This window comes from Saccostrea cucullata, unplaced genomic scaffold (assembly GCF_032062105.1).
Source record: "Saccostrea cucullata isolate Sc308-1 unplaced genomic scaffold, CSIRO_AGI_Scuc_v1 ctg466, whole genome shotgun sequence".
Taxonomy (NCBI): domain Eukaryota; kingdom Metazoa; phylum Mollusca; class Bivalvia; order Ostreida; family Ostreidae; genus Saccostrea; species Saccostrea cuccullata.
In genome coordinates this window covers 63,728-183,241 of record NW_026921194.1, presented here as the reverse complement: position 1 = coordinate 183,241, position 119,514 = coordinate 63,728, and the positions used below count along the sequence as shown (strand labels likewise).

Below are 119,514 nucleotides of genomic sequence, written 5' to 3'. Positions count from 1 at the left end.
CAGAATGCATGCACAAATACTTTTTTTTAAATACTTAGTATCTATTAAGAAATCAATCAGATCAGATGTTTTACATGTAATCTTCATGTAAGTAAAAGACATTGGTAATTTAAATAATACATACATTTGAATCTATGGTTCGCTCATTTAAAAACAGTAAACTGACTGAAAAGAAATAACAGACAAGCATTTTTTCTGATAAATTAACATTAAAAGCCAAATTTATGAAGTTTTTCTAAATTTACGGTAAAAACCGATCCCGATTGAAATAAAACCGATCCCGATCGAAATAATGCAAAATTAATAAATTTATCAACTAAAGGCACCTGTCACCTATATAATATGTTAAAAAAATAAATCAAGTAATTTCCTAATCATATTACAACAAAAGAGCCAAATTTGACATTACTATTTTAGTATTTTCTTCTTTATACAATTCCGGACGGGATCGGTTTCATTTGTGAAAACTATAAAAAAAAAAATAAGTAAATTTGACTCCTTTTATTTCTTTCAAAATACCTTTTCCCTATGGAATGCCATATACGACAGCCAATGCTTACTAACGACTTCCACACATATTTGAATAAATTTTATATTTGCAATGATATTTATATGAATTTTCACAAAAAAGGGAAAAGGCACGGATCCAGGATATTTTTTCCAAGGGGGTCACCCTGGTAAAATTTGAATTGAATAAAATGACCAATATATTTTATCTTATGTAATATTCAATATATGCGGTTGATAAAGTACATTGTTTATTTATTTTTTTATTTATTTATTTATTTTTGGTTTTCCTATTTGAAATAGGTAATAAAATGACCATTTTCTGATTTTATAATATTTAAAGACCCCCCCCCTCCCCCGGAGACATCAATACCTTTGAAGAGAGAATAATAAGAAAAAAGATTTGTCGTTTCGCAGAGAAAGATGTTTTGAAAATAAATTTCCGTTTTCCATTATATTCTATAGTTAAAAATTTCTTCAAATTAAAGATGTAGATTTCTGTGTGTTTTTATGTTTCACATGCATAGATTGGGGGGGGGGGGCATTTAAAATTTGTACAGTCATACGTTAAATAAACTAAATGAACAACTGGTATAACTGACCTTGGACCCTCCACTTAGAAAACGCCGATAAAACAACAATATCTCTTTGTAAAAATAAAATATGTTTTACATGCAAAGATCTTGAGAGAGAGGGGTCCGGAACACCCCTCTGAAATTTGTAAAGTTATTTAATGCACAAACTAAACAAACTAAAACGTATTAAATAAATCAACCAAAAAGAAACCCTAGACCCCCCCCCACCCTCCCCAACCGAAATTGTGGATTCGTGTAAAGTTGGTATGAAAAATGTAATACACATGAAGGTATGACGCATAAGAACCCTCTCTCCCCGGCCGAAATAAATTTTCACATTTAGGAAAGGACTTTACGTATTTTTTTTTTTTTTTTTTTTGGTCAAGAATTTTCTGGGTTGGATTTTTTTTTACCAGTGACCCTCTTGGAAAAAATGTCCTATAGATCCGCGCCTTATTTTTAAATTGACTTAAATATCAATATAAAAATTACGAAAGCCCATTAAGCTCATTTTGGTAGGTAAAGAAAATAAATTTTTCGCGTTATAACACGAAACTTTCGCGAATAAACGCGTAACTTTTGCGTTTTAACGCGAAACCTTTGCGGATAAACGCGCAACTTTCGCGAAATAACGCGAAACTTTCGCATTGTAATGCGAAACGTTCGCGAATAAACGTGCAACTTTCGCGAAATAACGCGAAACTTTCGCGTTATAACGCGAAAGTTTTGCGATATAACGCGAAACTTTCGCGAATAACGCGAAACTTCTGCTGTTTAACCAAGACATTTGCTGAAGTATCAACTTTCTTTTGATTTTTGGATCGTTTTTATTACAATGATAAGCAATTAAAAACTATTTTAACTCCCTTCCCCACAGTCACGCATTTTAACGCATATACCGTTGCCCCACAATCACGCATTTTAACGCATATACCTTTACCCCACAATCACGCACTTTAACGCACTTTGCGTTTTTTGACGCTATCTGCTCTGATACCGCGTAAAGTTTTGATGGTATGACAATAGATGATGAATAATATATATTTTTTAATTCCATTCTAATATATTTCGCAAATAAGAATATTTTTCCTCGTTTTAATATGTCCGAGTCGTTCGATTTATAGGACGAAACTTGGGACGCGAGACAAATTAAGGTCTTTCTTTTGAAACTAAATAAGCTCACCACTTGAGCCACTGGGTTTGTGATATAGATATCCCCAAATCTTTGTGAGATGGGGCCCTTGATCCAGAATTTATAAAATTCGACAAATGAATTTTTATGTAAATAATTGATAAAAGTGTGTGTAGAAATTCACAGAAGGAACGGATAAAATTACATTTATTTAATTTAATGCAAGTATACTACATACTTGTTTTATATTTTTAAAAACAGGGCTGGACAAAGACAATCTGCCAATGATCGCTAGTAAAATCCTGCTCTGATGTGAAAATAAACTGATATGTTAATTAAATTTTACACAAGTTTAGTTTCGGGCATATGCACGGACTGATAGGAAGTTGACATTAGATTCATACAAAAATAAATCCCATCATATGGCATGCCACAACAAAGTATGTGCTAAAATTTCAAGCATCTGCAATATAAGTAGTTGCTGGAAAAAAAATTGAGACGGAAATGTGTTATGTATTGTATGACAGACGCACTGATTAACAGGCAGTTGACATCGGATTTAAAAAAAAAAATCCCACAATTTAGCATGCCTCATTGGCGAATGTGCGAAAATTTCAAGCATCTGTGATGAGTAGTTGCTGCGAAAACTGCGATCAAAACCTACGGACAGACACACAAACAGCTAGACAGACGGACGAACACACACGGTTAAAACAGTATACCCCTTCCCCCTTCTTATCTCCTTGGCTTCGGAGCCGGGGTATAATTAAAAGATGTGTCCAGTGGTTAGTTTTATAAGTGGATAAATAGTTCCTTAGGGATATTTTTGATCCGCCTTAAGTACGTTTATATTGTCAGTATATTAAAAAATATTCACTTATCCGCTTTTGCATGTAGTTAAGAAATATACGTTTACTCTGCAGATTCAAGTTTGTCAACACTGCATACACTAGAAATGGTAGGTTTAAGAGAAACTTAATAGGGGAGTAGAACTTTCCATAAGAGGACAACGATGTGGTCTGATATGATTATTCCACCGCTATACACAGAAAAAATTGCATTTTACATCCACCTTGCGAATGAACAGTTTAGAACTCGTGACTGTATTCATGCAAAGGGTAGTGCAGAGATACATGTATGAGGAGCAATTGCATTTAGGCGCTAAAAACTCAATTCGATCTTGGGGGGGGGGGGGGGGGTAACATCTTTGACCAACAGCGATCTAATTTATTTCCTACATCAATCTCCGGAATTACCGCATTTAGCATTCCTAGCATTTCTTTTCTTTGATCAACAGCTTGTTATATAATAGGACTAATTTGAAATTGTGTACTTCATTTAGAAAGTTTCAGGAATTATGCTCAGCATTATTAAAAAGTTTCAAGTGGAGATATTTCTTAAAAAATAATCAGTCCAAAGAATTTCTTGAATTTAAAATTTGTAAAAAACATGTAAAGGAAAAAAAATCATTTCATCAATTGGTAAGGTTTAAAAATAGAAAAAAAAATATTTTGATGACGTATCTATCCTATCCTTCGCATCATTTCTCCAGTACATTTTCTGAGGAAATAATGTTTTATAAATACTTAGTAAGTTGCTGAGAATTCCGGTCTGCTTTCTTGTTCTTATCTGTCAATCAAGATCAAGGTTCCTGAGTAACATTATATATGCATAAAGGTACGCGTTAATTCGCGAAAGTTACGCGTTAATTTGCAAAAGTTTCGCGTTATAACGAAAGTTTCGAGTAAAAATCGCGAAAGTTTTGCGTTATAACACGAAAGTTTTGCGTTATTACGCGAAAGTTACGCGTGTATTCGCTAAAGTTTTGCGTAAAATCGCGAAAGTTTCGCTTTATAACGAGAAAGTTACACGTTATATCGCGAAAATTTTATTGTTTTTACCTACCAAAATGAGCTCAATGGACTTTCGTAAAAAATAAAATATCAATATAAAAATAAAAATTATTCAAATATGTGTGGCAGTTGGCATTAAGCAGCTGACAGTTGGCAGTAAGCATTCAGCAGTTGGCAGTACGCAGTTGGCTGTCGTATATGGCATTCCATACTTCCCAATGATTTTATTGAATGACCCAAATGTTTGTACTTTTTATTCATAAAAACATATATGAACAAATATGTCCTTGTATTGCATTGGGTTTTATAACGTAATTAAAATTGGATACTGAATTTAAACATTTACTTGCTAAACTCAAATTTGGACCAGATAAATTTTTCTGAAGAAGTATGAATTGGAGTCTAATTCATTCATTAAATACAAAGTAAAGTCTATTCTATAAATAATATTCATCGGCACATCCACCTCTGGAGTATCTGTTACATATGAAACAAAATAAAAACGTAGTATTTTTTTTATGTTGACCTTTCTGCACTTAAAATTAAGCATTTAACAAAACTAGGACCAGAGAAGCACTATAAATTTTTTTTGATGCTGTCATGTGTAAACACTTGCTTTATTAAGTCTACATGCAAAAAATAATTAAAATCCATGACATGCGATGTGTCACCCATTGCCTGGTTTTTCTGTGGACAGCCTCTTAAATTGAGCTTTTTTTTGCTCAAATAACATAATCTATAAAATGATATCTTTCAACGAACACAAGATGCAAGATTGCTGAGTGTTAAAATCGCGTTTTTTGACACGTCAGTGCAATATCGAAAGTACACATTTGCACACTGCATCTGACATGCATTTCAATGATTTTTTATTCTTAAATCTTCAATAATGTATTTCTAAAGTTAATATTACAAACGACTTTACGATTTAGATGGTGTATTAACACCTTAGGAGCCTTAAAATTAATACAGAAGAAAAAATAATCAATCAATCAACAGATCTTTAGTATAGAATTGAAATGGGTAGTTAAGTCTTTCTTGATTGAGTTCCCAGGTAGTACAAAACATATGGACAAACTGCTATAATTGTAATAGCAAAGAACGCTGTCACTTTGGACCGACAATATAAGGTTTTCTATAAGTTGCATGATGGCGGGAAAATATTCCGTAACTTACTGATAAATCATCAGAAGATTGCAGTTTGAGCCAGAAACTGTTTATGGAGACTAAATAAGACTAAATAAGGTGCATTAATGAAATTCCTAAATAGTAAAGGAACTTATCCAACTTTATTTTTATCGCACAGGTGAAACGTAACGCTGTTTTATACACTTGCACGTTATCATCCATTCACCGTAAGGCGATACAATACATAACATAAAATCTTATAATTTGTTTATTTATGCATATATCTATTTGAAATTTGTTATGTTTGTTCAGTCAATATGAACTAAATAGTAGTGACAATTTTAGATCGCAGTGGTGATTATTTTTCACACTAGACAACTTGTTCACGATTTTACCGGTCAACCCTCGTACATCAAAAGCATCATTAAAACAAAGAGACAAACCTATAGTAAAGGGTGTTTGATAACTTTGATGTTAAATCAAAAGAAAAGCAAACAGCTGTCATATACCTAGTTTTCCGTATAAAAATATTAAGTGATCTTCTGATATTTAAATGTCACTTTTTTTTTGCTGCATCGATTTCGTTTCCTGTTTCATTCGTTCTACAAGTTCAAAAGTACATAAGCTCCCTCCCTTAAAAGTACAAGCTCAAAAGTTCACGTACTTTTACGAGAAGTACGTAAGAGAATAATTTTATGTTCTGTTACAGTACAGAGTCCACTTTATAACTTCACATAATTCCACTTCACTCAGCTATTTACTCAAAGCCGACTTATTCTGAACGAAACTTCATTCGAGTCAATAAAAAAGCCACTAATTAAATTGCATCCAATACTTCTCTGCATATTGGTCGAAATGCTCCCAAAATCCAATGAAAACCTATCCTTGAACGCGATGTGGCGTCTGACTAAGTATGTTTTAAATACCAAATGATTGTTCAACTTGAATTTGAGTAGAGATCAGATTAAGAAATTACACTAAATAGATAAAAATCGTACTCCTGAATGAAATTTTTATCTAGAAACGACGGCTCTTTTTCAAGTTAAGAGAGATGTTATCTTATGAAAGGAAGACAATTCTAACCGCTGTGAGAGAAATATCCTCGACATCTATAATGCAAATTTAAATCATCTCTTAAAATGGTGCTCGTGCACAAATCAACCTATGTTCCATGATTGCTTGTGACGAAAGGTTTGTACACACGCATATTTATATGAATAGTTTCATAATGTTTTAAACTTACAATTCGTATTCTCGTAGATTTATTTCCATGCATGTAATATAAGCTTCATTGCTCTGTTTTAATTTTTTTTTATGTCTCACTCAATATAAAACATTCAGCTCATTAAATGTTATTAAAAGCCATGATCATGGTAATAAGAGTAGAGTATTTTTGTATACCCTAGTATATTTTTCTTGGACTTCAAGTTCAAGTTATTATTTCTGAGATACTTAATCTGTATTTCCAAAATCCGAAATCTGTACACCCTAAACGACAGAAGAACCATGTTAGTTTACATATGGTTAACACATTTCATCCGCAAATAACCCCCTAGAGACAACGATGTTCTGTCCTTTCCTTAAAAAAAATCCTTTTTCGCGTTCAAGTCGTTCAGACACATTTATTTCTAAAGGTCAGGAGTGTAAATTTACTGCATAATACATGTACATTATTACGTTTTTTAAATAGACTGGCTTGCCTGTCTGATCCTTGATGCACAGACAGGTCATCAGTAATGTTGAAAGCCCTCTACCGTCGCGCCATTTGGTTGATCAAAACTCACGCTGACGTAAATGTAGAAACCAAAACAGATCACAGAGTACAGGGACCTATTTATTTAATCTTTCACTTCGCCTTAATTATATTGCAAAGTTCTTATCACATTATATACCCTACATTACTAGATTAAAAGAACATTGCAACATTTATTAATTGAAAATGACACATTTTATTCAACATTCATCAGTTTAGGATGACTCACTTACTCAGCAGATAGTCGCAGATTATTATTTTATAGTTGTTATTTCCCATGCCAGACGATTTATAAAAATTATTCTGAACTGCTTAAAATTTGAAAATGCTTATAACACTGTACATATATCTCTAGGGTGCAACTTGTATTCCTAAGTTAAAAAGATAAGATGAGAAGATAAAATGATAATCAATATGGGAATTTTCAATCAGGAAATGAATGATAACTCTTCTGTCGATGTAGTCTCGTTCAACCAGACCCTCGGCTGTCTCCGTAAATCTCCGACCACCCAGAGGGTCTGGTAAAGATACGCATTATCGTTTGTAACGCCAAAACGAGGTTTACCAAAATTCTGGTAAAGTTTTTGATTGGCTGAAAAGAACACACCTACGCGATTTAAATAAATACATTATAAATCAGCAGAAAAATAACTTAAAGATGTGAAAATTATGTGTCTAAAAGTTAAAGATGCTAGATAGGAATTATTTACGGTAATGCCCACCAGTTATAGGTAAGTGTGTTTTATAATGTCATGCAAATATTCTGTACGAAAGCAAAAGTGAAAGTAGTGTAGCCCGACCTGCGTAATACACATTCCTTCGAATGATATTGTTATTTCTCGTTTAGAGTCCAAAATTAAACATTAGTTTATCAATGTAAAGTCACAATCCAGAAGAAGAAACACGTTTAATATTTGTTTTCAAAAAGGATCTTCAAATTGAAAACAAGATAGCGCCCTCTGACGGTTACAAACGCTTACGTGTTTCTTTACCAGACTCTCTGCTGGTCGGAGTTTACGGAGACAGCCGAGCGTCTGGTTGAACGAGACTACTGTCGATGTATATAAGATTTTAAGGAAGCTCTAAACACTGCGCATACACATAAAGAACTCTAATTATAGGGTAGTTTATGCAGTTAGAGAGATCTGCCCTTAGAAATAAGATATTAAAAAATATCATTTACGGTTAGTTTAACGAGTTGTGATAAATTACAATATTTTAAACATAAAACAAGACCAAGAATAAGAAATGGAATTCATTATTTTTATTTTATTTCCCAACAATAGTAAACAGCAATGATTTCTACTCACAAATAGTCCATTTGGGTTGTCTTTGAACATTTTGAACATTTTTCCTGTGGAAATAAGGCGGATACCCTATGTTACAAATGAATGAAAAAGACATGTGTACCTTTATATGTTTATATGATATATTTTTCTCTAAGTCCAAAAAGCACTTTCTGTTAGTGATTAGAGCTTCCTTAAATTCCATAAATAGTCTAAAACCGCGATTACTTTTTTAAAACCCAAAATTCCTTTAGAGTGATGTAAACTTAAACAGGCGATACCATCGCTTATGATATCAAATATATGGGAATTTATGACATAGTTAGAATATTGTCGGAAGCGATTATTACTATATACACAAATTTCCTGAACTGGACTGCAATGTATAAATGTAAACAATTTCATAGATTGGAATGAGATTAACCCAGCAATACGGCGACCTGTTCGTGTAATAAGTAGAAAAATGAGGATAGGCACTTGAAGTAGACGTAGAAGATGGTATAAATGCGGTTTTACTCTTAATCTATTCGTTTCAAATGTAAACAGAAGTAATAAACAACAATGTTAAAAAGTGTTCTGGGAAAAAGATTTGCCAGGTGTGGTCATTGAAAGTGATAATCCTGGTGTTTTGAAAGTATATTTGATAACCAAGATTATGTAATCATAAGTTCGCATTTCTAAAAAAAACACAACAAAAACATATCACTTTTAATCTTTCTGGATAACACCTTCTTCTATCATTCGTTAAAACTGATCAGTTTCAGATTTATAGTAATTTGTTTTACATACGATATGTATTAAACTAAAAATATACTAACCGATTCACCAGCTGTGAAATACACTAAGCAGGGAACATCCCGTACATGTACCTGGTTACTTAATGGCTATGTAAATAATTATAGCACACCCCTGGTAAATTAAACCTTAAAACGGCACTTGTGATGAAATACACCTTTTAAGTTTAGCATGAACATGTTTATATAAAGCCCCCAACCCCGCCAAGCCGACCCTAGCAACCCCCTCCCCCACACAATCCCAAATGAAATTAAAAACTTTGAGAACTTTCATCTTTTTGGCTTGGGCTATTTTACCAGGAAGGAACCCTATCATTTCTTCTCCTTATAATGCCATTCAGCTCACATTCCAAATCGATTCTACATGTCTTGTTGACAGTTATTTTTTGGCTACATCAAGCTTGAAATTGATAGATCAAAATTAAATTAATATAATAATAGTTTTATTTTATTTGCTAGGACTTCAGCAAATAATATACAAGAAAAATGACTTGCTTGATTTAATAAAATAATGAAAGATTCTGTCAATACAATGGGTTAGCTATCAGTTATTACTGTAGAACAATATTCACCTCTTCTGTGAGACTTAATAATTCTTGCACTCCTCAGATTGCTTTACCATGACATTGACTCATAATAATAATGATATAATAATAATAATAGCAAAAATTATATAATATATATTCGATTTCAATTTCTCATCAAAATGTTCATTCAATGATCATTTGATTTAATGCACAAACGAAAAACAAAGATAGATATAATGAAGGAGAGGTATGTTAGGAAAAAAAAGACGGAAATAAAAAAAAACTATGTGTAAGTATGTCCGTTAATTATATCTGCGGAAACCAGCTTCAAAATCTTGCTGAAATCTTGAATCATTTCCTCCACTTATTTCCTTATTTTAATGAAATCAAGGGCTTGCAAAATGTTTCGACTGATAAGGTGTAATGTAAAATCAAGAGTCCACTATAAGTTTGATAACTTTCAATGAATAGTCCACTTCAACACTTTCTGCACATTCCGATAAAAAATTGTTTTTAACAGTTTCATTAAATACAAAGTCTTAAATTAGGTTAATATGACTTTATATGTTATTTTTTTTGTCATCGAATTCAAAATGCATAAATTTTGCAATAAAAGCGATCTTTTAAATAAAATTTCAAGATGTGAAATATTTCAATGATTCAAAACATGTACTTAAGTAAACATTAACGAGTGCAAAATTATACCTTTCACTGTTGGCACTCAGAATTTAACTTACTTAAAAAATAAATCAGTTCAATTAGTGGAATCTCTAAGTATAATTTTTATTCAATTTAAATGAATGTGCTTGAATAAATGCAGAAAAGGTCAAGCACAGAAAATATATGTAAATTACCTTAAGTTTTTACTTTTATAATTCGAAAGTTCATAAATCTGTTGAGTTAAGATATTTTGTTTTTTTTTTTTTTTTTGTTAATTACTTATCAGTTCATGTAAAAGTTATAATTTTCCAAACTTAGGTTTTCAAAGCCATTTTTATATCTAAGCTCTATATCTAAAGCAGTAAAGTCTTTTCTTAAGCAGGTTTGGCTCAGTTCCTTTTTTTATTCGGGGAAGTATAACAATAAGACGGCATGATTCCTCATGTCAATAATAAAGACATTACTAAAAAAAGGAATTTTCGTCTTATTTTAGCTCACCTGAACCGAAGACTCAATTGAGTTTTTCTGATAAAAATTTGTCTGTTGTTGTTGTCGTTGTGGTAAACTTTTCACATTTTCATCTTCTTCTCAAGAACCACTGGGTCATTTTCAACTAAACTTGCCACAAAGTATCCTTGGGAGAAGGGGATTCAAATTTCTGAAGGGCCAAACCTTCTTTCAAGGGGATATAATTACATGCATGTATTAATGAAAAATTAATGGCATCTTTTAATATTCTTCTCCACCGGCATATTCATTCTAGGAATCGTAAATTCATTTGAAGATATCATGGGAATATTACCAATCATCGTATGTCATTAATGTATGCTTTCTAAATCATTGTTTATGTTTATTTCGTGAATATCGTTTCGTTGTATTGTACAAACCCGAATTTCCTCCATATATCAGCCCAATCGTAATAGCAAATGGCCGTCTGGCATTCTTATTCAATCAAGGTACCCAAATCTAACTTGGCATCGTTACCAAAATGATTCCCAAACAGATCATCCCTTTTCCCGCATTTGTAATGATAAAACCTTTACTCGATGCAAAAGTTGTTAGTGTTACCATACAAACGTCGCGCGAATACTGGCGGTACCGTTGGTTATTCGCGCTTGAAGTAATTCAAACCGAAATATGAAAAAGTATAGAAGGTACTTTGGACTTTTTCTTCAGTCTGGGACGTTGGTCAGACTAATTAACATCTGACCAGCTCAAGGAATCCCAACTCCCCATTACTGGTTTATATCCAATGTCCCAATATTAGGTAAATTAACCCCATTACCAATATTGGGTAACACAATCTGCCAGATCCCCGACAGACCCATACCCAATTGATTCATTGTTTATAATTTCATTCGGGTGACCCGTTAGACCCAGACACCTTTTTATTGTCGGGAAACCCATAATTTATCATTGCCTAATTGCCAATCATTTCATTGTTATTTGTTATTCATTGTTTTCACCATAATAATTTTTATAAATTTACAACCTCACTTTTCATTAAGAGTTAAAGGGTAAAATTCAGAAACAGGAGACCAACAATAATTTAATTGTATTGTAACAAACCCTGGAACAGACGTAAACGTTACACTTATGCGGAAGCATCCCCAGGTAGTGCAGAATCAAATTTGTTCAAATCATGACCCCCTGGTGTAGAGCTTTATATAGGAATATATGGGAAAAACGTTTTTCTTCAAAACTGTTGGGCCAGCATAGATGAAATTTATGTGGAAGCATCCTCATGTAGCGTAGATTCAAGTTTGTTCAAATTATGATCCCCGGGGGTAGGGGTCGGCCACAATGGCTGAACAAAGTAATACAAAGGAATTTATTGGGAAATAAAAAAAAAATCTTTCCCAAAACCATTGGACCTGGTAAAATGAAACTTATGTAGAAGCATCCTCAGGTAGTGTAGATTTAAGTTTGTACAAATCCTGACCCCCGGGGGGTGGGGCAGCGCTGCAATAGCTGATCAAAGTTTTACATAGGAATATATAGGAAAATTTTTGACATCTTTTTCATCAAAAAACATTAGACAAGTTAAAATGAAACTCGTGTGGAAGCATCCTCAGGTAGTGGAAATTCAAGCTTGTTCAAACCTTGACCCCGAGGAAAGGGTGGGACCAAAATAGCTGATCAAACTTTTTCATAGAAATGCATATGAAAATTCTTTTTTTTTTTAAATCTTTTTTTCAAGATCATCAAAGCTATGATTTGATATATTTATATTGAAACATCCTTAGTTAGGTTTAAATTAAGTTTGTTCATACCATGACCCCTCGAGGCTATGGCGGGGGCATAATGGGCAATCAAATTTTTAAATAGAAATATATAGGAATTTTTTTTAAGCTCTTCTTCTCAAGTATGGCAAAATTATATGTGTATGTTTCATTAATATAGTGACATTTTTAAGTAATTCAAATTTCAAACCCCACTCCCGGGACAAGTGATTTTTGCAATTCTGAGCTGATTTGTGTTTTTTAACTAGCTTATGCGCTCAGGTGAGCGATGTTGCCAATGTCCTATTTTTCAAAATAATGCCTCAAATCCGTTTAATGAATAAAAAATGCATAATAATACGATATTTTTTGTTTAAACTCCATTAAACCAAATGTGTTGACCGAAAAATATGTTACTTTAGTGCTGCAGACAGGAGTAAGATGAAATCTATTGATTTGACTCCATGAATATTCTTCAAATACTTTTGAAGTATTCATATAGGTTCCAAATCATAAAAGTACTAGTACTGAATACGGATCGACATCATCTGGTTATCTTCTTTCTTAAGAATACTTTACTTTCTTTTTACCATTTTATAAGCAGTGCTTCTGGACATCGAACAGAAGATCTTCTAGTTGGTATGTAACAAGCTTTGCTCTAATTAAGGTCTTCCGACTTCCTTCGGAAGACATTATTGTTTTCCTTCTGTTTATTATTATTATTATTATTATTATTCTATTTTCACAGTAAAGCCGATATCTCAGCTATGCGTGGACAGATTTCAAAGATTTTCTCAGGGAAGATGCATCATAAAAATATCTCCAGACGTTTTTTTCATTTTTTCAAAATTCACTTCCGTTCGTGATTTTTGGAGATTTTTGTATTTTTTAAAAGGCATTTTGTCCAGCAGTTTTCTCAAGAAAGGTTAAAGTGTTTACAGGGTTTATAGTGTATCGTATGAGAATTTTAAATATGTGTTAAGTATCTTGATGCGTGCATATATTGAAAAGATATGACCGAACCAAACTTTGTCCCATTGTCGGGGGTTCGAATCCCGCTGTGGTCGTTTATATTTTTTTCTTTGTTTCTGTCTTTTTTTAGTTGCAAATAACTTTTCTCTCTTTTTTAACATATATGGAAGATTTTGCCGAGTTTTAAAAGCTATTTTTGAGATATTTTGAGAAATACATGTAATAATCACGGGATATGTTATGAGGCTGCTGTAAATGAACGTAAACAAAAAAAAAAAAAAAAAAAAAAACATCCTGAAATTTTATGGGATGACGCAGCATAGAATTCTAACGAAAATCCGTCGGAAGATCTGCTTGTTGCACCAGCAACAAGAAAGCATCTAGTTATTATTATTATTTTTCTTTTTTCATAGTTAGGGGGATATCTTAGCTGTGCGTAGAGGTATTAAAAAGATTTTTACAGGGATAAAGCATCATGAAAATATTTCCAGACGTGTTTTTCATTTTTTCAAAATTCACTTCCGTTCTCGATTTTGGGGGATTTTTGTATTTTTAAAAAGGCATTTTGTCCAGCAGTTTTCTCGAGAACGGCTAAAAATATGAAAATGAAACTCTCTGAGGTGATAGAACATTGAACTCCAATATGGCCAACGACCTTTATTTTTCGTCGTCGGCACTTCCGGTCGCAAACTGAAATGAATTCAAAAAGTCCAATCTCACAACTTTTTAGTTTTTCAATATTTTTTTTAGTATTTACAGGATTTATAGTGTGTCTTATGAGAATTTTAAATATATGTTCAGTATCTTGATGCGTGCGTACATTGAAAAGATATGACCGCACCAATCTTCGTCCCACTATCGGGGGTTCGAATCCCGCTCGGGGTGTTTCAAAATTTTTTCTTTGTTTATATCTTTTTTCAGTTGTGACTTTCCTCTCTTTTATAACACGTATGGAATATTTTGCCGAATTTTAAAGGCTAATTTTTGAGATATTTTGAAGAATACCTGTAATTATCATGATGTAACTTGGGAGACTGCTGTGAATGAACGTAAACAAAAAAATACATTCTGAAATCTATTTCATGGGATGACGCAGCATAGAACTCTAACGAAAAGTCGGTCGGAAGACCGCTTGTTGCTCTAGCAACAAGATAGCATCTAATTGTTCATCATTATTTTAGCTGACTTTTAATTCAAATCTTGCACTCTCCCAATTTCCCCCAAGTAGTCGTGATATGCACGTTTTCTTTCTGATTTTAACACTGGTTCTAGATTACGGCTTCCTTTTTGATATAATAACTGCTACTGTACCACATAGTGACATTCAGTATGTTGTAAATATATAATGATGTTTTGCTTGTCAAATAATAGCATGATTGTCATTTTCCAGAATGAGCTATTGTTTAATATTAATACCACGGAGAATATATTGCATCCATTGGCAATGGGAAGGACAAAAAAAACCATTCATTAACCGTAATAAATGCAGTCACGGTACAATGCATGTTTATAGTTAGAGGTCCTCGTTAGATATTTCAGTTATTTAGGCAAAAAAGGATTACAGTGTAACAGTTGCAGTATGAATATTCGCCCTCAGACTAATGTCCATTGGTATGTTTTCTTTATTCCAGACCTGTGTCAGCTGTAGATGAGGAACTATTTTCTGTTCAGGTCAACTTTTTATTTGATTTATTAAGTATTTGTTTTCATTTTTTCTTTTAGTTGCCATTTTTTTAAAGCCAGATATTGTCTCTGAATCGGTCTAAAAAACTGTAATAAGATATAAATCAGTTACATATCAAAGCAAATTGAGAGAAAGAAGTATGATCTATTAGTTTAAACTTTTTGGATCATTTCGACATATGGTAATTTATCATGCATACATGTTCATACTATATCTCACTTTATTTTCGTGAAATCTTATTTTGGCTTGTTTTGTACACCATTTATTAGATCCTCATCTTCACAATGTCAATATTGAGTGATATCCTTCCTCTTTATAAACTCTAGACAACGTTGGCTATTAAGACGGTGCGCTTGTGGGTACCTAAATGGTTAATAAAAAACTTTCAAGGAGAATATGTCTTTCTATGTAAAAGCGGTTATATTATTGAATGGGTTCCCTACATGTAGCGCGAGAAAAACGCATATTTTCTTTTTGATCTGCTTTATTTAATTTCAAGTTAGAAATCTAGTTTTGGCTTTATTTTATTTGTAAAAAAGCACAAAAAATAATGATATGAATTCTTTAAAAATCCGTCGTTTCTTAGTGGCCAATGTCCTAGATTCCCTTTGGTATGTATTAGTCATTATTTTAAAAAAAGCAGCCAAATGATTTATATACGAGGGTTGTACCAAAAAGTTGTAGAAAAAGAAAACAGTTAAGTTTCTTTTTGCATAAGGTCAGATGATACATACAATGGTTTTCTTTGGGGGAGACTTAAAATCCTATAACAAGTTCAGAAAAGTGAATATATAATTTCTAGAATATTTTCTACTAAGAACTGGAAAATGAAATATCCTTGGATAATATTAGTAATATTTAAAAAAAAAAACAAAAACAAATGTAGACATATCACATTCAGTAAAGGTTTAAGGTTGAAAACAAACTTCAGAATATGTTACCTTGGTGCTAAACAGAGGTATGTTAAGGTTACATGTACAACCACATATTTATATTTGCTGTGTTTTTCTACTAAGACAACTGTGATATTGATATGAATACCATTTTTGTGTATACTCACGCGTAGAAATAGACACGGAGACACGTGCGTTAACGTGACGTCACAATAGGGCTACAGCGACGTTGGTAAAAGTTTAACTACATGTATATAGTGCAGCGAGAAATTCAAATATTGAGTATACTTTTGGTGCTTCCAAACATGAAAAATGTAAATATGATTAATGTTTTTAAGTTTAGTGTGAATTATTGGTGCGTGAATCTCACAGACTTCCCCGTAGGCATATTTTAAATGAAGCGCTATGCCTATGTGACAAGTCTGTGTGATTCGCACCCCAATAACTCACACAAAACTTGAAAACACTCCTTAAATTTTCTACTTGCCTATAATATACGACGTCACAGTTTGCTTTATGACGTAAACTTTAGAAATAAAAATTTCTTTAAATGTATATGGAAGATCGATTTGAGGTCATTAAAATGAATCAAAATATGCCGAAACATAATATTAAAGGAATATTGTTTTTTATCGGTCTAAGAATTTATCACAGGGGTTAAATGCCAAACCCGTAACGTCATTACTGTTGATTTGTATTAGTAGAGTGAAAGTGAGACGTAAGAAGAATTCATGTAAACAGATCGACACAAGAAATCGGAGTTTAAAAGCACTATGTGTGATTCCTGTTTGAATGATGCTTATAAATAAGGTACGAGGGTTGTCCAAAAAGTCCGTGGACAATGACGTTCTTGTAAAAATAAATGGTTCTATATGTATCTATTGTATATCAACATATTTCGTATGAAAAACCAAGTCAAAATGGTTTAATTTTTGTTGATGAAACTTAATATTTTTGTAAAAATCGGGGTCTTTAAAGATCGGAGATTGTGCGCACGGACTAGTCTGACGTTAAGCTAGTTTCATTATAACGTCAAACATTTGGATTTTGACTAAACAGATGTTCATTGACACACACAACATTTTTTTTCAAGGCCCAACGCACGTCAAAGTGCTAGCAATAATCTTTAAGTATAGATTATAATTTAGTTAATTTTTAAGATTCAAAACAATGCACAAAAATTTACGAGCGTCATCTCAATAAACAGTTTATTGTATACAAACTGCACAGCCCAGTCCGGCGCTGCGCTAGATTTATAACAACGTCATGAGTAGAAATCCCCATTTTCAGTAAATACAGGTGTTTTTAAATTCTTAAGTGTCTTCGAATTTGTACACAGCGTTGAAAAATCGTACATACCAATCTGAAATTCGTACACTAAATATAATTTTGAGTTGTTTTAAGAAATATTTTGTCTCTTACGTCGTTTCAAGCGGATAAAAACTTATTTTTTTTTATCGGAGACGCTGGCCCTTGAGGAGGGGCGACGTCGCTTTTTTTGTCGAGTTTTGACACATATTTGCTAGGGTTTTTTTAGTATTTGCACTATCTATAAAGTAAGCGATACTTAGATATTATAAAATGATTATAGCCTCTATATTTGTGTTACATAAATTTTTATTTATTTTTGACTTGTCTTATTTAGTAAGTATTCATTTCAATTCGAAAACTTCATATCAGAATTTCTGTCATTTTAACCTTTGTGCGTGCGCACTATCCTCGACCTTTTAAACCCCGATTTTTACAAAGATATTACGTTCAATCAATAAAAATTTAATCATTCTGATCTGTTTTTTTCATTAGAAATATTTTTATATACAACAGATTTATATGGTGCCATTTCTTTTCACAAAAACGTTATTGCCCAGAACTTTTTGGACAACCATCGTATGCTTATATAATTCTACAATTTCTTCGTACAATAAAAGCAGACAGTGTGTTACTTGCCAATCAACCTTTCCTCTGTCGTTCGTAACAAGAAAGATGCAAAAACTAACACTACGCCATATACATTGAAATTTAATTTTTGTTTTTCTCTAAAGTTCTTACTCTATTGTTTTCGGAAAGTGCTTCTAGGATCGTTTGGTTAACGGGAATTGATTCCTTTAATCGATCGTTAGAAAAATACACCAAGCCAGGCGATCTTTGATAGGAACCCTTACCAAAGTAAAATTATTGCAGCAATATTGCAACAATATTGCGGCAATATTGCAGCATCATATTTTGTTACCAGAAACAAGCTTTTTGGGTTAGTTAAATATCACCGCTAGCTGCAACAACTTCTGGTGACATTCTGCCAGAAAAAAATTCTGGCAACATCTAAGATTACCCATGAGTCATTTGTTTAGCATGTTCAGTCATTTGCTTCTACTTTTTAAACAAAGTATAGGGAATTCAAAGGCAAGCATGTTTTGCTTAATTTTTGACTTGCACCAAGTTAATTAAAGTTGTTAATTGTGTATAGTGGGATTAGACAAGATAAGTAGTAAGACTGCATAATGTGGAATGACCAGTAAAAAAAGAATTTCAGCAGAATTATAGAAATGTCTATTCAGTTTCCATATGATCAGACTTGGTGAGTCAGAACCATATTCTTTTTGAGATGAATGATGCTATGGAGAGAAAATTGGAACAATTATATGTTTAAACTAGTGGTTGTGATGGATGTATACTAGACTTGTATGTCTATCTATCTTGATGTTGCAGGAAAAGATGAATGTATGTTATTAGTTAAACGCATGAACATATATTAATTATAATTGATTTGCATAAGTTAGAATACCTAAAAGAAAAAATATTTATATACAGTGTATGTAAGAAATTACAAGCTACATTATATATTATACTGAATGGCATTCAGGAAATGGGCAGCAAATTAAAGTTATTTGAAAATGTATGCAGTTTGCTAGGCATTTTCACAGTGGCACATATTGATATTGTTTCTATACACATTTTTATGCGCCCGCATCGATGGAATGGGAGCTCATATTGTTTTTGTCCTGTCTGTTTGTTTGTAAACTTTGAGTATGCATACTCCACTAATTAAGTTCTTTCAAATGACACCAAGGTGAATGACCGTGTGACCTTGAATGTAACGTATATGCTAAAATAGCTTCTTTGAATATTCGTCATAACTTTAGAATCATGATAGATAGACACTTTATATCTAGTTTCCATAATTCACAAATTAGGGTTTTTTTTTCAAAAGCCACCAAGGTAAATGACCTTGTGACCTTGGCTGTGACCCGTATGCTTAAAATATATTTTTTTGAACCTTCGACATAACTTTTGAGCCATAAAAGATAAAGACCTTGTATTTGGTATGCCCCCTTCTGTGATTAAACACTTTCAAATAACACCAAAGTCATTGACCTTGTGACCTTTACTGTGACCTATATGCTAAGAATAGCCTTTTTGAACCTCTGCAATAAATTTTGAACCATAACATATATAGACGCATATTTAGTATACATACTCCCTTAATTAAGATGTTTCAAATGACACCGAGATCAATGACCATGTGACCTTGACTGTGACCTATATGCTAATTAAAGTTTCATGATGTTCAACATAATTTTTCTATCTGTATAAAGAATAGCAGAAGTAGCTAGATCTTACTGACCCTGTGGCTTGCGATTGATTCGTATGTTCCCCAGCACAGTTTATTAATTGTTAGATTCATAGATCATTATTTCTCTCAATTACCAATTTATGTAGTACTATTGTGTTGCCCGAATATTGCTGCAGCACAACCTGAAGTAATATATGTCCATCAATGGCTTTGCAGCAACATTTTTAGGCAATATTGCAGCAAATCTAATATACATACGAAAAACGATATTGCAGCAATATTACCACAATGTATTGCCAGAATGTTGCTACAATATTGCGGCAATAATGCCAGAAGGTGTTGCTAGAGGGTGAAAATTTTGGAAAGGAAAAAACATGATAAAAGTCAGCTTATGTGATATGACTTATTTTTTTAGATTTTATTTTTCCTGATAAATAATATTTTTCCTCCAAAAGCACTGGAGTACTCTTTTGTCAATGATGTAACCATACCTGTCATTGGTTTTAAATTTTAGGAACTAATGCCAATGACAGTACATTTGAAACACGTATGACGTATAAGTCATGAAATTATCTGGTACATTTATCTCTAAATGACCCCGGAGAATGAAAAAGTGTCAACATTGTTATAAGATCATCCAAATAACGTTTCGTATAAGAGTTTAATGGATATCTAAAATTGTTATGAAATGACGATGAAAATCGTTCTAGTCTACTTTCTTTACTCAAGATGTCCATTATGTGTTGTGATCATGAATATCAAGAAGCAGTTTAGTTATGTTGTGTTCGCTGAGAAGTAATATCATATGACTCAGACCTGTTTATAATGTCTTCTTCTTTGAAAAGGAAAACTAGTAATAAAAACAATGACACAGCTTTCTTGTTCACTGTTATTAAATACTGTAGGGTAAATGGAACACGTTTCTCATTTTTTTTATTCTTAAATATTTTTAGGGAAAAAAAATCAGACCATTTTTGGCATATATATCCTTGTTTGAATACAAAAATTCTATTGACAGTGTAACCTTTTACCGATTGGTGTAATATAAATTATCCATTGATATAAACAAAATTAGTTATATGAAAAGTTGTATTAGTCATAGAAGGTATGGGTGTCATAGATTCTAAGGTAAAAATTTAAAATGGAGAGAAAATAAAATATAAGATTTCACAAAAAGAAAACTTTAACTGTTTTTTTTCTTTTTTTAATTGACCCTTATAAGGAATTGGGGTGTGAAGGATCTTCTAAAAACCAATGTCCAATATATTGTTTGATATAATTCGATTCAACTTGCCACTTTCTGTTTTTCCCAGTGGAAATCATTTTTAATAAGCCCCTTTTTCTGACTGGTTTCAATTTCACGTCCGGGTACAGTTGAACCAGCAGCTACAATTGTATCTATCCCGACTATTAAAGAAAAACTTCGTCACGGATTTGTGTAGATGAACGATATCACTAAACCTTGACACTTAAAGATGCTTTCTCCTGTTGATTGTCTATGATTGTAATGCTAAATGAACTTCTTCGATTACAAACTACCAACTGTTACAATACATGTAAATGCAAATGAATGATTTAACAAAGGCAGTGTTGAGTGGAATATCCCTTTGCAAATAAAACAAGCAATTAATCAAAATAGCTTTGTTTGAAACTAATTGCATTATTATCTATGTCTTTTTTTTCTTTTCTTTAAGAACTGAATTATAAACTTTATTGACGACGCATATACATTGATATAAAGTAAACAAATTGAAAGTCTGGACTGTCTTACCATGACGAATTTTAATTTAATTTGTGCTTTCTGAAGTGTTTTTGTCATTGTATGATTTGTTTTTATCACTATATGATGAGCTTTTGTCATTATGAAGTGTACATTTATTATTACATGATGTACTTTTGCCATTATGTGATGTGGTTTCGTTATTATATGATGTACATGTACGTTTGTCAAAACGTAATGTGCTTTATCGTTATGTGGTGTGAAGTAGTCATTTTATGGTGTGTATTTGTCATTATATTTCATTATAGCGTGTACTTTCAAAAGCTATTACGTCGTGTTCAAAAGTGTTCATGTGTGGTGCAAAGATCTTTTTAGTGATGTGCAAATTTTATCGTGATGGAAACATCTTCCCTCTACTCTTACAACGGTAGATGATTTAAAAAAGAAAATCAGGTATTAATAAATCATTTGAAAATATCTACTTATTCAAAAAATAATTAAAAGGACTAAGAAACGTTTTTTCCAAACACAAGTTTTTACTAATGAACGGGTCGGTTGCCTCCCCCTTTTTGTGTATTATAGTCATGTAAGGGTTATGTGGTAGTTTATGAATAAATTGTGTACTAAAGAAATTTCTCCAGCCCCAGCACCCCCCCCCCCCTTCAGGAAATATATGATTTTCAAGTTTGGTATCCCCTGTTTTGTCTTTTTTATGCGCCCCACAAGATTTAGAGACTACATATTTGGTATGCATACTCCACTAACAAAGTTCTTTCAACTGACACCAAGGTCAATGACCTTATGGCTTTTTCGAACTTTGTTGCCATCGTACGCATTGTGTTTCACAAACACATCTTGTTTTTCAGTAAGTTTTTTTTTTCTACCCCTCCCCCTTTTTTTCTCTGAAATTAACAGCATTTCCATTTTTTCTATTTAAACATATCAAGACAACAAAAACGTCAAACAGATGTCATGTTTGAAGTGATTGGTTTTTCCCCTTATACTTATCGTAAAATTTCTGAAATCTCTTTCTTGAGTGGATCTGAAACTTTACATAAACTTCCTGGATCTGCAAATGTAGTATTTAAGTAGATAATACGAATATCAATGGTGATTGTCCACTCTGAAAGAAATTAAAATCAATAAACTTTAAAATCAAAATGTATTTCATAGAATTTATCAAAATAATACAGAAATATTTCAAACAATAAAAATATGTTTGATATAATTTAAAAAGCACATTACAAAATGAAAAAAAGGCAACATAATGATTTTGATTTTATGATGATTAGACAGTTCAGGTGTTTCATTCATACAGGTTCTCAGCAAATGCAATAAGTATTAAATCCTTCATTTTGGGCTTCAGCGTTTCCTTAAAAAATATTTAAGTTGTAACCAATTTTATCCAATTTTACAACCATTTTATACGTTAATAGATATCATGCTGTTTTATACTGCTAGAATAATTTATTACGCTATGTATTGTGACTTCAATAAAAAGAAAAGAATCGACAAATATTATTTATTTGTATCTCGAATATGTATACGATGATTGTCCAGTAAAATTGTGGTCAAAGCATTTTCTCGAAAACTAATCGGCCCATTAAGCTGAAAATATCAGTAAATATTTATTTATCATTATAAGTGCATCACAATTTTTTTATGATATATAAATGTATACAAAAAAGGAGATTTTATTATAGCTGGTTGTGCACAAGCCGGATACGGTCCTACGGGCTACGGTCTGATAAGCAAGGTTATATTAGAGAATACACGAGTATTAATTCGAAATTAAGGTTTTAAATACATAAGGTTGTGATAAAGAAATATCTTACTTCGATTCTACAGTCAATTTTTTTCATCTTTTTAAAAATTTCAAGGCATTTTCTAAATTTTTGGCAGTTTCAAGAATTTTCAAAATGGGAAAGTGGTGAATAAAACACAAGAAAAATGACGTTTGATGACGTAGCAGCATATAGGAGAGCAATTCATTTGATTTACATGTTGTAATGAAAACATATATGTGTATGAATAGAAACAGATCTTTAAGTATAAAAAAAATATAATCGAATTTTTTTTTATTTTTTAAGCCTTTTTTGATCAAGGCCCCTAGTTGTAGAAAACATACGGACAAACTGCTAATAATAGTAAAAGACGCTATCACTTTTGACCGAGATAGAAGATTGTCCATTATTTGAATGATGGCTATAATACTGTCTGCAACTTACGAATAAATCTTCAGAAGATCGCAAAGAAGACATGATAAATTTGGTTCTCTTATGCTCGTAGAGACTCAAGTATGTGTATGAAATGAAATTCTGAAATTTATGGACTTATCTAACTTTATTTGTAGAAAAGATGAAACGCGACGCTGTTTTTGACACTGTGACGTTATTGTCCATGCGACAAAAGACAAAAGACAATAATTAATAAAACACATAACATAAAACCTCATTATATGTAAATTTAATCATACATGTATATCTACTGCAGTATTTGAAATTCTCTTTATATATTCTTAATATATGTACTGAAGAGTGAAAAGTAGTGAACATTTTGTATCGCAGTGGTGATAATTTTTCACACTAGACAGCTTGTCTACGGTTTTACCGTACTGTGAAGTATATGTGAAAGAGGCATTTATTTATGTATAATAATGTTTTTGTTTTCCTAAAATAAAAGAAGGAAGCTCAACAAAAAAATACACTTCCGTGAATGTACATGACTTTTGTTAATTTGTACATGTACTAACGAAGCTCTTTTTCCATGATATCATTAGTGATATAATTTTGCTAACAAGGTATGTTTTTAACTTTATATATATTGCACGTTTTTGGTATTATGTGTAAACGGAACAGATGGTTCACAGAGGTTGCGAACAGGATTTTACTCATATTTTACTCATATTCTTGTGGTTCTAGGGGTGTCCTTGTTATACGTGTTTTTCCCTGTTCACACTCTGGATTGTTCAAAGGACTAAGGAGACAGATCTCTGTATGTAATTTTTTAAGCTTATTAATCAATAAGTCATGATATATCTTTCGATAATTATTTTGATTTCTCGGGAAAATTGACAAATGAAGATATATTTATTAAACGTTATTAAACGTAGCATTGTTTTTGAAAGTGAGGTAATTCGGACAGTCATACCAAAAAAGACTTACCTGAAAAAAACAAGCAAAAACAAAAAACAACAAACAAACAAAAAACAAAAAGTAAAACATTTCCAAAATTAAAAATCCTATTTCATAGGATGGAGTGAAGGGGGAAGGATGTAGATCCTACTTCTCTCACTATCAAATGTTCAAATAAAATACTAGCCCCGTGTGGATCCAGGTTGGAATAGATCCTCAGTACCCCTTGCTTGTCGTAAAAAGGCGATTAAATTGGGCGGTCGTTTGCGTGAGACCGTATAAACCGGGGCTTCGTGTCACAGCAGGTGTGGCACGATAAAGATCCCTCCCTGCTCAAAGTCCGTAAGTGCCGAGCATAGGCCTAAATTTGCAGCCCTTCACCGGCAATGGTGACGTCTCCATATCAGTGAAATATTCTGGAGCGGGATACAGTATACAATCAATCAATCAATCATAAAATACTAACATAACACCTGTTTTACTTAAGGTTAACAAAAATAGGGGTGAAGAATGAGGAAGGCGGCCTTTCAATGAACATATATATATAGTATAGAAATATGAGGCAGATGAATATTAAAAACTCCCCATTCCCCCTCCCGACCCGCTTGTTACTACGTGCCTGATGTTTGTTTAAGTTATCAACAACGTGTCGCAAATACTGAGTTACCTGAACTGTTCCTAATACAGTAGTAGTGTTATGGCATTTATCATATCTTCGTGCTTCAAGAATGCTTCTATAAGACTCCTATAATCTTATTAAGGACTATTATGTGAACATTATTACCAAACATGTAACTCATATTTCATTCGTGTATTCCTTGTGACATGACCTTTCCTTGGGTACCAAATTTGACCTTTTGATCTTGAGCATGGAGTTGGACACACTTTTACACATATATTCCAAACTTTTACTTTGAGCATATCTTTTAAACAGTAGAAAGCAGGAATTTATCCTTCCCATATGTATTCTTTGATAAAAAAAAAAAACACCTTTCATTGGATACCAACAACCTTGACAATTTGACCTTGGAAATATCCGTACTTCTGAAAACAATTTAACCTTGGCCATAACTTTTGAACGGTAACGGGTATGGCTTTCACACTTCACATATGTAATCCTTGTGAAACAAACCTTCATTGCATACCAATAATATTGGCCTTTTGACATTGACCTCAAAGTTGATCTACTTTCCAAAGGCAATCCGTGACCATTATTTCTATAAGGTTAGGATCAGTGCTTTCATATTTTACATATTGAATTCTTATGATAATTATGACCTTTCATTTGATAGCAGGACCTTAGACATCTTGACCTTGGAGTTTGGCTTACTTTTAAAAAGTTTAGAGATTGGTCATAGCTTCTGAAAGATTGGGGCTAGGGCTTTTATACTTTATTCATGTATTTTATGTGCCAAGACATTACATTGGATGCCTTCAACCTTGACTTGTTGAACTTGACCTTGGAAATATCCGTACTTGAGAAAACTTGGGGCTGTTTACGTTTTTTTCAAAACCGCTGCGCGGTTTATGAAGCGTCAACTGCCCTAAGTTATGTTATATCGAATAACATAAGTTAAAATAAGCTTCATTCCTTAAATATTCAATGGCCGTATAGAAAGGATTTATATTGGAAGAGAAAAGCGTAAAAAAAAATTGTGTTACAGGCATTAGGATAGTTAAAGAATGAGATAAGGGGGGTGGTTTGAAGATGAAGATCTCTCAGAAAGATCTTTAAATAAAAGAGGGAGACTTTTAATGTTTACATTTGTCTAAACATACATTTGGCTTTTAGTCCTCCAAAAATACTTTAAAAATAATTATCGTACAGATCACCTGGGAATACTCATTTTTTCCTTTTATTTTTTTTTTTATTGAAAAGAAACAAAACGAATTTAATGACTACAAGCCATGCTTGTACAAATGCATGATTTAGTCACTAACGCCTACAGTATAATAATTTCTCTCACATGGTACTATATTTATATATTAAAAAGACTTAAAAATGTCACGCCCCGATCTGAACCAAAATGGTGATTTCAAAATTTAGAACATACGGGTGTACAAAGTGTCAGTTTATTTATTGTAGACCTGAAGATAAATCTAATTCGGGCGGGTTTAGGATTTAAGAAAAAAAAAACATGTACTACACTGTAGTTGTGCTTACATGTAAATTCTTAAAAATGTCAAACTTACATTACCTCATTTGTGATATTTTTCTTATATCTTCAGCTTGAAGTTGACCAGAGTTGAAACTTTGATTCATCATTCAGAGGATAACAACATTATTTTTAAAAACTTTTTCTCAACAAACCAAATTCAAGTAAGTTACCTAGTATATGTTTATACGTCACCTATATTTTTTACAGAATACCTCGTCGACACTAGTACATGTACTATAATCATTGCAGGAAATATTATCTTTGATTGAATAATTCCTGCCGTTCTTATTGGCTGAGTTCTGTAACCCTGCTTCTCTAGATCTCTTTTAATTGGGAAGGACTTCAATAAATGGCAATAACTAATGCAGTGTATCATTTAATCATTGAATCATATTATTATACAAATATGGACTCAATGTAGGTCAATATGCATTTATAATGACCCAGGATGACAGATATTGACCGAGGATACATGTATTATATCGACCGAGGGTGCCGGCCCGAGGTCGATATACTTCATGTATCTGAGGTCAATATCTGTCTTCCTGGGTCATTATAAATGCATATTGACCGTGCATTGAGTCCATATTTATTATATTAGATAAATAATAATTTCAATTTCTTTTAGTACAATGTATATCTTCCTTATGTTTACAGAGATAGTATTAACCATAAATAAGTTGAATGTAAATGTTTCAGAATTCATTGAATATCATTCATTATTAAATGATAAGAAATTTTGGTGCTCTCTGATTGGTCTAGACGCCATTTACTGGTGTGTACCTCAGAGTGAGTTCACCTCATATGACGTTCTGGGAGGTTTATTCGGGTTTTCCCTCTCGACCAACCATAGATTTGCTTACAGCTTTTTCGACCAATCAGATTGCGTGTTTCAAAACATGTGTCGGTGTGAATGTAAACATGTCAGACGCCATTACAAAGGAGATTACGAACTTTTGAAAGTAAAAGGTTGAGTATTTATTGTTTATTAATATTGTTTTTAACTTTTTAACTAATATTTGTTTAGCTGTTGAAGTATATCAACATGTAAAAAGTGTAATTACACTTTACATTATGGATGTTTATATTTGATGGAGACAAGAATGAAAGAGTCAGCAGTGTTGTAAAATTCCTCATCATTTAATAAAACGGTTATTGACTTTAGAATGCGGTCTACTCGTGACTATACAGACCTGGTCAGGTAATGGTTAACCTCGGCCTTCGGCCTCGGTCAAACAATACCTGACCAGGTCTGTATAGTCACGAGTAGACCTCATCAAAAGTCAATAATTGTATAGAGGAAATTGTTTCGGTAATAAATTTTAACCCATATCATAATAATAAAGCAATATATCTATCTCCGAATAACACAGAATATCCCCTCCCCCAGATTGAGAATCGCACTCGTTTACACTTGCAGAGGAAATGCACTCACAAAATATAAATACCCATGTCTTCTAAGATAAGATACAATCTTACATGGCATGCTTGTCTTTATTTTCTTTAGTCTCCGTAATCGCGTAAACAACGTCAAAACTCTGCTCGCCGAGTGGAAAAGTCGAACTCAACCATTAAATGGTATGTGGTAATTATTCCCGAAAAATGTTGACAGATATTCTTGTAATTGTTTTGTATTATCAACCTCAGAGTTCTTCGCTATGTCTTTTAAATTTTTCTTACCTACAACTTCCATGTTTGTCTAAAGCGAAAGTGAAAACGAGGCAGCTCGTGCGAGTCATTATTCGCTTTCAGCGGTCGTTATTAAAAAATAAGTACTTCGTACTGACCAATCAGATTATTGGATTTCACAAAGTTATATAATATAAAACAATAATTGCTGTTTTTTTTCAGTTAATACGATGATTTAACCACCCCAGGAGAACAATATTCATCGAGCCCGGAGGCAATAGTTGTAATACATTAATTATAAAGCTAATACATAGTCAATAATAATAAAGCAGTTAAAATAGAGAGAGCAAAGTAGTTTTCATTCGCTTAGCCTTTATTGAATGATAACAGAACAGCCGTTAATTAAAGTACCTAAAATGTACAGTTCCTATTAGTTCGAGTCATTTTATTGAAATATTGATATAAATCAATAGCAAGCGCGTCCATTTGTACAGCCAACTCATACCAGTTTTCACCGATGTTAGTTCAATGATCCTATAAAATATTCAGTTTATTATATTATATATATATATTTTTTTTTTTTACCTTTTTTCATGGTTTGGATGGAGCCTTAATCTTCACTGATTTTTATTGAAATTCAAATTTCACTCAATCCCCGCTTGAAGCAGCTGTACAGATATGACACAAAATCTTATCAGGAATACATACATTTTTTTTATTTTTAGGGGAATATCTATATCGTCAAATGGTTTTCTTGCCTTCCGAATGTCATTGTGGTCCGAAATGATTTGATTCTCTCCTGAACAAATCACTAATACCGATAATTCAATTCGCAGGTAAACCATAACGTGCGAGATGTATATATATACAATATGATGAATGGAATGTATACCATCGAAGCGACGAGAGTGGCCCAGTTACTTTTCCTTTAAACATTTTTTTTCTGTTTGATATTCAAATTCGACTTTCCCAGACAATATGCATGAACATGTATTCAAAAACCAATAAAGATAGAATACGATTATAAGCAATAAAATGATACTGTAATAAAACTGTCATGATATTGTAATAAACCAGATTTTGGAAGGAATCCAGATTTTATCAATTATTGCTGCTTCTTGTTTTTAAATAAGTTTTTTTTATAAAAATTATAAACATTTCGTTTATTACGGTTCTTTAATTTCAAACTGTTCTTAAATTGAACATACATGCGAATTTTATAGCAGAAAAAAATAATAAGATAGATAAAAATAGAAAAAAAAAGTTTCTTTAAAATGAATGACATATTTTAAATTAATTTTGAAAAAAAATTATATGCAGTTTGGGAATTATTTTATTGGATATCAAGTCCATTATCAGTATCAAATTCATGCAACAAAATTCGCTTGCTTAATTCATAGATCTCTTTAAAAACAAACACATGAACAATCATTTACATGCGATAAACTAAGGGTTTGGTTTCATCGTTTTAAAAAACACATACGTACCTTTACTTTAATCAAAAACTATGTATTCCTGTTTATAAATGTAAAACTAATTAGGTGTAAATTGACACCTTTCTCGATGAATTTGTTAAGACTGAACAAAACGTAACTATTATCTGAATCATCCATTGTATCTTAATTACAAAAATTACAAATTCTTTCACATTGTAATAGAGCTAAATAAAGACGTCTCTATTGGAACTCTCCTGTTTAAAAGGTGGAAATTGTTGTCGTGGAGTCTTTTTACATTGTCAAGTAAACAGACAGCGATTTCTTATAATACGAAATCTAATTGATTTATACATGTACATGCTTTGTCAAACATTAAGCCAATATTACATTTTAATATGTAATCTTAGCTAAACTTTTGCAGCTAAATTATGCTTATTCTTATTTTCCACAAGATAACTGTAAAATAAATGTACATGCATGTGTCCTTGAACGATTTGCACCAAAACATCAAGGCACGTGACAATGAACTTTATTCTCACTACTGAAAAACAATGCAGAAAAGATAAGATCAGAAATATAGCATGTCTGATGAAGAAGAGATTGCAGAGTATCATAAACCAAGAGAGCCAACTTTCTCAAATATACTGAATTATTATACATATAATAGGCGTGGATCTAGGGAGAGGGATCCAGACCTCCTGGACTTTCCAGAGCTATTTTATAAAATGTACATAATGCAAAAAAAAAAATACTTTTGACTTGAATGTAACCCCCCCCCCTCTAGAAAAAAGTCCTGGATCAATGCCTGTATTTGATAGATTATAAAGCATTTCAACTTTCAGAAGACATGGATTAGATTGAATATGATTTAACACATAACGCAAGAGTTCTTTATAGATACGTTCAGGACATTTAAATAAGTAATAAATTCCATCGCTTTCATTGCAGTTACATAATTTACAAATTTATAATCTGTCGAGAAATTGTTAAATCAGTCTCCTGCTACTCATTCGATCAGCACTTGTTGGTTTTATGACACCACTTGTATGTCATGGATGTAGACATCTATTCCTAAGAATGTATTAAAATCCTACTCATTAGTCTAGTATTAAGACAGCCTTCTCCCCCACCAAGTGCCCCCAATTCTATGTATTTATTTTCTTGGACTTACCTTTTTGTAATAATCACAAACTAGTAAATCCTAGACACATACTAGTAATGAAATATAACTCATCTAAACTATGTATTATTACTTGCAAACGGTACTGATGTTACAAACAGCGATCACTTTAATAAAACATAAGAGACTGATTCAACAAAACAAGCATCCTCTAAATGTTTCCTCTATCATAATGTTTTGTTTATTGATTCGCTTGGTTAGGGAATTCGAAACCCCTTGTGGAAACCCCCTGAGTTTCACAGTTTCAATAGGTAGACTCATTTCCTTTTAAACATAAGAATACATAAGACAAACGGCATACTCTAAGACCTGGCCTGGCCCCTTTGGCCTGGCCTTGCCTTTAAGTTGGCCTGGCCTCTATTTTGGCCTCTAATTTGGCTTCAAACCAAATTTTGACTAGGCCTCAAAAGTTGGCGTGGCCTCAGATTTGGCCTCTGTAAAAATTTGTGGCCTCAATTTTGGCCTCACTCAAAAATAATTTCTTTTTGAAAATTTGATTGATTTAATTGATTTTTAATTGGTATTATTTTTTCAAAGATTAAGCAGGTAAATAATATATTTCTGTTGATATGTAGATGTGATCATTAAAATAATAATACATTACCACCAATGATTTATGTTATTGATTTTCTATTGATCAATTGCAATTCTGAAGACTTAGTAAGATAGTAGGATAGATGATTTCACAAAGTAAAACATTTAGAAACATCAATTTAAATTATCAATAAAACAAAGAAATGCAGATGGGTAGTAATTACCTAAGACATAAAAAGAATGTTAGTTTTGCTCTTTTAAGTATCACTTGTTACATGTTTTATAAACACTTTATTCAGATTTAAAAAAACTATTTTGATAACGTGGACTACTCTTACAAACTGATAGAAAAAGTGTCAGTACTATGATATGCAAGTAATTGGTCACATTTTATATGATAGGGTTCTAATGGTCTGGTTCATAGGATGCAAACGTTTTGCAGCACAAATGTTAATAAACTATCATCAAACTCAACTTTTGTATTGATAATTGTAGATAGTGAAACTTGTAGTAAGAAATTCTTTACAAATAATGGATGGCGTTTTAGGCTATGCACATATACATTTCATTGCTGATTAACTTCAACCTTATCTCCTGTCAAGAATCATGCTGCAGAATTGTTATCATTAGATATCCAATTACAGTGTTACCGCACAGGAACAGAAAGTTATAAATTATCAGAAAATGTTATTTATATAAGTTTTTTTTTTAGATAGAAACTATTGTGAGAGTAAACTACATATGAGTTTTTAACAGAATTATCAAATCAGTATAATCTAAATATCTAGGTTTCTGCATTGGTATATGGTAGTATATTTATTTAAAAATTCTTTGGTGCCTGTATTCCTATATCACATTTAAGATGTTGCGGGCATAACAGTAACACAACACTCTACAGTGTGTGAAAGGCGATAATTCCTCACTTCACAAGTGGAAATTTTTCAGATCTCTTAATGACATTTGACATGATTTAGAGATTTTTTTTTCAACTTGCACAATTTGGAAAACAAAAAAAAAATTTCTAAATAATTAAGCAAGAGTGTCTGTAGTGTTAGTAGAATTACCGGTCATCAAATCATAAAATGAAATAAGTGTACACAGATCGATTGATCATCAATAAAATGAATCATATTTGTAGTAGTACATGACTATTTTTAATGTTAACATATACATATCAACAGAAATATGTAATTTACCTGCTTTTTAAAAAGAAAAAACTGAAATCAATTTTAAAAAAATCAATAAAATCAATAAAATTAATCAAATTCTGAAACAAAAATTATTTTTGGGTCAGGCCAAAATAGAGGGCAAAAAGAGCTAAGTTCACGAATTGCAAAAATCCGCCTAGTCACCAAAGTAAATAAAATTTTGTCACATAATACTAGAGGATTTGTAGGTCATAAAACAATTTATTTTTTGATAAAATCTCAAATGAGTATTGTAACGTCATGACGTTGACGTTACATACAAGACAACTTCATCATGATATTACGAAGTTTATCCAAAAGTAATATTATAATCCCTACAAAATCTTAAATAATCAAAGTTTATTACTCTTATTTATTTTGAATTTTGTTTTAAAATTTCATTTGATTTTATTTGATGATTATATTATCATAAATACCAAAAAAAAAAATTCTATAGTCGTACCACAAGAATGTACTAACGGCGTTATATATATGTCGGATCTTTTATATCTTCTAAATAGGTTATACTGTATAATAATGTATACATGCATTGCCATATACATGTACCGGGTATATCGGTACTAGAGTACCCTAAAAAAATTGAAATGATCATTTTATCAAGATATTGTGTAATTTAGTTTTCTATTTTTAAATGCTTAGTGTGTGTGTGGAGGGGGGGGGGGGGGGGAGGTGGGGTTTTTTTGCAAGGATAGATGTAGGCATTGAAAATTAGGGGTTACTTTTTTTGGTGATTTAGCTTTCCATTACCACCCTCTTTCAATTTGCTTCCGACCCTTATGTGGCTAAACAAAAATGGCCAATGAAACTTTTTATACCTTCGTAATTAAACGGCTAGCATTAGCATCCTCTGTAAACAGTTGTTTACTTCCTTGTTTCATGAAGCTCGGGATTTCAGCTTTGATTCCAAGATCCTCCAAGAAACAGATAGCATCCCTAAAGCCTCGGTCAACAACAAATATGTCATTCTCATGAACTCAGTGTTAATATCCTCAACATTTGACTTTAGCATGTGAGTAAGAATGTTTGCATCGTTATTTTTATTGTCTGCCAAATAGGGTCCAACAGCTGTCTTGTAATATCCAGTGGTTGTCACCACAACCATTGGCTTCACTAATGGTCTTCCTTTGTGAAAACTGAAAGACCGTCTTTGAAAATGAAAATTGTTACTCTTATGAATGTAAATATAGGTACCATCCAACACCAAAATCACTTGAGAACTGCCAGTTTCTCCGAATAGGATCTGCGCAAGAGGTCTGGTATGGCTTTCAATAACTTCCTCTCGTGAAATATGTTGAAGGCCCAAGTTTTGTGGAACAAAGGATGCAGTGAGAGACTGTCTTACAGAAGCTATAGCTCGCCGCAAACTGGATTTAGAGAAGTTAAAAATGGTAGAAAGTACTTTGTTGGAAAGTCCGGATTTCATCTTAAATAAAAAGATTCCCAAGGATGTGCGGGTGGAGCGAACAGGGGTGTTTCTAACATCTTTCAAAGACTCACACAATTCATCAAATGCCTCTCTGCTTATTCCTGTCAGTGTCAAGTAATCATTATCTGTTAGATTGGAGGAATTGTCGAAATCGATTCTGCAATTTTTGTTATGCTGCGCTGTAGCACGCAACCGTTTAATGAGGTCAGTAATAGCAGTCCTGCTAAGAAACGACTCACTAGTTGCTTTTATGCGTGGCAATACATCGGACTTGAATTCGCCATCTTCCAAGTGATTGGGACAGCATCGACTGCCAGCAGGTACAATTACCTCACAGTTCAGAAAGACATTAAACCTTGCATTTCATGGTACAACCATGAGCTTTAGTCCCGCGCGCTTGCATAAAAAGCATTGTGCATGGATTTTAGAGGTGGACGGTATTGAAAGAGATACAGATGGGGGACTTGATACAGCATTGGGTTTTCGACACTCTGGTATTGGACAGTAATCGTCACTTTCTCCATTAGATTTCGGGACCTCATGAACTTTTTGTTTGTCGGAAGCGTAATACTTATGCCTGCATTTGCTGCAAAGTGTGTCATGTTTATCAGAGACAGTGATTAAAAAGTTTTTCTGAAGGAAGCGATTTTCCGCTCTTGTTATCTTTCTTCTTTCATGTGGTTTTGTCCGTTTGTTGCATAATAAACAAGGGAAATTTTTTGGCCCATCACCAGGCATTCTGAAATAGAAATTTTTGAAATCTTGGTTGAAGACTTCTGCTTTAATTCTTCAATTCAAAACTTATCAGACACAAACATTTTGACAGAAATGGACTGTTTACTTTATTATCTCAAACAACAATATCTAAGGTTTTAAGCCCACCTATTCTCGGATAGTGCATATTGAAAATTATTCATATTATGACCCCCGGGGATACGTTAAGGCCACAATGGGGGTCAAAGTTTTACAAACTGGGAATATTTAGGGAAAAAAATTCTTCTCAATAACATAGAAGCTATGTTTAGTCATCTTAACATGTAAGCATCTTCATGTCGTGTAATTTCAAATTTGTTCAAATCATGACCACTCCCCCTCCCAGATTGGGGATAATTTTTTTTACAAAGTAATGTATAGGTCAGAAAATCTTCAAAAGAACAGCAAAATTATTTGCTAAATTGATATGTAGGCATCCTTAATTAGTTTAAAAATTACCCCTCCCCAGCCAAGTAAACTTTTCAATTCTGAACTGATTTGGGCTTTTTCTTAGCCGATGTGCTCAGGTGAGCCATGTGGCTGATGAGCCTCTTGTTTTGGTCATACCCAATGCTCTTGGATGAAATCATAAAGTGTTCTGATTTTTTATTTATTTATCAATTTATCTATTTTTTTTTTTGGGGGGGGGGGGGGCTGTTAACATTAGGAATGACATTTGATTACTATACACTGGCCAAAGGATCCAGGGAAGGGGGTATATATACAGTATGAACGTAATGCAAGTATAACATAGGATAACATTTATATTTCTGTTTATCTGTTTGTCAGGGAAGTTTGCTAAATTGAGTAGAACCCTCCCTAAAATGAAAATGATTAATTATGGCCTTTTCCTAGATTAAAGATAACATTATCTAAAGTTTGTAAATACACATATACAGTAGAACTATGGAAAAATGCGATTGTGAGTGTTTTTTAAGTTTTTTTTTTAAATATCCCTATCAAAGCAATAATGAACATCATCTTAGTGGTTCGATGTTACAAGTACTATTTCGTAATAATTAAAACATTGGCTGAAAAAAAAGCTAAAAAGATAATATTATATAAACTATAGTATTCTATCTTGAATGGAATTACATTTAAAGAGTGGTTGCTCTCTCTTTCTTTCTCTCTCTCTCCTATTATAAGAAAGAGAAGTAACTCATTGAGAAAAGAAAATTCAAGTAGGCTCACTTTATGTTTTTGTTTTATTCGAGCAAACTAAGCAGTCACTGGACTAAGTCATCCGTGCCAAGTAAAATTCATTTTACAGCTGTGAGATTGCCTAACTATATAGTAAGTTTTTCATTTATGCTTTGCTTTGATTTTACGATAACAAGACGTACGATAGCACTTGTAACATCGATATTCAGTTCAATATTAATTCGTTATTCCGAATTTCCTATGTTGAATGCGTGTGACAATCACATTGCCTAGTAGTATCAAGAATTTTTTTTTTATAAATAATTGTTCCTTTTTAAATACCAATGGCAATTTTATAACAAGGGACTATTTAAGGGATTGTTATAACGTGTGTGATGTTTGTTGATGCAGACGTCATTTGACATCGATATACTGCTAAACTGTACAATATCGGATATGTTTATAATGTGGATAAACAATCTCAATTGAAATTGATACACACCTTCTGGTAGTTGCATCCGTTGTAATATGAATCTTCTAGGTGATTTGATCACTCAGGATTGGATTATCAAAAACTTTTGCCGAATTCAATAAAATGTTTGATCATCATTTTTTTTTTTGAGTTGTTCCCCTTTGATTGCATAGTGACCATGGCGACAACAAGATCGATATCAAAACACACAAACAAAAACACCCTACTTGCACACATAATGATGCTCATAATCAGGCTTGGGGTCAATTACTTTGAAATGTAATTAATTACTTTAAAATACATTGATAATTTTGTCAATTACTTGCAATTACAATTACTTTGATTTTTTCAAATGTAATTAATTACTTTCAATTACTTTGACAAATGTAATTAAATACATTTCAATTACTTGAGTTTTATTTCAAAAAAAAGAAAAAGAAAGATTTTTTTGTAACCAAAAAAAAAAAAAAAAATATTTTTTCTATAATAGTGAATTTTTATTCGGTGTTTTTGTTCTTGAATATGACAGGGGTTCACACCTGGACCAATTTAGACCTTTACCTATAATGACTTGGGCAGTGTGACACACTGTATAAACAAATTAAATTAAACACAATGAGACATTTAATTATTGTACAAACATAAGCCCATGCTACACCAGCATGGTGTATGGCAAGAAGTGTGTTACTTTCTTGAATCCATGTTTTTGAATAAAATAAATTAATATTTCTCACACATTTATTCAGTATTTTCTATCTTAAAATGTATATAATACATGCACATGTAAATCTTAAAGGGGATGTAGTTAGTCTATAATTACTGTAAAAAGAAATTAACTATCTAAACCATCTATTGTTACTTTCAAGTGGGAATAGGTAGAATTGAGATTTTCAAGAAGTAGGAATAGGTAGTATTTATCCACCAGTGTAAAAACTGTGTATCAGTATATAAACTTTTAAAAACTTTAATTTTGAAAAAAAGTAATTGAAATGTAATTGAAAAGTAATTGAAAATACATGACCTTTTTGAAATGTATTTAAATACATTCAATTACTTGTAATTGAAAGCTCACTCAAATACAAATTACTTCCAATTACTTTGAAAAATGTAATTAATTACACTCAATTACAATTACTTTATTCAATAACCCCATCCCTGCTCATAATTTATAAAGCTTTTATTTATAAATATTTCATAATCATAGCAGTTTTTAAGGTCATGACCGAATATTCAAATACAGTACCAAACTGAAAGTCGGAACAAGTTGTAGACCTGTAAAACGTTTCAAATGACATTACTGCATGCCGTCAAATTTAATGACAGATTTTCGTGTTTATTGGAAATAATATCATGTAAAATATATTATTAGGAATGGTATTCGGATTTAAAAACTTTTTAAACAATACATAAGCAATATAAATCAGCTTCTTGTGAAGAAACCACATAATTCCTTTATGGTGGTCGGCACTGCGAGGCTTGACGCTAAAGAAAAAGTATTATTTTCGATGTGGCCACACCTCCTGAACAAAATAAAAATATGCTTTAAGAATTCCATTTTTTATTGTTTACTTAATGACATAAATTTTATTTTGTTCAAAGGGTGTGGCCACAGCAAAAAATGAAAAAGAAAACGGAAAAATGATGCATTTTGATAAAAAAGGAGCAAATTGCACGTGTTTCGACGTTTACTATACAAATATGACGTCATAATATGTAAAAATCGACATACACTTTTTAAGCTCGATACCTAGGGGTAATATTTTTATTATAATTTTTCCCTCTTAAATTCAGTTCAATTTTCCTAAAAAAATAGGCCGCTATATGCACTGCGTGAATTTAGCTCTTTTTACAGAGGCCAAATTTGAGGCCAGGCCAACCTTGAGGCCAGGCCTGGCCAGGTTTTAGAGTATGCCAAGGCGGCATAACTGCAATATTATTAAAAATTTGAGTGGTTAAATAGGAAAGGAGGGACAGCCTTATTTTGACCACATTTATGTTAAAACTAAGTATGGGTAATGACTCACTCACTTAAAACTTAATGCTATTTTTTCATTGGGTGGAAGGAAATTGTTACATAGATGTAGTGGTCTTCTTATAGAACTTTCCTAGACTCCTACATATCTATACAATACGAAAAAAAAACCATGACCTAAAAGAATATTTTAATTAAATTTGGAGTCAAAATTAAATGTTTTCAGCTGGAGTGTAAGATAGATGGAATCTAGGTTTCACTGAGGATATCACATGACGGTATGTAGTTAAGTTTAATATTTATCTTTTCATTTATTAAATAGCATGACTTTTATGAACCAGATAGCATATTGACCCCCTTAGATTTGCAGAGTTATTAAACGTATGTAATGTACTTTAGCCAATAAAAGTGACTTTAATTGACTTGAGTGGAACCTCCAACCCCTCGCCCCCACCCACACACACCAACACACACACACATACTTGAAAAAAAAATTCTGGAACACTGCCTATATATAATTTATTCTAGTATTCAAGGGTATAGTAAAACACATTTTGCTAAGTTGATTTAATATTTATTACGTTATAAAGCCTTTCAAATTTCAAAACTCATAGATTGCATTGAAAATGATTTACATAAAGTTCAGTACATTTAAATAATTAATAAACTGCATAGCAAGATGCCATATCCGAGTCTCGTGCTACCCAGTCAGTGTAAGGCTTATGACGCGACCTCTAAGTGTAGGGTGTAGTCATTTATTCTTAAGAATGATGAAGAAAATGCGACAAATTAGTCTAGAATAAAAAACATCACCCTCCTCACCACACACCCCAATATTTTATTTTTTTAACTTACCTATTTATACTCATAACACATAATTCCTATAGACACCTTGAAAATAAAACTTATCTAAACCATGTGTCATCACATACAAAATGTGCGGATGTAATAAACAGCGATTTGAAAATAAAGAAGAAAATGATCTTCAAAACAAGCATTTCGTAAAAGGTTTGTCGTTTAAGAACCACTCTTCTATCTCTAATATTTCATCTTTCATTGCTATGATAAGCACCCTAGCTTTCATGGGCGCAGTTATAGGCTTAATATTAATTACTTATTAAACTCTATGTTATTTATTATTTATGAAAACTATTTCTGACTCATGCAATTTAAAGTCCTTTGCCTATTGGCTGACTCATGATTTAAATATCACGGTGAAACCGGTACCAAAACAGATTACAGAGTGCAAAACCGCAATATCGGTATCGACCTGGTGTTCTCTTTTCATGCAAACATCACTTTGAAAATCAAAGCACTGAAAGTACTGAAAAAAAGTTAGCATGCTTTCATCGATTATGTACAGTGTACAATAACAAAAATTGCCTTGAATGATGATTTTAAAGTAAGCATGCATATATTTGTCCAGTGTCATCAGCGAAGAAGCAGACACACTGAATTTTGTAGTACTTTACTAAATGGTTAAACCAATAACATCCCAGACTGATGTCACAAATGTATGTTTCAAATTATTAATCTGAGATTTTCAGCTTGAAAGACAGCAAGGAAGTTCAATTTCAAAAAATTATCCCAATTGTCTCCATTGGTGGCGTCCAAAAGTGCTCAGAACGAAAAAAAAATTATGTTGATGTTGCAAATTTAATTGTCTTTCATGCTCTATTGATTCTGAAATTAGGTAACTGTAAAGGCAGCTATAGCACGATAGCAAACAACTCCAAAAGAAAATAAAATGATAATTCAAATTCTTAAGAGTAATTGATTAGGAGTACTGTACATAGATCTTTAGCTGGCTAGTCTGAGAAAAACGGATGGACGAGCAGAGAATTTATTAATTTCAGAGAGCTTCAGTTTCGTAGGCTCACTGCGGGTCAGCAGGTGTAACCTGTCATTGGGCATGCTTACTTCTCCTAGGCACCGGAACTTTCAAGGATCCGTTTTTCTTTTGAGACCCGATCACTGTTCATTCTGTATTTTGATACAGATACTGAGTACATCTGTTTATTGATATTATGAACTATTTCTCTCGCAGGAAGAAAGACAAGTACACAAGATGATAAAGTTTAAGAAATGTACATTTTTGACTTTTCAAACAATTAAATTTTCGAATAAGTCAATGGTATATGACAATTATTTAAAAAAAGAGTCTTGAACGATATGTTTAAACGAACATATACTGAGTATTTGGTAAATATTTTTCATGCAATTTAAAAATTTTTACGACTTATACCTTGCATAGGAATTTAGCAAACTTTCAAAAATTATCATTTATTAGATATAATTTTCTATTTGTGCTAATTGTCAAGATTTTTCATGCCTCTTTTTTCTGTGCATATTTTATATCGGCTGATTTTTAGAAGAATATCGAATGCCGATTAATTTTTTTTCCAATTCTTTAAGATTAATTTTAGTATTTTCAGGGTCCCATTATTTTTATTTAAAATAAAAATGTGATCGTTTATTATCGTTTGTTGTTAATATGGGTCTATTGAAAACCTAACAATTAATCACAGGCACCTGAATTTTTATCATTTAGTCTCTAAATTAGCCAAATATCGAAACATTCTACCCCCTCTATTTATAAATACACAAGGTGTGCAACGCCATTTTGACCACCTGTTCGATTCAGGCTTCAATTTAACAAATAAATCGGATATGCCTGCTGGTTTTCGTGTAGCATTGGGTTCAAATATGATATTTCTCGCTATTTGCATTGATAATGTTATCAGCTAAACTTCATGCTGACTTTGAATTTCGTTACAGGGCCCGATCACCATCACCTGATGTCACGGAAATTAAATCTCGACACCAAATGCTCCTATACTTTTTTAATACAACAATTATAAATTTATTTCATTGACAAACACAATGAGAAAAAAAATGAAAAACCGAAAGATCACGTTGTTTTGATAGTCTTGATTTTATTAAACATATGTTAAATGTGTTAGAAACGAATCATAGGTAGATGCTTTGTTGAAGTTTCCGTTGTCGATAGGTAGCGCCTTATGGAGTTTCCGGTGTCGATAATTGCGTAATATCGTTGAACACATGCCATAAAGCGGTTAGCGAAGCTAACCGCCTAAAATTACCATTGAACATATGCTTCCTTATGATATATGTAGCGACAGGCATAAAGGGCTATAGAGAGATTGTGGATACATATATTGCGTACATTAAAGCATCTTGGGTAGCCAAGGGTTTCTGATACGCTACTCTCATCATAAACCCTTGGCATACGGTGTTCATAAAAATCGGGATTTTTTAAAACAGAATATTGATTGGATTTCATTACACACCTGTCGACTAATCATCATTTTTTTTATAAATGACGATATTTGCGTTCGGGATACTTATTGACTCTTTAGTCTCGGAATAAAAAAACGCATGTCAACAACGATCCGTGAGATAACATGCAATTCTATAAATAACTATGGTGTCATCCAATATCTTCTAAATATGTGATTAAGAATTTATATTGATACTTCCGATTTGTACTATGAATAATTAATTAACACTACTCAATTATTGCTTCTAAATTATTCTTGATAAAACTTTAATTTAACTTCAAATATGCGTCTTTATTTCTGTCGATGACGCAAGCTGTGCGTACCTGATAGATACAAGATCATGTGACGTAAACAATCCCGTCTTTTGACCTCAATGTATGCCAAGGGTTTATGAGGAGAGTAGCGTATCAGACACCCTTGGCTAGCGAAGATGACATGAAAGAAAAATATCATTTATTTATGCATCATTATTTTAATAATTATTGTGTATTTATATAGACTGGCACCCTGACATTGGTTAACGGGCGCAAGCGCCCTGAAAAACCAACTTTTAATTCCTAGCGGCAGCGACTGGAATCGAGCGCAGAGAACCAGTGCTAGAGTTTACATGTAGGACTCCAAAGTGCGATGGGACTCCAAAGTCCGATGGTCACGCCAAAGTCCGATGGTCTGCGCCAAACCCCTATGGTTTGACAGGCCAAAGTCCGATGGTGTGGAAAATAATTAACGTTCATGACGTCATAGTACTGCTGCGCAAAAATGAAATTCCGCTCCATCTCAAGCCCGATTTGTTTAAAATGAAATACAAATAAATATTAAATGCAAAGATTAACCCTAATCTTTTAGACATTGGTGCGAGACTTACACTTATCAGTCGAAAAATTTGTTAAAACTATAAGCTAGATATCTTGCATGGGTGCTCGACTTACTCAAATCAGTATAATAGTGTGCGAGGACTAACCAAAAAAATCTCTCGGGGAAACACATTGGTGTTCAAGAACTAACCATTATCAGTCGAATGGTCTACAGCGACTAGCCCTAATAGCTCTGGTGGGCGAAAACAATAAGCAATATCACTAAAAATGTATGTGAGACGAATACTAAAGCAATAGATTTTGAATGCAGGACAATGTCATGACGTGGGACTATTGTGACGTCATAAACGTTGATTGTTCCTCCGCACCATAGGACTTTGGCGTGTCAGACCATCGCACTTTAGCGTCGCGCGTCTCATAGGAAACGAGCCATAAGACTTTGGTGTGACCATCGGATTTGGCGTCCGTAAAGACCACGTGCTATCGGGTTTTGACGCAGACCATCGGGGTTTGGCGAGACCGTCGGACTTTGGCGTCACCATCGGACTTCTGAGTCTTACGTATATACTTTGCATTCGTGCGCAATATGATTCGGCTCACTGGATAGAGAACTTATCATTATTAAATTGAAGCTTATTGACATTTTTTCATTACATCATATGGAATTGATAACTTTCTCAATTTTTAAGAAAAAAAAATATACGAAATTGTTATATATCGTCACACACAAGTACATTTATACAGGTTGTAAATGTGAAAAAAGAGAAAAACAAATAAATGAATAAAAACTTTCGAACAAACATGTAAGTATATGAATGAAATAAATAAAATGATGTTCTAAGACGTTAATTGATGAATTGAAAAATATATATACATGAAATAATAGAAAAGGTTGATATTTTTTTGTCACAATGCATGTTTTATTTACATCAGATCCTGAATTTTCAATGGTTGCACTAAAATAAAATAGATCAAGACTATCCTTAAAAATAGATCAAGGTCAAGGCGGAAAATTCAAATTGAAATACAAGAAGAATATGTGGAAAATGGAATTTTCATTATATTTTAGGATCACTTTTTATCTTCCAGTATTATATATGTGTTAAGATCAGGTAAGAAATAATAATTCAAAAATATGATCTGGATCATAGTCATTAAATTGGGATTTAAAATTGTTCAAATATAACGGTCTTAGTGAGTGGTAGGACAACAACTGGGAATCAGAATTTTACGTGTGGATCTGACTTCCCAAGAACAGCAAAGTCATTAAGTGATTGCTCGAGTTTATTCAAACCATCTGGAGGCAGATATGAAGTCACATTAAGGGATTAATGCAAGTTTTACATACATGCATGCACCATGCATGAGCATGTATTGAAAAAACAGCATGTCAACAATGATTCATGTATACAAAAAAAAAAATCATTTTTGAAGAAAAGATTCAATTTTATTCAATTCATACCCCCACCCCATTTTGAGTATGATCTGGGCATATCATACATATAACAGATCGAAGTATTACATCAGTCATTATACCCCAGGGTTTTTTTGAAGAATTGGGCACAAAATGGGGAAGATTTTTAATGTAATCTATCTATATAGAAAAAAAATCTTCAGAAAAGCAAAGCAGAGCTTATATGTTTCAGATAAACATTATTGCCAATAGGATTAATTCATATACAGATTCAAGTTTGTTTAAATCTTTACCCTATGCAGAATGCTGGGCAGGATGGGGTACCATATTGGTAAATGTTTTTATTACAATGTAGCAAAACATCTCCTAACGAAGAGCACCGTAAGGGTTAAGAGTTTAGAGTTTATGTGTCTCATGGGAACCTTGTGCATGTTGGACCGATTGGCCACTAGCGAACTGTCCTAATAGTAATGATCTATTTATTTTTTTTAGACCCGGAGAGAAAGCTTTGGCAGGCGAGACAAGCGTAGGAATTTGATTTAACTAACATTTTCTGAAATCAGCAGGCAATTTCTATGCTGGACAGAGGTAACCACAGCAATTAAACATCCTTCCTTTAACATATTTTTCTTTTATTTTTCTTTTTCAAAGGAAAAACTCAAAATAATCATTTCATGAAGTACTGTTCATAAAAATTAGTAGGCGTTGCTTCCTACGTACCTCATAAATTATTTTAAAGTCATTTATTTCCATAGCCTAAGTCTTGAAAAAAGGTATTAAAGAAGAAGGTATGATTTTAGCTTTATTGCGCCCTAAAAATGTAATGACATCAAAAAATGACTCTGATAAATCAGGAAAGAATTCCCATTCTGCAAATATGACGTCATAAATGTAAAGCATTTCTCTATTTACAACAGAAAAAGCCTCAAAATGGCACATTTCAAGGGTAATTTTCTTTTAGAAAACAGTGTCCACAGCCGTCGCCCACGTTATTTTTTATATTTATACCCCCCTCTTGAAAAGCGGGAGGGTATATAGTAATCGTTAATTCCGTCCGTCCGTCCGTCTGTCTGTCCGTCCGTCTGTTACGCTTTGGGGTACCCATCTCTTATCCGTAACTCCTCTCATACCACTGAATGAAATTTGACGAAACTTTCACAGAATCTTTATTACATTTTGCCATTGTGCACCTCCTATTTTACTTTTTTATCCGACACATATTTTGGGTTTCCCGGCCACAGGAAAACATGGACTTTTTCACCTGTTATTACCATATGGGAAGCGGGGGGTCTCATTTAGTGAGCTCATTGCTCCCAGTACCTCTAGTTTGTGCAAAATTCAATAACAAATAAGATATCTCAAGATCTTTGTGGGCGATGCCTGTGGACAATGTTATCTGAAAGAAAATTTCATTGAAAATTGGTGTCTTCTGCAACTTTTTAAGAATATACGGGAAAATGCACATGTTTATGATTTCATAATAAGCATTTAAAAAAACACATAATTTTATGAGAAAAATTACTTGTATGATTTTTCTGCATTGAATTTCAATTATTTAAAAAGCATGAGTTTTCAACTTTTACACCAGTTTCATTTTTTAGAAAATCACAGGGCAAAATTTGTATGGAAACCATACCTTCTTCTTACTATCCTGAGATGTCACTATACATTTGGTGTTCAGAACACTGCATGTATCCAGATGTTAATTAAACGGCGAAGTTCATGCAAACTCAGTTTTTCTATGTATGTTTACAATCAAAAGTGATCAATGTTTTTCAATTTTAACCACTCTGAATATTGATTTCTTTAGGACATAAGTACATGTCACATCATTTTTCTTGGAAAAAAAGTTCTTAAAAATAGGATTATTTGAGTAAGTAACCCTTGTTTTGTTATATATAATTACATTGTTTTTACTTTTTTTTTTATCCCTATACCAATATTATTTTTGTTAAATATTTAAAAACATATATATTTCTTTCAGCTGGCCACCCTTCTGAAGAGGACAGGCGAAAGTGTCCGAAACCCAGGCATCAGTGTCTGTGTAAAGGGTACACTGAAGCTTCTAGAACCGAAGCAAGATGGATTTCATCTTCATCATATTAACATTGAGGATAATGTTATTAAGCTGTCCTAGAAACATTTCCTGTTTACAATTTCGGAGGGAAACTGTAATCATTTTTACGCTGACATTTTGTCATAGCTATCATAAAACACAATTTAATGCTAAAAATCTAGGAAAGAGGTTAAACCTTATGAATTAAAAAAAGGCGTTTAAAATATTAAGGAAACAAGGACGATACACAGCGAAAAGAAAAAAATATGTAAATCATGGCATTACTTGACATCGATCCCCATGTAGTACGACACACTAAAGTATGAATGATATGCTACTCCCAAAAAGAAAAATACGCGGGTATTTTAAGGAAGTATATAAATCATTTCTTGGGAAATTGATAAGAAAATTAAGTTCGATAATTTATTCAAACCACTGATGAACGTAAACTATAATTAACTATTGCATAAAGATAAAAAAAAGTGTCTAACGCAAAGACATGCACCACCACCACTGCATCACGTGACTTCTATTTATAGAGAAATGTTCGAACAGAACAACAATACCATGAGTTTAATGAATTCTTTGAGTAAATAATATAGTAGAAAAACATCTATTTTGCGTAAAGAGTGCTGCCAGAATCCCACTGTCCTGTCGGTAAAATAATTATTCAACACATTCGTACGAAACCTTACCCGATGTTTTGAATTTTATACATATGAACCGAGATTTTTCGTAAAACCATGCCTAACTCGGGATTCTAGCAGCACTTTCCAAGTATCTTAGAAGCGAACTTTTCATCTGTACAAACCTTATTTTTTGAAATATCCAGCTTAGTGTTGTTCTGCATTATTTTTGTCAGAAATGACAGAGGAAAGACCAACTAGGATACGTTTTTAGCTGACTGTCTTCAAAAGAGAATATAATCGATGAAAAAAAAATTGCATACCTGTATGATTAACTGAACTCAATTTGAATTTCACATAATATTCACGGTATTTGCTTTTAAATTCTATTTTACGTATCTCTGTATATGCCTTTCTTAGCCAAATTCTCTTCATGACATGATCAATTTCCAAGTTACTTGATGAACACATATGACGTCATCGATGGTAGATTTTAATCAAAATGACAGCTAGAGCATAAGAAAATAAAAACATTTTATTTTTGTTAATTTTTAGACGTTTCAATTCATTTTCTAGGGTAAAATTACATCTCTAAATACCAATATTACGAAAACTTCTGTTGTAAAATTGACGACATCTCGCCTACTAATACGTCATAATGTATCAATGATTTAGTCAAGGTAGAATATTCTGTATGTTTCCTTATCACCCCTGCGTAGCCCCCCCCCCCCCCCCCCCCCCGTACACGATTGTTTCTTCTACCCCCATCTATTTTATGAAGGAATAAATAAAAGAATAAAAATAAAAAAGAGTAACAGAGTAACGCTTTATTTCAGATTGGGGGATGCAGACAATCACTAGAAAGTTTAAAAGAGAGCATAAGTTGTCCAGTAAATAAATTTGAATGGGAAGCAAGAGCACAAGCGATGCAGTGTGAAATGTATTCACAGAACTGCACCGACAAGTCTTTTTTTGTGTACCATTGCCTGATAAATCCATGGTCTAATGGCACAATAGAAGTTTGCGCTCCGATGGTTAAAATATTGGGTAAATATTCATGTTTCCAAAATCCTGAAACATCTATCTACACATGCAATTCACAGATGAGAGTTCTAGTTGCAATGTTATTTGCATTTACAAATAATAAATGAGATTTATTTAGTATAATTATATTTTTTTAAGGTTTTATACATCCGCCGAAAAAAGGTTTTATGAATGTAAAAATCATTCCTTTCGTGTTTCCTTTTGTTTATTTGTTTGAACAGATAAACAGCTAAGTGGCCATATGGTCTTCTATTATACATCTAATTTTAAAACATGCTCATTACAGGCAATAGATGTGCTGAATTCAACATTGGAGGGAAACTTGTACAATCGAACTATGAAAAAACATGTCAATTATGCCCATTCAGATACAATTCTTCAGAGAGTTACAAATGTAAGTTTTTTTTTTATAAGATTTAATTTATAATTCTAATTATTATTTAAATTTGTAATAAAAGCCAGTGAAGCAATAGAAAAACTTTAACACACTGTCTCGATATATTTTTTTTTTCAATATGTAGAATTCAAAAAATGGCTGATACAATTTTCGAAAAATCTTTTGACTTTCATATTTTTGATGTTTTACAATTTATAGGGATTATACGGATTTCGCGGCAGGATAAATTATTATTTAAAAAAACATTCTTATACCAAATATCAGAACTACCCTACATTTATAATCAATTATTTATATCATGCGTTTGATGTCAATACAGTAATACATGCTTATGGCGAGCAGGCTTATAAAGTATTCGCGATTATAGCAAACTGATGGTCAATCCCATTGTCTATAATGAATTGAAAACTTGACGGACATAACGAATAAGCAAAATTGTCAGTTCTTGGCACTTTGTTATAAACTTTTTTTCCTGTATGATACTTTATCCACATGGGGAACACATTATTCACAGAGCTCGAAATGCAAAGTGATTATTTTACAAAAGGACAATTTTTTTTCATATGATTCAATGATTAATTGATAGAAACTCATTAACGAATCCATGTCTTTTCAATTTCGTACCTATACTTATATAACTTCCTAACTAAAGCAATGCAACGAGGCATGTGGTATATTTTAAAGCAGGGGCGATTCCTTAGGGGGAGATTAATATCTTATCTGAAAAATTTAATTTCCCAAACTCCAAATGATGATTTCAGGGATGAGTGAACACGATAAGGCCCTTGCATCAGCAAGACCGATTCTATGTACCTTATATATTAATCGATGTTATTTTATACAGAGTGGAGGTTGGGTGTTAGTGATATTATAATAATATTTAATAAATATTTGCATCAATTTGGACGTTCTAAACCTATTTTATATCCAATCTTTTTATTTATAAGATTTTTTTTATTTAAGAAGGCATCTGTGTGACATCAGATTATTTGTTGAAAGCTAGGACTTTTTCAATAATAAAAAACATTATACTGTAAATGTATTATATTTGGCTTGTACGATATTTGACGGAAATTGAATTTTCAGCAAGTTGGCGTAGATTTGATTTAGCGCTTTTTGAATGTGCATTACAGAAACCTTTATACACAAAGCATTTAGCGATGTACTTGATTTAGCGGAGGCTGCTTTCCGCGAAAGGCGCTAAAAAGAATACACAGCCAAATGTAATACGTTTACAGTATACTCAACAAAGAAAGAAACGCATATTGCTTTACTCGTCAAAGAAATTTTTCAAATGTACATGGAACAACTATCTTTTATATCATTGGATACCTGTGACCTATTTAAAGGACAACAAAGGGTTTTAACGCGTTTATGAAAGTAGTGTTTTTCATGATTTCTTCTGAATCGGACGTCTATTTTCGCTGATATTTTGGATTTAGAGAAACTATCAACACTCCTACTAAACCCATATTTAAGATTTGATTGCAGAGTTGATGCTTCAATGCCACGCCGAAACAAAGATAAACACAACCAGGCTAACGATGATACTAAACGGAGTTGCGCAACAGGAAGTTGCAACTGCATTTGGAATACATCAATGGGCCTTGCAGGCGTTTAACTATCGTCGGAAGACCAAGAATTAGCCGTCCGCAGGTAACCACACCCAGACAGGACCGTCTGACCCCCCCCCTTCAGCACCTCACGCGATTCAGAACTTGCTCTAAAACCTGCTGCTACAATTGCTGGATAAAAAAAAATCAGCATAAAAGTGCATAAATTGTTCGCAAGATACTGAGGAGCTGGTATTCATACACGACATCCGTATATTGGAAATCCACCAGCGCTTAGACGTTGCAAAGGACATATGGATTAGTTTAGACGGTATGCCCCAAGAATTTGGAGGGGTCGACCATGACATAAACTTCACTTTTCTACTCGCAATACATGATATGTTTAATTTTTATCAAAACCCTCTAATGTCACTTTTGAAAAAGATAAGGATTAAACTGAAAACTTAGATTATCATGTTTAATCTGAATATGCGTTTCTTTTTTTGTTGAGTATAGTAATAATTTACTTAATCATTTTACTTTCAAGATTTTTTTTTTCCTCTTCTGGATGTTTGTATTTTGGATCTTCCATTCTAATACATGTAGGTGCATGTAAATGTTATTCATATTCTTTCTGTTGTATACATGTTTAATGATAAGATAAATTAAGAAAGGGAAGAAAGTTATCTAGAATAATGACACATCGGTAAGAGTAATAGAGCTATTTGTTTTTCTTTCACCTTTTCATCCGATTTCTTGAAAATTGTATAATGCTTTTGATGAAAATGTTGATAATAATTTTAGATCAAGAGTGTTATAAATTGGCTAAGAAACCAGAACTAACCACGATACAATCAACATCCTCGAAAGAACTTACACACATTACTGTTGGAGGAAAACCAAACAATGTTTCATACAGTAGGAATCACACGTAAGTTAACAAACTGACATTAAAGATTGTAAAGTCACAGTATGAGATTAGTGTTCTCATTTTTTTCTAACATAGTTTTTTAAATTGATTGTTGTGTAAAGGGGGTAAAGAATTAGTACTCTCTGTCAAAGCTTTAGATTACTAAGACGAATTCAAGCTTTTTCACTAGTAATGATAACGTGTATTTGGTAGCCTACAACTCACATTATGGCCAAAAAAAATTGATTTTAATCATATATCCATGAATATTCATCCTATCCGAAACAATTTTTCTATAGATTAATTTGATGCTTTCACTCATGCTGTTGTTTATTCGAAAAAAAAAAACCTATTTGGTGGAGTTAAAACCTTTCAGTACTTTATATGATTAATCAAAGGTTATATCAGATACACCTTTCATGTTCATTTTTTTCCAAAAAGGTGTTTAAATACGAACTGTGTAAAAAAAACGTAAGAAAAAAACTGAGGCATATGTTTCTAGCCTTGTTTTTGATAAGGTATTTATAAACTAGCACTTGTACGTAACAACAGTTCCTGTATTTGATCTATTGTGCCCGAAATAATTCACATAGAAAATGTATTGCGTCTAAGTTGCTGTACTCAAAATCTGATTTTCGGATTAATATTTTTAAGTACATGTACTTAAAATTGAATTAACTTTTTTCAGACAAAAACCTGGTTCTGGATTTAAAGAACAGAATACTGTGATTATAGTAGTAACTCTGGCTTGTGTGACATTTTTCTTAATATGTGCAATAGCATTTTATTCAATACGAAAGATTCGACGGTGTAAAAGGAAAGAAACAAGAGGTAAAGGTCACTGGGTGCTTATTTTCAGACAATATATTAAGCTTAGATTGGTTATGATATAAATGTATTTAGACTGTTGTTTTTTTTTTCAACTATGGAAACTTTTTCAACTATGGAAACTTTTTCAACTATGGATAAAGAACGGAGAAAAATTTCTTAATACTTATTAAAGTTAAATGCTTCATTATAATATTTTGGAATTAATTAAACCAGGGCGGAGAAAACTGCGCGATATTCATATCGTTTTTCAAATTCTGATTCTGATTCATCTTAAGGCATGTAAAAATAATCTTGTTTATGATACCGTGATTGAATGTACCAGTTTCGATATTTTTGATTGAAAATAAATTTACAACCAAATATATCTTTGAATTTTATGGTTTGCTAAAAGAAATCTTTTCGTCCAAAACAAGGAAACATCCAATCCACAGATAATAAAACGGGAAATGGTCTATTGAATAATATGGATGAAAAAATAGCACTTGTTTAAAAGATATATTTTGATTGACGTAAAGTAAACCGTTAATAGGTAGTCTAATATATGTCTCATTTTCCAAAGAATGGAAAAAAGTGTGCTCAGCAAAGTAAACAAGGGAAAACAGATGCAAGAAAATATTTTACTTTAGAAGTGAAAAAAAGGAAGTATAAAGTTTCAATGAACAACTAGTTTGATTCATACGAATACCAAGTCATGTTTGCATTTTTATCAAACTGAAAGATTTTTGATAGTAATTTCGTGTATATTAATACGAAGTTTATGTATATTAATATAAATGAATATAGATAATACTAGATATCCATGTACAATATATGTGTTTACGTAAGAGGCCGAAGCATATTAAATATGGTGTAATAAGTTGAAGAAGAAAAAAGTAAAACATCATCATGCTTCCTTGAGGCTTTTCAAAAATAGCAAATTAGATTTGTATTGAAGTCCGGATCCTCCCCCACAGAAACAAAACTAAAGCTAAATCCACAATAAGACAATCGATTTGTGTTTAAAAACGAATTGAATGTAGCAGTTAAGGAGATATGAAAAAAAAAGTACGAAGTACGATATCTTTGTAAAATCCTAAAATTGGAAAAAAAAATTCCTGCGATTCGAAAACGAAATCAAAAAAGGTTTTGTTTTTTTGTTTTTTTCCCATTTTAAGGTTCAACACATTTTACATATACATATATCAGACCGGGTATATTTTAATTCCTTTTCGGTGTTTAGTTTATTTATATTCGTTTGTTTTACACTAGAAAATACAAATCCCAGAGAAGTTGAAACAGAGGAGAGCCCTTTGAATGAAACAGACGAAGAAAAACCATCCAGTTCAAAAGGTGTATTACAATTTCAGAGACATTTAGCGAACTCAACTTTGTAATTAAAGTACAAAATAGAACAACTCTAATTAGATTTATGTGTATAAGTATAATTGACATCTGTAACTAGTTATGTAGAAATATGATTTAAATTATATGAGGAATGGCGTTTATGAGAAATTGTTTATAGACAGGCAGACATTCCAAGGACTAAGGGCACCTTAAAACGTATAAACTCTTCTGGTCTATCCCTAGTGCTTTGAAAACATTTTCCCAAAAGTAAAAAAAAAATCCTAACTATTCCAATTAACAGAAAGCTTTGTAGATTTGTAAACACCAATAGAGCTACGTTTTCACCAGACTTTTGGTTTTATTAGTTTGAATTGAAATTTGTTGATTTATAAATGATGAATGAGGGAGCGATAAACTATCAAGATATTTGAATATTCTTTTTGCAAAACGTGTTTGAAATATCATTTGTTTTGTAGTAACCATTGAGGGAGGAGCGATAAAGAATCCTCTGCACATGAGAACACACTTCTTGAAAGATATTTGCAAAATGGAAAACTGTGAGGGAGGAATGGATGTTTTAAAAGAAAAAATTGTCCAATCTCCACATTTTCATATGTATAATAAATACATGTCCAAAACGAGTTTTCAAGGAAGGAGCGTAACAGGAAACTGGCGTGAAGACATAGGTATAAAAGCAGCAGCTGTCATATTTAAACTGAAAATATACGTTCATCAAAGTAATGAAAACAAAACCACAGTCTTTTTTCCGAAAGACTCTGATACAGCTAAATGGATGAGTATTTCCATCGATAAAGAAGGCCATTACAATCATTTATCAGGTAAACAATTTTCTGTCTGTCTTATTTTTATCTTGCGCATTGCTAAGTGAGTAGAATGTGTATCTCTTTAAGGCTACTTGAAATGATTCAAAGACAATGCAATGAAACTGATCGGAAATCAAATCTTTCATTTATATTGGAAAATAAGGGAAAACATTATTTTAATGTCTTGATTCTGGTCAAATATCATGAAAAGAAGACTTTTTGTTTTGATTACTGTATATTTCAAATTATTCAATGTTACATTTAACCACAGACCTTCGATTGCAGAAAACTATCAATCAGAATCAGAATTCTGAATTAAACTGTATTAAAAGTTTTAATTAAAAGGATTGTATAAATAAGACTTGGTCATTAAGAGCAGAAGTTGTCTGAGACTCTGGGCCTCTTTTGATTATATTTGATATAATAGCTTTTATTATATTTGATATGATTGCTTTTTTGCAGCATTTAAAAATTTTCTTCAGAATAAAATTTATTTTACAACTGTTGTCAAAGTTGTGACAGTCTTTATGCTTACCATAGGCGAAGGATCAGATGTGTTTTGATATTGCAGGATGTCCGGCATCCGTGAATTGTTTGTAAACCTTTTGCATCTGTATTTGTTATTTACTGACCTATCCACTAGATGAGATACGAGTTAAATTTTCCGAAACAGACTTATATTTTTGAAAATGGTTAAATTTTAGGAGCTGGATGCATTCTACAATTACTTTCAGTCACACAGCGGCTTTATTTCCTTGTAAAATATTAAAAAAGGTTCAGATGTTAATTTTGACTTACTTGCCCATTTTTTTAGACGAGTCAACAGATTATTTCTTTTAAAAGGTTCATTCCAAAGTACCTATCTGGTGTACCAGGACCGAAATTGCTTATATGATGAATTTAGCAAAGAATGATAACCCCCGTTCACATATAGTCGCCGCTTCTACTACGATCAAAGCGTGGCCGATCGTGACAAATCGCAAGAGAAACGTCGTGGAGTCGTCATAAGCATAGTATGATTGCAGTAGAGTCTTCATGATCGGAGAGCCCTAAGCTGTCACCACGCTTATATTGAACATGTCCAAAACAAGCGTAGCGGGATCGTGGCCTACAAGAATCGGGGTTAAGTCGTACAAAGAGCGTAGTAGAAGCGCCGTAATCGTACAAGCAGCGCAGACATCGTAGAGAAATCTTCGTGATCGTAGTAAAAGCGCCATAAGAGCGTAGTAACTTACCAAGTAAGCTCATACAACGCTCCTTCTACGTTCGTACTACGTTCTCACTACGATCTCTATACGTTCCTGAAGATCCTACAAAGACCTACAATGACCTTACGACAATCATATCACGAGACAGGAGTTTGTTCTTATAGCGCTGATATTTGACAAATCATCATCTTTAAACTACATGTAAAGGGTGACACTATTCGTGAAGATCATTTGCAATGGAGACTTTTCACATCTTGTTACATTTACAATTGAAAATGCCCGTGAACCATGTGGTAAAGGCCGCAAAAAAAAAAAAAAAAAAAAAAAAAAAAAAAAAAAAAAAAAAAAAAAAAACTGCGGTCGCAAGATATGTATCATCGCTAAAATCGTACTACAAAAATCTGCGGTTGCAAGATATATTGAAATCATCGTCAAAATCGTACTAGAAGCGTAATGCAAATCGTAATATGATCGGCAATACCGTAACGACATAGCGGTACAGTCATCTGGGTCTGTGTAGCGTCGTAGTATGGTCTTCAATGTCGTAGTGGTAGCGTAGCGTAAACACAGTAAGCACAGCCGCTTGTCGGCAACTGTCTACGTAACATCGTAGTAGAGGCGTGTTAGTAGCACATTTGACGTAGGGACATCGTATTACGGTCGTAAAGAAGACCATCATTTGCCAAATTGCTCTATTTAGACGCCGATCGGTTGCTACACGTATCTACCTCCAAAAAAATTCCAGATCGTGGCTTGATCGCCGTAGAGTCGCAGCTCTGTGTGAATAGGGGGTCAAAGACTTAATTCAGATGAATAATTTGACTAAACTCTTCAGGAGGAGTGAGCAGGTTGCAATTTTTTACTATGATTTTTCCTAGGTTACTGGAGGCGCTATCTGCACGAAGCTTTTATACATAATGCATCGAAAGATGAACACTACTACACGTTCAATGAATAAATTGAATTTAGTGAAAAACTAAAATATTATGAAGGATTCAAGTTGCAAAAAAATATAATCCCTATAATTATTCTTCTGTTAATATGTTTCTATATAAAGTTCAGAAGGAAAAATAACTTTTATAGTCTATGCATAGCAAAGTTATACCCTGTGGTATAGTTTTTACTATCCACCCTCAGAATTTTCCCGAAAATTTTGATTTCCAGCAATAAAATCTATTGACTTAAGATATCATTATGACTTCAGTAGCAGTAGGATTTTAAGTTATTCTTGCAGCATTATCTTACTCCAAAAAAGTTCAAACCTCAAAAATGATATTATACATTAGTATAATAAAACAGTTATCCACTGGTTGTGAGTGAGTTAGCTCTTTCATCAAACCATTGACAGGGACTATTCCCCTCGGGCAATCCCTCGGGGCATAGCTCCCTGTTGCGGGATTGATAAAAGAGCTATCCCACTCACAACCAGTGATTAAGTGTATATAATCACCCAACTTTACTTAAGATGCATCTAGGTATATATATTCTACTAGACTGGCTTCCAGTGTTTTCCTTAATGTATAAACATATCGAATGTTTAATTAAAAAATCATTCTTAAGAAAATTGAATCCCTATCTGGATGGAACTTGCATGATTGGTTCATTTTGGGATGCCTATCTTCAGATTTGCTTCGTTGCTAGATATATTAATATACATTTTCAAGAGGATGAACTAGATTACATCCTACAAAAAAATAAACATTAATTAATTGTGCATCTAGAAATGCACACTACGACACTTGTTTAGGATGTTGGATTTGGAACAGGTTAAAGCTCTTATAACAGCATGAGTTGCAAGTAACAAGATGCCTTTCTTGACAAAACTTTCATTGATGATGTATTTAAGATTGCACACTACCAAACTTGCTCCGGGTGCTGGCTTTGGCCAACGTTGCTTTGAATGAGTAAACAAACATACCTCACTTTTTGCATCAGTTTGTTTGCAAAAAGATTTAAGTCTTACTTGGCGGTGTAATAATGCATCTAATAATACTAAAGATTCTCTGACCTTTTTCATCAAAGCAAGTTTATTCTTTATGACATGTATACTACTTGTATGGGCTTTGAGGTAACTGAAATTTCAGAAATTATGAATTTAGGGATTTAGACTTCAGACTTCTTTTGATAGTAGGTAAATGGGACCTGTGTTCTCTAGGTGATTGAAGGGGTTGAAGTGAGAGAGTTGAGCTATGCCAAGCAATATGGTCTTTAGACACGCATTGCTATTAAATGTTAATGTTGATGCATATTAAATTATCTGGTTTGAAAGTTGGTCATTGAAAAATTTTATTTTCTATTTTTCTAGTTAAACTTTACTATTAATGTTGTGTCTAGGTTGTATCATAACTTTGTTTGTTGTGAGGCTTTACGTTACTGGTTGATATGAGCTTAATTATCTTCAATACCTAAATACATTTTTTCACGTTTTGCAGACTGGACCACTTTAAATGAAGATGAAGCAATGCTGATGTTTGATGATATATATGAAATACCAGGTAAAATAGATAGAACATACATGTACCAATAAATCAAGCATTGAATAAAAACATCTTTAAGTTAAATCAGCAAAACCATTTATCGCAATTTGTTGCTGTTTTTTTTTTCAAAATGATAATTATATTTTTTCATATATGTTGTAGAACTTCTTAGGAAAAAAAGTCTGATTGATTGTTTATTGAAAGACTGCATTGGGGTCAACAATTTGATGTGAATATACATGTATTAGGATTTAGGACGGGATCCTAACATACTGTGCAAGTGCATAAAGCCAGCGGAAAGATATATATTGCCATATATTCTTGATGTATATGTACTTTTATTTTTAAATTATTTGCTTATGCAACATTTTTTTTTATTTTAATTGATGCATGTCCGTCATTTTGTTATTGCATACGTACATGTAACCTCAATTAGATTATAAAAGTATTAGTAAGAGTAAATTTGTAAACAATCCGAGATATAAGATTCAATTAGTTCATAAATGTTAACTATCCTTTTCTTTCTTGTAGATATTTAATTAAAAGAGGGTGTTTCAAGCAAAAGCAATACTATCATTAGACAATTTGAATTATCATTTTCTGACTTGTCGATTTTACTCCCTCCCCCATCCACAACACATTTTATATTTCGATAAAAAAAAACATAATTCAGCAGGATTCAGCTTTATTTTTGCTTGGATAATTTTTAGTCCTCGCGGGTATGTTAAGGAAGCATATAAATCATTTTTCAGGAAAATTAGACTTTTTAAAGAAAATTAAGATTGATAATCTACCAAATCCGCTGATAAACGTAAACTATTATTATTTATTGCATAAAGATAAAAGAGTTTCTGACGCAACGACGTGCACCACCACCACGGCATCACGTGACTTCTATTAATAGCAAAATGTTCCTTAATAAAAAAGCTAACAGAACAACAATACTCCGGAGTTTAATAATTTCTTTGAGTAAATGATGTAGTTGAAAAACATCTATTTTGCCTAAAAAGTGCTGCTAGAATCCCACTGTCCCGTCAGTAAAATAATTATTCCACACATTCGCAATAAACCTTACCCGATGTTTTGATTTTGTTTACATGTGAACCGAGATTTTTCGTAAAACCATGCTTAACTCGGGATTCTAGCAGCACTTTCAAGGTATTTTAGGAGGCAAACTTTCAATCTGTACAAATCTTATGTTTTGAAATATACAGCTTATTGTTGTTCTGGTGCATTATTAGGGCCCCGCAAGAATTTGCGGGTGCCCTATAGTAATCACTCTGTCCGTCCGTCTGTCTGTCTGTCTGTCTGTCCGTCTGTCACTCTTCCGTCCACAAATTTTCTGTTTTTTTCTAATAACTTTTTTTATGGTTGCCCAATCAAGTTCAAATTTGGTATGGTAGTTCAGTAGGCAGAAATACATATTTTGATGCTAAGTTTGGTTCTCTATGTCTTCTAGTTTGGAGCTGGGGTGGTGGGGTAGATTCCTTAACTATGCATAAGAATGAATGGGCAACTTTTTTTCTGGTTGCCCAATCAAGTACAAATTTGGTATGGTAGTTCAGTAGGCAGAAATACATATGTTGATGCTAAGTTTGGTTCTCTTTGTCCCCAGGTTTGGAGCTGGGGTGGTGGGGTAGATTCCTTAACTTTATATACGAAAGCATTGGCAAAGAGAGATAACTGCTGAAGATGTTCCCATTTTAAACTGAATGCTGCAATGAGTCCCTTGGGATTAATTAGCTTTCCTCCTGAAGAAAATCCAGAGCATTATCTTTATCTGTCAAATTGAGATGAATTTCCACCTCTGTCTGCAAATGAAGTTTGTTTTGAAGTTAAGTCAATTTTCAATTTGGAATGCTATGAACACTCTGAAATGTGGATTTATATATAAATTTTTATAATTTATTTTTGTTTAATAGTTATGATTTCATTGAATTCTAATAACAAGAAATAGATTAAACAAGATTTTTTGATTTACTTTTTTTCACTTTATGTTAATTCAAGAACATTATCAATTTTTAGGATAGTTGTATAAAAACTCCATTCTATCATTAATACTGAAAAAGTTCTTATTGTAACTTTAGAAGAAAATGATGAGAGAGATACAATTAATCCCTTGGGATTAATTATCTAGCCTGCTGCAGAAAATTTAGTAGGCTTTTCTTCATCTGTCACTTTAAGATTAATGTAAACCTTTGTCTGCAACTGCTGTTTGTTTGAAGTTAAGTTCAAGCCTTCATGATATTTGCATTCATTGAAGGCTGGCATTTGATATAACACAAGCTTCATAATTGTTTAAATATACATTCAATGTTAAGTTGTTCTTTACTGCCTAATGTAAATACAAGGATATTATTTTCAGGTTTTTGAATATTTCAGGAATTATTTTGAAATTTTAAGAATATAGTTGCTGTTGCTTATTCTTCGTACATTTTTTAATCATTCCGTAATCTGCACCCTATTAATTCTACTCCATGGCGGGGCCCTTGCTGACTGGTCAGTTTTCTAGTTTTTGTCACACATGACAGAGGAAAGGCCGACCGGGAGACGTATATAGCTGACTGTCTTTTAAAGGGAATATTATCATTGAAAATAAATTAGCATACCTGTTTTATTAACTGAACTCCATATGAATTTCACAAAATATCCACAGTATTTGCTTTTAAACTCCATTTTACGTATCTTGGTACATGTCGTCTTAGCCAAATTCTCTTTACACGACTTGATCAATTCTAAAGTTACTTGATGTACACATATGACGTCATCGGTGGTATATTTTAATAAAAATGACAAAATACAGCATAACAAAATAAAAACAATTCATTGTTGTTAATTTTTACACGTTTCTATTCATTTTCTAGAGTTAAATCACATTTCTAAATACCAACATTACGAAAACTTGTGTTCTAAAATTGATGTCATCTCTCATACTATGACGTCATAATGCAGCACTGAATTAGTCAAAGTTGAATATTTTGTATGCTTCCTTATCCCCCCTGCGCTGTTTTTTTTTTTTTTTGAAAGTGAAATTTGGGTCTGTCTGTCTGTCTATTTGTCTGTTTGTATTTCTCCCTTCGAATTCAATTCAAAGTATCAAAGTTCAAGGTTATAAACTTATGCATTATGTCTCTTGGTAAAAATTTCATTCAAAGATCCTGTTAATAAAAATGACAAAATACAGCATAACAAAATAAAAACAATTCATTGTTGTTAATTTTTACACGTTTCTATTCATTTTCTAGAGTTAAATCACATTTCTAAATACCAACATTACGAAAACTTGTGTTCTAAAATTGATGTCATCTCTCATACTATGACGTCATAATGCAGCACTGAATTAGTCAAAGTTGAATATTTTGTATGCTTCCTTATCCCCCCTGCGCTGTTTTTTTTTTTTTTTGAAAGTGAAATTTGGGTCTGTCTGTCTGTCTATTTGTCTGTTTGTATTTCTCCCTTCGAATTCAATTCAAAGTATCAAAGTTCAAGGTTATAAACTTATGCATTATGTCTCTTGGTAAAAATTTCATTCAAAGATCCTGTTTGAATTTTATTTCCCTTGGCGCTTATTTTAGGACATAGGTATAACGAGAGATATGAATACATTTAATAAAAATAAAGATTCTCGATAAACCATTAAGTTATATGGTGTAAAAACTATTTAATGAATGCTAAGGTGGATATTGAGATAACGAACAGTGTTTAATCTCAAAGTCCATAAAACAATAAAAAATAGGAGCAGAGAAAACATGAACTTCCGAAACATCAGAGGTGGGATCAGGTGCCATGGAGGAGTGAACAACCCATTGTTGACCGGTCATACTCGCCCTGAGCTCCTTGTCATGATCAGGAAATAGCAGGGAAATCCATTGTCAAATCAGTGTATAAATTATGGACTAACACTTTGTTTGAAAAACGTCAGTAAGCATTTGACTCAATGATTCATTGAATTTGCTGAAAAGGTCATTGTGTCGACTATAGAACTTACGAAATGATGACTTTAAACGAGACTGCTGATATTCTTACAACATCTTAATCAAACTAAACTAATATCCGATGCGTCATCAAACGTCATAATTTTTGTATGTTGTGTTTACCATTTCCCATTGGATTGCTCGGAAAGCTTCCAAAATGTAACTGGTTGCCTTGACATTTTTGATTCGAAAAAGAATAATTTTTATTCCAATCTTACGTAATTTTTTTTTTATTTCTAATCAGTACTCATGTTTTCTCAAATAAAACTTCATTTTACTGTGCGCCGTAGAAGAATACCCTGTACCAATTCAAGGGTAATAAAATCTTTATTTCGTTTATATTTTGTGAAAAAAAAAATCCATTTAAATTTGATTAGTAAACATTTACTGAAAATTTCAGCTTAGTGCGTACACTATTAATTGAGAAAACCGCTTTGTCGAATAGTTACCGGACAACCCACGAATATATTTTCGAAACAGGCCCAAAAAAATCGAGAATAACACGCGGATACAAATATGGACAGTTTTTCAATTTGCGCCCAATTTCATTCAGCTATGTGCGGCACATTATATCATTCTACATTGCATTGTGATAAATATTTTATTTAAGTATTATTTATACACATTTTTAAAGAATATGAAATCAAATGTCTATATCATTATTTATATTTACCGTGTGAAAGTTTTGTATTAATCTCATTTTCATTGAATGTGATTTTGTATTTGTTTTTTTTTTTATATCTAAATAAATTAACTATTATATAATTGCTTTTCGACAAATTGAATGTACACTCGAAATACCCAAAATATAAGGATGAAGTTGAGTTAGCGATACATACATAAAATTTTAATTTACCTAATTGTTCCGTTTAAAATTACTTAAGAATTTATGTTCTACTGCATTCTCAGTGGCAGAATTTAAAAGTTTTATCTCTGGAAATGTATTCAACATGTCTGTTGGAGATTAATTTGAATATCCTTGACATCTTCGTAATGTGGATTTCTTTCCTGCTCTTGCGCATCTGTTTCTTCCTCTGATTTGACACATTTTTGAGAAAACAAGTACAAGACAAGAATGACAAAAAGGGCAAAAAACAAAACTATGACAGTTATCTGCAAATCAGGAATGGAATTCTTTCGTGGCCCAGTATTGTTAAAGGAAGGGTGAATATCTTTCGTAGAAAAACTGACAGAGGTGGGTTTCTTCTCATCATCGTTTTCTTCTGCAGTTGTTTGTCGAGGTGCAGAATCTGTAGAATAAGAAACTGAAAATCCTTGTTAAATTGTATATTCCAAAATGACATAATTTATATAAATGATTTGAACGTTCCATACCTCCGTGATCTGCACATCCTGTTCTAAAATCATAACTTTCTTTATTTTGTTCAGGATAACACATCATCCGACAACCCATTCCATAGTCCGGATATATGCATGTCATATTGCAGAATTCTCCGAAATAACCTGGTCCACACACTGCGTAAGAAAAGGCAAAAAATAAGCATTCAATACTCCAGAGTCTTAAAAAAAATTACTGTTTTAATATTCTCTGTTATATGGTCAGATGACACTTTCCTTCAAAATATGTTTTGTATATCTTTGGATAATATACTGAAAGGAAAAAGAAAATCAGGGTAAACTTTTGAGGTGAATTAATTTAAAAAAAAATATTTTTTTAGAATTCCTATGTCACTTTTAAGATCATCTTTCACAAAGATATAACCAAAATCCAATTTGATTTTCTCCAATAGTTCAGGAATTATTGAAGCTTTTATGACGATACCCCCCCCCCCTGTGAAAATCGAAAACTGTCATTATCTTCCAAGTCTCCCCCGTGCATCTGTCACGAGCCTTATTTCTCCCTTGCATGGAATTTCATCAGAGTGTTTATCTTTCAAGCCTTGGCTATATTGGGCATAGGTAACCACGCAAATGAATAAATCAAAGGACGCGCGCACAAGCAAGTAAGAGGAATAAAATAGTAGGTTGACGGGCACAAAAAACCTAATTGCATAATTGTTTTCTTTCAAACTTCAGGTGAATGTTATTATCATAAAAATCTACTGTATATATGGCGGTTTTTTGTGGTAGTAAGGTGTCGATTTAAGAGTTGGCATGGTAAATACATGTAACCCGCTCGTAACATGGCTTTGTTTCGCGTTAAAGTCATCGTCATGGTTGATTGAAAACCTTTTCAGGCCCTCTCTGACTACGGGTTACATTTTTTTTTTGGGGGGGGGGGGGATGTACCAGAAACTGTTTAGCTAAGTTTTTTTTGTTGCCTTTGTCATTATTTAAGCAATTCAAAATAATTATAAGACCCCATTGACTTCCGTTAACTGTATCGAGATGGCAAGAAACTTTATATTATTGAAAAACAATGTGTTTACAACAGGTGCATCAAATAACGCTTCAAGATTTGTTGACAAACTGCCGTCATCAAATTGCACAGATTTAGGGCTTTTTTAGCGTTTTTCCTACGTGACGTCATGCATTTTACGGTCGAGTAATTCTGAACTCTGATTTTGGTGCATAGTAAGTAAATTTCTCTTCTGACAAATTATCGTAATTTTCGGTCATGCGTTCAATTTTTTTCAAACGTTATGCGACCCTGCTTTTTTTTTTCCTTTTAATATATATAAGAAATTAATTTTAATTCTCATTTTCCTGTTTTTTTTAAATTCTTTCAAAAAGATTAATGAAATAACTAACACAAGTATAGTGACATTCGTCATTCAAAAGATAACCCATAGGGATTATATGAGAAAAATACCCCAAAAAATCAAGTCAGAATTTCATATTAATTAGGGAATAACTAAATCTTCAAATTAAGTATTTGCGAACGTTAATGTTGATTTAACGGTCGCAAACTGAGTTTAACCGGCGACGCGTAAGTGGGGCCGGTAAAACGGATGTTTGCGACCGTTAAAGCAGCACTAAAGGTCGCAAATACCAAATTAGAATAGTCAATAGTCAATCTGATTATAATCAGATCCTCTGTTCCGCTCACATAGATCGCTACACAAGGATCTGAAGAAACCCAATTCAGGATCCTTGGAAGGATCTGATTTAAATCAGATCGTATTACTACTTATTCCCATTCTAATGCAATCCAAGCATTTTGTTTGTTGTTTACGTCTTATTTTGTTGATCTTAGTTACATAAAATACGTTACGGAGCATTGTGCTTAAGCGTCATTCTATTATGACGTCACAATGAAAAGCTTTCACGCTCGTTAATGGTCGTTTTACTGCTTCAAACATCAGTTTATCAGCCAATCAAACTGTGTTTCGCAAAACAGTTGCTTTAGAATTGAAATGCATTTTACTATCATATTAATTTTAGTTTTTTTCCTCTCTGTTTACCGTTTTTATATACGTGAAAAGTTCTCGAGAGGGACGTTAAACAATATATAATCAATCAATCAATTTCTCTTTTTATAAATATAGGGGACAGTTCTTTTCAACTCCTACTCTTCCATGTGACCATTTGTTTTTGATTTAGAATTCAAGCATGTTTACATTTTAAAATGAGATTGTATATCATGTATTATCATATACTTAGTAGTTAATACACCGATTCTGCACGGTGTGATACGGGTGACGTCACAATACCCCATATCACGGCCCGGTCCGAAAATCCATATCACGTATCGGACCGGCGGGCCGAAAATCCATATCAAACCGGAAGTAACGCTTTTATTAAGTTCAAAAGTTAATTTACTTGATTTTACTTAAATATTTATGTAAAAAATTTCTTTATTGACGTTTGTGGTCTTTTTTTTTTCCAGTTACCGAAAATTGGCTCTTTTAGATTTTAAAGAAAAATGTCATTAACAAGCACGAAACATTCTTCAATGACAATAAATGAACTCGCACATTAAGTATTTTAAATATATGATAAATAGAATACTACATACTAAAATCCATATCATTTGTCACATCAGCCCTCGGGCCCCATATCAGCCCTCGGGCCTTCGGCCCTCAGGCAGATATGGGGCCACTCGGGCTGATATGACATATGATATGGATTTTAGTATGTAATATTCTCTATTAATTATACAAGTTCATGTATGCGTATGGCATCATTATATATATTTCCTGTAGAAAACCTATTGTGTGGTGTTTTGTCTTAATCTTAATACAATGCATGCCTGGAAAAATTAAGGTAAAACAATGCTGCATTTTGAAAGTTTCCCAAAAAAAGAGCAATGCAGCTAGCATTGAATTAATCTGAGAAAAATTATAAGTATCTGAAACATGATCTAGTCGACATTATCTCTTTACAGATATTGCATGTATTGCGAGCTAGGATATTTAATGTTGTGAGCTACTCTACGTTATAAGTGGATGTTTAAGATCAATTACTTAACGACGTTTTATATCGGCGGACGTACATGTTACTGGTCAAAAAAAAAAGCAATCTTAATAGGCCTATTGACGTTGATGCCCATTTGAATATCATATCATTCTAAAGGTGTAAAAATTTTGCTAGACCAAAAAATCCAATTCGATTGCGACTTTAATCGACAGATATTCGTTAAACACTTAAGTAAAAAAGTGTTATTTTAAAACATCTATCGGGATATAAGTACGGGTTGGTCACAAGATTAAATTCTATGAATCACCAAGGGTTCAATCTCGTACAAAATCATAAAATTGAAAATAAATCTGAAAATAACGCATCAATATAGTGTTTGAGGAAGCAGGAAATATGTAAAACCCGCGTCATGCTTGTATATACATGCATATGACATGAGTGGCATTTGACTGATAGAGTGAAAGAGTTTATTCAAAAACATTTTAACATTGTCCAAAAAAAATAAATGGTTCTCTAGCAATTCTAAAACGTTAGGCGCGATGTTGGTGCCATTTAAGGTATTCAATGTATAACGACCGTATTTTGTACCTAATAAATGAATGCTCTGATATTCTTAATCATGGTAGCATTATGAAGATGTTACCGAATAAAAATGCTCTACCAAAGGAATTTACAAAATTTTGATTATTGTCCAATTAATTGCACCTTAGATTTAACATTGAAGTCTATGGGCAGCGCATGTTTTTATTAGATATTGTAAATATAATTTGAATTTCAAACAAATCTCTTGGTGAAAATACGCAAAAACTCCCTCTTTATTCATCTATGAAATAAAATAAATTATTTACCGCAGAAGTTTTGAGAAATCAAATTTTGTATTCTTTTCATCAAGGGCGGATAACTCTTCAAAAACTTTTAACGTGCAAAATAACTGTCTCCTTACATGTAATCCGTCATGTGAATATGGTTCATTTTACTTTTATCTTTATCTAGCAATGCATTTTTTACTAGTTCAAAATTATTTAAATTTGCTCAAAATCACTTCATTATACATTGAATACCTTAATATTTTTAGAATCCGACCCATTTAAGTCATCGGTGAATTCAAAAAAAAAAATAATCGGAATATGGATGAATTTGGTATGAATGGATAGAATTTTAACAGAACTACCTTATTCTAATACGAAAATAACATTTGAATAATTTTTATGCAAAAAGAAGAATTTTAAAACTCACATAATATGTGTTTTAAGCGTGTAACGTGTTTTTATTTTTTAGTAGGGATCGCGCATTTTTCGTGTGTAGAGCGTTCAAAAGTGAATCCAAAACAAAAACAATCGATGTGGTTTGTTACATCATTAACAATTTTGCGTTAATTGTTGGCAAGACATAGAAAACGATAGTTTCACAGATGAAGAATCTGTAACGCTTTTGATAAAAAAACGGGCATATTAATATGAACACTAAATTTACAAGAAAGTTTAGATAGAAACAAATTATATCAGAATAATGTGTTTTCTTACAGAATTAAAATATTTCATTGATGTCGATATATATCAAACTGCATGCTTGGAGCCAGTAATTGTACTACAAGTTCAACAGAAATGTCCAGCGTCTAAAATGACGTGGTAAAATAAGACATTACCTTTTTTAGAGTCGTTAAATTATATTGTTTTACCAATCAACTACAGAAGTAAATAAATTTTCATAATGTGCAACTCTATACTGTTAGATTGACTGTCAGATTAATAAATTTGCTCTATTAATTAATATTTTACTGAACATTTAGCTGGTTCAACAGATTTGTCCAGTGGATGTTCTTGACGCGTAAAATTCGTTTTGATTCAACGGAATACATGAAAATGCATGTAAGACTGCTTCGAGCAGCTAACAAAATTTATAATATATATACAAATCCACAGCGACCTTAATGTTCATTAGTTTAATTATAAATAGCCTATGACTTTTTTAACTCGTATTGCAAGTACAAAGAGATAGCGATAGGGTACCAGTCAAGCAACTACTATTATTAAAGGCAATACGTCAATTTTTCCGTAGCGCTATGGAAGCGTAACGTCAAACGTCACCAACATCGCGCGTAACGTTTTAGCGAAATATATTGATTAAAAGTTATTATTAAGTTTTTTTTCTAAGAGTGTGTAATAAGCTATATAGTGTTGAATGTGAAGGATGAGTATTTTTTAGAGGAGTATTTCTCTTATATTAAATGATTTCTATAAAAACACGTTGAATAGAATTTAACACTTCAACCAAACATGTATTTTAACATTTGATAAACTTTTTTTTTAAGGAATAAATGTTTTCTTTTGCTTTATTTGGCCCTGTGAATTTCTCAAAAAACTGAAACTGCATAGTTTCAGTAAACAATGCATTGATTTTCTCTTAGACCTTTGGTGACTGCGATTCTATAAAAAATGTAATTTTCTGGCTAGAAAATGCAATGCATTATGACGTCGAGAAATGCGTCAATTTCCTCATATTCGGAAAATGTCTACAAAAACGGCCAATTTGTAAAGATATTTTGGATAATTAATATAGAGTGCAACCTCTAATCTAAAATATGCATCAAGTAAATAATAGGACTGTTTGTGAGGATTGATAGACATATTCTTTTCTTTAGATCAGAGAGTGCGGTCATATTATTTTCTTCAATTAAATTAAGATCCAAATTAATAAAGCCATCTTTTGAAGAATTTTATTATCATAGAATATTGAGAGAGAACTACCACAACAGAGAAACAATGCTTCTATATCAGTAAAGAAGAACCAAAACTAAGAGTCATTTTCATTGGACAGTATATAAAGTACTCAATTATACCTGTTTACCTTAAAATTCCAGAACATTGCATTTTCATTAAGACAGTTCTCCAAGAACTTGATTTTAAGAAGAAATTTGCAATAGGATGTGAAAGCACCAAGTCTCTATTTTATTTTAATGTTCCAAATGGAAAACAAGTGTAAATCAATCAATTGGTATATCTACAGGATCATTTTATGCATTTAAGCATAAAGTGAACCAGAGTCTTTCTTGAAATCAGTGCAACGTATATGGTCCGCGAACTTTCTGAGCACCTCTAGTAGAATAATTAAATATTTATTTTTTCTTCAATTAAATTTAAAGAATTTAATTTCACTTGTATCAAGCAATTTCATTGGCTGAATCATTCAGAGGAACATATAACATTTTGTATAACATAACTTGCCTACGTCACAATGAATTACGTCAAAAACGTATTAATCCGCTTGACGTTACTTTTAAAATATTGCTCAATTCGAAGCCTTTTTCCGGAGGAAATATTGTCTCATTGTCTACACTGAAATTAAATTATAAGGAATGAAGCTAATTTCAACTTATGTTATCCGATATAACAAAGCTTGGGGCAGTTTGCGCTCTCTTATAAACCGCTTCGCGGTTTATAAAGCGTAAACTGCCCCAAGTTATGTTACAATGTATATCGGATAACATAAATTGAAATAAGCTTCATTCCTTAATTATTTACTTCAAATCACCTTCTCATAAAAAGACACATGATTGAACATTACTTTGCCAACACCAGGGTTTTACAGAGGAGTAAACATGTATAAATTGGAGACAAAAATGATGTTTCTATTTATTTAGTTGAAAAAAATCCTAATATTAAAACAAAAAAAAAAACACCAAACAAAAGCAGACAAAGAATGAAAAATATAATTAAACAAGTAAACCAACAAATAAACGAACGCAAAAATAAATAAATAAAATAACCGAAGTCTTTACATTGTATCTGTCTAGAAGAAAAGCCGTAAATCGATTTTTGCCTTACAGAGATAATGATATAATCAATTCAAAAGTAATATAATGAATATTTCCTAAAAACGTTTGGCACTGAATACAACTTTAAAAAAAAATATCACACCTTCCATGATGAATTTCAATTTGGTTGTTATGCCTCTTTCTTGTTTTAAAGAAAAGCAATTTAGCAAATGGGTTAAAGAAAGTAGTAATAAATCATCAAGGGAAAACAAAAATTTGATTTTAAACTTTGACAGGAAAGCAGTTTTACCTGTACATTTTTGCAGTGTTTCGTTCCATATGGTTTCTGAACAACAGCCATGGCTTCTAAATAACATATAATAGAAAAATATGAAGAATAGATCAATAGAATATTTTAAAAGATTAAAGTCTGTAAAAGAAAACATTCCAATAATGTACCTGTTATCACATGGTCCTTTTTTGGAAAAAACGAGGAAAGAATTGATAAGTAGAATGGAAACTTTAACATACATGTTTAACTCCATCTTGCATCTATAATAAAATGAATCGTTTTGTTGATGCTGTAATGTATTCAGTTTATTAATTGAAGGAAACCATTTCCTTCCTTGATCATAATCCCTGGGAACAACCATGGCTTATTAAAGAGGACATTTGTGTCAATATTGTTGCAGACAAGAACAACAATTGCGGCAGGGCCTTTATACTTTCCTTTCGACTGTTGTTATCTGAATAACTGTAGCTACAAATTCACAACGAAAACACTACGACGAGCGAAACACAGTAAAAAGAGGGAAGTCTCACCGACATGCGTCTTAGGTCGAACTGCATTGAAATTCAAACATTATTTTCATTATATATTAATTTTCAATTCTACTATATATTCTACAACTCTTCGTCAGTGCACGATACACTTCGTAAAACGGAGAACATGAATTACATTTATTACCCATTTTAGCGTTTTCAACAATTGTTCTATCTACAAGATTTAGAAAAAAAAATCACTATTAATTGAATATGTTGTTGAAGGAAAAAAAAAATAGTTCTATCTTTAAAAAATTTACTGCCTATAATTTTTTTTTTATTTATTTAATCTCAATTCATGACGGCTTTTTTAGGCTACGTGCTAGTCTACGTCATTTTGTTTTTCTAAGATAATGAATCTAGGTATTACGCTAAATGAAATTCCCCCAAAAAATCATTTCTATGATTTTTTTTAGTAAAGAGAGTGAATTGTTGAGAAAGAATAAATCTGCTAGGTACTTGATTTGAATTATTTTCTTTTTTTTAATGTACATGTACATTATCGACTTTGATTGTAGTATAATATCTGTCTTTTGTCCTAATCTCAACATGCAAAAATAAACGAAAACTGGTGGATCAACCAAAATCCATTCAAATTTAATTCTCTGAACAGGAAATAAAGCATGAACCCTGGAAAAATCAAGTTCATGAGAAACAGGTGTAAAGAAGGAATAAGCATCCCATGCTAACCGGTTAAAAAAGGACCGTTTTCCCCAAGTACTAATCAGGTAGATATGTGTGGAATGTTTGTGTACAAAGATCTATCAATTAGTATATAATAACTCAGCCACAAAACTTACTTATGATAGAATATATTCATTTACAATATTCTTATAACAACCATAGAAATCACCAAATCTTGCATTAAAACTAGGATTTCGATATCATTTCATACAAGTAATTCAAGGCTTAATATGGGCATTTCTATGCATATGAGCTAATAAAAAAATCGCAAGTGAGTTAAGGCTACGTATGAAGTTTTCTACGCTAAAAAATCTTAGTAAAACACATGGTACCTACATACTACGCAGAAAAACGTAAGACTTGTTTTCTAAAATATTCTTAATACCCATGATATGCGATAGCCAATTTGCACTGTGACGTAATCTTACGATATCATTGATCCTTACTACACAAGTAGATAAGAAACATCAACAAAATCACTTCGTTGCAAGGTCACACTTTACTTTTTTTTACAGATACAAGGTATGAATAGACAAAGGATATTCCTAGGATTCATGAAACCAATATAAAAAATGTCGAAAACTGCAATTTTTAAGTTACAATTTTTGGAGTTTTAAGATGAAATTTGGTAAAAATTCACAGTCCAGTGTAAATTTTCCTATTTTTTTCTTAATTGAGAAAGTGCAAAGGATTGGATTTGTGTAGCAATTTTATTAATCTCTTGAATGTTCTCCCTAATATTATACATTATTTATCTTAAATTAAATAGGCTATGCCCTTGCGACAACTTTTTGTTTTTGCTGATGTGTTTAATTTTCCTCAATGGGAAAGAACAATAATGTCATTATGTATACTAGCTATATTATGCTGTGGGCAGTAAGTATGAAAAAGAAGATGAATTTAAACTTTCTTTGCATATACAATATACAATCTATGCATTTTTATTTGCTAATTTGTGTAGAAATCCCTATATTTAGCCTTAACTCACTTGCGTATTTCTTTTTAATGCAGAGAAAGTTCAAATTGCTCTTTATGCACAATATGGTTTCCACAACATGATAAATGTTATCTTTGTTTCATTTATTGATGCCTTGTGTTGTGATTGGACGAGAAAAAAAGTAAGAAAAAGTTAACACATCGATAAAAATTTCAATCAGAACTACTTTCTTGAACTAGTTTCTTCGCTAATTATAAAACAACAATTAAAAGTAACATGTACTCCTATACTGTTTAAGCTATATTATGTTTACAAGAAACTTTAAAAAAAATGACGACAAACAGGACTGACAAAGACGATATAAGACAAAAATATTGTGTATGCACTGTCGGTTTTAAAGATCGCTCTGATGTTATATTCTCATAATCAGCTGAGTTGGTGGCCTTATGAGAGGGTAAAGAAACGTAGGATCAAATTCATAGTTTAACATTCTATATTCCTCCTCAAACTTTGAAAAAACGAGATAGAATCGAGGGCGTCGTTGGCCTGAAACTTTCGGTCTGAGCGTTGTTGTTAATGTCAACATGACCATGATCAAGGACGATTTATTCTGAAGTAGTACTCGTACTAACGATATTTGTTGACTTAGAAAACATTCGAGGAGGTTTATAAATTTATTGATTGATTGTTTTGACATTCAATTTGAACTTTTCACTATTTATCTCGTTTCTTTGCGGCAAAAAGTTTTCCATATTCCTACGCTTGACAAACATAACGGATTGTAGATGTGAAGAGGACCCAAAGAGAGAAAAAATGATAATTTATAATTGCGTAAATATAATCATAAGGATTAAACGTTCTTTACAAAATAAAATATCGATGTGCTAATTCTTGTTTAATTTAGTTTGTGATCAAAATTTTTTTTTCTCAAAAAGAAAATAAATGTTAATGCAAGGGTATATTACGATAAAATATTGTGGCATCATTGTTATTTCCAATTCAAGATAATAAAACACTTCAAGAAAACAACATCGGAGCTTGGGTATACCCTATTTTCTAATTAAAAGAAATCTATAATATTAGGGAGAATTTTCTAAAAAAAAAAAAAAATACAATTGCTGCACAAATCATATTCACTTTTCCAATCGATATGTATAAAAACTATAGAAAACTTTAAGTGGACTGTGAATTCTAACAATGTAAAAGCTGTAGGCATAGGAATTAATCAGTTTCAGTGACATTTGTCCAGCGATTTTTTGAATATTGATTTTTTTCTTAACTTGAAAAGTGCTGCTGCTTTCTTTAAATCGAGGGCGTTATTCTATAATTACACAAAATATTTGGTAAAAGTTAAACATATTTTGACACTGGCTTATTAACCTGATAATTGAACTATAAAAACGCTATTCAAAGCAGTTTTCAGAAACTAAAAAGTATGCAGAAACAAATAATAGCTTGAATTTTTATTTTCAACCAGGTTATGTCCTTGTGATATTGAAATTTATTAATGACCTACATTCAGTACACGAACTACGATGGGCATTTTGAAATTAATGAATAATAAATAATAAAAACTAGTTAACATAGTTTTTTAGGAAAATTGAATGAAAAAAAAATTAATCAATTTCCTACATAATGTGAATAATTTAAATTTTCTAAATGCGCGAACCCGAGATCTTGACATATGACGTAAACGACGTCTGCGACACTAGAGCAGGAAACAATGGCGAGTAAAGTTCCTGATCATTTAGAAAAATGGGCATACGGTAAACCAAGGGCGCTCTTCGGTTATAACTCAAAAGAAACTAAAGCCGATTTGAACAAAGTTTATGGACCTTCTGCACTGAGATGGGTACGTCGATTTCAAGACGGTCAGCAGACGCTTGCAGATGACCCTCGAAGTGGAAGACCTTCAACTGCCATCACCAAAAATGAAATTTGCACTGTGAAACAGATCATTAAAACTGATGCAAGATACACCGTAAATGGCATTTCATCTTTTCACTTGTATCAATTCGTCAGCAGTATTTGAAATATTAAAACACAGACTAATGTTGAAAAAAGTTTGACTGATGGGTCCCCATATTCTCACAGATGAGCAGAAGAGGGTACGGGTAGAAATTTGTCGGCAGTTATTAGAAAAATATGAACATTGCAATTTCAGGCGTTTAAACGTAATTGTCATTTGTGACGAAACGTGGATTTTCTTTTTCGAACCAGAAATAAATAGAAATAATAAAGTTTAGGTGACTGACATCAAGGACAGAACACAAATTGCAAGGCGTAGCCGCACAGTGCTGAAGGTTATGTACGCTATTTTCTTTAATTCGAAGGGACCCGTCATACAAATTAAAACTTTACTGCATCCTCCATATAGCCCTTACCTATCCCCATGTGACTTTTGGCTGAATCCATTCATCAAGGATGCCTTAAAAGTACGACGATTTGAAAGCCGCCAGGCTGTAGGCAGTGCGTTATATCAGTGTCTGAAGGGTATCCCTAAATCGGCCTATAAATCGGCTTTTCAGAAAATGATTCAAAGACTGCAAAAAATGTGTAGAAGTTAAAGGAGAATATCATGAAGGACTGTGCTAAGCTGTATCTGTGATATTTTTTGTTGAATAAAATACAGAAGGATATGGAAATAACGAACAGTATTCAATCTCAACGTCCATTAAACAAATATACAAAATAAGAGCAGAGCAAACACGGACCTCCGAAACATCAGAGGTGGGATCAGGTGCCATGGAGGAGTGAGCATCCCCTGCCGACCGGTCACACCCGCCGTGTGCTCGTTGTCATAATTAGGAAATAACGGAAAAAATCCGTGGTCAATTCAGTGTATAAATAATGGACTAACAATTTGTATGAAAAACGTCAGTCAGCATTTTATTCAATGATAAATTGTATTTGCTGACAAGGTCATACAGCGAATAGATATTCATTACTTTTCAAATACCCCTCGTATGCATTCATCAAGTGACTCCCCATCGATGGGACAAACTTCATACAGTGAAGAGTTGGTTATACTATGCTATTCCATAACTTTTTAAGTTCAGTGATAATAAAACAGCGTAATCAAAATAAATTCGGTTAAAAAAACAATGTTTTTGCACGGCTATTTTTCGTTGTTTTTTCATAGTTGTCCTTAACAGTGCTGCGTGGACCTTCATGGAAGAGTTGCAAGGCCAAAAGTACATCAATACTCTACCTGTTTGATCTATCTGTATATATGTGGCGGAATCAGTTTTTATAACAATTTTTCAGCTTCTTTTTTTTTTTACATTTATTGATTGATTAAATGTTACTATCAACATTGTTAAAATTCATAAAAAATCAAAAATTACATTCATAAAAAATTCAGAATTTGTTTATAAATATCAAAGAAAGATTAAAAAGTCATCTGAATTGATCAAAACCAAAAGTAGGAGACTTTAATATTGAAACAGTCAATACCTGTAATTAATACTTAGTTATTCAATTAGATCGATATCATTATTAGCAGAATAGATTTTTTTCAATGTATAATTTGAATTATAAAACATGACATTTTCAGGTTTTTAATTGTATTTTAGTTATCATTTTTCAATTTGAAACTTCTCTTTTGACCTAATCATCTTTCAGATTTTTCAAATGCATGGTTTTTATTATTATTATTATTATTTTTACTTCTTTGCAACACTATTTTTTTTTGCTCTCCTGACATTGTTTAACTTTTTTTTTAAAACCATGGCCATAAAATATTTTCAAACAAGAGTTTCTTCAGTTTATGTTAAAGGCTTCATATTTTGAATATTGTCAGGTAAGCTTTTATTTCAAACATAACTCCTTACTATTTATTTTACAGATCGTCCAAAAAATATATCAATTCTAAAATGTTCAGATAAGATGTTGCACTCCTGATGTTCGAGCATCATTTTTGGAATATAATTTGAAATTAAAATATCTAAAAAAAAAAAAAGACAGGATCTACAGTCATGCTGAGACATATAAATATATTCCCATTGCCTGCATTGATGTTAATAATTCACCCATGAATATTAACATCCACTGAAATTGTTTTTCCTTCATGTCTTTTGAACAAATATTGCCGTTTATCAGTCAGTATTCAACGTAAAATATATTATCTTTTAGAAAGGACAGGATAGAGTAACAGCCGAATCTGGCCCCTTATTTGATATAAAAATCAGAACACTAGTAAAAGTGTGATAGTTTGTGGTAAAGAAGTTAAAATGATGCTTACTTTAAGACAAGTACTAATTTTGATTCAAAGCTTACATGGAAGCCACTAGAGAGTGCAGGAATAGCACATTTTCCCGAATTTCCCCAATTCTGGTGGAATTTCATCATATTTGGGATACATTTCTCTTAGGGAAACATAGAGCACACGCTTGCATATCTGAGATTTTTATACATAATCTGCGTCTGATATCAGTGTCTAAAACATATAAATTTGGTAGATAGGCAAGCATGTGCTCTGTGATTCTGAAAGAAGATTTCTTGTAAAATTAAAATTTGCATAAAAATGAGAAATTTCGAAAATTGACCTATTTCCTGACCTCACTGTGACCCCTGTATATTCTAAATCTTAAAACCAACACTAATTTTGTGGCAGGGATGACAACAGGTTTTAATGGATAAACTGTTGGATCATTCTGAAAGACGCCCAAAATTGGGGCCAAATACTGGTCTTACCCTATCTTGTCCTTTCCTGGGCAGTGGCTCTTCCACCAATGAAATGGATGGTGATGTACATATTGATATTGCATTTTTTATTCGGCTTAATTTTCTTGAAGATTATTTGAACAGATTTAGAAATAAACAATATTATGTCTTTCTTTGGTTGTTAGTTGGTGAATTCAGCAGATGTTGTAGAAAATGCATTACCCACGGAAGTGTTTAATTGTTGAATACTATTTATTTCTTTCTTTCACTAGTTCTTTTTGTATTAAATGATAATTTATCTGCGTAAAGTGTACTACGAAGCCATGTTTTTTTTATTACAAAAACAAGTGCCCTATTTGCAAAAGTTTTATGTGTATGTCAATACATGTCAATCTATGAGTTTACTTTTATCAAATCAACTTTTTATTTTGTAATAACAATTAAGGATAAGCATTTCTTTAATGTGTTTTAAAACCAAACATTTCAAACACTTTAAATCCTGTCCAAACGAGGAAATAATCGCATCTTTTTTGCATCAAGGACGGAAAGTCAATTTTCCTTTCATTGTCAATAATAACACGACTGTTATACAATCATTAAATGGGAGTGCAAACAAAAGTCTGGATAAATCAAGAATAACTAAGTCTGATGTTTTACAAATTATCTCAAACCCGTAAAAAACTATTTCTTACTCAAGTTACCTGTGAGGTTCAAGTCACCTTTTCTTGCTAGTAATAAAAAACAAACACTCATTTGACTTTGCCGAGAACTATGTTTGCTATTTTCCAATTAGTTTACTTGAGTTATTGATAGCGTAAACAACTAAATGTTATTTATAGGAGTTTATTTATTGATTCATTTATTGATAATTTATCAATTTATTTATTGTGAATTAAATGTGATCACAACTACAGCAAAAATTAGATACGTATACTCGTCAACAATATTTTATAAGTAACTGGATTTGTGTATTGACTTAGAACTCTTGCATGTAGAAAAGGGATATTTCTGCCTACCCTACAATTGTACTTCAAACTTTCTATATACATCTACGTTTGAAAATGAGGACCCTAAATTTGTATGGCAATAAAGAAATGTTGATTCAATGATATTGTTTTATTTTTTTCTTTAAGGAGTAAGTAATTCTTTCCTTTATGTCTCATTCTCTTATAAATGCCATGTATAAAACAGTAACATATACATGTACACCGAAATCAAACACAGCAAAAATAGCATGTTACTGTCCACTTTTGATTCAAAAGTAGATTTTGGCTGTAAAACATTACGTATTATGTGTGCCATTATATGATGTGCTCCAGCTAATCTGATTTAATAAATTCTAAGAAATAAGGACGTAGAGAAATATTTCCGGGATTCATGGAAAGACAAAACAAGCTTTAAAATCAACAAAATTCCTTACATTCATCATATAGTCGTAAAATTTGATGTTAAGGGTGTGCCTGTGCTAAGTCAGCAAAAAATCCTTTGCAGTATTAGATCCAATTTCCAATACCTATATTATGATAGATTTATCTTTGCATTAAAAAAGTGGAGGGGTGGCTACAATATAACCCCTCCCCTCCTTAATCTTATTTCAGATTATATAATTCGAAAAAAAGCATAGCTTTACATGCAGATGAGTCAAGGTGTTATCATTCTTTGCATTTTTGTTTAATCTTAAATGGCGTTTGAAAAAAATATATTTGCTTTTAAATCTTACATAAAAGAATAAAAAGAATTTGAAAAATAAGATATTAGTAACACTATCTTTGAAAATTGGTGGTAAGAATCTTTCTACAACTTACGAAAATACTAATTAGAGAAGTGTATAATTTATAGGAAACAAATGTCTTATTAATCTGTTAAACTTTTCTGCCAGGTTTCTTCAATCACTTCATAATAAACAAAATTACACAGGACGAAAGACCGTCTTTAAGCAATTGCTTAATGGTAGCTTAATTGTGTCGTAATGGTGGCTTAAAGAAGTTTATTCCTTTGAACCACCATCAAGCCACCATTAAGCTTAATGGACAAACCTCATCAAACCTCTTTTACGCATTTTATATCAAATTTTTGAACTTGTAAAGTTATTTCAATATCATTTACGCAATATCTATTTCAAATCATAATTTTGTCTCGATCGTCATTTCTACATAAAATTCTTGTCAACATGCATAAACTCGGGCTCTGAGAACAACGTTAGGTAATAGCTACAGGGGCTTGCTCCCAGTGTCTAATAATTTTTAATTTTAAAACATCACTTACAGTCATAATAAATTAAGACATGTTTCATCATTACCATATTTGATTTTTTTTTCAAGAAATAAATAATTATTACATGCGTTATTTTATTATTAATGTATATAATTTTTTAAAATTAATTATTATTACACGCCGGGAAAAATCGACAGTGGAATAAGTTAATTTTTTTCACTACCAAAACCAAATTTGTTTAAACACTTGTTGTTAAAATTATCTTTATACTTGAAAACAAAATATATATTACATGTACTTTGAGGTAGGACAGAATAGAAAGGTCAATTTTTTTCCCCAAGTTCATTTTTCTGGAAACTTTAGTATTTTGTTCCAGGATACAAAATCTCTTCATATATGATATGAAAGAAATTCAACCACACTTTTTTGCCCGCATAGTCTGAAATATGGCCTTTCATACCTTTGAAAGAAAATTCTAAAATCAGACATGCGACTTGAGAATAAGCCTCATTTTAGAATTATCAATTGATTGATATTTTTTGTAATACTTTTGGTAAAGATAACATTTTTGTTACTTTACATCAGGAAGTCAGAAAATTTGAGTAAAATATTAAATAAAACTAGAAAGTCTGCTATTGCAAGCAATAGCTTTTGTCGTCCCAAACTGGACAAGACTTTTTTTTGTTCATTACTAAAACAATACTCATTATAGCTAAGCTTGGAAATCCCGTATCGTATAAGTCCTTTTAGTACTTTCAGTACTTTGATTTAGAAAATGAGTTAAAGATTTTCACTTTCCCCCTGTTTCCATGAAAACTATTGACAATTTCCAATTTTTAAATCCAATGAGCACAATAACAGATACTTATCATTACATCTATAAAAATTCATGAATAATGTTCAAGGGACCAGAGAGAACGCTCGCTGAAAAATTCGTCGCTTTTTGCAGGTTTCCATGGCAACGGTAGCCATTTTGAAAATGAATGACTACACAACACAACTACAACAAGTGATCCTTCTTTGAGAAAAGTTTCAGGAATATTGTCCCAGCCATCTTTGAGAAACAGCTTGCATAACAAAAAATGCGTACAATCGCAATATATCGTCCCAGTCTTCGTTCGACATACGTAAATAGAACATACATAGCGTCAGAATTGAAAATTCACATGTCAATATCCGACAGTTTACGTTTTCTTTAGAGAAAATGTATGATTTATTTTGTAAAAAAAAGTCAACAGCATAATTCAAATGGGTTCTAGAATAAAATGTATAAAAATAAAGAAAACCGAACCATTGGTTTTATATATTTTAGCTATTAAAGAAATTTCAATGGAAAAAAAACCTCTAAAAGACTCAGTAAATGACGTCACAATATTTGATTTTTGACCTCTTCATATGACCTTGACCTTTATAGTTCAATAAAGACTGGAGTCAAAATACATGTATAAGCCCTCTACTGTTTAACCAACAAAAGTTACACTGCATTTTGTAGAAGACTGCTGTATGTATATGTTTGTTTTTAACAAATTCCAAAATGTAAGCCCCAAAGTGACCAATATACATGCATAAGATTCTCTGATTTTTCACAAAATATGGATGAGTTCAACGTCAATTACAATGTGCTTCCAAATTTTACAAATTGTTACTTTTAAGGGTGTCCAAGGATGTGTAAAGCTTATTTGAGAGTATCCAAGATCTTCTGACTTCACTTCAATATCCATCCGCCTCAACAAGTCCCCTGGAAAAAAAAATTAAATTGAAATTTTACTGATTTTGTTACAATTTAATGATTATATTGTAAAAAGAAATATACGTAATATATTGAAAGAAATTTAAAATATGTTTTATCAAATCATTATTATCTAATTGATAATTAGTGATGAACATTAATGATCCTTTAACAAATTTAGCATAATATTGTTTTACATGTTACATTTTACATGTACGAGGGATGTCCATAAAGTTCGTAGAAAAATGACGTTTTTGTTCAAATAAAAGGTTTATTCATATACTTAGTATATTGTACATCAATATAATTTCTTAAAGAAACCAAGTCAGAATGATTTAAATTTTTTGATGGAGCTTCATATTTTTGTAAAAAAAAAAATCGGGGTCTCTCAAGGTATCAGATAGTCCAATCTGTTTGACGTTAAGGTAACTGCATTATTATGTCAAACCTTTGGATTTTGAATTTTAACACGTTCCTGAACACACACTATATTTCATTTTTAACGCGCCACGCTTTCAGGTGCTAGCAATAATTCGATATAGATTATAATTTAATCAATTTTTAAAATTCAAAACAATGCACAAAATTGATGAGCGTCATTGATATGAAAAGATATACATTACCCACTGTCCAATCCGACAACTGTGCAATCCGGCACACTGGCACTTCCGACACAAATCTTTATTCCCAAAAAAATCTTTATATAACATATATAGAAAAATACTTTACAATCCGACCACTGTACATTCCGAATTCCGACACCTCTTTGTAAACACGGCCTATTAATTGCATTGCAGTTTGACATGTGTTATCCGACATAATTACACGGCTGGTTAAACATCAGTGGTGAAGCCTTTGTTTACACTATATGACACATTGATTACGATAATGAGGGGATTAGTTTCGGCTGAACGCACGCAGTCACCTTACCTGTGTTAATAATTGGCACAGTAGATTGATATGTTTTGATACAGTTATGATGACCAGCTTGGATTTAATTTTCTTTTCAGTGATGTAATGATGTTATGATAATAGTTTGCAATTTTGTCCAAGGTTTGATTTTAATTTATATTTAACTATTAGCTTGGGTGTGACAGTTTGTATGGACATTGAAAGCATCAAAGTAACAGGACCATTGACTCGAGAATTGTCACAAACAGTATAAAATACATAACCATATTAAGGAAAAACAAATAAAACAAAAAAATTTATTTTTTTTTGTTTAATATTACGTACTTTTTATCCAGGGAAAATAAATTACGAAATAAAGTCAGGCATTTAGTCTACTTCCGTTTCCAAAATGGCGGCAATCGAAGAAGGAATGTAAACATGTGCTGATTAAAGATGGCAATAACTATCAAAAAACAATTTTTATAAGTCAATTTATTAGAAAATGTTATCACATTAAATTCGTTAGTAAATTCAACAATTTAAAATAATATTAGTTGAATAGCCGGGTAAAGTGATCAAACGAAACGAAAGTGTAAAAGTTTGAAATTTGCTACGATGGACTGTCAATACATTTAGCTCTATACATCTTTGTTTGGACTTGAAATGGACAGAAAAAGCCAACACTAAGTTATCCGACACACTGTTTAATCCGACATAAATTTAATTTCCCACGGCATGTCGGATAGGACAGGTTTCACTGTATACACAAACTGCACAACCTAGTCCGACACTGTGCAAGATTTATAATAACGTCATTGAAAAAAAAAATCTTTTTTTCATCAGATAAAATGCATTTTTAAATTCTTGTAGTGTCTTCAATTTTGTATACGCACCGTAAAATAACGAAAAAAAAATCAATCTCAAATCAATAGACTTATATTGTTTTTTTTTTTATAAGAAATATTTTGATATACAACAGATTCATAAAGAACCATTTTTTAAAACAAAAACGTAATTGTCCACGATTTTTTTGGACAATCCTCGTAATCAATCAAATCAGATTTGTTATAACATATGCTGATGATTTTTTAACACATAAAAATATTGCAGTGACTCTTTGAGCTAGTTCTGTTTACCTGACACTTTCAAAATTATTTTTAATTTTATAACACTACATTACAATACCATCGGTCAATTAGAATTGTTTGGAAAATTCGAAGAATTGGTCACTGACCGTGAAATAATTCAGAAATAGTCCACTTTTTTCGAAAATATATGGTTCCATTTTTTTTCGAAAATATCCCTTGCTAATTTCTGCTTGATCCTTAGAATTTCGCTAAATTTAAAAATTGTCTTCATGAGATAAGCATTCAGTGGCAATTACGCCATACGATAAACATTGCAGCACATGTGTGCTTCGTGAATAAGATATTAATCTTTAACATGAATCGTTGGCATTCCTATGATGTATCTGGTCCTGCAAAATAAGAAAGGAAAACATTTTTATGAAATTATGTCTATACTTGCTAAAAGAACATTAAGATTTGGGTAGGTGAGTGTTTTTGTACGTTCTTCTCGATAGGTTAAAATAGTTGTACCGAACGAAAGTTTCAGATTTCTATAAATCCATGTAGTCCAACTTACATTTGCAATCAAAATTCAATCATTTAAATATTCTTAATTCTTCCCAGTCAAAAAAAAAAAAAAAAAAAAAAAAAAAAACGTTATATGTATCTCATTGCACGTATAATGCATCATTTTTTTAGCATGATGATTTCATGTTTACAAGTACATTATCGTTGAGTCCATTGACTGTTAATTTTTATAACATCTTTATGTGTAGGAAATAAAATGCGACAAAAAAGATTGCAGTGGTGAGCTTTGATGCACTTTATTATTCTTACTCAGTTTAAAATCGTAAATCATATTTTCTGTTATTTGTGTAATGTCACCTAAACTATATATAACTAATCTAACCTTACATTGTCATTGGTCATATAATGTGCAAAACTAACATCAATGGTTTTTTTTTTGAGAAATGAGACAGTAAAAAGTTGTAAAAGGGTAAGCCTATCCGGGCGATTTGTGTTCATGTCTAACCCTCTTTTATTGGTTTTTTTCATGTCTGATAAAGATTTGAAGAACTGATGTTGGAATATTGCAATGCTATACTATTCATGTAAGCGGTGTTTCCTCTCTTTATCAGGGGAAAATCACAGCAACGATCTTTAACAATTTGATCAGCTTTTGGTATGGCCATTAGATTTGTGCATGTTACATCTATATTATGTTCACTGAACTGGACTTTTAAGCATTACATTTACACAATATGCGGATATGTTAAGGCAACAATCAAATTTTCTTCTTGCCTATACAATATAACCTCGTAGTAAGATTGATTACGTAAACTTCCGAGAAAAGGATTTCATTTCCTAAAATCTATATTTAATGATTGATTTTTGGTCGTAGATATAAATCTAAACATGCAATATCTTAATACAAACACAATCTTGTCGTTTCTTGGTTGTATAAGTCTAAAAAACGGAAGATTATATGAAAAGCCTCATTGATTTCCTTTCCGATTTATAAGTGTTACATTTTACCAAAAAGATATAAATTTACAGAGTTCTTATTTGTTTTCTGCCTTAACTTACACGAATTTAGAATTATTTTTTTAAAAAGGGTTGATCTTGAATTAGTGCATAGATGTACTTATATCCCAAGAAAGATAAGATTTTCTTTCATTCGTTTTTCTCTCGACTATCCTACAGCGATAACAACGTCTGCAATTTCATTAAAATGAAGATTTGGAATAAAATGAAATGGGCGTTTGAATGAATTTGTTTTGTCAGTTCTTTTTGAATTTTTGGATTGAGTTTACTTATTTCGCAGAGCATTTTATAGAATTCTAAAGAAAAAAAAAATATGTTTGGCATTAACCAATTGCAATTCACATAAACATATGCATGGGGTTATTTTAAATACATTTTTTACAAACAACCATATGCAAAATGACAGCTTTTGTTATCACATCTGCATTCGTCTGGGCATTGATTCCCATAAAATGGAAATTTACACTTTTCGTCACAGTTAAGGCCGGAATATCCAGTAATAAAATCTGTTTAAAACAAAATTTATATCAATAATATTCTTACCATACGTTATTTGCTGTCAATCATCCAGGGTTGTATTTGCCCAACAGCTAATGGCCCAAAAGCTGATACTTGACCGAAGTGCTAATGGGATATATGGTACGGGTTTAAGTACCGATTTTAACCTTCCTAATTATTTCGCTGATTAGTTGAAAAGTAAGTTTTAAAATAAAGGATCTTTTATACGTGTCAGCACCCACTGCGTTACAGGACATCGGTTTGTACAGAATCATTTCAAGGACAAGTCTCAACGTACAACAGTGGGATTCAAACAAGTGATATGAGGATCAACTCCTTAAGCCATAACTCTAGAGCAGAATCCCCTACAACTGCGCCGCACAACTGCGAACAACTTGTTTGTTCATGGTTGAATTGTAACATGTAAATATGTATACGGTTATATCCATACATACTCCTAGAGTTTTAAATGGCCTGTTCTCAAAAATATATTTTGAGCCAATAAAATTTTCAAATAGGTATTCAAATTCTTTTTCTCAAGGACTTGTCTTAATCCTCTATCTGATTGGTCAGATGCATTTACAATATGTTTAACATTTAGAAACTATACTAATGATAAATGCCCTACTTGTACATTTTTGCAAACTGCTATTCCAGAAGGTTCCAGAACAGCACCCGTCCTCCCTATTAAAATATTTTTTGTCTCGCATGAAACAATCTTTTGCTTAAATTTTATAAAATTTCACATAACATTAAATATTTGTATTCAAAAAAAATGTTTGAAGCAAAAGTTTATAGCACAGATTGCAATATTTTTAAAATCTATTTTTTTTTTACTTTTATCAATTTTTAAAGCAATTGTATCCATGGAATAAAGATGCATTGTGAACAAATAAATAAAAAAAAATTGTACCTCTTATCAACATAAGGTCCTTTTTGAGAGAGAGAGAGAGAGAGAGAGAGAGAGAGAGAGAGAGAGAGAGAGAGAGAGAGAGAGAGAGAGAGAGAGAGAGAGAGCTAAAACAGAAAAATGACGTAGTTAGAAGAAAAATCATCATTTTGAACGTTTCTCCAATCAAACAATCCAGAATGCAGAATTAATTCTATTTTGTTTTTTTAAGGAAGGATGTCAAAGAAATAAAATCTTCCTTTAATATACTTTATTACTCTAATACTATGCACTGTTAAAATAAAATGGTCACAAGTTTTCACAAACTTTAAATGAGCCTGTATGATAATTTTAGAAGAGAACAACAACAGTGCTTAATATCAGGGCACAATAAAAATAAAGAATTGCAGCAATCTTCTGAAAAGCTCAATATAAACGGTTAATGAACGTGAGTTGCAAGACTAAATATGTTTCTTTTTATTGTGTTCATTCTCTTGTTCTCTATATCTGTAAAGATATAAAACAGGATTTTTGTTATTTGTGAATATACTTGAACAAATAAAAGTCTCCATTTACACATTATTGTCTATGCTACAACCTATCAACCTCTACCTTAACGTTTCTAATAAAATCTTACATACGCTGAACCAAACGTCTAAGTGTTTACCTAACATTCTTAAGTTTGAAAGAACAAATGCAAACTATATTTTTTTTTTAATTCATGGTTAATGATGCACATTCAAGTTCGACGTTGCGTAAATTTCAGGTAAGTATCTCGTCAGAATTTTATGCAAAGTGTCAAAGAAATGATGTACCCTAAAAACAAAAATTCACAAACAAAAATCTCTATGAAGTAAGACCACCACTCGCTCTAATAACACAAGATAATCTTTACCATGTACCCCTGAATAGGAGATTGACTATTACCCCACCTCTGTTGATTTTTCCGTGAAATCCTGGCTTACGATTGGTTGAAGTCTGTCACGTGAAGGCGGTGGATTACTTATACCCGGTCAGTTGTAAACCCATACCCTGTCAGTAGAAATCTATACCCGGTCGATGTATAAGGTCACAAATACAAACGTGACGTCATAATAGGCACAGTATAAGCGCGATAAAGCATTTAGCAGAGAAAACCATTTATAAACTACAGATAAAACGTAAATGTTACATCGGTGGGGTAAATTAGTTACATAGTCTTTTATTGACAGGGTATGGGATGATACCTGGTTAGTAAATTTCATACCTGACTCGGCTCCGCCTCGCCAGGTATGAAATTTACTAACCAGGTATCATCCCATACCCTGTCACTAAAAGACTATGTAACTAATAATCTGCTGCCACACCCACTGCATAGATCTTTCCAAACCATTGAAATTGTTCGGAAGGTGGAGGGGGAGGGGGGTTTTACATTCCTAATAAAATCCCGAATGTGTTCAATGAGATTCAGATCCGAGACTTTGACCGTGTAAATTCATCACAAAGATGGCTTTTGGTCAATATCCTAGGGTGTTTGGCACGTAATTACACCGTTTTCAGGATTATTCAGGCTGCTTGAGCTGATAATAGACTGTCATGAGCAGGGATTTCTTATCATTTTCTTACGATTGAGATTGTTTGTTTTCATGTTTCTAAGATTGTTTCAGAGCAATTTAACGCTCTTGTAACCAGGTGTGACGCGAAATTTTGGCCGAGGACAAAGATCAAGGAAACTTCCGATTTGATTAAATTTTGTCCAAAATTTCAAATTGTTATAAATTGGCTATGAAAAATGACGCACAGCCTACAGAAAAACCTATTACTTTTAAGGCTTCCCGGAGCTTAAAATGCATTTAAAACGTAACACTGCATTGTAAGGCTGATTTTGAGTTTTATTTTAAGTTATGTACATCAGTTCGCCAAAGGTCACATGAATAAACTCGTTGCATCCTTGTGAAACAGAAATGTGCTTGTGAAAAGTAATACTATTTCTTTGGAACAATTTATTTCATATTAACTTCAACTTACCGACAAATCTGAGGGTATTTTCCTCTGAATATCGTCATCTGTTTTAAAACAAAGCCATCATACTTTTTTCCCAAGAAGGATTCAGTTGGAGGGGAAACCACTCTTACATATTTCCAAGAAGGATATTAAATAAATCTTCATTAACAACCTGTGCCAGGCTCTTGTATACACATATTATGAATTCTGCCTCTGTCCACGGGTATAAAAAAGAGTAAATGTCGACGTATATTACGTACGGTGTTCGAACATGCTGAATCTTAAAAAAGAGTATTAAAGCAAAGTTATCTAAATTATTCGGATATTTTAGACTTTGAACAAATGATAAAAGCACGTTTAAATTTTAAACTAGCATTCTGCAACTTTATATGCAGATTGAAATAAGGTGTAATGTTTATGACACTCTCTTCATCATTACAGTTCAAGTATGCAGTGACTTGATGTCATTTTCAATTATGACGTCATACATCTGTAGTTCAGAGAAGTTCATGCAGAAAGTTCACTACACTATTCTCTGGGAAGCCTTATCGTACCTGAGAATGTGTTTAAATGGTTTTGATATTGGCTGTCCATTTTCAAATTTAATATGAAAGAAAAATAAGCACTAAAATAAAAGTGAGTAAAGCATGGTGCATAGATGGTCCAGATATCAACATTCCAACGGTTCTTTCTTCTATCTCAATGGTCATTTTGCCAAATGTTTGTGTTTTTTAGTGAAATCATTTTTTTTTAATTTGACTATGATAAAAAAGGCAATTTTTTTAAAGCACGAGTCGCAAAGTACATATTACTTTGTCACGCAAGGAAACTTAGTAACTCAGAGGTGTTTTAATGATTTAAAAGCCATGAAATGAAGGACAGCCTTTAAGGTAATTTTTACAAGTAACCAATGGAAAAATACAGTGCTGGTAAGTACCAACAACGTTAGAGTAAATAGAAGTTGCTTTATATGGACAAGTTGACTCCATTTGTAATACTTGCGTAATCACTTATTCTTTAAATTTGAGTTGGTGAATGAGCAGACCCTGGTCGACGGTGACCATTTGCTTTGAGGTACTGCCGCCGTCACCATGGTTCTTCGCACCCCATAAGTGTTGGCTGCAGTTCCATGATTACTCGTAGTAGACACGAGTAGTCATGGTACTTGGAAGTGGCGTATTCCGTCGCGCTTCAACGTAATTGGACGAGTGCACAGTCTTACGCTCATTCCATTGTTTATTGACTTGATTGGTATTTTAATTGATTGATTGATAAATAATTGATTGCTTAGCAAGTAATTGAATTGATTGATATTTGAATTGATTGACTGATTGATTAATAATTGATTGATTGAATTCGATTGATTATTGCATTGGTGATTTTCACGCACTTGTGACCTATCCAGTGCATGATTCACCCTATTTGGGTCGTCACATTTGTTTTATTGATTGTTGATTGTGGGGAAGCGCTGTGGTAACCCCAGGATATTGACCACCGCGGCCAGAAGCGTCATATTAAACAAACAAAATAACATCCATATTGATTGTTTGATTTATAGGGAAACTGAAATAATATTGTTAAGGAAAGCACCATAAACGGCAAATATTTCCTTCCTTGTTTTTACAGAATTGTCAATATATTGATTTAGACACAGTGTCTTAGTATACCTGAAAATCCAAGGAAAATAATACTTCACATCATTTAAAACATATCCGATAATATAACGCCTAAATGGAACTGATCACATATTTTTTATTCAATTCAGGTGCTGATCAAGTGCATTTTTGTTGGTTGCTTCAATATACATGTAAGGGTTTGATTTAAGAGGAATGTTAATATATTTTCATTTTTTAGTGTCTTTGTTTGTCCATCTTTGTAGCATTTTTTTTTCATTGTGAGCGTATTAAACTCAACAATAAAAAAGTGAAGATTATTTTAGAAAAAAAAATTCTGAAAAACAAAAAATGAATGTGTCTCGAAGATAGGAATATCATGGTCAGTCAAGAACAAAACATTTGAAATTAAGAACTGGTGTTTATAACTTTTACACTATTAATGCCCATCACGTACTGGAACATAAATCTGTACACAGCATGTAATCTAAAGCATTTTAAGAAGGAGAAAGTTTCCAAAATGTAATTTTATAAGCTTAAAGTAATTAATAGATTACATTAAAGTCTACATTTTAATGAAAGGTAAACCAATACATAATGTGGTTGAAAGATTTATTAATACATTACAAATGGAATTGCAAATGAGAACCATTTTTTTTAAATTGATTTTTATTTAAATGGAGATATATTATTCTTTCTGTTTGTACAAATTTACGAGTGCCGTTCAAAAATTACGCGGACTTGTTGCACAGAAAAAATATTTGACGACATAATCGGGTAAAATGTCACACATAATAAAAAAGAATCTTTACTTATAAGGTCTTCAAAATTTCATAGCAAAATGTTGTAAATTGGTATCAATTTTGAGTGATTTATGAGGACATATCATTGAGTCACGGAGCAGCAAAATTTTCGACCTCACAGGCATTAAAAAATAATATGTGATGGAGTTTTCATTTTCTCAACATTTCCCCATAAGTACTGTAAAATCACATATTTTCGTGGGGTCAAATTTTCGTGGTTTGAGGAAAATTTCTTGGTTCGTGGGGATTTGATTTCGTGGATCAAGAATTAATGAGGACTTATGTGTGTGAAATTTTACATTTCGTTGTGGACATGAATTCGTGGGTCTTGTCATACCACGAAAACAACGAAAATTAAACCCCCACGAAAATTTGTGATTCCACAGTATCTGTACAGTTGGAGTTACCTTTTTTACTCAACATCCAAATATCATTTCTTGTTGAGCTTAAAATCTATTAAACAAGAAAAAATGTTCTTTTTTAATTTAATCAAAACCAAAAACTGCAGGAATTTATGAGATACAGTGTGATATTTGTGTCTCTCAATCGCGTTGTTTACAGTCCGGATAAAGATTTCGTCGATAATCTTCTTCCCCTCCTCCCTTTTAGCCTATTAACAGAGGTCTGGCGGTCTCAAATTTCATTTTGCTATTTGTGGATGAATGTCACGAATACCCTAATTTACTACATGTTTTATTATGCATATTTTGGATCTATGTTGGCTATATCTCGAGCATTACACATAATTTAACAAAAGTGTGGTGCGCCGTCAATTCAGAAGACGTCATTTTCACAGTCGTTTTCACGGGAATCGCATCAGAGAAAAATCACTATATTTCTGTTAGTACTTCAAATATCACGTCAGAAATCTAAATACATAATAATAAAACAATTTAAAGATACATTTGAGAAAATTGTCGAAAAATATCGCGAATTATAGAAAATTAATGAGTTTAATTTTGGATTCCGCATGCATTTGCTTCAATTTTTTGGTCTTGCTCCGTACCTCTCCGACAGCGATATCAACATACCGATAATTTTCGTAGATTTTTTTTAAAATACAGAAATTTTGCCTAAAATATATTGAAATCTTTAAGATACATATTTCTGTGAAATTTCATAACTATATGACGTCTGTAAAAGTAAATAATAGGACAGTCCGCGTAATTTTTGAACGGCCCTCGTATATTGTATGTTTCTACTGTTGACTTTGTGATTACGCGTCGCCCGCTTGACGCAGTGGATAGGACGTCCTGTCTAGAGTTGGAAATAAGGAGTTTATCCTAACGTCGCTGGAAGGAATTCCTTTAGTATTGTGAGACATGAAGACCAGTCCTTTAGACGAGATGTTAAAATCGTGAATTCGTGTCGCAGTAGGTGCTGGATCGTAAAAGATCCCTTACTGCTCAATTGCCGTAATTGTCGAGTAAAGGTAAAAATTTGTAGCCCCCCACAGGCGAGTGCTGGCAACTTCATTTGAGGGAAAATTCTTGAGAGGGACGTTATATAACAAATAATTTATCTGTGATTACGTATAAAAAAGTTAATAATATGGATTACTCGATATTTACAATTAGATGTACATTACATTTAGTGAAAGATCACGTGCCAAATTTTTATGTCAATCTCATGTGGTTGTGTTTGATGCCAGCTGATGAAGACTATTGAAATACTGCGTGTATTGTTAGTATTGTTAATGTTAAAAATAACATTTAAAGAATATATTCCTATGTAATCACATTCATGTTTAAATGTGAATATAAAGAAAAAACTGTTTTGTTTTATACCAGATGTAATGTTTGAATATCATAGTTGGAGAAAAGAAGACTTTTCATGTTTTGTACAAAATTTGAAAAAAAAAACTTCACGATGCAATCTTTTGCACCTCTTTGCATTTCGCACCCCGTTATAAAATCAAAGTGGTATCGACTCTGATTAGGATGGCACATCAGCTGACAACCAATTCGGTAATCTGGTCAGGGGATCATGAAGCATCTTAAGCTTAAGTCAAAAATGCCTTAGATGCTGAAATTTTTTAGAGGTCAAGCAGCCCAAAATGAAAATGCATTTCGAGTTTATATCATCAGTCTGTTGTTGTATGCAAATTATGAGTTTCCTTTAACAAGTTTTAAAGATTTTATAGATAATTGAAATTTTGACTTAAGTCTAAGTCTGTTTCATGATCCCCGGGCCAGGATATTCGCATGTAACATTGCAGAAATCTCCTCTATAGCCTGGTCCACAAACTATAAGTATAGAAATAAATCTATGTAATAGAAAACAAGGACCAAAAGTAATGTGCTATTCATGCCTTATAAGATCACATTAATCTAAACAAGTTATATATCAATTTTCTCAAGAAGAAAGTAAAACGGAATATTTTAATTACATGTATACCTGTACATTTTTGTAGAGTTTCATTCCATATGGTTCCTGAACAACAACCATGCAATCTGAAATAAATTTTTGAATAAAACATTTTTCTACAAATCCAAATGACAAAAGACACTTGACAATAAGAGTGTACATGTACCTATTATCACATGGTCCTTTTTGGGAAACTACACTGCAAAAATGTATGAATATAAACGTAAGACTGGCACAGAAATACATTTTACAGAAGAGCACCGATGTATATATTTTATCCAGCTTTTAATCACAAGTTTACAGTCTCTTCTTGACGAACATTTAATTCCTTAATTCTATACAAATAAATGCTAACATTTTTTTTTCGAAGTATTGAGCAATAGCCCATTATTAAAAATTTGAAATAATTGTTTCCTTCTGTATCTTTCTATCTGATCAATAAATGGGCTTATGAGGAAGGAATTAAGAAAAAAGACTTATTTCTTCTACGCTCCTAGATCTTTATTATGTGTGTCACTTTTGTTTAACACTGCTCAAAATTCCTATTGTGTACATAATGTATAAAATTGATATACTTTAATTTCTTTGGTATTTTGATGTTAAACGTATTTTCGATAATTTTTTCAAGCATGTTGGGTCGCCAGCTCTTACTGGTCAACTAATTTAGATCTGTACTTGACACTTATGTACAGCCCTTTAACATGGAGGGATTTTATTGTGCCAGAACTAGCTGTGACACGGGACCTGTCTTTTAACAGTCTCTTCTTCTCCGGGTTTCTCAATAGAATTCGACACCACGACGTAACGAATACCTCTTCAAGCCCTGACTTTAGAGCAGACGCTCTTACAACTGTACCATGTGGACGTCCCATTACTATATTTACATGTAGCTTTGCTTGTTTTATTTATAATCTATACAATATTGTCTTATATTTGTACGAGAACATTATAGATTAGCAAGAAAAGTTGCAAAGGATAACAAATACAACGTTGAATCAAACATGTTATGTATTATTCTAAAAAAAAGTCATAGTGAAACAATAGAGAGATGCTTAAATTCTTTATATCTATGTTTTAAGAGCGGTATTCTATCTTAGGAAGAAGATAAAATGATTAGGTTCACATAATGCTACCCCATTACATTACATTTATCATAAATTACAAATTTAAGATCTTTATGTGAAACAAGTTTTAAATATTACAGTCCTTTAAAACTTTTGGTCATATGTGAAGAGCAACGTCATCCTCAAGGTTGCGGTATTTAACCGGTTTACGTTTCAGAATATTTCCCCACTTTATATTTCTTTTCTTTGTGTCTTTTCCTATTATGTACATCATTAATATGAAATACACCATGAAGAAAGCAGCCACAGATACTCCAAATATAAACACAACAAAGAGTAACTTGTTACTATTCACATTTGTTTCCAAATCAAATTCTTCCAAAGAAGAAATCCGGGAAGTGAGATAGTTCGTATTAGATGTGACGTCATATGATATGCTCCAGGCAGTCATGTTCATGAAATACCTTGTTGCTGCCATTTTGTTTATCTGTTCTATCCAGTAACTGAAAAAAACGACAAAATATGAATACTGTTAAATCATATATTGTCGATGGGTCAAAATATATTGGTTCATGGGGACTTGATTTTGGGGTCGAGGAAATTCTCTGTAGTAACATTTGTGAAAAAATTGTATTTCGTTGTGGCTAAAAGTTCAAGTGTCTTTTCATACCTCGAAAACAACGTAAATTAAACCCAGAAGAAAATGTGTGATTTCACAGTATTTAGTTTTTGATTACATACTCTAATTTAGTATTTTTGAGTATCTGAATAACGATCAATATTTTTTTCAGGATGTGAATGAACTTTAATAAAGAGAAAAATACGGAAGTAAGGAAATAGATCCGGAGATTTATTAAAGAGTGAGGAAGGCAAAGCTTTGAATAGCAAAGTGTTGTTTATACTCAACGAGGAATTCATATTTATGTTTAACGTACAGGAAATTCCACAGTAATAGGTCGTGCATCATCCTCTAGAACTCAAAATTGGTTTATAAAACATGTATTTTAAGACAAATAAAAGTTTTATAAGACGATACATGCAGCTTTCGATCGTGATGTAATGTTAAAAATTTTGTAAAGTACTAGTGATTATGATTTACATCGTAAATCAGAAGATTAAGTTTTCAAAATTAACCCTACATTTAGTAGAAAGGAGTGCTAAGAAGAAAATTTACATAACTTACGGAGGCACTGATGAAAATTGATATTCCTTATATCATAAGAATAACAAACATCTCTTACGCAATATAGGAAGGACAGAGTAAACGCATGAGCATGAACCGGAAATTTTGTGTTAATGATAACTGATATGTGCAAACCAGTTCCATAACGATAGATTTTTATTTCCTCGTAGTAAACAGGCATCTAAGTCAGAGTTTGCAATCACAATATTGCGAGTTGTATTGAATAAATGCACTGTGCATTGATTGATTGTTTGTATATTGTTGAACGTCCCTCTCGAGAGTTTTTTCACTCATATGGAGACGTCACCGTATGTCGGTGAAGGGCTTCATGATTTTGACCTTTACTCGGCACTCAGGGCCATTGAGCAGTGACACGGGGTCTTGGTTTTTAAGGTCTCATCCAAAGGACCCGCAACTTTCACTTCAAAGTGCCGAGCGCATGGTGAAGGAACACTTGCTACCCGTTTTAACGACTAGGTCGGTCGCAGCCGAGATGCGAACTCACGACCTCCTGATCACGGAGTGAGCGCTCTACCGACTGAGCTACCGTGAACAGTCACTGTGCATTGATAATAAATGTTGGTACATCTACCTGAAAATATTATTTTTAAAGAAATATCAACAGCCTTTTCCCACAGGTCATCTTGTTAAATCAGACTACTAGTAATTATGACATCGTAGAAAAAACAGAACATTTAAACATATCATGTCACTAAGTACTCGTTTGTTTTTATTTAAAACACATTATGCCTTGTGATGGCCTTCATATCCCTGTATAGATTCCAAAGAAGCATTTGTTGTTTTGTCCCAGAACAACAAGGAAAATGTTAGAATAATTTAAAAGTTGAAAAAAGTCTTTTTTTCTAAATACATGTAGGTATTTAAGTCTTCCTTGTTTTTTCAAGTAATAGAAAATAAATTTTATCTAATGGTTTACTTGAAACATTCTTATTGATATTGTAGGGTCAACAAAGCTATAAAGCTATAGAAGAAAAACTGAGCTTGATAAGGAAATTACTTTATTTACATGAATATACAAGGTAATACATTTCACACTCTGCTCTGTATACCTAATAACTTTAAGCTGAATACTATCAAGGCATGATCATGTTTTGCTATACGTGTATAACGTATATTTTTTTGTTGATGGTTCCAGATAAATTTCTGTAAATGAGCTTTCTGTCCTGATCTATTTAAAATGCAAATATATCTGCGGTATGGCAACGACTCTAAGTATCTTTAACACGAAAATAGTATCAAATGTGTTAATAAAACGAGTTTAATCCTTTTAAATTCATTGTGTGACCTCTCTCTCTCTCTCTCTCTCTCTCTCCCAAATTAAAAATCAGAATGAGCAGAAAAGATAACAGCATGCCCTTTTAACTATTTGGCAATAAAACATCTCTTCATATGTACTTGCACATATGTACAACTTAATAGAATTCCATGTGTAATTTATATGTCTAGTAATAGCAAGAACTCTAATATATGGAACCTTATGCCATTGAAAACACGAGTTATCTTTCGTTTTGTGTTGTTATATAATCCTGTGATTTTAAGCACATTTTCTCTCAAGGTACACAGATTAAAAATCAAAAGAGAAAGAAACAGAAATATCTTTTCTTTATACCTCCTTTCATCTGGACATTTTTGAATAAATCCATGGTACTTTCATTTTTTCATCAGTGTATTTGCAATTGAGACTTATCTACAAGATTCACAATTTATTTTCCAGTCAAATAAAAAAATGTTTTTAAACTGGTGTGAACCCAAGAACGGCAATTATACAGAAATACTTGCTTTTCACACATTCCAGGATTTACATTTCCAATCATGGTCATCATTACGGTAGTGCAATAAATATTCTATATAAAAACAATTTTCTTATACACAGAATAAAGAATAAGCAAACAAATCATCATATCCATATTGGCATTATTTATTTGCTTCAATATACATGTGAATATTTAAGAATTCTACAAATTCAATGTGTTGGGAGATCCCCTCTCAAACGAAAAAAAAACCTGCGCATGTTCTTCTTAATTCCAAAAGCTATGGACACATATTAGCTTGGTTGCTAGATTTATTATTGTCCAAATGAGAGTAATGTCATATATTTACAAATCTACATCAGAATAAAATACTTCAGATTTTATCATACATTAAATAATAATTGTTGTACAAAAGAAAAACCTTTTAAAACTCATTTCATACCTGTACCGTACCAACAAAACTCAATATAAAATTATAAACAAATGTAAAAAAAATAATAATAACAGAATTTGCTGCCATACTAACTGAATAGAAATTAGCAAATAAAGATTAGCTTAAAAATTGACTGCTTATTGTTTTCATTTAACATTTAATTCCTTTGGAAGGGGGTATGAAAGGGGAGGGGGTTAGTCGAAGACTTCAAGCTGCTCTCCTGCTTACTTTTGTTTTTATATATATATATATATATATATATATATATATATATATATATATATATATATATATATATATATATATATATATATATATATATATATATATATATACATGTCACTTCTTGCCAAATGTGCTGCAACGAAAGACCCGATGGCCGTTCCCGCGAGTGTTTCCTTTAGGTAGAGGGGGTATAAAATTTTTTCTCCTTTTTTTTTCTTTTCTTTACCTGTGTAATTAAATCTAAAACTTTCGGACAGTTGGAACAAGGTTTTCAAATTTGGCAGGTGCATAGTTACAAGACCTTCCTTTGAATACGTCCAATTTTTACCTGTTGGTCTTGACCTTAAAGAGTGGCCCATTTTTTCGCCGTGAAATTTGTGCTGTATATGTATACGTAAGAACTAGGGCTTTTATATTTAACTTGTGTATTTCCTGTCGCAGGGTCGTTCATTAAATACCACCAGTGATTCGCACATCTTGTTTTCTTCTCTACTCCAGGATTTTCTCATCTGTTGTTTTAAGGTAAAATATTCTAGTTTATAGTGTATATCTTGACTTAAGTTGTTTTTACCCCGAGTTAGGGAGTTGAAAATGGAAAAAGAAACACTGATGAAAAGATAAAATTATTTATACCCCTTTTCATGCTCTGCAGAATATGAGATATATAGAAAACTTAAAACATAAAGGGACCGCATGGTAAATACAAGACCGGCAAAGCAGAAGCATGAAGTAACAAACAGGAATTATGTTAAATAAACGACCTTCAATACTACAGTTATTGAATCTTTTTTATTTCTTATTTCAATAAAAGTGTTTTTTTTTTTTAAGAACTGGAATATGAAAAAGACTCTGAAAATATTAGTAATATTTCAAAAAAATAAATATAGACAAATAACTTAAATCACTCATGCTGAAATGATAGGAGATTTTGAAAACACTTTAATTCTTCTTGTAAAGCGCCATTTGATTTCAAAGAAAAGAAAATGATCAGATATGTAACTTGTTGCTAACGTCACTTACATCAGAAGAATATTAATTAACATCACTTTGTATTTGAAGCTTCTACAATTTGGTGGCATTAATTAAAAGGAAAATTGAATTAAGTTTTTACAAAGGAAACAAAATATACAAATTACATAGCTTCAATCCCTTTTGCAATTTATACAAACAAAGTGTTTTGAGTAGATTCTCTATTGATTCATTTTTTTTATATTGGCTTCGATTATTGTGCATTAAAATTTTTATTGTTAATACAAACGTTTCTAAAAAACTTACCTTTTAAATATTATAGTTGTTACCATCGTGATCAAAATCAGGAAGCTAGTTATTCCTATCACCGACAGCAGTATCATGTTTTTGGGGTTCCTTTTGAAAGTCTTTGCACTTTTTTCATCTAAATATAAATACATGTAAATGAAAACATTTCTTTATGAATGTCAAAGCATCTGTCTGGTATTTTTTTTCGTTGGTTAAGTTTTTGTTCTGGTATTTAAAATTATGAATTTTTTTTCTTTTTCAAAAGTTATTAATTTATGGTACTGCATATTTTCCGAAATCCTTTTTTGTAATGTAATTTTGACAATTGACAATTGATGTACCTGTTTAACATTTCATTCCAACCCATCCAGGCTTACACACAAGACACGTTCCTCTAATAATATTACGTTGGTTTTCTTGACAATTAGTAGAGCAATTCAAGTGGCATCGTTCACCATAGGTACCTTCATATTTACATCCTTAAACAGAAAATACTTTACATCTAAATAATGAATAATTATCCTAACATTGGACATTGGGTAATTTTTGAATGTTGACATACCTATTTCAGCGACAAAATATAGAATGTCCTATAATTTTACTGCTAAATAAATATGTTTAGCTATAAGGAAAGTTTTTAAAGTCGATGTGAATTTATTTGTATAATAAATAATAATAAATTTAAAATAAAATGAAATTCAAATCCATTTTACAGGTGAATTTTGAGAAAAACACAACAAATGTAAACAAACGATAATAAGCAAAGAACATTGAAAAGAAATCTGACCTTGAACATTTACTTCGCACAATTCAGTGACAGAGTAAACCTCATACCCATCAGGATACGTGACACCGTCCAATCTTTCATTGTAGTAGATGACATATCGGCCATGTTTAATGCATGTTGTTGTAAAGTTCAGTGGCGGTAACGGCGAAGTATTTTTGTAACAAAAGTAACCATCTTCTCTATTTGTTGAGTTTGAAAGATATAGAGAAGACCCAGCAAATCTGCCTCTTTGTCTTTGATATGCAGAAACCATTAATAATAATTATATTAAGAAATATCTTATATTTTTATTCATATTGCCATCTATATCATGTTATTGTAATATTGTTTCAAAATATGAGCATCCTAACAATTTATTTTTTATGTAAAATAGTTTACAATATTATTTTTATGCTAAAACTCCTTTGTAAAAGCCAGGAAATCTTTTTGAGAGTCCATGGTATGATTTCTATGTTACAGTTTATATATTTCTACAGAAATATTGTCTTTTATTATCAAGAAGTATATCCAAGTAATATTCCTCTGCTAGAAATTACATGCACAGAATATCTACTGTTATCTGCGTAATTATAAAATGACGAAAAATGTCTGATTTATGTTTTCTGGTATATAAAGACCGTATTAGAGGAATGTTGACTTAGCTGAAAGGTTGTCTTATCACATGCATATATGTTTGTAAAGTGTGTCTAGAAATAAAATTTATTGCAGGTAGGGTTTTATTTGTAATCAAAACATTGATAGGAACTTTAACACCACAAAGAAAATAAAATAGCTTATCTTACGTAAATTCCATATAAATTTTAAAAGATCTAAAGCACATCTGATTAGTAACAGAAATATTTGACATACATTTTAATCGTTATCGAATTTTAATCATCGGTAGTCAGAGCAAACTGGAGCTTCTGATACCAATTTTTTTTTGATGGGCAAATTGTATACCTGTTTCGAATTTGAAACCGATGATTTAAAAAAAAATAATATATCTTTACCTTTCCTAAAAAAATATGCATCATAATTCATCTGCGTATTTGAAAAAGCCAATTACATAATGATTCACATATGATGATAAATTGCGCCAAAGTACATACTAGAATAATAATGTGTACAATACAAATGCAATAAAGTCGTTCTCTTGGGAAAAAAACATATGTCAACATCTTTGATATTCTTATTGATACAGTATAGAAATTAGTGGAATAAAACATCCGCATTTTATGTCATATACGTACGCTATTTTATTTAGAAAAACTTAAAATTTTCTCCTGATTTATGTATGAACAATGTATATAATCTTTTTTTTTTTTTTTAGAAAAAAATTGCTTTGTTTAAAACAAAAATGTTTTGAATATAAGTGATTGTTTTATTTGCATAAAAAACAAAGAAAAAAGAAAACAATAATAATAATAATAAGTGCAAAAAAAAATTCAATAAAAATAAAAATAAAAACTATGAACTAGTTTATCATATACTTGCTAAAAAAAATAATTATCAAAATTAAGCCATTAGCCTTGCTCACAAAGTTTAGGATGTATAAAGAAAATGCAGCATGGTCTTTCTTATCAGAAAAAATACCTATAAATTACATTTCATTTCCCTGATTATATTCCCTAGTTAAGTGATTTAGGCATCTCATTTGAAAATTGATTTTCCAAAATATTGCTTAATAGTAAAAGAATTTGTCACTTGTTACATTTATTTATTTGCTAGAACTTCCGTTTTAAGTAGGTTAAACTATACTTTGGAGCGTAAAAAATACCGTAAGCAGGACCATAGTCTTTAAACTGGATGGATATGCTGTAAACACTGTAGATTACACCAAGATCCACGTACCACGTCACTTCCTTATCTGGGGTAAAATGGCCTATCATTCCAGCCCTTGCGCAAGTACTCTTATTGCTATCTAATGCGTTAGTAGCTGCGAAAAATTTACACTGTTGAATCGAGAGACACGACCAAGTCGGGGTTAGGGATGTATTTTTCAAATAGGACAGATCATCTAGAATAAATAAATTTAAAATGAAAATTGCATATTTTTATCATTTTTAAGACAAGGAGCTTAATGAATTTTAATCCTGCCTTTAAAATACGTACTAGATAATAAGAAATTAAGATATATAAGGAACATGCACTTTAACAAAATTAAACTTACCATATCCAAAAGAGAATGTTGTTCCTAAAAGCAATGAAATAGTCTTGATAGTAACCTTTAGAAATTGATTCATACTTCACTTTTTATGATAACCTCAGAAAAAAAAATAAATGAAAACATTCATCAAAAATTGCTCTTTGCATGCATCCCCCTTTAAAACCATGAATCCACACAGTTGCCTCTTCGATAACAGAAAATTGTATGGTGGAGAGTTCTTGCCATCTCAAACACCAATCAGATCAAAATGTGTCTGTGAAGCACCGATTCCCCGTATGATGAAGGTTCATGTTTCTTAAAATATAGGGAAACTCCAAGGTTAAAGACAAAAGGTTTAAAAAATCACGTTATCCCAAAAAGAACTTGTCTTATCAAATATGCATGCACCTTTGTAATATGATGACCAAAAAACAACCATATTAAAGTTATGTCCAAGTTAATTTTTAATAAAAGTTGAACGAACTTAAAGGTCTTGGTACAGGGAAAAATTTAATAGATCCCAGAAGCATTTGTCACAAAAATACACAGTCACGTGAATTAAGAAATCACCAGCTATTCAAAGATGAAGATAAAAGATTTTTAAAACATGCTAAATTCAAAGGTCATAAGGTAAAATGTGTGGTATCCAGAGCAAAATCTTGTCAATGAGAATGCTCATTTAATAATTGAATACTAGTAATCAAAATGTTCTTCCATGATTGAAATGTATATGTTTTCATATACAGTCTGGCCCTTACTGTCGCTTGGTTATCTATCCCCGGGAGGTAGTTGATTCTTAAGAATATTTCCGATTCTTGTATATCGCTATGATGCAGATGAATACGAACCTACGAACCATTTTCTTCCTTTCTTGGGGGGGGGGGGCGCTCCGATATAAAACTTCTTATCTCAATTTCGGGGGTCCTTGATTTGTTGCAGCGATCGAGAGTTTTTTTTTTGTAAAAACAAATAATCAAAGTTCCACTGTTATCAAAATGATTTGGTTATGTTCTTTTCTTTCTTTGTTTTTCTAACCTAACCAAGAGTTGTTTTCTAAGATTTAAGATCTCTAAAGTCTATTTAATTGTTAAAGTTACAGATTAAAAATACATTTTACTGATCTGCGATTTACATGTAAGTTTCAGAGAAGAAAGTTTAAAATATCAGATTAAAGTGTAAGAAAAAATACTAAATTGTGCAGGTAAAACTCACAGGCTTTAGATTAAAAAGTATATGTTTTAGCGATTAAGGGGTATATTTGTACAAATGAAGTTTGAAATATTATAACATATAAAAACGTGTTGAAAGATTGTAAAAAGAAAGAATTTGTCCAAGTCTAACCCACCTAATTATAATTATAACTTGTTTCTACAAATTCACTTAATATAGCTGATATAACAAAAAGGTAAATATATATTTATTCAGAATATCAAACTCCAAGCTTGTTAAAACACAAAAGTACTTTGATACAAAATGAAATTCGATAGATCTGCAAAAGATGCAACCGCGGGCCTAATTTATGCATACGATATACCAGAAGAAGTTATAATGAGCCACTGAGCGCTATCGTGACAGGTAATCTGATTTTTTTCACGTTCTTTAGACAACTTAAGTGACGACAGCGAGCATCAAAAACGTTTTTTTCGCCATGTCACAATATATATTTCGCAAAGAGGTTCGATAAAAGTTTAGTAAAAGCTTAATTAGTTTATAATTCTACTTTCGTGTAGACTTTCTACTGGATCATTCATCGGTCAATTTCATTTTGTTTGGGATATTCGAAAGGTAGGAGATGTATGGATCTTAAATTATTCTTTTTGTCTAAAATTGTATAATTTTATCACTAGGCTAAAGCTAACATGGTCTTAAATATACAGAAAAAAAAAACAATATTTTGAAATATTTCCTGATTTTCTTCATTAAGATTATTTATTATTATTTATTTTTTTATTTTTGTTTTGTTTCTGTCATTATAAATGGTCATATTATTTATTACAGTGATCAAATACTGGTCTCCAATTACATTATATGTATACATTTCTTCATCAATATTTTATCAAATTGGGTATCATCTTTTGATACTGTTCGTTATCTCCATATCATTCTTAAATGAAGATGACATATTTTCTATTATTTCTTTAAAGAAGTGCTTCTAGTTATCTGAATACACGTCCTTGATGTAGTACGTTTCAATTTTGGAAATAATGTTTAACCTGCAATGTTAAGTATATGGCCGTGATGGGGCGGATCAAACCTTTTTGAGGCTTTGATCGCTGGCGGATATTGCCCCATCTTTGTCACTGTTCACACTGGCGTTTTTAGAGGAGACTCAGCCGACTCCTCCTTTGAATAAAATAAAATATTTGAAAAATCAATGGTTTGCTGTGGATGAAGGCCCCTATCCTGACCTCAAACTAGTCCCCCAAAACTCTTACACAATTTCTGGGTCCGCCACTGCTGTCGGTTTGAAATCTGCATTCTGTTTACTGAGGCGTCGCGCACGGTGTTGGCGTCAAAAAGTGAAAAAAATACTACTGCATGTGGCTTCATTTGTTCTATTTTCATAATATTAAAACAATTTACTATATCAAAACGTAAATTTTGTCTTTTAAAATATTTGACGGTTAGACGATTTTTTTAGATACTTTTTTAAATGTGTTTGTCTTTTTTCATTCTAACAATATTTACTTTAAAACGTGACGTTTAGTTGTGACGCGGCGGCACAACCTATGTTTAATGTTTAAAACATCTATAAAATGAATTCAATTGAACATTATTAAATGAAATTTTCAATTTTGATTAGATTTATGTTTATGCATCTTTTTGGTGCTTTATATTTGATAATGATACAAAGATCCATTTTTTTTTTGCTTTTTGTTTTTTGTTGAAATTTAAAAGGTACGTTGGTTCATGCGAGTTTTGTTAGTTACGGGCATGTTATTTGACATATAGTTTTATCTTTTTGAATACAGACATTTTTGAGTGAATCTGTTTAATGTGTGTGCTTGTAGGAAAGATTTTAACACCCGAATCGTATTTAAAAAAAACAATTAACTAGAGAAAAGTACGAAAAGAAAAAGGAGTACGTTTTTGTTCTTTTTATAGCTTGTGTTATTTTTGCCATTGCCTTTTGTAGTGAACACAGGTTTTGGGATGTATGCTATCTTCAAACAAAATATAAAAACAAAAAAGATTATAGTGTAAGGCATTATATCCGTTTCAATGAATACCTAGATTTTAAATTAAACGAAAATCCAAAGTCATTTAAAATCAAAGTATCTCACCTACCAAAGATTTTGGTTTAAAGATTTTCTTAAAACTATCCCTCTGAAACAGGAGTGAAATAAAAAATATCGTTCATATAATTTTTAAGTTTTTTTAAAATTATTATCATGCTAACAGTTTAAGATTTGAATCGGAAAACAAACGTTTCTCTCTGAAGCTTTAAATATCCAATGGGCATATAAATTTATATGCATCTTTAAAATATATATATATATCAACAGGGGTATTAGAGAGACGATACACTGTAAACTTTTTCCAACAGATAAAAATTAGTTTGAAATGATTAAGAGTTTTAGCACATAAAAAATGGTTGTACATTTATAACAGTAAACAAAGTTATGAAAAAAAATAAAACATTTTACGTCTAAACTACACTTCAAATGATGATTTCTATTTGTTGACAATTATTCTATAAGATCACGCGAAAATAAATCTTATGGTTGCATTTATGAAATCATTGATAAGAGGAAACATTTTGCATAATAATAAATGTCACCTTTTACAAACTCTTTATCCAAATAAAAAATAAAAGTTTATTTTGACCAATGTGTATTTTCTGATAAAAAAAGAATAAGTAAATAAAAAATATGAAAAATAAATCATTGGACGCCAGAAGGATAAAAGAATATTGAAATTTATGAAATTATGATATTTTGCATTACGAATTTCTGTCTAAAAGGATGTTATTTTTGAGTACTGTTTAAAAATTTCTTTTCATTTAATGCGTACATCTTAATAAATCTGTAATATGTCTCATCCAGTCGGTTTTTTATATCCAGTGGTGTACATATTAGATAGACTTTACTTTGAATAAGCGAATTTAAATCCATTTCTGCAAAAGAGTCTGCAAATCTCCTTATTTTAGGTTTGTTCCCCGATGGCCACATTTAAAAAAAAACTTAGAATATTTCCATTATCTAAACGAACGGGTCTCAAACAGTCTGATAATTTTACATATAGAATAATATGAGGCATATATGCATTACAGACAAATGCCAAAAACTTTTTTTTATACATTAATTCAATTGACCTTTTAGGTAAGCCAAATTATTGTTCTTATTTATTTAATTTATCTATAATTACAATCAATTGCACATTGTTTGCAAAAGGACCAAGCCCAAGAAAAAAAAAACGATTGCTGATAATTCAGAACTTGATGGTTTAGCATGATTCATCCAATGGTAACCGCTTTGCAAGTAGGACACCTCTAATAGAAATTTCTTTAAATAATTTGTACCATTTTCTTCAGATACCAGTTTCACCTGACGAAAAAAATAAGCCTTTAATAAAAAAAAATTGACATACTCTTCCATATAAACGGCATATAATACATTTTTCTATCACTGCTGCTCATTTTTTAAGTTGTACTTGTTTCTTAATGACACACGTAATATCTTAGTTTTGATGAATGTGATCCTGTATTTATAACTCAAAATAAATCAATGATTATATACTTGTATTTATACTCGGAGTATCCAAAAAAATAAGGTTGTGATGGACAATAAGATATATGCATAAAATTTTAATTTACATAATCGTTCCGTTTAGAATTGAAAATCCTTTTTTAAAAATACTTTCTATTGCATTCTCTTTGGGAGAATTTATATGTTTTAGCACTAGAAATGTATTCGACATTTCTGTTGTGGACTTCTTATTTGTATATATCCTGGACATCTTAGCATTGATGATTACTCTCCTTCTGTTGTCCATCTGTTTCTTCCTCTGATTTTATATATTTTCAAAAAAGAACAAGTACAAGACCAGAATAAAAATAAAGACAACAAACAGAATTTTGACAGTTGTCTTCAAACGAGGTTATTTTTTTTGCTTCCCAGTATTGTTAAAAAGAGGTCAAATATCTTCCGTAGAAAAACTAGCAGATGTTGTTTCTTGTCACCATCGTTTACCTCTATAGGTGTTTGTGGAGTTGCAGAATCTGTAGAATAAAAAACTGTATATTTCAAGTTGACATATATAAATGATTTGAAATTTCAATACCTTGTTGATCCGCACATCCTGTTCTAAAATCATAACTTTCTTTATTCTGGTCAGGATAACACATCATCCGACAACCCATTCCATAGTCCGGATATCTGCATGTCATATTGCAGAATTCTCCAAAATAACCTGGTCCACACACTACGTACGAAAGGCAAAGAATAAGCATTAGTCACTCTAAAGTCTTCAAAAGTTAACTTAACTATTTTAATTTACTCTGTTTTAAGGTCATACGACACGTTTCTTCAATGTGTGTTCTGTTCATCTTGGAAAATTTAAGATCGAGGCCTTCATATCGTATTCTATAAGCGGACTTAAATGTTACTAGTCATATTAAAGCAATATTGAATAGGCTATAGACGTTGATGTGCCGTTGAATATCCTATATTTCTAAAGAAATAGACATTTTGCTAGACAAAAAAAATCCCATTCAATCGTGGCATTCATGAGATAAATATTCGTAAAACACATAAATATGCATAACGGTCATCAGACATACATGTATATACAGGGATGTGATATACATTTTATAATGTTATTAAAACACACATTAGAGCAACCTACATGTAGATGAAAAAAAAATAACTCGGAAAAAAGCAAGTGTATATTGTTTGAGGAAGTAGGAAATAAAGTCAAAACCGATTCATGTTTGTGTATGTACATTTATATGGCCTGAATGGTATTTGACTGATAGCAATGAATGATTGAGATTCTGCAGAAAATATTTTGACATTGACAAAGGAAACATTGGTACATTAGAAATTTTAAGCGAAATATATTGATTGAAAGTGATTAAGATTTTTTAATGAGTGAGTTATAAACCAAACATTAGTATATGTGTATGATGAATATTTTCGAAAGGCATACTTCTTTAGTAAAAATGCTTTCTATAATTCACGTTGAAAGAAATTTTACACTTAAAATTTTTAATAGAAGAGCAACAAAGATGGTCTGCAAACCCTCTGACCAGCTCTCCTCGAATTATGAAACAATTTTATTTTCTTCAATTCAGATAAATTTTCCTTAAACTCACTTCTTATGAAAGACACGCAATTGAAAATAACTTGCCAACATCAAAGTTTAAAGAGAAGACATAACTTCTAAATAAGGGACAAAATTGATGTTTTTAGCTATTTAAATGAAAAAATTCCTAATTGTAAAAAAAAAAAAAAACAAAAGAAGAAAAAAAAAACAACAAAACAAACAAAGCACAAAAATATTATAATTAAACAAGCAAACTTTTTAATAAACAAAAGCAAAACAAATCACTGAAGTCTCTATCTGTTTAAAAGAAATGTCGTAGGTCGAATTATTGTTATACGGAGGTGATAATTAAACCCATTCAAATGTAATCTAATGAATATTTCCTAGAAAAAGTTGAATAAAATACTAAAATAACAAGCTAATTCAGAGAATTCGTGTCCCCCGCTTAGGGAAAAAGTCGGCTCCCCCTGACTGAATTTGTAGAATTATTAAATGTATACATGTATACTGAAGCCAATAAAATACATGTATGTCAATATGCATATAAAGATTTGATTGCTTATACTTCATTATGTGTATAGAGGATTTTTTTATATGGAATTTTTATCACACTGTAATGATGATTTTATAGCCTCATAAATTTTTCATTTCACATGCTGAATACTATCATTTAGTAAAAAAAAAGTATTTAAAAAAAAAAAAGAAAGGTTGGACCGAGATTCGATTCCAGGTCCTCTTACACATGAAGCGAGACGCATAACCACTAGACCACGGAATCGCTTTACTTAGCGTGAAGTATATGCAGAAGTGAAGTCACATACATGTATATATTCATGTTTTCATGTTCGGTATTCTCAAAATTTTACACAATCCATGGTGTTTGATTTATTTAGCCTTTATTAAACAGTTCTAATAGATGTAATAAGAACATAAAGTCCGCCGAGAACCTGTTTTATACGCAAAAACTCTCCTCATGCCACTGCGCTAAATATAGCGACATGTAATACTATAAATACTAATAAAACAAATGGGGCGGGACACTTTGAGAGGGGCGAGAGACGTCCTAGGGACTTTTGATATAAAATTACATTGCATAAGCTCAAAATATTCTTGAAATATCGCCGGGAAATAATAGTATTACACACAGACAGAATGTATAAATTTACGACCTTGAACTTTGACCTTTTGACCTCAAAATCAATAGGGGTCTTCAATAGGCCACAGGGAGTTGTTATATAAAATTTCATTGCAATAGCTCAAATGGTTCTAGAGATATCGTGTGGAAACGAAAGTGTTTTAACAGACAGAATTTGCTTATTTATGACCTTGACCTTTGACCTTTTGACCTCAAAATCAATAGGGGTCTTCTTTAGTCCATAGGGAGTTGCTATGCTAAATTTCATTGCAAAAGCTCAAAGGGTTCTCGAGATATCGTGTGGAAACGAAAGCGTTACAGACAGACAGAAAGACGGACAGACGGACGGACGGACGGACGGACAGACGGAGGGACGGACAAACCCAAATTAATATCCCCCACTTTTCAAGCGGGGGACAAAAACCATGTAACACCTATTATGACGAATTTCAATCTGGTTGCCATGAATCTTTTTTAAGACAAATGCAATTTAACAAATGAGTGAGAGAATAGTAAAAACCCCTCAAAGGAAAACACAAATGTGATTCAAAACTTTGAAAGAAAAGCAATTTTACCTGTACATTTTTGCATTGTTTCGTTCCATATAGTCTCTGCACAACATCCATGGTTTCTAAATGACATAATTATGATAGAAAATAATATGCTAATTTTATTCAAAGAAAAATCTAAAAGATTTAAGTCTGCAAATGAAAACAGCCATCTGTGTACCTGTTATCACATGGTCCTTTTTGTGAAAAAACGAGGAGAGAATCTATTAGTAAAAAGGAAAAATTAACATACATGAACAACTCCATATTACATATGTAATAGAGTGAATCGTTTTGAAGATACTATCAAGCAATCAGTCTATGAACTGAAAGCAGGCATTTGCTTCCTTATTCAAAATCCCCATAACAACCACGGCTTATGGAATAGACAAGCCATTAACTTTTTTGGAGAGACAACAATCGTGACAGGGCCTTTATACTTTACTTGAGGCTGTTGTTATCTAAATAACTGTAGCTACAAAGTAACAAACAAAAAAAAAATTGACACAAATTACACAGTTATACAGAGAGTAAAAAGTCGCCATAATTTTGTCTCAGGTCGAAATGTTTTATAATTCATACATTTATTTTCAAATTTATCAATGTCGCTGAATAACCTACAATTTCCTCTTCAATTGCACGATGCCCCCTGTGAAGCGGAGAACATGAAATACGTTTATTTATCCAATGAAGCGTTTTAAATAGGATCAATTTATATTCAATAATTGTTCAATGAAAAAGATTTAGAAAACATACAATAAGTATCAATTCTGTCTGTTATTAAAAGAAAAAAAGATCTTTTCTTGAAAAATATACTGCACATGATTCAGTGTTGACTTTTGTGCAAAAGTTTCTTAAATCCTTGGAATAACCTGCGTCTCTTTATACCCTGTTTTTGTATAAAAAAAAATATGCTTCTTAAACTTTTGTAGTAAATGTGAATGACGTTAAATTATGAAGTCATAATGTGAACTGGCTATTGCATGTCGTGGGTAATAAGACTGTATTTAAGAAATAAATAACAAGTTTATAAAATTCAATGGGAATTGAAGTGGGTCGATCACGTGATCAAATCCTGTGAAGCCCAAAGGCTTCTAGCCCCCCTCCCCCCCCCCCCCAGTTTTCGCAATTTACAGATTGAATCAATAGTCCCAATCTGTATGAAATACTTGTTTACATTTTAAATATGATAATTAGCATTTTACTTGCTTATTTTGTTCATTTTTATACATGAAAAGCAAGAAGAGCAGGTCATTTTATAATTAATGTACCGGTAGATAGTATTGCACCGTGTGATTAGGTCACGTATTGATCTCTGACCTCTGACAAACGTCATACAGAACTGAAGATATTTTCTTTCTGTATGTTTATATAATGGAGAGATACCGCAAATGTATATATAAGATATTACAAAACAATTTATGCAAAAGCGGTCTACTGACGTTAACATTTTTTTCAAAAATTCAGATCTACAGAGTCTTTGAACAACAGTTTGGATTTGAACATTATAGCGAACGCAGTGATCCTTGCGAAGCCACGGTCGTAACTGCAATCTCGAATGACAACGCCTGGGCAAAGAGTAAGTTCGTAGTACTGCACATTCATTCAATAGAATTTTTTCCACAGTTATTTTGACCCATAATGTATCGCTTCGTACCTCGTCTGGTTCCCTGTCCCTGTTTTGCTTCGTAAACTCCGCGTCACTAGGCCAGGATGAGACAGGGGAACAGGCTACTTCGTTCCAAACGCTATTTAAGCCACGTTCTCATGAGAATAACAACAGATGTTTTAAAAATAAACTTGCCTTGACTTAATGAATTTATCTGTTTATTGCAGAAAAAAGTCACAATCTGATTGAAATCAGCCCTGTTCAGGTTTGAATTTGGTAAAGCAACATGCAAACAACGTCATGTGATGTCAGAGTCTTACATGCACCGAATGTCACGTGAAGTTTGACGAGTCCGATCTAAATGAAAACTGAAGTATCTACGCTCGCCCTAACGGTCGGACCTTCAACATATTATCCTTATCTTGATAAAATAATGCATACGGAATTTATTTATCTAATTAAATTCAATATGCAAGAGCATTGCTCTATGTACATGTACGAACAATTTCTAATATGCAGCAGGTGTGACCGGTCAGCAGGGATTGCACACTCCTCCATGGCACCTGATCCTACCTCTAATGTTTTAAAGGTTTGTGTTTGCTCTGCTCCTATTTTGTATTATTAAGAGTCAAAATCAGCAAGCATCGAGCATTGAATGGAAAGTCAAAATTTTATTTTTTCAAAAGCTTTTGGTATATGAAAGATTTTGTCCTACCTAATGCTAAAACACAATTAAATTTTTTTTTCGAACGTATGAAGGGACTGATATCCAAGGAAATTTATTTCCTTAGCAACGGGCTCATAAATCCTTATGAAAATCAATGATTTTTAGACATTTTTCTATGAATATGTTTTCTGAACATGATAAGATATGGTATTTTGCTTACTTTATTTGTTGAAAGATGGAATTACTTTATTCTTAAAAAATAGGAAAAACAAAATTTCTGTAGTGATATTGTTGCCATGACAACGGGAAAAGAACATGGCGTCAATGCTTTTTACTTTTGAAAAGAATTGCATATGTTTATCACCATATACACAAAATCTACAACCACAGCTGGAAAAATGAATGCTGTGATCTTGTTAGGTGTTATCTATATGTCATATTTCTACAATAAAATGTGCAGGCAACTCTAGCAGAAAAAAGTTACAAATGGTTAAAATGTGTGACAATCTGGCATTTATAAGCTTTTTTGAAGGGGTGGAGGTAAATTGAATACATGTACAGTGTCCATTATATCAGTCATATTGGTCTGATCAAAGCATACTCATAATTTTACTATTGTTGATAAATAAATGCACATTAAATTTCAAAAGGAATTCATATTCTTCACAAACGAAACTTGGAAATAAAAGAGGGGGGGGGGGTTATAGTAATCACCTTGTCACATATCCATATGTATGTAAAATTTTGACTTGTCCATTACATTTCAATGAAGTGCCACTTGATATTATGATTGCTTATGATCTGGAGATGTGTCCAAAACTTGACCCAAGGTCATTTAAACAAGTTCAAGGTCATTGGTAGAAGAGTAGTGCAATCTTTGCCCATTCTGTAATATTCTAATGAAAAGACTTGAAGTTTCATCTAGGGGATTATTATTTGAGCTGTGGGTTTGTTATGACCTTGACCAAAAATTCATTTGGACACGTTTGACCTTGAGTCAACAACATAGCTTTTTCAAGGTCACTGCAGTAAAATTATGAGTTTGGTACATTAACATTTTTAACTTCGAATGAAGAGAAATTGGAAGTTTGTGTTCTACACAAAGGTTTTCTACCTATCGTGACTTGAGTATATGTCATAGTCATTTGGGTATGTAAATCAGCAGTAGCGAAACCTTAAAAAGGTTTTAAATAAATATTTGGACCTTTTTTGTAATAACAAAAAACGTTTAATGTTATACCAGGAGGGTTGATATCATTTTATGAGCTCGATCATAATAATTCTAGTTTATGAGAGAGAGTCACTGTGACAGCTAACATAATTTTAATATAAAACCATATCAATAAGGCATGTAGCATAAGGTTTGGGTTTGGTGGTGGGGGGGGGGGATTGACATCCCCAACTCCAATTTTTTCTCAACATAACCTGATGTTTAACCCCCCCCCCCCCCGCAACCTGAGTTTGGAGAATTTCTCCACTTTTTTTCTTGCAGTTTATTTATGACTACCCCACACCATGCACTTTCAAAATGACACCATGTCTGTCAGAACGAATGACTGCAACCTTTGGTATTGAACCTACGATATATTCTCCTGCTGTCCTAATTAAGAAACAATATTGCAAGACAGCTAAGACCTCAGTAGCTACTGGTACCTATAATAAAAATCTGGAAGGGCTATATAATTATACATGTATATATGTATATGAATGTCTAAACTTGAACTGACCCTAAAAGATATTTTATATTAATAACCCTAATGGGTAATCTTTTGAATGGCATATATCGAAATTTTTGTTGTATTTATATTTAAAAACATTTTGAAAACAATGTAGAAATCAGAGGAGAATGACAAATAATGAATATTTTTTTTATAATGCCTTAGAGATACAAAACATAAATTTGAGGAATGTGTCATCTGACTTTAAATTAAACCTCTTTCTTTTTTCTCACAAAAACATTTTGTCAGTTATGAAATTAATTGATTGATCATTTAATATTGACCTCGTTTTAATTATGACACTTCAAAATGCAGAATATAAAGATATGTTTCAGATTCTTCTACTATCTAATTATGAATCTGCATGCCAAAAATTGATAGTTATTAGATTAACATCAACAAAAAATGCCAACAGACAAACCAAGAATGTTACTTTTCGATTAAACATTTTTATTTGATCCACTTTCATGAATACACTGTACAATTAATGGATCTATTTTCTGGATTCCTGAGTCTCCGGTAACACTATCCACTCACTTCCAGCATCAATGGTCTGTACTGTAATAATGTATTCTCATAATCTGAAAAAGTGATAAAAATAAAATATAATACTAAGTAATATTACACAGCTTTGCCTTCATATACTTGGAACAATTTCTAGTTGGGCTTGAGCAATGATGCAAAGCATGTTTATTGGAATCAATTAACTTCCAAGAAATCTCGATGGTTTATCATTTTACTTTAAAAAGTTAACGTTTTTACTATTAAAGTATATTATTTACGTGTTTTTCCTGTCTAATTCTATATCAGCTAATCCAATTCTGTTTCTGTTTCTTTCCGAGTTTGGCTTCAAAGTGCCGAATTTCATTCTATAAACAGAAGTATACAACACAAAGTTGAGACCGTATTGATCTTAGATATTCTTTAAATTTAAAAACTTGCAATTAAAAGGTCAACTGGTTCCATAAGTTTTTTCAAAACTCTAAATTATGTTTTTATTTCTTTCCAATACCCCCCCCCCTCCCAAGAAAAAATGGAATATAGATATTCATTTCATAAATTTAAGTGCTTTCAATCTATTGATGCTTATCATTTGAACCTAGTTGACCTAAATTAGTTCAGTGGTACAGGAGAAAATATTAGCTGAATATGAGTTTTCTTTTATTAGTAAACACCGGATGACATTAGCAAAAAGTTATTAGTTTTAAAAATAATGATTTTACTGTGGTTATATATATACAATTCAGTTACCACTAGTCCACTACATAATACACTTGTCTGTATCACAATACTTCCAAGGTAATCCCCTTTCCTAAACTAATATATATATATATATATATATATATATATATATATATATATATATATATATATATATATATATATATATATATATATATATATATATATATATATATATATATATAAGTACAGAGTTAACCCCCTGCCCCTTTTTCATTTTTTACGGACGCCATAACAAAGGTCATTCCATTTTACAAATATTTCATTAGTGATGGTTTTCGTAAATTCATAATTTTTCATGTAAAGAGCAGGTATTATCTTAAATGGTAAATAAAGATATCTACTTAACAAAAATTTTATTTACCCGACTATCAGTTATAATCATTATAGCTTGTGACAGTGGTGAGTGACTTTGGTTACATACATTCCGTGAATACAACAAATTAAAATTAAACAAAATTCAAATTAAACTTTTTAATTTGGGAATTGGGATACAGTTATGTGACTGATCATAACCAACTTTTTCACGTTAGGCCCGTAGATACAATCTAAGTTGGGGAGGGGGGTAATTTCATTTGCTCATATTATAGTTTAATATCGGCTATATTTTTGGGGGGAGGGGGCATACCCCCTCCTCCTGGTTCCTCGGGCCATGCATAATCTTTTTTATTTGTTATAAAATACTAAATTAATGCTAACATAATCAATTAGAGTTAAATCAAAATGTGCAAAAACATTTGCCAAGTGTTAGATATTTTACTGCATGGTTAATTTATGCTATACATTCTTCAGTAACTGTTGTAATGGTAAATTGTAAAAAAAAAATTCAATCACTCACCGTAATTAAGTCTCATGAAAACGCCAAAACTGAGGCTCAGACTGCTCCAAGTTTTTGATTTTTTGCTAATCTTCTGTACATTGTTATTGAAAACAATGTAAGCAAACTACCGTTTATTCCTCCTATGTTAGAGAGCTACACCAAAGGGAGGTAATTTGAAGCAAAAGTTACAGAAAATTATAGATTTCAATCAGTTATCATATATAAATGCTTTAGTTGCCTGCAGATTTTTTTCTTGATTCTTCTAGAAGAAATACTGTTTAATAAATATTTTATGTTGATAAGCTTTAATGTGGTTGTAGATTTCTTATAAAGTACTTCAAATTTGCTGTTTTTTAAAGCAAAATAAACCTCCAAAAACTAGTTATATTTATCAAAATGTGAAGAGAATTTCAAAAATCAACAGTTGCTAAAATAGAGTATATTTATATAAATAAAATAATAATTTAAAAGCTTTTTTTAATGACTAGTAATAAAAAAGTATTTGTTTAACCATAAATTCAAGTGTCATGATAAAGTACAAAACACGCTATCTGAAAGGCGCGTGGTTTCCATAGCAACGATGCCAAAAATTATTTTTTGCTTGCTTTTTTCTATCATACCCTTTGTTCTGAAAATTTATATATGAGTTTTAACCAAATCTGTTTCTATGCCACTTTCCACATTTTTTAACTAAATGCTCGATGCTTGCTGATTTTGACTCTTAAATGGTCTTTTGATCTTGAATACTGTTCGTTATCTCCATATGTTTCATGTTTGCCATTTTCCAAGTATTTTACTTGAGTTATTGATATCGTGAACAACTTAAAGTTATTAAAGCGAGTTCGTTTATTAATTTTTTTTATTGACCATTACTAAATTATTTATTATAGTTTTTTTATGTGCTTACAACCATAGCGAAAATTGGATAATCGCAAAAATATATTATAAGGAACTGGATTTGTGTATTGTCTAAGCACACTTATATGTAGAAAAGAAATATTTCTGTTATTTGCAAACTTTACTTCAAACTTTCGTATATAAATCTACTGTTGAAACTGAAGAGTCTTAATTCGTAGTACGGTAAATAAAGATTGAATCAAAAGATATTCTTTTGTTTTAGATACATGTATATGTAATTTAAAAAAAAAAAAACAAGCAGATGTTTGTTATCAGTGAACTTATTTAGTGTCATCTATACGGTCTTGAAGATATTCATGCGAAAATATAAATGCTGAAAGAGTTTCAAAAAGAAATGTGTGCAAGGCCTCGATATCATCAAGGTAACGACAATTCATCGAATCTTTTTTAAGAGAATTTCTCCATTTAACAGAGCTGATTTGGGTTTATCATTTTTTTATGTTTTAAATATAAAAAGGTATATATATTACATTTTTCCTTTTATAACATTTTCAGTTCCCCTTCTTTAAGTCTAGTGTTCCATGTTATCATAACGTCAAAAACACATTCAAACGCACTATAACGACGTCAGTATGGCTATCAGTTGAAAATCAATTTTAAAACTCAGTTAATTGTAAATGAAATTTTCAACATGTAGTTTGGTTAAATTGTGAAAAAATATTTAAACAGCAAACATGCTTCATTTCACTTTACTCTCAAGAGGGACGTTAAACAATATACAATCAATCAATCATTTCACTTTGATGCGCAAAACATTGCGCAAAGGATATCCCAGTCGGCCTTGTCATCACATATTTTGTTCATCTCTCTTCCTTTAATAAATACCATAAGGATGAAATATGCCCTGAAGGAAACAGCCACCGGTACACCAAAAGCGAACACAACAAAAGAAAAATTGTTACTTTTTATATTTTATTCAAAAGGAGATCCCTCCGTCTGAATTTTGGTATTGGAATACTACGTATTAAATTTGACATTATATTATGTGCTTCAATTAGTCTATTTCTTTTAGTTTCGCCCTGCTGCCACTGATTTTTGTACTACAGAATTCAGATGATATTAAAGCTTATTCTAACGAAGAGGAAAATGAAAATTAGCAATTATTACAGTTTACATTTTTTTTTCGTGTGTGTGCGTACATGTATGTGATGCAAATGGCGGTATATTCGGTAAATGAATGGATTTCAAAGACAGTAATAGGGAAGATAAGAAATATTTCCGGGATTCATGGAGAAAGAACGCACTCTTTTCGTCCCTTCATAATGGTCAGCCCAAATAAGAAAATACTACTACAGAAGTTTTTATCTGTATTCTCTGATATTACTCGTCGCCTACGTGGCGCAGTTTTAATGCCTATGGACAGACCTTTTTCCCATATTGATTGGTCGACTCGCTGATTGGTCATTCGCTCTTTCTGCTTGACAGCTCTTTTATTTAAAACTGATCGCGCGTTTTCTGGGTGATCCACGGAAATTGGAGTTCGCTTTCATCATTCACTCTGGGTCCGCCAGGGTTCGCTACTGGAGCGCTCGGGGTTCGTTCTGGGTCTGTCCAACAGATTGAAACTTTGATGCGCTTCATGTTCGCATTTTGTCAGGTTTTGTCCGGTCAGTATTGTACGTAAAAGGAAAGAATCCCGCTATCACTATGAGACATGTAGACATACCCTTCAGACGAGATGTTAAAACCGAGATTCTGTATCGCAGTAGGTGCTAAAAATTTTATAATATTTGTTGAATGGCCAATGATGCCGAGTAAAGGTCAAAATGTGTAACCTCTCACAGGGAAGTGGTGAAGAATGCATCTGAGGGGAAAATTCTGGAGCGGGACGTTATATAGCAAGCAATAATTTCGTAATTACAATTATAATGTGGATTACGCGATATTAAAATTTAATGTTAATTGCTTTTAGTGTAAGGACAATTGTCAAATCCTTGTGTCTAAATTACTTGTGAATGTGTTTGATGTCAGTTGACGGGGACTTTGAAATACCCCCGTGTATTTGTAATGTTTTAAGCAGCATGTAAAGAATATATTCTTATATAACCACATACATGTATAATTGGAAATATTAACTAAAGAAAAATTGTTTTATTTGTTATGGATACCAGATGCTATATTTTAATACCATCTTTGGGAAAACATTTATGTTTTGTACAAATTTCGAGACAAACATCACCATGCAATTTTATTTTGTACCTATGTACATTTTGCACCCCGTTCTAAAATCATAATGGTCTCGACTCTGATTAGAATTGCACATCTTCTGACAACCCATTCCGTAATCAGGATATTCACATGTCGCATTGCAGAATTCCCCTACATAGCCTGGTGCACAAACTATAAGTATAAACATATTTGTATGTACATATAATGAATAGAATAACAAATAAATGTGCTATTCTTGCCTGAAAAGATCATCTTCATTTAAGCAAATTTTATATCAATAATTGTAATTCTCAAGACAAAAGTAACACTGAATATTTATTCATTCATATATGTGTACATGTATACCTGTACATTTTTGAAGTGTTTCGTTCCATATGGTCTCTGAACAACATCCATGCTGTCTGAAATAGTTTTAGAGTAAAATTCTATTTTCTGAAAAATTGAAACAAAAAAAAAAAAAAAAGAAAGAAAATAGAAACAAATGACAATGATAGTGTACATGTACCTGCTATCACATGGCCCTTTTTTGGAAACTACACTGCAAACATTTATGAATATAACCATTAGGTTGGTGCAGAAATACATTTTATAGAAGAACCATTTCAGATACGATGTAAATATTCTATCCAGCTTTTAATCACAAATAAACAGTCTCATCCTGACAAACGTTTCCTTCCGTAATCCTAAACAAATAAATTGTGAACAATTTTTTTGAAGTATTTAGCTATAGCCTATTAGTAAAACTTTTAAATAATTGTTTCTACGTATCTGATCAATATATGGGCTCACGGTGAAGGGATTAAAACACAGGCTTACTTTTTCTAGGCCCTTATTTTTTTCCCATAGCTATCACATATGTTTCACACTGTAAAAAAATTCCTATTGTTTACATAATTTATAAAGTCTATCAGCTTTAGTTTCTTTCTTTTGTTTTGTTTGTTTTTTTTTTTTTTTTTTGATAATAAACGTTTTCTTTTTTCACGCATATTGGGTCGTCAGCACTTATTGGTCAACAGATTTAGACCTGAACTCGACACTTACGGCCTTTTAGCATCGAGGGATCTTGTTTGTGCCAGAACTAACTGTGGTACAGGGCCTATGTTTTAACAATCTCTTTTTCTCCAGGTCACTCATTCGAATTCGAACCCACGACGTAAGGATTACGTCCATAAGCCCTGACTTTAGAGAAAACGCTCTTGCCACTGCGCGATGTGGATATTTCATTGTTTTATTTAACTCTACTTGATTTACATGTATTTTAAATCAATATAATATTTTCTTATATTTGTACTAGTATATTATAAATCAACAACTAAAGATGTAAAGGATAAGATAAAGAAATAACGTATAGTGTATCATTATCAAAAACATTTGTTTAAGAAAAGTGAGATCATTGTAAAACAATAGAGAGATGGTTAAATTATGTATAGAGCTATGTTTTGTGAGTGATATTCTACCCACAGAAGGAGATAAAATTACTGGGGTCAGATAGTGTTACTCCGGACTAGTATATTAAAATTATTTACAAATTGATGATAATTTTTTTTTAAATTGCAGTCTTTCAAATTTTTTTCATATGTGAAGTGCAACATCGTCCTCAAAGTTACGATAATTTACTGAATCCCGTTTAAGAATATTTCTCCACTTGATATTTCTTTTCTTTGTGTCTTTTACTTTTATGTACATCATTAAGTAAAATACACCATGAAGAAGGCAGCAA

At 31.9% G+C, this 119,514-nt stretch overlaps 4 protein-coding genes and 1 long non-coding RNA gene across 11 annotated transcripts; 1 reads left to right on the top strand and 4 right to left on the bottom strand.

The window, feature by feature from the left end:
- The first annotated feature begins 24,210 nt into the window (after positions 1-24,210).
- On the top strand, positions 24,211-57,696 carry LOC134259434 (uncharacterized). Of its 3 annotated transcripts, XM_062742016.1 has the most exons (14): positions 24,211-24,271; positions 26,641-26,735; positions 43,637-43,707; positions 44,344-44,439; positions 45,662-45,724; positions 45,836-46,022; positions 47,370-47,580; positions 47,864-47,971; positions 50,332-50,458; positions 51,126-51,268; positions 52,517-52,597; positions 53,068-53,430; positions 57,056-57,118; positions 57,263-57,696. In XM_062742016.1, the coding sequence occupies exons 6-14, from the start codon at positions 45,933-45,935 to the stop codon at positions 57,331-57,333; spliced, it is 1,257 nt and encodes a 418-aa protein (XP_062598000.1). In that variant the 5' UTR covers positions 24,211-24,271; positions 26,641-26,735; positions 43,637-43,707; positions 44,344-44,439; positions 45,662-45,724; positions 45,836-45,932; the 3' UTR covers positions 57,334-57,696. The 3 variants fall into 3 exon arrangements, with proteins under 3 accessions (XP_062598000.1, XP_062598001.1, XP_062598002.1); XM_062742017.1 differs by lacking the exons at positions 43,637-43,707; positions 45,662-45,724 and having other exon boundaries at positions 26,641-26,731; XM_062742018.1 differs by lacking the exons at positions 24,211-24,271; positions 26,641-26,735; positions 43,637-43,707; positions 45,662-45,724 and adding an exon at positions 38,576-38,598.
- A 4,114-nt stretch (positions 57,697-61,810) lies between these two features.
- Positions 61,811-109,025, bottom strand: LOC134259433 (uncharacterized). 4 transcript variants are annotated; one of them, XM_062742013.1, is made up of 4 exons: positions 108,833-109,025; positions 108,679-108,734; positions 62,410-62,550; positions 61,811-62,339 (listed from the first exon to the last, which is right to left on the bottom strand). In XM_062742013.1, exons 1-4 carry the CDS (start codon positions 108,916-108,918, stop codon positions 62,020-62,022), a joined length of 603 nt encoding a protein of 200 aa, XP_062597997.1. In that variant the 5' UTR covers positions 108,919-109,025; the 3' UTR covers positions 61,811-62,019. The 4 variants fall into 4 exon arrangements, 3 of the variants coding, with proteins under 3 accessions (XP_062597997.1, XP_062597996.1, XP_062597999.1); XM_062742012.1 differs by lacking the exon at positions 108,679-108,734 and adding an exon at positions 69,459-69,514; XM_062742015.1 differs by lacking the exon at positions 108,679-108,734 and adding an exon at positions 69,459-69,514 and having other exon boundaries at positions 61,811-62,324.
- LOC134259431 (uncharacterized) lies at positions 91,681-92,149 on the bottom strand. The gene is made up of 3 exons (XR_009990354.1): positions 92,022-92,149; positions 91,886-91,941; positions 91,681-91,734 (listed from the first exon to the last, which is right to left on the bottom strand). It is a non-coding gene; the product is annotated as an uncharacterized LOC134259431 (long non-coding RNA).
- Positions 92,846-97,938, bottom strand: LOC134259429 (uncharacterized). 2 transcript variants are annotated; one of them, XR_009990353.1, is made up of 2 exons: positions 94,103-94,185; positions 92,846-93,422 (listed from the first exon to the last, which is right to left on the bottom strand). XR_009990353.1 is itself a non-coding variant. In XM_062742011.1 (2 exons), the coding sequence occupies exons 1-2, from the start codon at positions 97,882-97,884 to the stop codon at positions 93,077-93,079; spliced, it is 423 nt and encodes a 140-aa protein (XP_062597995.1). In that variant the 5' UTR covers positions 97,885-97,938; the 3' UTR covers positions 92,846-93,076. The 2 variants fall into 2 exon arrangements, 1 of the variants encoding a protein (XP_062597995.1); XM_062742011.1 differs by lacking the exon at positions 94,103-94,185 and adding an exon at positions 97,808-97,938.
- On the bottom strand, positions 100,227-100,881 carry LOC134259428 (uncharacterized). Its single transcript, XM_062742010.1, has 2 exons — positions 100,726-100,881; positions 100,227-100,572 (listed from the first exon to the last, which is right to left on the bottom strand). The coding sequence occupies exons 1-2, from the start codon at positions 100,796-100,798 to the stop codon at positions 100,280-100,282; spliced, it is 366 nt and encodes a 121-aa protein (XP_062597994.1). The 5' UTR covers positions 100,799-100,881; the 3' UTR covers positions 100,227-100,279.
- Positions 109,026-119,514: the final 10,489 nt, after the last annotated feature.

Excerpts from the sequence above, each read along its gene's own strand:
- LOC134259429 (XM_062742011.1), bottom strand. The coding sequence starts at position 97,884 with ATGATACTGCTGTCGGTGATAGGAATAACTAGCTTCCTGATTTTGATC. Across the intron at positions 93,423-97,807 it reads ACAACTATAATATTTAAAAG|TTACTGGATAGAACAGATAA; the intron begins GTAAGTTTTTTA and ends CGTTTTTTTCAG.
- LOC134259434 (XM_062742017.1), top strand. The coding sequence starts at position 45,933 with ATGGATTTCATCTTCATCATATTAACATTGAGGATAATGTTATTAAGC. Across the intron at positions 46,023-47,369 it reads TACAATTTCGGAGGGAAACT|ATTGGGGGATGCAGACAATC; the intron begins GTAATCATTTTT and ends GCTTTATTTCAG. Across the intron at positions 51,269-52,516 it reads TAAAAGGAAAGAAACAAGAG|AAAATACAAATCCCAGAGAA; the intron begins GTAAAGGTCACT and ends GTTTTACACTAG.
- LOC134259433 (XM_062742013.1), bottom strand. The coding sequence starts at position 108,918 with ATGGAGTTGTTCATGTATGTTAATTTTTCCTTTTTACTAATAGATTCT. Across the intron at positions 62,551-108,678 it reads AACAATGCAAAAATGTACAG|TGTGTGGACCAGGTTATTTC; the intron begins GTAAAATTGCTT and ends TTTCTTACGCAG. Across the intron at positions 62,340-62,409 it reads AGGATGTGCAGATCACGGAG|TTTCTTATTCTACAGATTCT; the intron begins GTATGGAACGTT and ends AAGGATTTTCAG.
- LOC134259428 (XM_062742010.1), bottom strand. The coding sequence starts at position 100,798 with ATGAATCAATTTCTAAAGGTTACTATCAAGACTATTTCATTGCTTTTA. Across the intron at positions 100,573-100,725 it reads AACATTCTCTTTTGGATATG|ATGATCTGTCCTATTTGAAA; the intron begins GTAAGTTTAATT and ends TATTTATTCTAG.